The sequence below is a fragment of the Lontra canadensis genome, unplaced genomic scaffold (assembly GCF_010015895.1).
Source record: "Lontra canadensis isolate GAN:19392208 unplaced genomic scaffold, GSC_riverotter_1.0 scaffold44, whole genome shotgun sequence".
Taxonomy (NCBI): domain Eukaryota; kingdom Metazoa; phylum Chordata; class Mammalia; order Carnivora; family Mustelidae; genus Lontra; species Lontra canadensis.
The window spans coordinates 2,298,149-2,439,068 of NW_022631038.1; the positions used below are offsets into that span (position 1 = coordinate 2,298,149).

Here is a 140,920-nt window from a genome sequence, read left to right on the forward strand (position 1 = left end):
CAGGTCCGTAGTGAGCGTGAGAACATACGTGTGCTCCGTGAGGCCACTGGCATCTAATTCAGGTTGACTGGTCATTCCAGCCATGTCTGTCCCGTAACTATCACCGGGATGGTCATGTGTGCTTTTGCCCATTTGGGAGTGTGATTCTTCTGGGGCTCTTGAGTAGATTAAATACATCACAAAGCAGAGACTTTCCACTCCTATGTAACAACAAAAACTAGTAGCTCTACTAGTCCTTCAAAGTTTCCCTTGTGTTTCACACGCATTCTCTTCCTTCCCTCTCACGACCTCCTGTAATTTTCCTCTGCAGATGAGAGGTCGTGCCTTGAAGAGAACCCGTGACCCAGGCGACAGGGTATGATGGATCCGAGGAGCTGCAGTGAAGCAGGACGTCCCCCCCAGGCCGGGGTCCTTCACCGCCAGCACGTGTCCTGCTCTGTGATCTCCCGCCCTGGCATCTTTCCGAGCTCTGCCCCGGACACGGAGCAGACTCACATCCCACCTGCAGAGCTCAGTGTCAGGAGGCCTCCCTGCGAGAGCTCTTCCTTCCCCGTGGACAGCGGAGGACAGGTCTGCACACACACGTCTTCGTTCTGTTTGTTTTCAAGGTGTTACTCTAGCAGCCGGCTCTGCTCTCATATACGCGGGTAACATGCAGGATGCAGGACGGATGCGAGACACAAGGACACCGTTGCATCAGACTCACGTGTAAGAGACTGACTCCCAGCAAGGCCATCAGCCCGTCGTCGAGTGCCACTGTGAGCAGTGAGGAGGCTGGCATCTCCCTATGGGTGGGAAATAGGGAAAAACCAGCTGAAGATTATTCTGCTAAGTAGGAAAAGCAGAGAACAAAATAATCCAGCACAATGACAATTTTATTCATACAGAAAGAAGGACAACATTTGAAGGAGAAAATGCACACTATGCCTGAGTAATTACATCTCAGGAGAATAATAATCTGGAGCTGTTTATTCTTTAAAAATGTGTCTCTGCATTTTCTTTTAACATTTTATTTATTTATTTGACACACAGAGAGATGGAGAGCACACAAGCAGGGGCAGTGGCTGGCAGAGGGAGAAGGAGAAGCAGGCTTTCCGCTGAGCAGGGATTTCCCAGGTGGGGATCGATCCCAGGCCCTGGGGACCGTGAACTGAGCTGAAGGCAGATGCTTTGCCGACTGAGCCACCGAGGCGCCCCAAGTCTCTGCATTTTCCAACTTTCAACCCTAGGCAGGTAGTGCTTGGTAACACCATGTGTAATAGGCAGTCAAAGTCAATTCCAATTACTCCTCACTTGGTCAACCATTGTCCCACTGTCCACCCCTCCGGGCCCCCGAGAGTCAGCGCAGGGACCAGCAGGGACGTGCAGGGAAGGCTCTGGACCCCCACCTAAGCACCACTGCGGCACGAGCACTTAGCTGCTCCTGGTTAGCAAGAGAAGCATCTTGGAACACCTCAGCACCTGGAGTGCACTTTCCACTCAGCAGAGAGACCACACATCACTGAGCAGCGGCCCACAGTGGCACGGCCACCATCCAAGGGCCGGCCTCCGATTCCCATCCCATGGCATGAGCACTCAGACCCACTGGTAAGGTGTGACTTGTGGACATATACATATATGTAGATATATGGAGAGAAGGGGCTGGGGAGGAGAGAGAGAACAGGACCAGAAAATACTTGGAAAGGCAGGTTGAGCCCCCTAAGATCCCCCACTGAATGTTAATGTGACGTTTTTTAGCCAGTGAGCAACCTCGCCCCACGGGAGTTCGACGCCCTACAGCCTTGGGGCACGTGTGTGCAGGCGACAGCAACAAGCGCCACGAGGGCTCAGTCGTATTCCTCGGGTGGTTAGGAGGGACCCACCTGCCCTGACGCAGCTCGGGTGCACAGGGACCTCAGCGAGGAAGGAGTTTGTGCCCGGGCTGCCCCCAGCACTCTTGAGGCAGCGATGCATCTCTCTCTCGCTTCCCGCTGTGATTTCAAGTCACCAGCCCTGAGTTCCTGTGCAGGTGGCAGGCGGCATTTCAAAGAGAATGTTCACGCTGCCTAAGAGAACGAGCATCCTGAACCCCTCCCGTGCTCTGTCTCCCTGGAAACAGGAGGTCGTTTTCATCACTCCTGCCTAACCTTATCAGTCTCTTGTCTTAAGGCCTCCGTCCAGTGTAGTCTGCTGACCTGGTTGTGAACATCCCGCATGATTATTTCACTGACAGTTTTATTTCTGGTGCATATTAAAACGCATGTGTGCACCGCAGACAGCCAGCCCTTACAGGGTGCCCGGCCCTGCTTGGGCACCCCACACCCACCATCTCACGTGACCCTCAGGGCAATCGGAGGGATAAGGGCAGAACTATTGCCGCCATTCGCAAATGCAGGGATGGAGTCATGCCCAGGCTAACCTGCTCACCCCAGGTCACACGTTGGAGAGCAGAGGCTGGCCCCGGACGGTCTGTCTCCTGTGTCCATGCTCTTACTACGATACACTCAGTATGTCACCGTGACAAAAATCTTCTTTATGTGCATGTCACATGTAAATGGGAGCTGTTGCTGCTCCTGGTGGGGCTGATAACATCTTCCTAAGCCAGCCAGAGTGATGGATGCCATCCCTTTTGGTCCTCATGGCTCAAGCAAGCTCAGCCGGCCCCACCAGAAGCTCCAGGGTCTCATCTGAAGATTGAATCCAAATGAGGCACCTGAGCTGCTGGAAGCATGGAGGAAAAGAATGACATTCTGGTGTGAAGCCCAGAGAGCAAAGGGGACCCTCGTCACGGCACCTGAGCTGCCACGTCAAGCCGCACCTGAAGGCAGCTTTCTTCCTGAACATTCTGGGGCAACATTCAACAGAGTCCTTTTGTTGCTCAAATTTCTGTTCATGTTGGTTTTCTCCTACTTGCACCCAATAAATACTTTGCTCCGGCCGTGTCGTTACGAGCAGCTGGGTACGGAATGAATCTGGAATGGGCTGCATTGGAGGTGGACAGCGATTGGCCTCCCCTGAACTTTTAAAGCAAGCATATGGCTAAATCACCTCGGCTGGCCGTCGGCACTCCGGTGACAGACAGCCACAGGATTTGGGAATGGTAGCACGATTCCAAATTTGGGAGATCGCTAAGCCCTCAGGAAATAGATCCTCGATGCTGACCACCTGCTGCGGACAGAGGAGACGCAGACGATGGTGTGCTGTCCTGAAAACCTGTCTCCCTACAGCATGCACTCCCCAGTAGGGGCCATCCGGGGACCAAGAGCCTTGCAGGGCTCTCTCCCACCGGGGCTGACCAGTGTCTGCAGGGAAGCAGGAACTTAGTAGAAAGGAAGGTGGAGGCGGAGAGGAAAAACGATCTTCAGGCTGTTCCCAGACAGCTGGCTGTCCTTCATCTCTGGTCCTGTCGGTGCAGGCTCAGCCGCCAGCAGGGCCACCCCACTGGGCAGGGAGGACGCACCCTCCACCTTCTACCTGAGTGGCTCTGCGGCAAAGCACTTAAATGCCAAGTGGGGCAGAGGGAGGGCTTACTCTAGGAGCCGAGTCCCTGCCCCAGTGAACTACTCACACGCAGGAACTGAGAAACCGCCTGCTCATTATCAAGCAACCAACGGGAGACAAACAGGGCAGAAGCCCAACTTGTTAAAAAAGGCTGTACTGCCGGCAAGACTGGAAACCCACTGCCGGGTCTCCTGCCCCCAGCCAAACCCCCGGGCCCTCCGTCTCTCCAGCCAGAAGGTGGCTTCACCGGGTGGTGATGGAAGGAGCACCCCCCCCAGGGCCAGTCCCTGAGGAACCGATGGGCCCAGGCCTGTGGGATTCTCTCCCGGACACAGGCCACACGGGGACCCGGGCTGTTCTGTCTGTCCCCAAATGGTCAGTGCCACGGGTTTGCCGCTCTTCCCCTTTCCATGGGAGCTTTCATCACAATTCATCTTTGTTTCCCTCTCCCATGGTAACGGGGGCAGCCACAGCGCCCCAGATCCCCGGGAGCTACCCCTGATGGGGTAAGAGGGCTTGGCCTCACCTGGAGTCCTGAGCTAAGAGCTGGTGCGAGTGTGGGTGAGGTCTGGCTTCACTGCAGGGAAGGCGGAGGTGAGAGCATGTGCGGAAGCCCAAGGTGAGCCCTGCTGTCTGCTTGCTGCGGACCTCACTGCTCAGAGGCCCAAGGCCCCACCTTCAGTACCAGATGCCATCTCCAGAAGCATGTGCACTCCCGGCAGCTACCCCCAAGCCTTGGCTCAAGGAATCCCACTCCCCTGGTTCAGGCCAAGGACTGTCCCAAGACTTAAAACGGTCCCAGCCCATAGGCCCCCTGGACTCGTAGGGCAAAGCCTGAAGCCCCAAGGCCACCAGCCACCCTGAGGGACAACGCAGAGAGATGCTCCCAGAGATGGAGCTGACTCTCAGGAATTCAGAGACTGGGGAGAGAAAAACCGGGTCCTGGTCATGGCATTGGATCTGCCGGGACACCCCCACACCCCCACACCTCAGCCACAGGGAGCAGACATTTTCCTTCTCCTTGAAACATGCACTGCACGGCGCTGGCTAGCCAAGCCAAGCCACCAGGGAAGACTGCTGCAGGAGAGAGGGAGATGGCAGGAACACGAAGGCTCAGGATGCTTCTCAGGCCTGTGTGGGCCCTGGGTGGTCAGTGAGATCCCGTTGGGGTGGACAGGACTCCAGAGTGGGCAGGCGAGGGGCGGGGCACAGGGGATGGGGCAGCAGCAGGAGGTGTGGATTTCTGTAATTAGAAAGGTCAGCTCTGAGGACCCAGGGTCTTCGGGAAGTGAAACATTTCTTCAACTCTGGCTTAGAAGAAACTGCTTTTCTTTGGGTAGACCTGATTGTATCTTAGGCTACCACAGAGAGATCACCGATGATCCCATACAGCCCGTGCTCATTTACATTCTTTTAATAGCCTGTGGTATGCATCCTGCCAAACAGAAGCAGACTCTATTTTCCTGACCCAAACCGACCTCCGAAGTTGTTGCTTTTGGTTGCCATAAGAACAGCTGTGTATGAATGTTCAATCCCAGAGACGCTAATGCAGATATGCAGATTAATTGAATAATGGTGGGGTCTCTCTCGTATCACTGATTAGTATCAAATATTTTAGAGTGTAATATAAGAAAAGTCACAAAGAATACGCACTCATTTCAGTGAAAACTCCCGGGTGTCGTTTACCCGGATGACACCTGTCATTAGCCAAGAACGTCACATACAAAATCATATCCTCATAACGGGTAGGGGAGAGTGTGTTACAGGACAGACTTGCCAGGGGCAAGGTTTCCTGGAGGCCAGGGGGATTCATAAAGTATGAAACAACCCCAGTCCCATCCCACTAGGATTGGGAAGAAACAAAGTCACAGGAACACGGGGTCCACAGGCCTGGAAGAGATGCACCCGGCGCTGGGCTCCCCCTGTTTAATGAGGGCGTCCACCTGCCAGGACCACAGACCACAGAGGGGCTGTTGGGTGCCTGTGCAGCCGAAACAGCAGGGTCTGTCCCCGACCCCCATACCTTGCTGCATTCCTAGTCTTCTGTTTCTTAAAAAGGGCTCCCAGATTTTATGAGGTTTGGGCCCCGCAAAACATGCACTGAAGAATGTAAGGAAAGGTTAAAGGAGAGACATTTACAGTCCTTGAGAAGCACTTTCAAACAGGAACATGGGCAGTTAAGGGCCCTTCTCTCCGGAAGGTTCCATCTGTGTTCAGACAGGCTGTCCTTTCCTCACATCCTGAAGAGTAGCTGCTCTCACCCGCCCCCCGTTGCTTCCCTCCGTTAGCGAACTCCCAGAAAGGAGGGTGGGCAGGCACTGTCTCAGACTGCCCCCAACTCCTGCCGGGATGTCACCTCGGTCTTGGTGAAGGTGACCCAAGGCCTGCCCAGGGCCCCAGGAGTGCCCACCGCAGGTGGGCCTCCTCCCAAGAGTCCTTGGCTGGCTCCTCCTCCCACCTGCCCCATCTATGATATCAGGTGGAGCTTCTGCAAATGACTCCTCCAAGCTCCCACCCAGATCCCCCCTCCATTAAACACACCCACTCAGTGTCCGCTCAGACACCAGAGGGGCGCGTCCGGGGGCGCTATGGACTCCTCCCTTGTCCGCGGCAAAGTCGCTCCTCCGGCAGCTCAGGCCCTCCTCGGAGTGTCCACAGGCTCGACCTCCCGTCTCTTTTCCTAACAGACTCCCTCCACTTCTCTCTCCCCCGGCCACAGTGGGCTCCTGGGATTCCCTGACCACTTAACTCCACCCACCCCAGGACCTTTACACTTGCCGTCCCCATTTCCTGGTACGCGCTCCTCCACCCCCACCGCCGAGACAGCTCCACGGCCTCCGTGGGCATTTGCAACCCCCCTTCCCGGTGTTGTTCTTTCCCTGGACTCCTCTTCACAAGGGTCAGGTCCTTATCTTCCTCGGGTAGCTGCTTACTCGGCCCTCCATCTGCCCGTGATGCTTCCGTCGGGGGAGCGCCGGCGCACAGAGCTGTGGGGTAGTCGCTGGGACAACGGGGACACGGAAGAGACGCGCGCCTGCCCGCCAGACCTTGCACTGTGGAGGCCATCCTTGAGGGGGCCCACGGGGGAGGGGCCGTGCGAGGAGGAATCCGCCCGCTGAGGGAAACACCCTACCCGCAGCCCGCTGCTAACCCAGCGTGTTATCTGGGCATCCCACTTGCCCTTAAAGACCCTTATCTCTCCCTCCCTCCTCAGACCACCCGGGCAGAAGCCTGCCTATCAGTGAGACCCCTCCCTCTCCCTCAGCGTCTCTCCCTGCTCTGCCTGTCCCAACGGGCTCTGCCTTCCGTCTGCCCTCCACGGAGGGACTGGTGTGGGTCTGCCACCAAATTCTGACTCTGGCCCTTTCCATAAACACGGCGAGTATCTCTCGTAGGCCTACGGTGCCAGGTGCCGTCCACATGCTTGCAATGCAGTCGTGACCGAGATGCGGGCCCCGAGATGTCTGCTCCCACTGTGCCCTCGTGCAGCCCAGACCCTGTGGGATACAGGAAGCAGATCTCACCCCACAGCCGCCTTGAGGACTCGGGGATGCATGGAAAGCCCTTATTGCTGGAATTGGCAAAGGCCCAAGCAGGATCTGCTAAGTATTACTGCCATGGTCTACGGAGGGCTCTGTCCATGCTAGTCTCTGCCACTAACCCAACCTCCCGAGTGGCGGAGACTACCGCCCTGAAGCTTCCTGGGCCACCAGCCCTCTGCTAGCTTGGGAAACCCCGCATCTCTGGGGTGGGATGGGGGTGTTCACCCCACTGCTTCTGCCTTGCTGCTGGCTCTGTCTCTCTCTTCTGCACCAGCCGGTTCCCCAAACCCCGCGGTCCCTCAGCCCTTTATGCCTCCAAGCTTGCTGGGGGGGCCGCCTGCCTGACCCCTTCACCAGGCCGCACACACTGGGGAGCACGCAGAGAGACCCCGGGTCTTCTCTGACCACTCCAGGTGCCCATGCAGCCGTGACTCTGCACACGGGCTGAGTGAGCTGGGGGAGGAATGCTGCGGGGACAGCCACAGTTGGGGAGGGAGTCTAGGGGTGCGGTATGGGGCTGTTGCCTGTGTGGCTGTGGTCTAGAGCTCTCAAGTGTTTCCTTGTCCACATGAGTTATTTTAATTGCCCTTTTGGAGTTCACGCCCCTCACCTACTGGTACTTGTGACCTGAGCAGGGTCTATCCACATATCAACGGGAATTTATGGTGAAACAGTCAACCTTCAACCCTATTCTGGTAAATTATCGGCTTTGCGAATATCACCGGCAAATTGTTCATTACAAACCACGATGAAAATGAAGTTCAGTCCTTGTCCAGCCAAAATATAATTACAAAGTTAAGTCTATTGATGAGGAAAACAAAGCAAACTCAAAAAGGCATGCAGTCCAGTCTCCTGACAATTATTAAGATTTATGTGTTTACTTCCTTTTGCTTGGGTCAGCTGTAGTTATCTCCACAGAACAACCGTCACTGAGTGTGTCCCACACTCAGCCGGACGTGCGGCTTGGCCCCTGCAGAGCGGTGGGGGCCGCCCTCACCATCTGCCGCCCGCGCAGGTCAGAGGGAATCGCAATCTCGATCTTGGAAATGTCAAAGAGGCCGTGAGGCATGGCTCATTTCTCCCTCCCTTGTCCAAAGACCCCTTTCAAGTGTATTCAGCAAAATGAACCTTTGTATTTTGTTAAGCTGTGTGGCCGTCTCCAGGTAAAACACGAGATAACGGCCCCCACCTCCACCTCCAGAGAGAGGGGACGGCCCCAGGACTGGGTCTTCCAAACGCCGATCCGTTGTTCTACTCAACAATCTTCCTGGCACGTATTTTGTTTGACGGATCCCCGAACGTGAGTCTGGGGACACTGTATCCCCACACAACAGGCACAGCAGGATTTTATAAATACTTTAAAAAGAGTTGTAACTGGCAAACCTGACATTTGCAGGGACGACAGCTGTCGTATGTGAATTTTCTATAAAGCACTGGAAATCAGCAGATGCAGCGTGGAGCGGAAGGTGAAGGACGCTGTTTCCGCGTGACCTGTGGGGCTCTCCACTGCCCAGCCTTCACTCAAGTCTTCAGTCAAGGGACCCCAGGCCCTCCACGGCCAACTCATCCCGGGAAGAAGCAAAGAGACATCTGTGGGGGGGGAGAAGGTCTTTGTGTTGCCGAAACAGGCACCCAGAAGAAGCCCAGTTTCTGGATGTCCCTGGCCTGACCTTTAAGAAGTCTGGGGCGGGGGGTGGGCAGTGAGAGCTGTGATGAGTGGTTTGAGGCAAGGAGCAGGGAGCCAGGAGCCTCCCGGGTTTGATTCACTGCCGTGTGCGCCCGTACTGTGTGTCTGACTCCCTTATTCCCACCCTGTTTATCCATTTCTGAAACAGAGGCAGAAAAAGTAGGCAGTTTGGCACAGCCAGCATCCCCTTTCCACGGCCCCTGCCGGCCCCCACGCAAGGTGGGGAACATCACGTTCTCTCCTCTCACCTGTCTCTCGTAAGGAAGGCATCCGGTTCAACACTTCGGTCGCCGCGGACGGATTTCTCGCAGAATCGTCCGCATCTGAGCGCGGCTGCTAGATCCCTGGGGAACATGAGGACAGCCGGCTGGGCGGGCAGCCCTGAAGCCGCAGACGGCTGGCCCAGGGGACAAGGGCTCCCTGCAACTTGCCAAGCACCGGACATCCCCCTTCTCCTAACATACACGATCACGTCCCCGCGGGCTCGGGGGAATCAGATTCGGTTCGCTGACCGGGAATCTGAATCAGGAAGGACGCCAGCATCTTGGCTCTCCCTCCTCCCTTCTGCTTTCCCACTGCCAGGAGGAGGCCAAGAATACAGGGAAAAGTCCACCCGACCACCAAATCCGTGTGTCCAGGTGACTAATGTCCAGACCGCAGGCTTCCTTTGCATGGGGAGGATGACACTGCCCACAAGCCAACAGAAGCTTGAGTGGGGCAGGACCCAGGGCTCGCCCTCCTCCCTGGGCATTTTCTGGTCTGCTTTGTGTGTGCCCTTTGCCTGCCTCCTCCGCGGAAACATGCGTTTTCCAGCTGAGAACCTGTTCCGGTGCCAGGATCCAAGCAAAGTTCATCACCTGGGGTACCCAAAGGCCGGGCTTGGCGGCCACGGGAGCGCTAACCCCGCCGCTGAACCGGGGATGGGGTGGATTCAGGCCAGCAGCCGAGCTCTGGACCCGAGTCCCCGTGCTGTGAAAAGGGACTGGGGAGTGGGGGAGACGTTATCTCAGGTCCCTCCCGGCGATGGCGGGTGGGGGTAGTTTCAGAGGTTAAGCCCCAGGAAAGGTTCAGAGAGCAGGGGTTCTGGGCGGCCAAATGCGGCCTCGCCCCGCTGGCGCCGACTCTGCGCCCCGGTCCCCACGCGTCCGCGGCCCTCCGTGTCCGCAGGCGGTCCCCGAGGTGGTCCGGGTGGCAGGCGGCGCGGGGCGGGGCGGCAGGTGGGCGGGCTCCGCTCGCAGCCGTGTTTACCTGGCTCGCAGGAAGCCGGGGCGGCGGGGGCGGGAGGCGGGGTGCGCGCCGGGCCCTGGAGCAGCCGCCCTCAGTCGCAGCCGCGCGCCAGCGAGGACGAGCCTCCGGCCCCGGCGGCCCCCGTCTCCCTCCCCGGAAGGCAGCGCCGGCAGCCAGCTCCGGGAGCCGGCTCCCCAAGAGTGGGGTCCGGGCTGCGGAGAGGCGGCCTGGGACCCCGCGGCGCCCTGGGCCTCGGAGCGGCGGACTCGAGGTGGGTGATCGCGGCGGGGGCGGGCGGGGCGGCCCCGGGCTTGGTGTGCGCGCCCCGGAGCGGGGGTCCCCGGCACTCTGGGCGGGACCCGGGACCCGGGGCTGCCCTGGGCAGCGGTGCAGGTGGCAGCCCGAGGCCTCCCTGCGAGTGGGTGGGCGCGGGCGTGGGCGCCGGTCTAGGGCGGCGGGCGCTGGAACCCGACGGGTTTTCAGGTGTGGCCTCCGGCCAGGCCCCGAGGCCAGGTCTCTGGAAGGGCGCGCGGCCTAGAGGTGGCGGTGGGGGTGGGGTTTAGGGGTGAGCGGTGAGGAAGGTCAAAAGAGGCCGCTCCTGGCGACATGGAGACGGGTGCTGGCGGCGAGCTGAAGGGCAGGCTGGGGGTCCCTGCCAGTTCTAAGTGCTTGCTAGTTCCACGCGCGGAGCCCCGCGGACGCCCCCGCACCCCACCCCGGAACGAAGCAAGTTTCTCTTTGATCACGGAGAGGGGGGGCGGCGACTGGAGACTCGCCTGGCTTCCGCCTTCGTCGGGCCTGTCCCAGCTCCAGCGCGCGCTGCCTGCGGCCGCTTGCTGAGGCCACCTGCACCCACCTGCACCCACCTGCAGTCCCCGGGGCCCACCTGCGGCCACCTGCGCGCCTGGCGCCTGTGACCTGGGGGCGGGAGCTCCGCCTGGGCCCGGCGCGGTGGGTGGTGGCCCCCACGATGTGTTCTCCCCTCACTGCGCTGACGCCCCTTGGCTCTGGGTCTCCTGGGATGCTTGGTGGCAGCTCCTGGTTTCTTTCAAGATCCCAGTTCGCCCTCAGTTTCACAAGGCAGAGTGAGGTTTACAAAATGTTTAAGTTTCTTCGGGGATCTCAGTAAGTCTCTGGCAGGAAATAGGCGCATTCTGGTTCCTGTTCTGTGTTTTCCAATTGCGGCAACGTGAGAATCAACAACGAGTGTGCCGTTCAGCTCCGCAGCTGTGGCAGGCGCATGAGGGGGCTAGGGTGTGCGCTGAGGGGTTTAAACATGGTTCAGGGGGGCCCCTGGCTGACCAAGGGGGGGACACCCACACTCGGCTGGAAGAAGTTTTTCAGAGGAAGCAAGGTGTCAGAGCACCCTAATACCTCTGGTTATTTGAGACTGTAACTCACCAGGGACCCGGACATTTTACAGACCATGGCCCACAGGTCAGGGGCCAGTGGGCATCAAGGCTCACTGGCAGGCCACCCGTGGGCGGTGGTGGAACCTGCTGGGACATCACTGCCTCGTGCGGGAGCTGGGGAGCCCAGACCAGAGCAGCCCTTCTTGAAGGGTGGCCCAGCGGACCTGCTGGAGGCCGTCGGCCTAACAACATGTTTCTACCACACAAGGAGAAGGGCCCAGTAGAAGATTTATGTTTTTAAGTGGAACAAACAAAAACCTGAAGGGAAGGAATCCAGTTAAAAGTGACAGTACAGTGCTGGTTAGCAAGATCTCTCAAGGATTTAGCTATTCTGAAATGACTGCTTTTATGAACTCAGGGTGGAACCGAAGCTATTTGGCTCAAATCCACTTTGGAAGTCTTTCTGATGTATCACGATTCTGCTCGAAGGTGAGACGGTGTAAGACAAGGTGCTTGCTCTGGGATTTGGCATTGACTTGCCCCGCAGGGGTTGGGAAGGTCGGGTCTTGCTGCCAGCGTCCCCGGTGGCAGTGAGTGCCTGGTGGCGGAGGATATCGGCAATTTTCTTGCCACTTGAACTTATAAACGTTAGTTGGATCACGTGGTCACCAAGAGTCTGGTGGGACAGCTCCACCTGTGGGCTGTGCACACTGCCCTTTTCAGCCGCAGCCCAGGCTGTCCCCTCCCCCTCCCCGAGCCCTTGGCACCACTCATCTTGTTCCCCAATTTCTGTAATTTCGTCATTTCGAGAATGCTGTATGAACGGAGTCTACAATACGCAGGCTTTCTCGATCGGCTTTTTTCACTAAGCGCCATTCTCCTGAGGTCCGTTCTCCTGAGTCTATGTTCTTTTTCATTCCTGAGCCGCGTTTCGCGGGATGCATGCATCACCATTCTGGGTTGGTTGTTTGTTTGTTTTAGCCATTCCCTCTTGGAAGGGCACTTGGATCGTTGCCAGCTTGGGGTTATTGTGAACACAGCTGAACGTCCTTGTACAGGTTTTGTGTGAGCACAGCTTTCATTTCTTTGGGAATGAATGCCCAAGAGTACAGTTGCTAAGTCATAGGGCAAGCACGTTTCATTTTGTGAAAACTACCGTCCTCTTTTCTAGAATGGCTGCACTGTTTTGCAAGGTGGGAGGGACCCAGGATGTGCACAACACCGACAGCGGCTGGCACCGCGGCCACTCTTTATTTTAGGTGTTCTACCATGAGATGTGTGGTGACATCGTGATTTTGATTTGCATCTCCTCATGGGGAATGACGTGGAAGATTCCCTGCGTGTGTCTGCCATCTGTGCACCCTCACAGTGCACAGCCTGTTCGTGTCCTTGCCCATGTTCTAGTTGGGCGTTTGGTCTCCATCGTTCTCCCTATGTTCCGGACGGTGGTCCCGTGGTTGGCAGTTATAATCTGGTAGTTGTCTTTCACCGTCTTTCCACAGGGTTGTTGGTAGAGAGAACGTTTTTCAACTTGACGAGATCTGTTATTAATTTTTTCCTTTCAGGGTTGAAATGGTGGGGGAGGGTGAGAACACTGCGTAGCCTGAGGTCCTGGAGATTTTTCTGCTGTTTTTTGTTTGTTTGCTTGTGTTCCTGCCGAGTGTAGTTTCGCATCTTACACCTAAGTCTGTTGTCCGTTGTTGAGTTCATCTGTATGTCAAGTGTGAGGTGTAGGTTGAGGGCTTTTCGTTTGGCTTTGATTTACTGTTGCCTATGAGTGTGTCGCTCCCGGGCTGTTGTCGAAAAGAAGGTCACTTCAGTCAAGCTGCCCTGCTCCTCTGTCAGAAGTCACTTCCGCACACTCGTGTGGGTCCGGTTCTGGGTTCTGGGTTCTGTTCCACCCATCTGGGTGTCTGTCCCGCCACTGGCACCACACCGGCTTGATATCCATAGCAGCACAGTAAACCTTCACAACGGGTAGAGCGAGTCCCCTTACTGTTTGTCTTACTGGAATCGTGGCGACTCCTCCGCGTCCGGCGTCTTTCCGCTCACAGGGTTAGAATAGGCTCCTTTAGGTCTGCATCTCTCAAGGGGATGTCGATTTCTTTTTAAAATTAATTCACTTTCCTGAAGAGTGAAGGGGTTAACGTTTTCCAAAAGAAAAGAAGAAAATAAGGTTTTATTCGTAAGTGGTTAAACAAATTTCATGTTTAGTTTTATAGTAGAGACGAATGTAAAAAATATACCAACAGGCACGTAAAGAGGAGAAAGAACATGGACAGATGGGCTCAGAGCGCAGAGGAGGACAGAGGCAGAAGGGAGACTTTCTCAGTGTCTGACGGCCTAGTTCATGGCCAGCATGGACATACACATACACTCTGATGCACACCCCCCACAATTCTGCACACGCACGCGCACACCTACTCACACCTGCACACACGCACACCTGTTCACACCTGGAGTCCATGAGGGTGGTCTTGGGGACATTGCTCCTTGACACCTTCGTCCTCAGAAGGTTAAAGCAGCACTTTGCACAAAAAGGACAACCACTCTGCTCCCCAAATGTTATTCTATTTGTTTTATTTTTAATTGCTTTATGAAGCAGTCCCCACACCCAGCATGGAGCCCATCGTCGGACTTGAACTCACAACCCTGAGATCAAGACCTGAGCCAAGATCAAGAGTCAGACACCACTGGGCCACCCAGGTGTCCCCCAAGTGTTATTTTAAATAAGGTTTAATCTTCTGAATTTCTCAACCCAGGAATTGATTTTTATGTGACACTGTTCTTTCATAATACGTGTGTTTTTAGGACATACATAAAATCCATTAAAGGCTTAGTTAATCTGCCCCTCTCCCGAGACAGATTTCTTTTCTAAAAGGACACAGACCAACTGAATAATGGTGCCCGCAGGGCCCTGGAGGGAGGCTGTGCATCCCTATGGGGAAGCCCAGCCATGTGCCTTCTCTGCAGTCCCTGTGCCCCACATCGAATCCAGCAGGGTTCGTCCCCAGAGAAGCCAGAGTTCTCTGGGGCGAGCAGGCCTGTCAAGTGGCACATCTAAGGTCTCAGACACAGGTCCCAAAACTCTGGTCCTTACAGCTCCCCAGAACTTACCTTCACAAGTCAGAGGCCCCGGATCAGGACAGGGCTGCCCTCACCCTCCCCAGCCTCCCTTGGCTGGTGCCCCCAGGGCCAGGCCTGTGATCTTGCCTTGTCCCCGCAGGCCACACGAGCACCTGGGGAGGGCCCAGAAACCAGGGGCCTTTGCAAAACAGCTCCTCTTGGAAAGAATTGGATAGGAAAACAGTCCAACTTTTCACCTGCAGGAACTCGAGAACATCTCTCTTGATGGCGATAGGACACCCCACCTCAGAACTCACACCGGCTTTGAAAAGGGGTCAGTGGCTCGTAGGTGGTGACAGGGAGGGTGTGTGATGGGGTGTCTCTGAGGCGAAGCCACAGCCTTCCTACAGGAAATGGGTTTCTGCTCTGAGCCCCTCGGCTGTTTTTCTTCAGGGCGAGATGCTTTTCCTTCATATGTATTGCAAAATCAAAAACACAAATATAGTTTAGGACATTTTATGAAATGTAGTGGTTTTTAACAGCATGTGGATTTTGATTATACAGAAATGAAGGCTTGGGTTTGGTTTCTGTCTCCCGGTTTTAAAACCATGTAGCAGACTGAGTAGTGTCGACGCTTGTTTTGTGAACAGACATGACTTGGTTGTACTTGGACGCTGGGTTTTGGTTTGATCTGCGGTCAACATTCAGTGCCGACCATCTTGACATCTGGGGACTGCGTGCACTCTGAGCGCCCTGCTGCTGGGGGCCCACGCTCGCTCATGGAGCCGTGTCCCACCCCGCAGCCCGCGGGGGGACAGAACCGTGGCCCACAGCTGTGCTGCCCTTCGGGACCTGGCTCCCTGTCCCCACCACCCCACGACTCCCCGTCCGTACCATCCCAGAGTTCCAGGCTGGAAGCCAGCAGGACAGTGACTTCTTGTGAGTGGGGCTCGCTGAGACATGGGCCCTATGGGTGTGACGTGTCTTCCTGCAGTGATGTTTTCTGAAATTCACATTTCAGAGAATGACTCCTCTGTATTGTAGTTACATAGGGTGAGGGTTTCATTTTTGTCAGAGGGGTACGTGAGCATGGTTGCCCTAGTGTTTTAAGTAAGGGCAGGGCCCCTGATGGCCGTGTCCACCACCAGATAGTCACCTTGCACATGTGGTGTCCCTGCCTCATGGGGTCAGGCGACATGGGACCACCCTGCACCCCAGGGTGCCGGCCCGCCACATCCTGCCCTCCCCTCCCATTAGGAATATCTCAATGCCGCCCCATCAGTGGGAGCGAGCAGCCAGGTACAAGCGCAGCTCCCGCAGCAGACACGCGAGGCCCTGCCCCATCAACCACCAGCCTAAACAGACAGAAGACTCCCTCCCCTGTAGTTTTCCCCCCGAGTCTGGTGGGAAACCTCGAGACAGAACGCACACAGAGAACCGTCTCCCTGGGTCTATTCTGATGGCTAGCAGGGGGCACAGGGGCCATGGGGGTACGAGGGCCATGGTGGCGGGCTACCAAAGTGTCTGCCACCGCCGGCCAGCCCGGCTCTGTGTCTTCTCGTGAGGCTGAGGGGCAGGGCCAACGCCTGTTTGCCCTTGGGTGGTCTGCCTACCACCTGCATCACTGCGTCCGGAATTCTTAGTAAATGCAGAGTCCCAGGCCCTGTTTCCAGCACAGCAGCCACAGTCTTGGGGACCGGGTGCATGAGCTCCCAAGTAAACTCCGAGCACCCCCACTCCTAGCGGAGGAGGGGCGGGTGACACCTGCGGGAGGGGGGCCGGGTGACGCGCGTGGGAGGGTGGTTTCATCTCCACGAGGTTATCCAGATGTACACACACGTGCTCACAGACATGTGTTTGAATAAGATCAACAAAATCTTGTGTTTCACTGATAAAATGACTTCATGGTGGAAGGCGGGACTCTGGGACGACGACATCCTACACGTTTATACTTTGATTGGTATCGTTCACGTCTGCCGTGCGTCCCGCTCTCAGAGAACAGCGGTGTCGCTCCATGAGTAAGCGGGAGCGCCTCTGACGGCGGCGCTCGGATTCTCCGTCCGTGTTCTCCTGCGCCGTCAGGACCTGACGTTCCCGCTGATCCTGCCGTGGGAGCAGAAGGCACGGCGCTGCACCGCGGGCTTCCCAGGCGCAGCCCGTGCATGAGGAGTTTTGAAATCCGCAGACTGGGGTGCGCGGAACACGCCGCTGCAGGTTCGCGGGCCCGCGGCGGTACAGCAGGTGCGGCTCTTGCCCCACGGGTTCCGCTGTGTGAGGAGGGGACTTGGAAGCACACAGATGGGTTTCCCGCCGCAAAGCCCCTGCCCTGCACACAGAGGGTGCACCACGGGGCTCCTGGAGAGCAGGACTGCTCCGCGGAGGGAGGAGACGAGGTCGTGCTGTGCAGAGGCGTCTGGACCCAGGGCGCTCCCCGGGCCTCCAACCTCCCGCTGCAGCCCCACGCCACTCCCCGTGGCCCCGTGGCCCGCTTCCTTATACGTCTGCCGATCCCGGACTGTCTCCGGGATGCCCTCCTTCCCTGCTCAGCTCTTAGCAGCGGGGCCTCCTATCCCTGGCTCGGAGCATCTTGCTGACGCGGAGCTTAAATGTTCCATCACACGTGTGCATCCTGGACACTGCAAGTGTGGCTTACGTGCCTTGGTGTCACTGGCATAGCGTGTGGGGCGCGTATCGGTAGCATCCGCAGCTGGTCGAGCTCTGCTGGTCCTGTTGCCGTCGTGCGAACACGCCAAGTCTGATCTTCCCCCGTCAGAAGAACGTCATACGTGATTCGTTCAGCTTACTGTGTTGCCTTGAAAGACCGGATAAATTAAAGCAGCAATTTAATAAAATAAATATGATACTAATATTTTAAAAACTAGGTTTCTGTGTGTGTGTGTGCATGTGTGTGCATTTACATATATGTGCGTGCGTGTGTATCTGTGTGCATGCGTGCGTGTGCATGTCAACATGCATTACATCTACGTGTGTGCATGTGTCTGCGCGTGTGTGTGCACCTATGCGTGCATGTGTGTGTCTGTGCATGTGTGTGCGTCTGCATGTGTGCATGTGTGTGCGGGGGGTGCACTGGGGGTGCCCTGGTTGTTTTTATTCTGGTTCCTTTGGTGTCTGAAGATGTAATAACCTTGGAAGGGCTGAGACGGAGCATCACGAAGTGTGGGCACCGCCGCACTTGTCTTCCCAGGAACCTAGAGAGGAGAAGTCAGATGTCGGCGCAGGCGGAACAGGTCTGCAGCCTCCCGACGGCATGTCGCACTGCTCCCTGGAAGGGGCCACCATCCGAGAAGAGAGATGGTGATTCTTTCATTCTGTCCTGATTTCCGTATGTCAGGACTTATTCTGGAGAAGAGAGGGATTCAGACCCGATATGGAAAGCCGACCTCATTCACTCCAGACAGGTGGTGGGGACTGTGGGGGGGGTGGTGGCGGTGCTCAGACCTGGAGGAAAACTTCCGGAAAATGCTGCGAAATGTCACAGTTCAAGCTGCGTTATGTAACTGTCCTGACACTAAGTGTAAGTAGAAGTGCACGTTCCTGGAGGGTCAGTGACACCGAAGTAAGTGTGCTGTAGGAGAAGTACCTTTTACTGTTTACTTTTACTTACTTTACAAGATTTCAAACCAACGGAAGAAACAGCAACAACTGAATTTGCCCCCGAAGCTAGGGCCGGCCCGAGGCGGCGGTCTCGTGAGAGCCGCTGTGGTACAGCCGTCTGAGCCTGAGCCTCTGGGACGGACCTTCTCTTCTTCCAGGACTTGCCTCAGACAGGAATTTGAAGAATGTACCCTGGGGTCAGCCCACAGGGCTCGCCCCGACTCCTTCCGTGAGTGACACCTCATGACCGTGACATCTCATGACCATGACACCCATCATCAGGTGGGAGCCCAGAAGGAGGCTGCTCTGGGCTCTAGACCACAGGGTCTCCCCATCGTCCTCTTACCGTCGTCTCCCTGGGCACGTGCTCCGGCGGTCTCTGCATAGACCCGTCCCGGCCCTTGGTTAGTGTGTGCCAGAGGCCGAGGCAGGCGGCGGGACAGCGTGCGGAGGGAAGCAGCAAGGGCTTCAGGAAGGAAGGAGAAACAGCAGGCGGAGGTCTCAGTGCAGCGTCAGCCGAGGGCCTGACTCGCGCACAGAGGGTCACTGAGCCCCCTGCCCAGGGAGCCGGGCTGCCCCCCGCCCGGAGGCCAGTCCACTGAGCCGGGACCTGCTTGGATCGACCTGGCTTCCAGTGTTTATGTTTAGCCACACTTGGATGAACGTTTCCTAGAGCGTAATCTCCAAATTAGCACCTTGAACAGGTAATTAATTCAGGCACAAACCCCCAGCCCATGAGTCCACTAGTGCATTGTTTCTTCGTGTTGTAACCCAGACCTGCTGTGACGGGTGATACGTGAGCTGAGCACAGGGGCGTGCTTCCTTGACGCTGGGTCCCCCTCGCCTCCCGAAGGGCAGCGTCCCCGACTCCATGCTACATCCCCTTCCCAGCCTCAGAGGAGTCGGTTTGCCCTTGGCCATGGGCCCCTTCGCGCAGCACGTGTGGGCCAGGCGGCGGCTCCAGGGGATCTGGCCGCGGGCTCTGCGTCCAGCACCTGGGCACCCAGACCCTCCGCCCCCGGTGCCTCCTGGTCCTCGTGCCAGCAGGCATTGCAGGTTTCTGTCTGGAGCTGAGGGCAGGGGCTGGGAGTCTGGCTGCTGCCGTCTGTGCTCAGCACCCCAGCCATCTACCCACACTTCCTGTCTGCAGGTTCCTGGGTTCCTTCTGAACAAGGGCTTCCGTGTTTGCAGGGACTCCGCCCCTAGATGGGCCTTCAGGGCCCTGGCTCCTTGGCTCTCCTCTCGGTGCCCCAGGCTGGGTGGACCTCGGCTGCTCCATCCGGCTCAGCCGGTCCTCCTGGCCACGCCCACCCCTTGGGCTTCCCCGCGGACCACGTGCTGGTCTGGTTGGAAGTGCGGCCACAAACCAAGGACGGGTCTCCAGGCACAGACGTGCTGCTCGAGAGTGGGTGTGTGTGGGCAGGTGAGCACATGTGATTGGTTGGGCTCGAGGGGATGGCTTCCTGGTTTCATTCCGTTCTCTCCTAGTCACTTAATGGGTATTTCCTGAGCACCTACAACATACCAGTCACTGTCATGGTGCTGGGGACGGAGCAGTGTGCAAACCAAATGCCCCACTTTTGTTGTAGGGCCATTACACCCGCTCCCCCTGACAGAGCTCTGGCATGGGCCTCCGACCGTGTGAGGGCTTCTCTCCTGGGCATACCCGGCCTCATTCTATAAAGGGTCTGAGGCAGAAGTAGGTTAGAGTAAGTCTGAGGACTCCCGGGAGAAGGGACAGGCTGGAGAACATGTGTGGATGCCATCCTAGCATCTTAGAACTCGGAAGAGGGAGAGAGTGAGCGCGCACATGTGCATGGGCATGCATGAGTGTGCACACACTCGTGTGGGTGTTTGTGTGCTGCGGGCCTGACAGGGTCCAGCTCTCTTCGCCTGCTCTCCTGCCGCTCCTTCTGGCGCCGAGCACCAACTAGACACTCCAGGAGTGGGTTTTCATAGCATCTTGTCCTGGGCTTGGCCTCTGACTTTGGGAAACCAGCTGTCACAGTCTGACACAACGTGGGTGGCTTTGCTCAGTCCTTGTCGGGGAGCGCTCGAGGCGTAAAGATGCTGGGTGTGCAGAGCAGACACTGGCAGAAGCGGAGCGCCGTCCCTGGCTGTTGGGCCCCGAGCCGCCCCCGCCCGGTCCCTCGCTTCCCCAGCAGGACAGCAGGTGGGGCTCCCAGACGCCAGCTGACGCGTCCAGGGCCTTGCTGCTGAGGACAGATGCGGCTAGAATCCAGGTTTGCCGCCGCACGCTCGTTTTCTCCCACGCCAGCATGCCCTTTTGCTTCTTTAGATTGGTTCTGCCCTGTCCTTCGATGTCACCACGCCTCGTGTAAATTCTGCCAAGGGGGTCAAATAGGAAGTGCTGTAATTCGTAAGGAGTAGAAAGGGTTGAGATGCGTTACAATATATAATATATAATATACAGTGACACACGGGGTGAGCACTGGGTGTCCTGTAAAAGGGCCATCCTGGACAGTCTTGGTTTTGATGGAGCAAGGAAATCCTAAGGCCTCAGGCTCGTGGTACTAAACCACTGCCTTCTGAAAGGAAGTCGGTCTTTTTCAGTCCTAAAGATACCACTTAGCAACCCAGTGCCGCGCAGAGCCCGCTGGAAAGCTCGCGTTCAAGACAGAAGCTCTTGGCAGCCTCATGTAGACGACGCGCTCGGCCTCTGTTACCTACTTACTTACTTAAAGGCCGTTTCTCAGTAACAGATTTAAAAGGGGCTGCGTCGCAGGATGTACCCCTGGAAGCCCTCATTATTCACCGAGGCTCTGCAGTGGTTTTCGCGCAGAAGGATGTGAGGAACGAAGGCTTTGTGAAGTCGTTGTCGATATATTTGGACCCAGGAGAGCCGGGCTGTGCGGCATGAAGTGGGGGCCGAGGGGTCCCCTGCTGACCTTCGGGCGGAGCTCTTTTCCTTAACAAACCCAAGACTCAGGCTTCAAGAAATCCTTTCCTAGAAATGAGATGCTTTGTCTGGGGCCCTGTCAGTTCACAGCCAAGCCAGAGCTGGAGCTCTGGAGATGGCCTTCCATGTGGTTGCCGTGCGTGACCTAGGGTCCCCCGACTTTCCCGACCTCCGAGCTTCCCCATCTGTAAGACGAGCACAGCCAGGGCCGTGTCTCAGCGGAGCGGGGAGAGGACGAAGAAGCAATCCTCTGAAATGTGGACAGAGCGCCCAGCCCGTGGTAACCCTGTCCTGTCGGCTGCTGTCAGCTTCCTGACCCCAGACCTCCGGCCCCGGCCACACACCCTGCTCTCCCGAGACCGTCTCCCGCCCCTTCCTGTGAATATAATGGCCACTTGCAGCCTTCTTTATCTTTCTCTTGGCTCTCAAGAAGCGCGGGCTCACCCTGGGGCAGCGGCAGGGCCCACTGGAAGCCTCTGACCACATCTCTGGCGGGACTGTGATGGGCTGATGACCACGTGGGGCACCACGCTTTTCCCTGATTGGAATCTGGAAGGTTTTGGAAAGAAGTCACCCAGTACCATGATGCAGTGAGATCTGCTGTCTCCCGTGGGGCCCCACAGGGGCTGGTGACTTGAATCTGAACATTTTAGACCAATAGTTCAAGCTTCAGATGTTTTCTGTGTTTTCAGAAAGAAACACAGGTTTAGTTTAGTTAAGACTCAGACGAGACTCTTGGCCCCATGCCAGCTAGACACCTACGGCCTGAGCCGATGCACCTCCTCCCTGTGCGTGATCATCAGGAACCATCACGCCCGGTGTCAGGGATGCATGAGTTGTTCCGGAGGTGGGTGGAAAGACGCACCGAGTCGAAGGCACATTGTTCTGTCCCGTGATCACCAGCTCTGGCCCCGAGCGATGCCCAGAGTGTGTGTTTCTTCTCACAGCCATGGACTGTGTGCTGAGTCATGGGGCACTCGTGGATCTGTGGTCACGGTGCAGGCACAGCTGATTACCAGAGCCGGGATTCTGGGCTGAGGGCCGTGCACACACCTACCTGGATAACGCCACCCGCCTGAGTCCCTGCCTGGGCTCGGTGGGGGGATGCCGTGGAAGACGGCCCGTGGCTGGTCCCAGGAGGCCCCTGCTGGGGTTTTTAGCTTCTGACCATGGTTCCTGGCTTCAGGTGCTGGTCAGATACTAACCAGCTCTTTCCCCAACAGTCCAGGAAGTCCCAGCTCCCCTCCCAGGTTTGCAGGTAGCGGGGACCAGGGCGGGAGAGCATGTTACTCGCCCCCCCCCCGTGTCACTCAGGCTGCAGGAACTTCTGGTCTGTAGCCGCCCGCCCCCCTTTCCGTTCCAGCTGCCTGCGCTCCGGGTGGGGCTCTTGTGCCCAGCCGACGTGCTGGAGCACCCCAGGAGCGCATGGGGTACACCAGTCACCCGAGGGGACGGAGCCGGCCACCAGCACCACCAGGTCCCAGACCCTCTCCAGGGAGTTCCTTCTGTCTGAGGTTAGCGTTCCCAAAAAGGAGAAGAGGCTGCCCCTTTGGAAATGTCACCACCTCCTGCTTCGTGACCTTCATTCGGGTGACGCCCTTCCTGAGGTATGCCGACTACACCCCATCCGTCTGAATTCTGAACTTTTTCCTCTTAGTACCCGACCCACAGTTCAGAGGTCAGATAAGCCTCTGCCGCGCACATGCCCAGAATCCACGATGCCTGCCTCGCTCTCCGTCCTCCGGAACGCGCAGGTGGACCACTCCCGACACACGACACGCTCCTGCCCAGTGGTTCCTCAGTCGATGCGAGTGACGGCTCCGCTCCCTCCCCGGGGGCCGCTGCCGGGCCCGGCGACCAGGGGCTGGGGCCCTGCGGACCCCGGTGACGTGGGAACGGCGGTGGTGAGAACAGTCAGGTCTGGTGACCTTTAGAGTCCACTGAAAAGCAAAAATTCCATGAATGGTTAATGCCAAAGTCCATTTAATGGATTTAAAAGATCAGGAAAGCAAAAGTTACCACCCTGGTGGGGTGTTTCAATCCTGCTGTCATAAATGCACGTTAACACTCCTGTGTGCTGGGAAGGACCCGCGACTCCTGGGGGTAGGTTTTAGATTCCCCGTGGGTTCAGTGGTCCACTGCCTCTGTGGCCAGCGCAGACCCCAACCCATCCTTCCAGTGGCATCCCCCTGGGGTGCTTCCTGGCCACGCCCACACGTTGGCAGGTGCACACAAAATGGGAAAACATCGCTTTGAAATAGCACCAGAGACCCAGGACAGAGTCAGCCCTCTGGCTCCCTACTCAGTGTGAAGCGCAATTATTTATTTTTTAAAAATGTTATTAGAAGAAATTTGAACGTTTCCCGTTGAGACATGTGGAAGATTAGCTCTTCGGGGTCGTAATTAATGCCCTGTTTGTCTCATTCTGCGTCCGGCACCTTAAGGAACTACAAGTCTTTCCCTAGGGACGGGAGGAGGGGCAGGTGTGTTAGTTGTGTGGTTGGGGTCTGCGCTGTCGGTGTGGCCCCTTACTGAACCCTGAGGGGCTTCTGACCTCTGCTGAGGAGCGTCCCTGTTCTCGTTAGTCAGCGTGTGTCCCCATGTAAGTGTTCTCAGGGCATAGGTTCTCGCCATCCCTGTTGTTCTCCAGGCTACTTGCTACAGGTCTTACTTCTTTGTATTGTGCTAATTAATAATATAGAAATGTATATCTTAGACCTATAATGATTTTTTCCATGTAAGATGTATTTATAATACATTAAAAATCCCAATATTTAAGTAAAATATTTTCCTAAAGTCACGAACCACTCGAAGCTAGATTCAGTCTTCTAAACATTATTTTCTCAGCTGTGAAATGGGAACAAAGCTACAGGGCTGTTCCTGTAATTACATGACTTAGAAGGTCGATGCTCTGAGCCCCGAGGCAGTGAGGAGTGGGAGTGGCTCCCACAATCTCCTCTGACCAGGCACTGTGGCCCCCGGCCTCCCTGGCCACTCTGCGCTCCCAGGAGCCCTGCGTTCCGGGAGGCTTGGGTCTGGGCCATGTCTGGGACCTTCTCTGTCTCACAGTCAGGTCCCCGCCACCTTCCCGCCTGTGAACATACACTGGGCAAGGATCTGAAGGCTCTTCTGAGGCCGGGGACGGCTGTCGCTTGAGGCTGCTGCTGGCGGACTCCTTCTCGGCTTCCCCTTCAGCACCGTCTTGAACCAGCGCCAGTTGCCTAACTTCCTGGGTCGGGCGGGTCCCCCAAGGGCCTGAGCTCTCATTTCGGGCTCCTTGTGAGGCGCCACTCCTGGGCTTCTCGGGGCTGCCAGTGTTCTTACCCCCTTCTCTTCCCCGACGTGGACAGTTCGAGCGGATGCCCACGGCTGGGTCCATGCATTCCTGCAGCTGCTCGACCCCCCACGATCATGCGCACCGGCTGGCAGGGACCCGAGGACAGAAACCAGCAGCGACCAGACTGACCCTCGCTGTAACCAGCCCCACGGCTGCTTCGTTCTCGCCGCCGGAAGGGAATGGGAGGCTCAGAGAGGCGGGGCTCGTTGCCCCGCGTTGCAGGGCACCGGCCTGGACGGCACCTCAGTCAGACGAGCCAGAAGCCCAGCCGGAGGCGGCCAGACGCGGCCGGTTCTGATCCTTGGCGGTGCCCTGTGTGCACGCCCGGCCGCCCGCGGTGGGGCTCGTCTGTGGGGTCCTTCAGGATCTCCACACGGGGCCCGCGGGTAGCGTCGGCTGCAGGAGGGGTGAAGTCTGAACCGTGAAGGCCGCAGGTCGGCCTTGTGACCTTGAACGGCCTGTGACCTTGAACGGCTCACGCGGGGTGTTCGCCGCGAGTTGCTGCGGCGTAGGTGCCCATGGACGCGTTCTGGAGATTTCCAGCAACCCCGGGGGGCCGTGGAGGCCTCCCCTCTGGAACGGGACGTCACCCTAAGGAGTGTCAGGCAGCCCCCGCCACCCTGTGCAGACCGAGGTCTTCTGCTCCCAGTTCCCCTCTCCCCGCTCGCCACCCCCACTTCCCTTTTTTATTATTTCCCAAGAAGCTTCTCACGTTACTCAAGACTCCTCAGAGTCAGCTGGTCTCCAAGCAGCATCCCACACGTTCAGAATCGCTCTCCCTGTTCAGTTAGTTGCAGAAATGAAATGGAACAGGGACGCCTGGCTGGCCGGGTCAGGAGAGCGGGCGGCTCTCGACGTCAGGGCCATGGAGTGCCAGCCCCACGCTGGGTGTAAAGAGGACTTAAAAAATAAATAAGTGAACTTAAAAAAAAAAAAAGGCAGTGGACTGAAGATGACTGGCCAGTGTTCCACTGGTTGGTTTGGGGCTGGTTCTTCCTAGCGTGTTTGGGAGGCTGGCGGGCAGTAGTGAGCTCCCCGTCCCAGTGCCTCGCCCTTGCACGTTCCCACTCTGCCAGCTCGTGAGGGCGCAGTGAGACCCAGCAAAGCCAGTGCCCGAACTCGTGTGCACGCCGTGGCTTTGCCCACAGTCCTACCAGATGCCCCTCATCCTCGGGTGCCTTGGAAGGTCCTGTCCATGACGAAGGTTCTGATAACGTTCCCACGTCACTTCTCCCCTTGTATGTCTTGTCATTCTCTTTGTGCCAGTGTGTACGTTGTGATTTAATGCGAGAATCTGCCTACAGAAAATGGTACATGTAAAATAAATTCTCCTGCCATTAATCCGAGAGGCGGTCTGCTCGAACGGCTTCTGCGTGCTTTCAGAAGTCTGACCTGGACTTTTGTGACGTCCATCTACCCTAGGTCCGGTGGTCTTGAGTTTTCTGAATATGGATTAAATCTTTCAGGAACAACGCTCCCAAGTGCAGCCTCAAGTTTTGCTTTGGAGTTTGAGGAAGTTTGGATCAGGACAGACCAGCTTGGAAGAAGCATTACCTTTCTGCAAGAGGGTCAGGGCAGGGCGCACGTCTGTCATTGGATTTCAGCCTCAAACGCCCTTTGTCCAAAAATAGCTCCACTTTTGTCCACAAGCCCCCAAATATTTACACACCCCACAGGATTCTGATTTAGGTTAGATTCTTAGAGACTGGTTTTCTGGAAAGAGGGAACATCACTGTGGGGAGAAGGGGAGGGGACGCTAGCTGGAGGAAGTAGGGGTGGGAGGCAGGAGATGCACTGCCCAGGGGAGAACATGGTTGGTGACGTGAAGTTCTTTACGCTCAGATGGAAGGAAACCCTGAAAGTCCAAGTTGTTGGCTTTAAAAGAAGTGAAGTCTTCTTGCCGATGTTTCTTTTTTCTCCCCTTCCCCTGTTTAGCCCCTCCCCGGCCCCCTCCCCTCGGTGACCGTCAGTGTGTTCTCTGGAGTTAAGTGTTTCTTAGTTTGTTCAGCTGTTTTGTTTCTACACGTATGACTGAAACCAGACGGCATTGGTTTTCTCTGAGTTACTTCACTTAACATCTTATCCTCCAAATCATCCGTGTTGTTGCAAATGGCAAGATTTCGCTCTTCTTGGTGGCCGGGTAATGTTGCATCGTATGTAGACCACATCTTCTTCGTCCATTCTGCGGAACATGGGCAAAAAGAGTTAATTTCTTTTAAAGCCAACAACTTGGACTTTCGGGGTTTTCTTCTTTTATTTTTGGGTGTGAGAAAGCGGTGTGAGAAAGTCGTCCATCCGTTCTTCCGCACGGAGCGGTCCAGCATTCCCATCACCGTTTATCGAAGAGGCTTTTTCCCATTACATATTCTTGCTTCCGTTGTCAGAATTAACTGATCCTAGAATCATGGTTTTATTTCTGGGCTTTTCTATTCCATTCCATTGACCTGTGTGTCTGTCTTTGTGCCAGTAACATACTAGTTTGATTACTACTGTACTGTACAGGGATATGTCTCAAAATCTGGGATTGTGATGCGTCCAGTTTTGTTTTCTAAGATCACTCTGGCTATTCTGAGTCTTTTGTGGTTCCATACAAATTTCGGGATTGCTCGTTCTAGTTTTGCGTAAAGGCGATTGGTATTTTGGCAGGGATCGCACGAAATCTGTAGCTTGCTCTGGGCGGTATAGACATTTAACAATATCTGTTATTGTCTGTGCTTAGACATGTATAACCCATTCTTATTTCTACGACAGGGAGGGAGATCCACAGATATCGAGTGTATTGTTAGTGTGTGTATTCTACACATCTTGCAAGTTCTCAATATCTAGTTAACACCCTACGAGGAATCGAAACGTAGCCAAACTTCAGAGGGACGGCGCTCCCTGCTTCCAGACCCGCGTCTCCTAGGAGAACACACCCACTCACACCGCCTGCCTACTCTGCAGACCCCAAGGGGACAAAAACAAGTTCTTCCCCTCTCTGTGCCTGTCACGTGGAGTACTGTGTGCCTCACCTCCATCTTTCCTGCGAGGGTCTTGAGATGGTCGGTTTAAATGGTTTGGTAGCCAGACGGTGGAACCACCTTGGAGGCTGGAGTGACCAGCGGAGGTAGACTTGCCTCCTTGAAAGCGTACATTCTTAAACACGAGGGGTTTCTTCACTCTCATGCGTGAACCGTGCGGAATTTACCGGTTCTCCTCAGCGGGTGACGTCTCATTGCCACCACAGCTGCCTTTGATTTACCGGAACGCGTCATCGCGACTTCACCTGATCCTTCTCTTCCCCGGCTCTCACGGGACGCGCCATCGCCTGGCCCCGTTTCCGTTTACAGCGTGAGGCGGGAAGGCTGTTCTCTCCACGGGCGTTGGCTGTTGAGGGTCTCCACCCGTAGCTGCTCAGGGACTCACTCAGCCTGGGAGGGGACACTCGAAAATGTCATCACTTCCTTTCTCGCCCATCCCGCCGTCGGTCGGGGTCCTCGTGGAGAAGGGCAAAGGCATCCTTCGTGGTCACTCAGAGGCACTCGGGACTATGGGAGACTTTGGAAAAATTCAGATCTTAAGCAAGTTCCCTTTCCCCTCTTGGGGAGTGAGACTTTCCTTTGATCCGGGCATATGTACCATTTTAGAAATCCTTCCCATCTGTACCCTTCAAGGACAGCTGCTTCACATTCAGCAGGGACATGGTTTTCACACGTTGTTTACAAAGAGTTCCTCATGGACAATGGCACTTTATACCTGTCCTTAAACACCAGCATCTGCGCCCCGGGGATGGTCAACGGTGATGGGGCGAGTGGTCCTGGTGGTCATTGCAAGGCCAAGGGTGAGGGTGGATAAGCAATTGGTATACAATGAGTTTGGGTAAATTCTCCACTTTTGTGCCTTGTGCGGTGAAAAAATCATGAATATGCTGCTAAAGTTTATGTTAGAAAAAAAACAGATGAAGAACAGATTTTTTTTTTTTTTAAGCCAACTTCATCTTCTTCGCAGATTGTGCACATTGTTGGGATACTTACTTGTCTGATGAGCCATCCTCAGTCTGACCCTGCAGCGTCTGTGCCCCCATGATTCCCACAACAGTGGGCGCAGACGGGCCGTTCGTTTTCAGGAGTGTCACCCTGTCTGCTCTCAGCGCGGCTCAGTGCACCTGGGGAGGAGATGGGACCCGCTCCGGCGCTATGCCGCAGGGCGGACGCCGCCCACGAGAGGTCTGGACTCGGGTTCCTTGTTCAGGATGAGGAAACACACTGAGGGGTCTTTGTTACTGAACAGGGCATGGGGATTGGCTGGGGTCCCACGTCCTCGCGGTTTGGTCGGCATCAGAAGCCGGGGTGTAACGTGCTAATACGGCTTCCGGTGTGTCTCACATCCCGGGGTTTTCATTTTCTTGTCTCAGAAACGGGCAAGGTGTATCTCACAGGACTGTCTCTCTGACTGAAACTGCAGGAACTCCAAAGGTACTAGCTTTAAAGCCCACGCCTTGTGTTTTTCTCGTAGCTTCTGACGAGCTCATTGACGCAGGATGGGAAACCACGCGGGAAAGCGGGAGTTGAGCGCGGAGAAGGGCGACAAGGTAAGAAGTGGGCCGGTTTGTCACTGAGCACGACCCCCCAATACCGACCTTGGCTGCAGGACTCCTTTGGAAACTGGGGGGTATTACCCCCGCCTCAGAAACATCTAGAGTGGCCCTGAGCACAGAGACCAAGACCTGCACGTCTCGGCCCGGACCCCAGCCCACAGCAGTCTTACTGGGCTGGCCCTTCCGGTGCCCGCTGTCCACCGTCCCTGTGCACTCGGTCGCCGCACCACGCTTGGAAGGTACCGATAAGCAAAAGGGAAAAATGCACATAAAAATGGTCCGAATCCCTCCAGGTCTTCAGAAATTACCCTGTGTTTCCCACACGGCGTCCACTCATCGTATCGGCCTCGGCTCCCCTTCCTGAGGGCAGTTCTCTGCGCTGCCCTCCACTCCCCTGGCATGTGTCCGAACCAAGGCTCAGCCTCTGGCTCCTGACCTCCCCGGGGCCGCCGGTCGCCAGGCTCCTGGTGGCTTTATGCTCCGTCTGGGACCTTCTCTACCATCGAGGGTCATTTTAGGTGATGACGAAACGGGGCTGACCCTGCGTGTGGAACATTGAACCCTCCTGTCGTGGGGGCAGGGACGGGAAATCTCTTCCCGGCTTCGGTACCTCATGTCGACGGAGCCTTATGTGTGTGACAGTCAGGATGCGTGGGGGCTCACGACCATCCTGGAGCTGAGGGCGGGCCACCCCCTCTGCCACTTGCACACGGAAGTGCTTCCAGACGCCCTGGGGCGCGGTTGGGCAGCAGCCCCTACAGCCCCTCTGCCGCGGTTGCGGTAGGGTTTGGAATGCATGACCGTGACCTGAGCGGCAGGGGGTCCTTCTCTGCTCCTGCTTGGACTCCTTTCCTGCATCAGCCGGGGGGTCCTTCTCCAGACATGTTTCAGGTCCCCCTGTTCTCGCTCCTATGCTGCCTTCATGAGCTACAGGGTTAGCTAGTGTCTCAACAGATGATTTCCGGCCCAAGAGGAGCTGAAAGGGACTTCGCTGTGTGTAATGTCCTTATTGGTTTGGAATCCTCCCTTCACCGCTGATGGGGGGACTGATTTTATAAACACATTAATGATCTTAGTTCATACTGAATGGGGGGGTGACTTGTGGATTCTTAAACCCCAAACTGGACGGCTGATCACCTCGTTCTAACGGCAGTGGCGTTGAGCTGTGAGTTGGGTTGGGCGGGGTCCGCACCCAGAGCCGTGTCTCCGTCCACCGCAGGTGAGAGTGGACAGCCGTGCAGACTGGCCGCCTCTGAGCCCCGGGGGACCGCAGTCTCCTGACGATGGATTCGTGGCCCCAGTTCTAAAAACCACTCTGTGACTCGCGGTTCTCTCCTGTGTTTGACGTTGTGAGTCACTGAAACACGCTCTTAATTTGTGAATTCTCCCAAAATAAGACGGCGGAGCCGCGGGGAGGCCCATACTTGCACTCTTGCTTCTGAAAGCTGATGTTTAACATTTGGATGATTAAGAAATTGGGGATTGGGGCGCCTGGGTGTCTCAGAGGGTTAAGCCTCTGCCTTCGGCTCAGGTCATGGTCTCGGGGTCCTGGGATCAAGCCCCGCATCGGGCTCTCTGCTCAGCAGGGAGCCTGCTTCCTCCTCTCTCTGCCTGCCTCTCTGCCTGCTTGTGATCCCTGTCTGTCAAATAAATAAATAAAATCTTAAAAAAAAATTGGGGATTTAAGAGCACTGGTGTCTGCCGGTGATCGTTACATGGTAAAGCTCTGCAAGTTTTTTTGGTTTTTGTTTTTTGTTTTTGTCACCGGAGAGAAAGGTTTCACAGCTTTCCGAGTGAGCATCTGAGATGATCCGTGGCATTTAGATGGGCACCAGAATAGAATGAGATGACGTGGGCCACTGCCCTGCTGGGGACCCCTCTGTGTGCTCCCTCAGGGGGTTCCGTGCGGCCCACTTGGATATGGGGGACAGTCGGAGCAGTGTCTGTGTCAGGGTGCCGGGCTGACCTGTGAATCGGAGGGCCTCTGTGGGGCCGTCTCACCTCCGCTCCCCTCGCCTGCCCCTGCCCTCCCCTCCCGCACCCCTGCCGAGGACCCGTCCGTGTTGGGGTGGGTGTGACTCCCTGCTCCCGCCGGGGCCTCTGTCCAGCACCGGGGAAGGAGTCCCCTCCCAGCAGGACCTTCCGGGTCAGGTTTCTCCTGTGACTCAGCACCCCGCGGTCGTCCCACCACCCTCTCCGTCCCCCTGAAGAGCACATGTCGGGATGCCAGAGGGAGAGGTGTGTTCCAGAAGGCAGAGAGACACGGCCGCCTTTCCAGCCTTGCACATTAGTGGCTGGTGGAGCAGGACACAGGGCACGGCGGCCAGGTGGCTGAGAGCCCCGTTCCCGTGGCCCTGGCTCGGAGCAGAGCATCTGGGGGTGAGCGTGATGGAGAAAGACCACAGCCACAGGAGGAGCCACGGGACTGTTTCCGTGAATCATTCCCAGTCTTCGGAAACGAAGAAAGCCTTCTTTTGCCTTTGGTTCCCTGTGTTTTTAAGACTCTGGACGGTGCCGGCTCACTAACTTATCAGCACGTTGTCTCTCGGTCCGTGTTCATGCTTCCTGGGCAGACCCAGGAACAGGAAGGACGCACCCCGACGGCCCCGGGGGCCCCAGAGGACACCCGTGCTCGCTGCCCGAGCCCCTGGCTCTGGCTGAGACTCGCCGCATGCTCAGCGGCCTCCCCCCCAGAGGCTCCTGGAAGAAAACTGGGTCCATGGGCTAAAAATAGCCTCTTTGCCTTTGGGGAGGCTGTACCTGGCAGATGGCCCTGGGGAGTCTGGTAAGGAACCTGGCCAAGGGACAGAAGACATTTGTCTCGCTTGGCTACGGCGGGGATTCAGGACCTTTTGTCGGCTTGAATGGAAGGTGTTGGACCAATTGCCCCTCTGAGAGACTGTCCCTTTGCAGCAGGCCCTCCGCATGGGGTCTGCGTGTGACCGGCCCTCAGTGTTGGGTCCGTGTACGGCAGGAACGCAGGAGAGAGACGATGTTACTTGGGCTGCCCTGGGCTTGGGGTTCACTCAGCGTGGAACTGCATTTCCCTGCTACCGTACCTGGCTCACAAGTTCCCCATATTTCTGAATGTTTCTATTTCATTGGCTTAAGGAAAAATATACCACGCTGAAAACCAAAATCTGAGCGCCTGCAAAGTGTAGGTTCACACCTGAACCTTGCAGTGGGGAGTGACTTCTCCGTCTGGTTACCAGTCAGACCGATTAGTTATCCCCGCCGTTCTTCGGAGCCGAGCGTGCCCAGACGCGGGCAGTACGCACCAGCATGTTGTCTCTCCAGGGATAACCACATCCCCCAGAAAGGCATCCATGTCTTTAATCATCATTAAAATGCGCTCGCTTGACGAGACCCTCCAGACGGTACACGAACGACACTCTGAGAAACGAGACGCTGGTTTGCAGATACACAGCACTTCCCATCCCATGTGGACCGTCTTCACTTTGGTGAGAGAATCCGTCTCTTCTGAAAGGACTGACAGCCCAGCTGTGCGGGGGCCCCCCTTGTCCGTCCACAGAGTAATTCTTCAAGGCCTTTCCTTGACGGAGTCCTACATCCTGCAACTCATCCCAGCTGTGGGACACTGCCGGGGCTTCTCCCCAATTTAGAAGCCTCTATTCTGTCCGCACCAGCCTCAGAGTGGGAAGTCATCCTGTTTGAAGCCATCATTGGGGGAGAGGCTCCATGCTGTCATCTCTCCTCCCCACACAGGAATTAGGTTCACTGAAGGCCCAGCTCATGCGAGCTCTGCTGGCAGCTGTGTCCTCAGTGTCCCCTCCCCGCATAGCCCATGGGGGAGGTGCCCAGGGGACCCTGCCCTCTGCCAGCGCCCGCCCGGGTGACAGCCTGCAAACCCCGGGCAGGGTGCTGTCCATGCCATGGGGAAAAGGGCATGGTGGGACTGAGCCCAAGCCTTTCAGACTTCCGAACGCCCTGGCACTGTTTCCTCCCGATGCCACACATCCTCCTACACTTCTGATGCAAAGTGACGCTGTCACCACTGTTTTGCAGAATGGGAAGTGGGCTTACGAAGAAAGCTACTTCCTGCAGTCACCCCGACCCCAGCCTGTAGCATCGTGTGGCCGGGCTGTGGGGCCACCGGGTGCTGAATTCACCCGGAAATACTTACCTTTCTGACGGGCTTGTGGCACCTGGGCCGTTGTTAGACCCATATGTGTGTGATTTCTGTTTTCTTGGGCAAGTCACATAAACGTTTTTGAGAACTCAGGTCGTTCTTAAGTGAATCATATTTGTTTAAAAGCTTAGGGATCTGTAAAGTGGAAGGTACATCCTCGCAGGCCTGTACCAGATTGAGGAAACACCTCAGCCACGTAGAGTAAATCCTTAGTGAGGTTCCGGCAGACGTCCATGGTGGTGTGTCTTCCGCAGAGTTCCAGAATTGACTCTGTATCCCCCGGCTGTCTGGGTCTCTCTGGCTCACACTCGTGCGCATGCGCGCACACACACGCAGTAAAGCAGTCGTCTCTGCCTCCATTGTGGACCATGGGACGACTTTCCCGACAAAGGTGGCCAAGAAGCAGGTGGTCTGTGGCTAGAGCTCCTGAAGAACCAAATTTTAAATGTTACTGAATTTTAAATACTTTAGACGTCAGTAGCCTTGCATACGGAGGGGCAGCGCGGCCTCCTGGGTCCTCCGTCCAGGTCCCCTTGGTTCTCAGACCTCCTGAAACCCCACCAAGCATCAACCAATTTTGTCAATGAAAAGAACTCTGGTCTCTCTCAGAGTCATTGAGTTTCATGCAGAAGCTCCAACTGGATGCGGAGAGTGAAATCCCTGGAGAAGCAGGGACACACACACTCACACACACACCAGAAGTTGCCCAGAGGGCGTCAGGGCGCTCTCCGCTCCCGCGGCGGGTGCACGTCCTCCCACACGCCCCTCCCCGCTCAGCACACGGCTCTGTGTCCCCCGCGCTCCGCCCGGGACAGAGCTCAGCCCCGCGCACGTACAACGGCACGCGTTTGGACAGACGGCTTCGGGGTTTAACACACGCTGCGGTCGACTCTCCCGACTTATCCCGAAAGAACTGCAGCGAGCGCCTGAAAAGGAGAAATAAAATAATGTGGAAAACACGCCCTCAGAAAGAAACATTCTGAAACCTGTCATAGTCGATAACCTTATTTCACTTGGAAAACTCTTGAGCAGGCCCGTGTCTGACTTGAGAACAGGTCGCAGAAGGTAACGTGAAACACCTTTTCACAGTTGGGTTTTGTCCAGTCCTGCTTGATGGGAACCAGGGCCGCCTCTGAAGGGGGAGCACATCCAACCCGCCAGCTGGGGTTTGGCCCCTGGGGGTACGGCTGCAGCGCCCGCCGCTGGGGATGCTGGTGACATTTCTGTTCGAGATGTGGAATTTTTCTTTTAAGATTTTATTTATTTGTCAGAGAGAGAGAAAAACAGAGCAAGCACAAGCAGGGTGAGGGGCAGAGGGAGAAGCAGGCTCCCCACTGAGCAGAGAGCCCAATGTGGGACTCGATCCCAGGGATCATGACCTGAGCCGAAGGCAGTTGCTTCACTGACAGAGCCCCCCCTGGCGTCCCGAGATGCAGAATTTGTTACTGACCTTAGAGAACCGTCCGACTAAGCTTTACGTTCCAGCAGAGCCTAGAACGTGCTGAGTCAGTAGTGCTTCTGCCCTTAGGACCGACCCAAAGACAGTCCCTCGTCACAGTTCTGAATAGAGACAGGACCCTAAGCTGGATTCTGATGCTTAAGGAATGGAAGCGGGATTTTGTTTCGTCTGACGCAGGAGAACGCTCACACCTTCGTCAGTTGGGGCGGCAACAAGTCTACAAACACACGTGATTACTAAAGACATAAATAAGGTGTAATTAGTAACAAGGAACAAAGCCACCCGTCAACACCCCGTCATAAAAACACTGGGCTGGTTATGAAACGGTGCCCCAGGCAGCATAAACCTGTGTGGGGTCTGCAGGCCAGGCCGGGACTGTGTGTGTGTGTGCGTGTGTGTGTGTGTGTGCACGCGCACGAGCACGCGTGCTCGGCCCCCGCCTGGCCCCCTTCCCTCGGACGTGTCCATGCACCGTGCTGTGCAGGACCCGTTCCCTCAGCCACACCAGGGCCTCCGGCTCAGGCTCAGGACCCCAACGGCTCCCGCTTTGCGTTCTGGGCTTGACCCCGAGAGATGCTCATGTTCTGGCTCTTGAGGCTCCCAAAGGCTCGTTTGCAAAGTTAGTCTACATCAGAAACTGTGGCCCGGTTTGCCGGCCACTATCTTTGGGCCACAGCAGCTGTTAGGTGTAAGTGATATTTTAACACAGGTTATTAAGTAGAAACAATGTAGCAGTAAAATGATTCTTTGTGTAAAACTAGGGAAAGGGCAGACTGTGCACCAGAGGGCACCTGGCCCACAGCCCTGCCTTCTCTCTGTCGTCACAGGTTATGTCCCTGGGCTTCGGGCCAGCCAATGGCCTGAGACAGGAGCGCGGGGCTCCCATGAGACCAGACTGTGTCTCATCTTGCTCTTAGCTGGACGCACAGGGCTTTCTCTCCTCGTTTCTGACTTCATTCTGTGTTGTTCCCTATTTACTCCGCCCCTAGGTGAGTGACACTCAGCTCTGGTGAGAGAGCTGGGGGCGGGAGTGGGGGGTTCGGCGGGCAGGGGAGTCCGAGATCTCACCCTCATATTCAGACGCAGCCCCGAGGGCACCAAAGCGAGGGTGCATGTCGTTCAGCGGGTGTGTAAGGAGGAAGCCGCACGCTCGTGACGGCGTGCCGTGCAGGAACCAGTGTTCAAGTTCCGTGTTGGATTTACACCGGCTGAGAACGTGATCTCGGGGATGATCACGGGCCGTCGGTGATGTCGGCGGCTGTCGGACGGGGCGGCCGCTCTGGGAGGCGTGAGAGGTCCTGTGGTCACCACCCACCCAGCTGGCCCTGCCGTCGTCGCCGGCGCTCACTCAGGGGCTGGCCGAGTGCCGTCTGTCAGCCCGCGCCGGGGCTCCGGAATGCCCCTGCGTCCCTCCATCTTCAGAGGGCTTCGGTTTGGTGGCTAACAGGGAAGAGCCCGTCCTTTCATAGAAGACTCCGAGCTTCTTAAGGAGGAAGGACTTCTTGATATTCAATACAACCCTCTTACAGCCCTTTTAACGACATGAAACTGAACAATCCGTCTTTCAGAATGTTATTTCCTGTCTTTTCTCACTTGTGACTGGCAGTGTGGTTTCGAAGTTTAAAATTGGAAGCCAGAGATTTTCTGTGCTGGACTGTGTTTGTGTAAAATTATCCTTCCGAGGGCGCGTGCGCAATGTTCCGAGCCCGCCAGCCCCAGACCCCGGGGGACGCGCTTGGCGGCTGCGCGCACGCCTTCTCCGGCTCTGCACTTGGGGGATTGTAACGTGTCGTTCTTCTAATGGGTAACTTGGTGCCTTCGTTAATTTAATTATCACATCGTTAAAGAAAAGCCTAGGTAAAATTCGTTTTTATCTTTCTGCGGCTTTTGATGGTTACAAAACAGACTCTCATCTAATGCGTTCTTAATCACACTTCAGCACAAGGTGTTTGTGACCAAGCTCAAGTCGTAAGGACCGAAGTGAGGCGAGTCGGTAATGACATGAACTACACGTGGCACCGTAGGATTACGGCAACGCGGTTATTCATAGAGGTGTGTGCTGCCTCATAATTGCGGTAAGACACTTAAAATACCAGTGTCTCCAAGTTCAGAGCAAAGGCGAGCCCCAGTGTTGTTTTCGGATGTGTTCGAGCAAAGGCCCTGCCAGCACAGCTTGCACGTTCTCTCCCTCCAGCCAGGCTGTCCTCTCCTGCCCCCTGCATGGGCCAACTTGCACCTGCTGCCCTCATCTGGGCAGGCAGCACCTCCCCTCCCCCTGCCCTCGCTGGCCCGGGCCTCAGCCCGGACCCCCACTTGTAGCTGCCATCTCACTGTCCTTGTGCAGCTCCCCACCCCCAAGGCTGGTTCCTTTTGTTTCTCCCTAGGGCTTTGCCTGAGACTCCAGCGTCCACTCCGATCTGGTTTCCTCACCCAAGAGAGGGGCTGGGGCGTCCAGCCAGCCCTGATCGCTGAGCAACCGCGCCAGTTTGGGCCTCTCCTTTGTCTGCTTGTTGGGCCCTGCTGTCCCCCAGGTTCTGTGCTAGGAGGTAGGGATGCCGTTCTGCACTCAAAGTCAAATGTATTTATTTATTTATTTATTTATATTTGGGTTTTGTTTTTTGTTTTTGTTTTTGTTTTTTTTAGAAAGACGCTTTTTTAATTTTTTTTTTGAAGATTTTATTTACTTGACAGAGAGAAATAGCCAGAGAGGGCAGCAAGCACAGGGAGGTGGAGAGGGGGAAGCAGGCTCCCTGCCGAGCAGGGAGCACGATGCGGGCTCGATCCCAGGACCCTGAGACCATGGCCTGAGCCGAAGACAGATGCTTCGTTTAAAGATGACAGTTTCAACTCCCGAAGTCGGTCTGCCTGTGGCCCCCAGCAGGGATTCAGAGCCCCTGCGGGTGTAGGAGCAGCCACCCCTCTGGGGAGCCCAGCACCGAGGGCAGGAGGGACCCCTCCCCTGCCCCCGCCCCTGCACGCCCTGCTCCTGTTCCCCTGCAGCGGTGCTGTCAGACACTGCCTGCACTCGGGAGCCCTTGGCCTGATGGGGTGCAGCCGCCCGGCCCAGGCTCATCTCAGGGAGGAAGAAATGGAAGGAAATAGCAGGAGCAAATACCCGTGTCCTTGTTGGTACGAAGCAAGGCCACCATGAACGGGCATCTGAGGCGCATCTGCTGAATGCTGGGCTCCCGCCTTCGCTGTCCTGCCTCACCGCTCCCCTGACACGGAGAGCGCTGGGCTTGCGGTGCTCCTCTCACCTCCAGATCGTGCATGAGACACTCCTGGTTCTCACTGGCACGGCTGTGGAACTGAGTGTGCTTTGCATCCAGAATCATGGGTCTTGGGGTTTCTTCTTTTTGTATCAAATTAATAAAAGAGCTATAGGGACCACCCCTCACACACCAGATTAAATAAACTGAATGCAAAATCTTTTTTCGCCCTTCTATTCTATGTCAGGACCATTTTAGTTCTTTTTTTTTTTAAGATTTTATTTATTTATTTGGCAGAGAGAGATCACAAGAAGGCAGAGAGGCAGGCAGAGAGAGAGAGAGGAGGAAGCAGGCTCCCCACTGAGCAGAGAGCCCGATGCAGGGCTCGATCCCAGGACCCTGAGATCATGACCTGAGCCGAAGGCAGAGGCTTTAACCCACTGAGCCACCCAGGCGCCCCCATTTTAGTTCTTTTAAAAAGTGGTTTATTGCAGTGCATTTCAAAGTGAGGTATAACGAGATTTGTACGCTATTCCAAGAGCATTAATAAATACTTCCTTCTGATGAGCCATTTCTAATATGCAGACTCTCTTCATTTCATTGCTGGAACGCAGAATATTTAGTTTCTTTGTTTAGGAACGTTCTATTTCATGCTTCTCTTGTCAAGTCTTCAGTGTTTAAAAGAAAACCGATCTTGGGTTTTATGTTTCTGTTCCTGAGCCTATAACTGTGCTCTGGACACAAGGAGACAGAGGGTGATCTTTTTAAGTCCCAGTTTCTGCAGTGCTCGGGGCAAAAGCATTGCCTCCTGCACCCCGGAGAACGCCACCCGATCTCCTCCCGTCCCGGGTGGCTCCGCCGCCACGTGACCTGGAGGGTGCGTTACGTGCTCCATAAAGAGGCTTTTCAAAATATTCTGTGACTCTTATCTTCATCTGCCTACACTCTGACTGAATGTTATCCTCAATTATGAAACAAGAGAACTCTGTGTCTTGAAAAGCAAAATTTCTCCTGAACGCGCCTTTTCCGAGTGCGGGATCAGCCGCACTGCTGCGGCGACTGGACCTCTCCGCACGGGTGCGTATCAGTTCTCGCAGCGGACCTGATCGCCTCATGGAGCGCGTGACTCATGTTGGTGCTGGGTGGGGAGAGACAGGAGGCGGCCTGCTTCGTTCCTGCCGCCCTGAGAGCGCGCTGGGGCAGGTCTGCCGCCCGGGTCGCGGGCTCGGCGGCGTCCGGCTTTGAACAGAGCATCTGCAGAGACGAGCCGCGATTCCGTGGGCGGAGCCGGCTTGTTCCCTTAGAGCAAAGGCGCCAAAATGCAGGTTCTGGGTGGGGAAATCCGTCTCTTTCTTTCTTGCTGCATTAATATGCTCATTAAAACCTGCTTTTTACTTAGAATGATTTTACTTCCACCTTTTCTAAGGTATGGAAAATAGGAGAGAAAGGTTTGTAAAATAAATGATGGCGGTTGATGGTGTGGACTCTGCCCGCCGAGGGCCAGACCGTGGGGCAGGTTTCCCAGGGGCCGTGGACGCCCACAGCAGCCCTGTGAGGTGGACCATTGCCACGCAGCCGCTCGCCAGCAAGGGGCTGAGCGACACAGAGCTGAGGGGCACAGTCAGGAAAACAGGACCCTCAGCCCTCGCTGCCCTTCCGCCGTATCCGCATCCCAGCGAGCCATTACAGGAACGCGTGCGGGCCTGTGTAGGGTCCCATGTTTAGGGGAATTAACTAGGACCCTGAGGCTTTTATGACATAAAACTAAAGGAAACATATTCAGCTTCAAGCTAAGAAGGTCTGAGTTTTCCATCCCCTTATTCTGCTCTCAGGAATGTAACTTATCCTTTTGAGCCGAATGAATGTCTTAATTACCTGAATTACTTTTAGTGCATTTTAACTGAATGCTCAGTTTACTACCAGTAACTCTGGGAGCTGCCCTGAACAGCCAGCCTCTCTCTCCCTGTCCCTGTCTGTCCCTCCCCCTCATACCCTTCCTTATGTGACTGTCCTTATTTAAGACTGGACCAGCGGATAGAGCAGTAGCTTCCAGGAAAAAAATGCCAAGATATTTGCGTTCCTAAAATAGAAGCCAGTATGTCCGGTTACGCAACGGGCCTCGATAAACAGTTTTACCGTGACGCAAGTTAATACTTGTTTTGCTGCGACTTCTAAAAGTCAACCCTTAAATCGAGCTCTGAGCTCATGTCTTTGCCTCCGCTATCTGAAGAACACGGCAGTCCTAATAACTACAAAGCGGTCTTGGCAGAGGCGGTGGTGTGAACACTAAGTTGTTACACGACACGCTCCGGAAGCGGATGGCTCCGTAAACTACCTTGAATTCAGAGCTGCAAGTCTCTTGCCGTGACGCTGGGACCTTTCCCTGGGAGCCGCCTGCACGCTGACCTCTGAAGGCTTCTCAGACGCGCTGCCTGGAGCTGTAAGGCACAGGCCGTACAGCACCCACTGCAAGCGCACGGGTCAGTGGTTCTCCGTAGGTTCGCAGACACACGGGACAGTCTCAACAATTTTAGATGTTGACCTCACCCCGGAAAGAGCGTGTGCTGTTTTCCCCTCAGCCTCTGTGGCCCGGCCCTCGTCGCCATGAGTGTCTTCCTGTCCCTGGGTCTCCCTGTTCTGGACATTTCACGTGAGTCGAATCACGTGACGCGTGGTCTCTCTCTCCGGCTGCCTTCGAGGCGCGGACGGCGTCCTGTGTCCGTCCGCGCTTCCTGCTGTCTTACGGCTGAATGACCCCTGCTGGGGGCAAGAGCTCACGTACGAGTTTCTGTGTGGACACGTGTTTTGTTTCACCTTATACACTTTCTTGATTTAAAAAGTCAAGCCTGGATTTTCATGTACTCATGTCATCAGAAAGGCTCGCTGTGTTTTCCGGATGCCATTCCGACAGACGGGTCCGGGAGAGGAGCCCTGGCTTTGACCTCACGCCTCACGGAGACTTGTCATGTCATTGTTCTGTCCTTCTGGGCTCCGCAGGATCGGACAAAAAGCCTTTCGGTGCCTCTGTTCATAAATTCATTCAGGTTAGTCGCTGTCACCAGATGGAGAACTAACCAGCCTAGGAATTAGAATAAACAAAATTTTCATTCCCCACATTTCAGAAACCAATCTGGGATCTTGGTGCTGAATCCCATGGGGTCCCCACGCCGGACGAGCCAGCTACTGTGAGGAAGGGCTCCTTGCCTGGGCTTCACCGGGTCCTGGCTCCCTGGGCCATGTTGTTCTTCTTTAACAAACAGCTTTGTTGAGGCGAAGTCACGCACCATAACGTTCACTCGTCTCAGGTGCACGACTTGGGATGTTCTGGCACGTTCACAGGATCGTGCAGCCGACAGCACGGCTGGATTTTATAGCCCATTCGTCACCTCCAAAGAGACCCAGCACCCCCTAGCACTCCCTGCCCGTCCCCCTACCCATACCCCCGGGCCCCAGGACCAGCATCTTCCAGTCCGTCTAGTGTTGGCTGCTCCGGACATTTCACGGACGTGTCTGTGTCACCGTGCCCCGCGGCGATTGGCCACCAGCTGCTGTCATAGGACGGTGTTTCCCAGGCTCATCCACGGGGAGGTGCCCGTTGTTAATGAATATGTTCTGCCCAGGAAGACGCTGCACTCTCTTGCCCGCTCTCTCACCAGGGGGCATGGGGGTTGCTTCCCCACGTGGTGTTAGGAATGTGCTGCCGTGAACACCCCTTAGAGCAATGGCGGGGCTTCAGCTTCTGCATACCCTGATCAGCAGTGGCTGTTGTACGTCTTTTTGTTTGCATCCATCCTAGTGGATAATGTGGGGGCACCTTTTCTTGGCTTATTGGCCATTTGTACGTCTTCTGTAGAGAAATTATTCAAAATCTCACCCATTTTTTAAAAAATTGGGTGTTTTGTCTTTTTGTTGTTGAATTGCAGGTGCTCTTTACATATTCTGGACACTGGTTCCTCATCAGACAGATGATTTGGAAGTATTTTCTCCCTCTAGGTTGTTGTTTTACTTTCTTGAGGGCATCAGTTGCAGCCCAGTTTTAAATTCTGATGAAGTCTAGTTTGTTATGTCTTTGTGGCTGTGCTCTCGTCTCCTATCTAAGAGCCCCTGACACCAAGGCACTTGATCTAAATTAAATCTGATTCTCACCTTCAGGTCTCTATTCTGGTCATGTTGTTCCTACTCTCAAATTAAACTCAAAAGAGTTTTGATGACTTAAAAAGTATTTTTATACAGAATTTATTGGTAGCAAACACACTAGCAAATGGATTTGTCATTATCTCTCCGTCTCAAATACTTCCCTTTGTCTAGAACAGTGGGTCTCAACTGGGCGTGACTCCCTTCTCCCAACAGGGACATTTTTTCAGTGTCTGGGACATTCCTGGTTGTCAGCAGCAGGGTACCATGAGCATCTCGTGGGTAGAGGCAGGAGATGCTGTGAAACGTCTCACGACGACAGGAAAGCTACACCCCACAATGAGCACTGACCCAGCCCACAGTGTCAAGGAAGTCACACGGAGAAACCCCTAGACTCAGACTTGCCCTTCTGCTTTGATATCCCCATTCTGCTCTGATTCCACATAAGGAGGGACATGCCTTTGAGACGAGCCACGACTCGAGTTTTCATCTTTCTTCATGTTCTTTACTTTGACCCTGAAACTTGCCGTGTTTTGCTAGTATCTGTTATTTATCCACCCCAGCCTAGAGCAAGAGTAAGGATGATCCTTTTATTTTTTTTTAAATATTTTATTTATTTATTTGACAGATCACAAGCAGGCAGAGAGGCAGGCAGAGAGAGAGGAGGAAGCAGGCTCCCCGCTGAGCAGAGAGCCCGATGGGGGCTCGATCCCCGGACCCTGGGATCATGACCTGAGCTGAAGGCAGAGGCTTTAACCCACTGAGCCACCCAGGCACCCAATCCTTTTATTTTTAAGAAACAAACCAAAAATGCTGAGTAATTACTGCAAGGTTTATAAGAACTGTTTATATTACCCCCTCGCACGCACACATAGACACACATACACACTCTCTCTCTCACATTCACACACACACACACACACACACACACGCGCACACACACACCCTCATGCTCGGGAATCTTTCCTGTGCAGATACCTCAGTACTTCCGTGGTTTCAAACGCAGTGTGTCACCCCCTCTCCGTAACGAGAGCAGCAGGATTTCTGTACCCACATGAGACAGCGGTGATCTGGTCCTAGCTCCGTGGGCGCTAGTGCGTGGACAGCCACTCACCCCTGGACCGCGTGGCCGGGCAAGACCTCATCAGTGGCTTGCTGCCCCCCGTGCTGGTGGCAGTTGCCTCTTTGAGACATACTTGGAGGGCTGGAACTGTGCGTCTACACAGCCAGCCCGCACAGGGCCTGGGTTGATTCTGAGAGCCGAAAGAATGTTTTGCCTTCTTAAATGTTTTGTACTTCTTACTTTTACTTACTTTTGTACTTACTACTACAAAAGAATGATTTGTACTTCTTAAAGAAGTACAAGAGTGGGAGGGAACAAGTTTCCGTCAGAGTCCGCCCTGCTCCCTGCCGACGCGCTGGGTCGCCGGCAGCCAGCCCCTGACTCGCTCGCAGCCTGGTCTCCGCATCCCGAGCCCTGGATTGGGGATCGCCACGCTCTCCGCCCCCGTCCGGGCCCTGTCCCCAGCTGCCCTCCCTTTCTGAAGGCTCGGTCACCTGCCCACGCAGCACATGGTCCCGTGGTGTATGATCAGGGATGCTGCTGTTCCCCAATGTGCTCTTCTCACCTGCTCATCCTAGGCCCTGGGACCTTTGTCCATGGATCCTTGTCACCAACTCTGAGTGTGTGGGGAACATGTGACGTCTTTCTGCCGACTGGGAAGCCCACAGTAGGGACGCACAGGGGTCCTGGGCTGCGGGTCACCCGGGCAGAGATGCTGACCACTGCTGTGTGACAGTCCCCTCGTCGTGTCTCTAGCTCTGGCAGGCTCCATCCATGCGGCCGACCCCTCTCCCGGCTCACAGAGCTGCCTTTCCGGGAAGGTGCTGAGCCAGGGGGGTCCTGGGCATGTCCCAGGAAGCCCCAGACTGGACAGGAGCAGAACAGCTGCTGCATTCCTCACATCGGGGTGCATGAGGCAGAGCCCCAGCTGTGGCCCCCGGCGCTGTGATGTTGTCGGGGCTGGTGGAGGTGAACCCCGTCTGCTAAGAGGACTACATTCCAGCGCCGTGAACTTGAGTGAGTGAGTAGAACACAATCAGGGAACTCAAACCAGATAATGCTCCCACAGTTGAGTTTTGAGAGTCCCACAGTTTCCTGAAACACCTTTAGACACTGGCAGTCACACACACATTTTGAGAATCAGGACACATTGGGGCAGTGACACTCTGGGTCCCCGGTCACGGGGACTGACCCTCTTGGCATATCTGCATGTTCTGTGTTTTGTCATTTATAGGAAGCTCCTATTTCTTGACCATGAAAATTCCATTATGTTTGGCACACAGCACCTTGACTATGTTTGTTTTGCTTGTGGGCATTTTGTTTATTGAAAAGGTGTTATACATAAGGATGTACTTTATATTTGTGGAAGAACAGCGGCATCAGGTCTCAGAACAAACTTTTTATTTGGACAGAAATTAGTCAGTGGATGTCTCAGGGCAACATGTCCTTTCTGCACACTCTGCGGGCTCATCGCTCAGGAGGTGGGAGGAGGTCCCGTCTGTCCTCACGCATCCACCCGTCCCCCTGGGGCCCCTGCAAGGAAGAGACGGTGGATGCGGGGTTGCTACGGGGGAGCAGTCCACACCGGGTGCAGCCGGACAGTGCCAGCATCTCGTTGCCCCACTTTGGTAGTGCAGAGATGGCGAGGTTGTGTGACAGTGTCATTGACCTCCAGTCACTGACAGCGGGGTGATTCACTTTAAATATCAAGCGTTTGCTCTCATCTCTGAGACTTTTTGGAATTTTACCCCAGGAAGGAAGGTGTCACCATTTCTTACTGGGAGACACCACGGACCGTAAGGGGCATCCTGATTTTAGATGTTGATGCATGAAAAAATGCACCTGCAGTGATAAAAATGGCAGCTAAAATGTGTGGCATTGCTTCTCCAGTAATCCTTGTTTTGTACTAAGTGAAGAATAGGACATTGAGGTGATCCTCAAAGCGGGCCATGACACCCAGACGCGGGACATGAACCTTCAGCTGATGGGACAATTGGTCCAGAAGTGTTCTCTGTTCAAGTTTTGCTCTCCTCCTGAACTAAATAGGGAGATATGGAAAAATACATGGTCAGCCACGTTTGACTTCCCCTGCTGAAGCAGAAGTTACCCATTTTAAATACAACAGTTGAGCAGTTTTCTCTCCAGCACCTGCTGGGTGTCAGGCGTGGCGAGGTCTAGGGACAGAGGCTTATAAGGCAAGATCCCTGTGTCCCTCAGACACTTGGCAGTGTGACGGGGAGAGAGGAGTGAGTCCGTGGGGGTCTGCAGTGGGGAGGGGCTCAGACCCCCCCGGGGAGGAGGAGGGGGAGCTGAGGGGCCAGGCAGGGTGAGGTCCTCGCTCCCAGATACCTTCCCCCACACTCTGACCTGCCTGGCCCCTGAGGGCAGGAGGCTGGGAGGGCTGTTCCAGGCAAAGGGTCAGCTTGGTTCTGTTGTCCTCTGTCCCACGGAAGAGGCTGTGAACGTTTATTCCGGTTTCTGGAGACTTACTGTTTCTCTGAACCCCCAACACTGGAAGTTGCTTTTTCCTCAATGTTGTCAATACGCTAGAAAATGCCGTCTCATTCCTGTCCCGCTGTTACCTCTTCAGTCGCTGTGACCCGGAGTGCACTAGTCTGTGTTAGTAGTTACTGGTGAGACTGTTGGATCTCAGCTCGGGAACCACCAAGCTCGTTTACTGGCCAACCGGTGATAGCAGATCCGCCCCCTCCCATGTTACGGTGTTAATTATCACTGTGCCTCATGACACTGGCTCGAATTTACTTGTGGGACAAGATTACAAATGCTGGTTGGTGGGATGTTACCCGTTCAGGCTTCCAGAGGGACCTGGGGGTTGGGGAGCAGAAGGCCTGCTGCTGTGAATCTGGAGGGCTGGCCTCTGCCTCCCCAAGGCCACCGAGGTCCCCTGCCGCCTGGGCCTCGCCTTCTCTCCCACCTGCTGGCTGCCTGCATGTGCTTGTCCCGACCTGGGAATCTGTCTTGGTCTGAATCAGACTTTCCGCTGATGGAGTAATAATTCATGGCTTCCTCACGAGAAGACTCCTGTTCATCAAGGCGGCCTCTGTTGCAAGCAGCAAAGCCCACTCAAAGCCCCGAGACCTGGGAGGGACGGGCGAGTCCAGAGACGGGAAGTCCTTGCTTAGGGGACTGCCCGCTGGCTTCACGAAGAGCATCTCTCTCCCTGCACGCACCCCACCCCTCACGCAGGCGTTCTGGTCCCCCTGCGTGGGGGAACCCGGAGCGGGCAGTGTCCTCGAGATGGCGCCAGTCCAGCTCGGCCCCAGGAGCTCCCCTGCAGCGGGCACCAGCCCTTGGCGCCACCTTCCCCCCTCCAGCCTCCCAGAGATCTGACAGCGAAGGATGGGCGTCCCTCAAGGAGGGCCGCGGGGAAGCCGAGCAGGCCAAAGCCAGGGGAGGAGGCAGCTAGGTGCCAGAGCCAAGGCAGAAGGGAGGATTGTCACCTTTTCCCTAGAGTTTCCATTTTTACTTAACAAACGGTCATAGAGCAGTTCCTGTGTGCCTAGTATGTCCAGAGTGCTTACAAATACTAACTTTCCCAACCCTCGTTACAACCACAACACACAACCATACAAGGTCACTATTTCCTCTCCTTTGTAGAAAAGGGAACCGAAGCACACAGAGAGGTTCAGTGACTTGTCCAACGTCACACAGCTAATAAACAAAAGCCAAGCCAGAGTTTACTCCCAAGCAGTCTGGCTCCCCAGCTTACAGCCCTGGTGACGGTGCCTGTCCCGCTCTTCAGAAGGAGAATGTACAGCGGGAGGGATACCTGTCTCTTGGTTCTAGCTGGAGACTCCGGGAACAAGAGAAGCTTGGGAGAAGTGACTCAGAGAAGGGTGGAGGCCAGAGAGAGGCCAAGGGGAGCCAGCATCTGGGCATGTCCCTTTGTGCCTGTGGCCCGTGAGCTCCCGCAGTGCTGGTCATAACTGAGAAAATTGCAAACCAGGTCAACGGTCATGGGCAGGAGGAGCCTGGTGACAGTGCTCCTGGGAGTAACCAAAGTGCAGGGCACGCTGTGGCCACGAGGGCAGGTCAGATGGTGCTGTGTGGGCCGCGTGAAGTCACCGCAAGCGTTCCCTGTTACCAGACCAAAGCAAGACTCGAGCAGTGTGCGCAGGGAGGCCCGACGGGGGTGCTGGGTGGCGGAGATGCAGACCTGCCAGGGGGGCGTGGAGATGCAGGGGGAACACGGAGATGCAGTGGGCACAGAGATGCGGGGGGGCGCAGAGATGTGGAGGGGTGCAGACATGCGGCGGTTGGCGGGGACATGCGGAGGGAAGGGGCAGTCCTTTCTGCTGTGCCCTGGGCAGAGCCTTTCGCAGTCACGTTCCCTGTCACACTAATGAGATACAATTGAGTAAACAAATAAGAAGAAACTAAAATCTCATCTACCTTATAACCTTAAAATATAAACTTAAAACGAACGTGCACCTGGTGCATCCGGTAGGGCTCCATGACAGAGGAGAAGGGAGGCCAGAGGGCAGCCCAGCCCCGTGGTGGCACCTGATCCCTCCTCTGTGGCCTCCTGGCACCCCGGGGACATCGGCATGGATTTCTGCCCCCAAAAGGGCCCCTTCTGGCACCAGGGCTGCCCTGCCTGGCTTCCAGGCAACCGAGATTGGAATTTAAGGAAGGCCGGTTCAGAGTCCGCGCCTTCCCATGCATCCACCCCCTGCACCGTGAACGGGGACTAGGCGGTTCGGCTCCCAGAACACACGCAAGATGACGGGCTGATGCACTTTATCCCGGGTGCTACTCCGTTTCTTTTGTACGAAAATAATCCACGGCCCAGAGAGTGCTTGCAGCCCAGGCAGAGAAAAGAGGCGGGAACTCAAGCCTCTGCAGAAAGCCCACCTGAACCCGGAGACCCTCACAGCCGGGCAATGAGCAGGGGGTGGTGATTAACTGCGAATTTTATAAGAGGAAAAGGGTATCACAACCATCTCCTGGACAAAGGTCCGGATCTCAAGAGAGGGTCTTTTTCTGTTTTGTTTCCAGGACGGAGAGAGCAGCGCAGGAGAGCCTGACAAGAAGAAGGACATGCGCCCGCTCTCCCGCGAGGCCTCGGAAGATAACGAGGTGTTCGGTATGTGACCAGGAAACCGGAGGCCGGGGCTTCGTGTGCACAGATGTATGCGTTTGGGGAAAGTTTTAAGTTTTTAGTCACATGAGTAATCTGTGAATCTGTTCTCAGTATTGAAAATGCAGAGGCCATAAGAATATGGGTAAGTTCCCTTGGTCAGCCTCCCGCCATCTGTCCTCCCCGACATGACCATGCAGGTGGCCACTGACCGCTGTCGCCGTCTAGTTCTTATTCCTGTGCTTTGTGCCGTCTTGTACGTAGACTCCAGAGACTTTCCAGGTGTAGACGAGCTGTACAGTATTTCTCTACTTATTTGACCACTGTGGGTAGAAAACCTAACGGGGCTTATAAAACAGAAATAACAGGAAGTGAGACTGTCCCAGAGCCCAGATACTTCAACCACAAAGAATGACTCAGGAGGTGTTGAAAATAACCGTTTTCTATAAAAGTTTACTTTTTTGTGGAGCCCGCTGGCAGGCACGACTCATCAGCATTTCTGCTCCACTCCCCTCCGAGAAAGAACAAATGCCTTCTCGTTTGATTTTAACATTAAGAAAATTACCTTTCCCTTGGGACTGCGGTACGCCATGACTTGCCACGATCACGCGGCTGAGCGAGACGCAACACAGATCTGTCACGTGCCTTGCTCTGTTCTCATCCAAGAACCCCCCAAGCTGTAGGAGCAAAGGGGCAGCTTGGAGCGGGCCCAGACCCAGGGGGCTCGCTGGCCTATCAGAGGGAAAGGGAGCAGTTTTCTGGCTACCAAAGGGAGTGTCCCTTGGGCAGTGTGTCGTGCCTGCAGATTATGACGCCCACGGCAGACAGGCCTCCTCCCCATGCTCCCTAGCCTGGTCGCTGCTTACTTGAGTAAAGGGTTTCTCGGTACTTTCAGTTCCCTGGCAGGAAAAGCCGTCCCACTTTCCTATCTCTGATTTGTTTGCTGTTTTTCAAAAATCCCTTCTCTTCTATGATTCCGTCCCGAGTAAATGGCAGTACTGACAGAAGTACCACTGCCCACTCCCTTGACATCTTAAACTGTCGTGAAACTCAGCATAACCCAGAGGAGCAGAGGCTGAAAACAATGCAGACCAGTTTATGGAAACCAGTGGGGTCCGTGCGAGAGGAATCGCCATTGCGCTGGTCACACCTGCTGCACGTTGCTTTTCCTGAGAACTGGATCGGCAGTGGGGGGGGAGTGGGGGTGATGCCCGAGTGTTGTCCGCTGCCTTCCCGGAGTGGGGCCCCCATCCCTCAAGGCCAGAGGACCAGAGGGGAGAAGCAGCCAGTACATGAGGCCAGACGCCACCGCAGGTGCTCTGAATGCAGAGGGAAGGTCTGCAGAATTGGATGGAGCATCTGAGTGTCGATGATTTCCATCATAAGTCCATCTGCAAAGCTCTTTCTCTAGACGACCTCTCTGCTCCCATATTCCAATTCCATATGTATATTAAACACATAAAAGCAAACGACAGAATAAAAATGTCCAATTCTAGGTTTCCTGTATGACAAGAGTACCTTCTAGAAGGATGCTGGCTAAGCTTACTTATTTTAAAGCAAACATCATCTTCCTCATTATTCCCCTGGTTACGTGCATTCAGGATCGTTCACAACAGTGTCTGTACCCCTGTTCCTTTTCGACACACTCTGCACACGTGTGCATACGCACTTGTGACATAGTGTCAGGCAAGAAGGGTCTTCTGTGATACGTGTTTCCCTAAGTCGGCACAAGCAGGGTTTGATTTTCCAAAGGCAGCCCTCTCCGGCCCTCTCAGTGGATACTCAGTCTGGAGACGGAGCTGTGTGTACGGGTGACTGTGCTCCCGTTTCCATCTTGGCACGAACCTGCGTTTGTCACATGAGTAATCTGTGAATCTGTTCTCAGTATTGAAAATGCAGAGGCCATACGAATGGGGGTATAGTGGCACAAGCAGACGCCACCTGGGTAGTTTCCTGTGACTTCCCCATCGAGAACACTGGGCACGCTTATGTGGGGGTCGTGGTGCGCAGCCCTCACGCAGTCAGGAAACAATCCCTAATGATCACCTTCACGACACGGACAGCTGACCCTGAATCCAGGCTGAGTCACAGAAGAAGGGAGGTATGAGGTGTGGCCACCTGACGGCACGTGACCCTGAGCGAGGGTGGCCGGCTCCCATGGAAGCCTGACTAATACAGACCAGGAGTTCCTGCGGGACTGCGGGCATCTGTTCTTGAACTTGCGATAATCCCCCACTCCTGATGCTTTCCTGGAATCCAGAGAAACCCCAGTGCAAAGGGGCAGAGTGACGAAGGAAGAAGAATCTCATTGGATCTTGGCTGTCGATCGTGGCTGCCTAATCTTGGAAGATGTATCTGAGCTTTTTTTTTTAATTATGAAGCGTTGTGCGAATGTCAGTCCAGATGAAGTCAGCAGCCGCCTCCCACTTTCCCTGACTAGACAAAAGTTCCCCAAGTACCGTAAAAAAAACCCCATGCCTCGCGATGTTCTATGAACCCTGTCATTAGCAACCAGGGGGCGATAATCTTGGAAGCTCCTGGCACTCACGTTGTCCACGTGTCGGACGCATGGACCTTATCCTTTATCTGACACATCTCTACAGGATCCAGGTCCTCAAGGTCTCTGCGAATGTCAGGAAAGACTGTTGTCCCACAGGTGGTCAGAATCCTGGCTTAGGGACGGAATCAGAGGGGCTGGGAGGTCACGGCCAGGGGCAGACTACTGGCAGGTACCTGGAGCTGCTGGCTGACAGTCACAGAGCGCACGGCTAAAACCAGCCACGGTTCCCCAGCCTCCGTGAAGGCCAGAGCCAGCTGCGAACTTAGCAATGCCCTGAGGACTTTTACCGTTTCATTTCATGGGAAGATCCCAATGAAGATTGTTCTTCATCTAAATGACTCACTCATTCGAGCACACTTCTACGTCTCCTCCTGTCATGTTTTTTCCTGACAGTGTGTGGTTATACTTAGGACTGTTTGCCTTGTTACCCAAAGAGGAAGAAAACACGGTAGCCTAGAGAGCTATGTGTTGTCTGAGCTTTTGAGAACCAGGTCATTTTGTGGTTGGCCAGTTACCGAGCTTTTTTTTTTGTTTTCCACCACGCACCCACACGTGTGTCGTACACGATCCTCGTCATTTGAAAAGCAGTCAGCAAGGAAGGCAGAACGGTCACCATCCCTCCGTCCAGAGTCCGCTAGCCACAAAACAAGGGCAGGTGAGGCAGTTGAGGTCAGCAGAAGCCTGTCCCTAAATTATAGTGACAAAGGAGCAAAATCCCCAAAAGAGGGCACCCCTGCTCTTTCCCGATGAGTATGGCTCCTTCTAGACACGACCCACATCTCCAGAGTCAGAGCAGAAGGGATGAGTACTCAGCACATCTGGTGAGCTTGATCCCAGCTGCAGGACCCCGGGGTCATGGGAACATCGCCTCCCTGCCCCCATGCGTAACGGCACCCATGGCTAAGTGAGGGGCACAGGGCCTGTAGGGACAGAACCCTGTGGAGCTTCACAGGGAAAACCTTCACCAGCTCAGCGCTCAAATAACGGAGATAGAATTATCTATGTCTAGTGTTCAGCAAGAAATATTCGTCCTGGCAACACTGACACTTATACAAGTACAATCTCTTAAGTATAAACGTGTGTATATGCGTGCCTTCATCTTACACAGCTCTAGTTAGCTCACACGAACACACAGGTTGAGTCAGGAAAGACCACACACGTGAACCATACGGCGGTTGCTAATAGTTGAACTTCACGTTGGACCTGGAGAGTCCCAGCCGCTCCGGTGGAAAATGAGACCCAGTCCGTGTGTTTAATGTCTCCTTGTACGTGGGAGGCAGTGCAGCTGCGTGTTAGCCGTGTTACTTCTGCCCGTGCCCTCATCTCTCGTGTCTTGGTCTCCTCCCAGGTAAGCAGGGGAGATGAGAGAACCTCCCAGAGTGAACGAGCAGGTTTGCAAATGTGCACCTGTACAACACCCCTGTCCCTGTCCCCCACGGGGACCGGCAGAAGGGGTCTGCATGCGGTCGTCCGAGGATGCCCAGCTGTGTTTAGCCAGTTGTAAGATCTTTTCCCCCGTTTCGGGTTTTATCACAGACGACCGTGTGGTGTCAGCCACCGCAGGGCACTTTCCTGGCAGCTCTGGTGACCAGTTTCACAGGAAAATTATAATAAACTGGGCAGTGGGCGTCTTCCCACCTTGGCGCTGGGTGAGGCACATGTCCCACTTGTGGCCTCACCTTGTCGCTGTCCTGCGTGGCCCGTGCACACCCCTCGAACCCTGCCAGGGACCGGGGTGTGGACGCCTCTCTGGATGGGGAGGACCTGTAAGGACATATGCAGAGGGAGGAACTGCTCTGCCACGTCTGGAAAGTACTCTCTGCCACAGACAGACACCCCGGGAATTTTCGTACAGCATTGAGAAAAAAAACTTCGCTTTTTTTTGTTTCCAGGACCTTTCTGTGAGGAAATCTTTTTGAGATTCTATTTCCGATATTATTTCTATTTGATCAATCCTGATTACTAGACTAAGCTACGAAGTTAGTAAGAAACAGTCATGATGATACAAAATTCTATCTCCCCTCAGTAATAATTGAAGGCCAGCGACCCACCCGGTGCTTTCCTGTGGACCTCTCGTTAACTGTCCCTCTGTCAAGGTCATCAGCGCCCTCCAAGAATGGCTTTCGGCGGCCTGCTCTTGTGACTCATGGATGCTGACTTTAATTTTTTGCTAATGATGGCTTGATTGTTGCCCGAGTGGTTGTTCACATCTAGGCCAGCAACAGAATCAATATGGAGTGTGCTTTGGGGCAGATAGAAATCACAGAGTCACAGCCGCTGGTCTGACCCCTCCCCACCATGTAGAGATGAGCGTCTGCTGGCCAGGACAGAGGCCAGAAGGCCACAGAGACCAGACTGTAGCTCCTGCTCCGGGCCCTGCCCTGAGCGCCCCCAGGACACAACCGTGGGGGGCCCTTGGAGGACAGAAGCAGCTTTCATGTCTCTGTCTGACAGATACGTTAAAACAGCGGCACAACGGGAGACATACTGTTCTGTGCCTCGCCTGCCTGTGAATTGCTACTTTGTATCTTTGAAACCCACACACACCTGCCAGGATTTGCACTGCCTCCTTGTAGTTCCCAGGCAGCCGCTGGGGGGTGCCCCTCTTTGCTTTCTGGTGGCGGACTCCTTTCTGGCCAATAGCTGCTACCTGGCAGGTGGCCCGGGGGGCGGGGCCAGTGCCTGAGGGCCCCTGTGGTGAGTGTGGGTGCTCAGGGCGGTGGGAGGTCTGGTTCTATGGGGCAGCACACCCCCCCGCCCCCGCCATGAGCTATTGGACAAACATCCCGGCCCTCGGTTACTTCGGTGAGGTCGTATCCCCGAGTAACTCATGTAGACTCCAGACCTCTGGGAGGACATCCAGCCTCAGGTGTCCCGTGCAAGTGGGGGTGCTCACAACCGACCTCTGGGTCGTTGTGAGGAGTACACGCCATCAAGAAAAGTCGCCCCGGGTGGAGCTTATTGGGAAGGAGGCAGGGGCCATGTGCGCGGCCACCCGCTGTCTCCACCCAGGCATGCCTGTCCCGGAACGTCTATCCTCTCCAGGGAAACCCATCCCGCCTCGAATAGTCTGCGGAGAAACATGATATTTAATAGTATGTGGGGGTACTGGGAGAGACGATAAAGGCCAGTGTCCAGAGATAGCTGACCTGTTCGGCAGGACCCAGAGCCTCTCTGTCCTCCGCCACGTGGGCCACAGGGAGGGGATGTTGCCGGGGTTCTTCCGGGGGCAGTGCTCGTCTCTAATGCTCCAGGGACCCTAGCAGGCTTGTCTGGCTCATGGAATAGGCACTCACCCACTGACCCACGTACCACCGTGGTCCACGTCCCCACTGGCAATCACCTGGATGATTCCAGGAGCCTCGTCTGGCTCCTGCTTCCATCCAGACCTCCGCCCTTGCATCCAGCCTCGTCTCAAGACCATTGCAGTGCACACAGCCCAGTGCACCCCTCCCTGCCCAGAGCCCTGCCACCCTTGCCATAGTCTGTGGGTCCCTGAGGGCCCAGGCACCTCTGATGGCACCTCCTACACTCCCCTGTCTCCCTCGCCCCCCTGTTCTCTCTTCTTGGAGCACCAGGCCTTTGCACAGGCTGTGCCCTCCTTCTGGAACACTCTTCCCCAGACATCTGGGTGGCAAGCCCGCCACCCCTTCCAGTTTGTGCCCAAATGTCTCCTTCTCGGTGAGATCTCTCCTGACAGCCTACTTAGAAAAGAGCTGCGTTAGGACAGGAGAGGGGGACGGCACCAGCCCACCAAACGGGCACCAGAATCTCCGCGCTCCATGTCCAGCTCGCTGTCACAGTCCAGCAAGGTCAGGCAGGTCTCCCTCAGCAGTGACTCAGGGACCCAAGCTGCTGCCACGGGGCAGGGGGTGCACGGGCATGGGCAGCCAGAGGGTGAGATACCCTGCAGGAAGACAGTGTCCATCACTTCCACTGAGGCTCGATGGGCCAGAAGTGCTCCCGTGACCACAGCCCACAGGCCCGGCACATGGCCATCTCTGGCCAAGAGGAGGGGAACCAGGATGGGGAGATGCTGCCTCCTGGTGCCGGGAGTTTGGCTCCCACCGTGAGCCAACACTGCCACTGTGTGTTGTCTGCACCCCCCCGGCACCAGTAGAAGGGGAGCCCCACGTGGCCGCTGTCTCCTTGCCAAGCATTTGGTGACCATACTGTGATCCAAGGGCCCCCACCTCCCCCTGCTGCCCTGTCCTCTCCTCTTCTCTGAGGCAGACTTGCAGACTGTCATGTTCAGGGAGCTGTGCCACCCAGACAACGTGTCCTCAGCCTGAGCCATTTCCTGGTGAGAAGCTCTGCTTGGGGCCGTTGCTGAGCGAGTGACGGCACGGAAGCAGTTTGCATCAGAACGTGGGTGCACGTGCTCGCAGTGCCCCTGAGTGTGTGTGCGTGTGCGCGGGTGCGTGGGCGCAGGCTGGTGTGGGTAAACGTTCTTCCCATGGACAAAATATCTCCGAAACTCTGTGCGTCTCTTTTGTCCTTTGACATTAGGAATTGCTAAGACTGCCTTCACTCCAGCGTTTTTGTAAAAACGGTTGTCCTTGGTTACGGTCTGTGCTTTTTCCATATAAGTTCCTTGTAACGGTGAACCCTGGGCCACACAGCCCCTATGGGGAGTGGCTGCCCCCATCTTCCAGAACCGCCCCCCCCCCGCAGGACACCCCCCTCCCCGACTGCGAGGAGGAGCGGAAGGCCCTGCAGACACAGGTGTCTGTGCCGGGAGGGGCTCACCCTCCCGGAGGCCACCCCGGCCCATCCTGGCAGGCTCCCGCCGGCGGCTTCTTTCCTCCCCAGTTCAGGCAGTGGATAGTCCCCGCACTCACGGTCCGGGAGGGCTGAGGGAGGTTACTCCAAGGTGGGCGCGGGCGCGCGTTTCCAGCACCTCTCTGCACCGTGCACAGGTGAGGTCAGTGAGGAGGCCGGCGGCTGCGCAGAAGTGAGGCCTGGGGGCGCCTTCGGGAATCTGCCTTGGCAGAGCCCATCCCATGAGGGGACTCTGGTCCCAAGGAGGCTCTCTCCAGGGGGGGCTGACGAGCCTGCCGGGCGTCCGGAGTCACGAGGCCTGAAGGTGCTGCCCGCGCTGAGCCCGCTGGGCCTGGCCTTCACCCTGAAACGGTGGCTCCGAGTCACTTGAGGCCATCCGGGCACAATAGGACACTGAAAGACTTCCAGAACAAAGAGGGAACACAGACCTTACAACGCACAGATGGCAACTGTGATGGGCTTCGGCCACTGGCCAGCAACGACCCCAGCTTGAGGCCCAGGGAGGCATGACCCTCACTCGTGGTCTCCTCCACGGGACCCGCTGCTCTGCGGAGCCGGCCAGCCCTGGGCTCCCGTTCGACAGCGCCACGTTGCTCCCCGAGTCAAGCTGTCATTGACCACTCCGCCCCACACGCCGCCGGAACTCGCAGAGTGAACTCGGGGGCCGCAGGCAGTGGTGGACCGTCCCCTCCTGAAGCCTCCACCCCCGGGACCAGGTCCAGATGCCTGGGGCCTGCGCACGGGACCCGCCAGCAGGCAGAGCGGCGTTCACGCACACCTGTCCCGGCTGCTGTGGCTCGGGGGTGGCCATCACCCTCCATCTGCCTCTCCCACTGAGGGAAGGGCTGCGTGTCTCCCCCATGAATTTGTACAGGGCAGCCCTAACCGCTTCCTCGCCTCCGCCACGGGCGATACTGTCGATATTTTTTAAACTGAAGAAATGACGTATTTAGGAAGGAAACGAAAACAGCACAGTACGCTTTGGGTTTAGCAGCGCCGTGGGCCAAATACAACCAGACTCCCAGCTGTCCCTCGCCATCACGCAGCCTGACCCCACTCCTGTGCACACCGCGGCCGTGACCGAACTCCGCTTTGCAGTTGCGTTCCGCCCAGCTTTCTCCTTGGAACTGCGACGTGTCATGTGCCAGGAGGGCTGTTTGTGGTCCTGTCCTCACGGTCCGCCCTGCAGCTCCGCGGCTCACAGACATGAAAGGCAGGTCCTTGCTTCAGGCCAGGCTTCTTGCTCTGAGTGGAGTGTCCCTGCTGGGCCTCCCAAACCTCCCCTTCTGTGCCCGGATCCAGAGAAGCAGTCCCACGGCTGTCTGGCAGGTGACTTCCTGTACCAGTGATGGTGGTGGCAGGTGGGCTGCTAAGCGAGGTGATGAATGTGGCATGCTCCCAGAGGGTTGAGGTTGTTGTTCCGGAGGTCGGAGGCCGTGAGAGACTCGAGCTTTCCGGAGGGCAGAGACAGTTAGAGATGCGTGCTCCTGGGAGGTCGGAGGGCTACAGACTCGAGCGTGTTCTTCAGCAGCTAGTGAAGTCAAGGTCATTCAGGCACATCCTAACTGGAATGTTTCGTTAGGTGGACTCAGTGCATTTGAGCCATTTTTATTGCAAGACTTTCCAAATTATATAAAATGTACCTAAAGGCACTCCTACCTTTCTCCCTATCTAACACCAAGGGGGGCTATTAACTCTGCCTCTAGCTGAAACATTTTTAAAGTTACTTCAAAAAATCATGTCTTAATGTTCAGTTTCTTTTTCCTGGGAGCTTTATTAAGAGCCAAAGACATCAGCAGGTGTCACAGCTCGCGGTCCCGTACCTGGAACGTGACACTGTATCAGAGTGTGGCCTACCACAGGTGGAGAGACAAGGGTGATGGGCACCTCTGTGAGGTGAACACAACAGGGACCCCGAGAATGCCGTGTGATCTTGGGGGGAATCTTAGGATGAGATTTGTCCGTCCTTCTGGGATGCGGCCCCAACCACAGTGGCGTGGAACCTGATGGACACCGCACTCGCACATGCACGGACACATTCACACGGGCTCACACGCACGCATGGGGGTGGGGGGCAGGTGTCTCCCGTGTCACCCCGAGCTGGTTCAGAGGCCGTGGGTGGAGGTCTGTCTGTGTGTGCGGGATCGGCGGGCAGGCCGCGTGGGCCTGGCGGCTCGGCGCGTGACACGCGAGCTCTGCTGCAGGTGTGCGGCGTGCGGCTGGAGGGCTTCCTGGCAGCTCTGCCACAGGCAGCTGTTGCCCGGACGGAAGACTGAAGCGCTTTCGTATTTCGGTGCCATGGGGATGGCAGCGCTCTGAGGTCCACGGAGTGCAGTGGCGTTGTCCTGGCTGCTTCTGCTGGAAAGAACAGGACATTTAACCTGAAGGACTTGGGCTTTTCCCCCCGCCCTGGCATTTCCCCCCGCACAGCAGGTTCTGGTCCCGGCTTCTCCCCTACATAGGAATCCGCCTCATTGTGCAGGGAGCTGTAGTCCCTCGAGTCATTCCTCCTCATTTTCATCAAAACTGAATGAGAGAAATGAGTATCTGTGGTTGCGTAGGGGTGAGGATGGGAAGCACAAGAACAAAGAGAAAATTGGGGAATCCTAGACTGCCCTGCAGATGAGGGGGGCAGAGGCCAAGGGGCTTGAATGCTAGGAACACAGTCATGTCTCACGTGCGCGCTCCCTGCCTTCCGGGAGATGGTCCTTAAGGTTTCGATGCCGGGGACAATCAGCAGGACTTCGACTCACTCAAGAAGCTCTCCCTGGGATACGCTGTACACACCCGGCACAGACTCTTCAAACGGGGCCATTTCTAGCCACTGACCCAGAACCTTCCCCTGGGCAGCCCGTGCAGCTGGGATCCAGTCACGGAGTATGCAGAGAAGGACCCGGTAGCTGGCTGTCGGCTCCAGCAAAGCTTATGAAGGGGGGGAAGTATGTAATTTGACATTTAAAATATAAATAGAATGCTATTTTTGTGTTTCAGAACCCTAGTTTATTTTCAAAAATTATGTGAGTTTTCGAGTCTTTATTTTTGTAACTGCTTCTCTCCTCAGCAAGATCCTCGAGCCAGGAGAGAAGGGCTCTTGCCAGGTAGGGCCCGATGAGTCAGCAGTTGGCAAGTTTGGAAATCTTGCTTCCGTGGAGCCGTAGTGCTCTGGGGACATGTAGCTTCTCCGAGTCAAGAGAGGACAAGAATGGTGGATAGAATTGCTCAATGAAAACGTGTCCATTCTGTCGTTGCTGCTGTCACCCTGTTTAGGCATCAGCAGTGACAGTGTCCACACTCAGAAAAACCCAAAACAGTCCTTGTTTCCCTGGCTACAGGAATGGGCATCCCCCGGGGAGTCAAAGGTGATCTGGGGTTCCCCGATGACATCTGCATGGGTGACATCTGACCGGAAATAATGGGGTGCAGAACCAGGAGGACAGCAGAAGTGACCCTTTCCTGAAGGTGCACAAATCTGAGCTCTGACACCCTCGAATGGGCAAATACTCCTGTCAGACCGTCTGGCATAACTTCCGGGCCACACTGGCCTCCTTCCCATACTTGGACCCCGCCCTTGCAAGAACCTCAAAGACAGAAAACAGACCAGTGTTTTCTTCCTTCGGGTGTGACAGGGAGCCAGACTGGGACATTCTCCATTCTGTATCTTGTGGGAGTGCAGGGGGACAGCAGTGGACCAAACAGTGGACACCCTGCCTCTTGGACATCACTTTTCAACTGGCTTTGGATCCTCTGGCTTAGTAGATGTGTGTCTTCTGCTCTGACCTCCTTGGGCCTCGCTGCGGACATCTGTCATCTGCAGGCTGTCATACCTGTGGGACAGCGACCCGGGGGGGACAAAGTCAGTGACACAGTGGTCTCGTCATGATGACACTGGCTTCTCCCTCCTCCCCACCTCCTGAAGCCATCAGGCTCCGTTTGCCCCCCCCCCTCCGGCCACCCTTCACCAGAGGTCCTAAACACCATTGCTGTGACACGCCCCTGCCTTGCCCCCACCACCGTGTCATCCCCGGAACACCCCGGAGGCAGGTCACACAGCACTTCCAGGTGGAGGGCCCCCCAACGGGGAGACTTGAGAGCCCCTTCTCACTGGCGTGAGGCCCTGCAAGGGGATTTTGGGTGGAAGGAGTGTGTTTCCAAAGAGAGACAAAGGGGTTCAAATCAGAGAAGCCAGATCTTTAATCTCAAACCGACAGCGTCCTTCTTACCAGCTGTTTGGTGGTCACAGTTTAGAAAATTATTAGAATTCTAGCTTTTTAGTTGTTGTCAGTAGTCTTGTGATTATAATTTTTGCTCGGAATCATCTTCTGACAAGTAATAGATGTAATTATTTCATTGCATGACACGGAGGTATTCTGGTAGATACGGAATCATGAGCTAATTTGCTGGCATTCAGAATTAAACACTCAAGTTTTAATTTCTTTCAGTTGCCTTAAAAACCTGAGCATAGCCCCTTCATTGTCTGACTTCTCTTCTATCTTGTGGAAAAGTTACATTGAGGCAACACCACAGTAAAATGGAGACTTTCCTAATTGCTTTCGTTTTCAACAGAGTGACGGAGATACATTTATATGCCATAAAGTGCACCTGTTTTAATTAGGCAAATTAATGGTTTCAGTCTGTTCACGGAGTTGGCCACGCCCACTCTAACCTCACTGCTGTCACCCCAGAGGAAATGTCTGCCAGTGGCAGCTCTCCCCGCCCCCACCCGCATCCAGCCCCTGGAACCACTAATCTGCTCTCTTTGGCTTTGCTGACGTGACACTTGTGGCCTTTGTCCCTGGCTCCTCTCACTTAACACAGTGCTTTTAAGGTCTGTCCAAGTGGGGGCGAGTGTTCGCGCTGCACTCCGCCTTTCGGACAGCCCCTGGTTTGTTGGTCCCCTCACGGGCTGGTAGGGTGTGGGCTGCTCGCGCGCCGGCTGTCGTGAGCCCTGCTGCCGGCCGCTGTGCTGTCTCGGCGGGAGCAGCTGCCCTGTTCTCCCGAGCGGACACCCCCTAGCAGCGGCTTTATTTTGTTTGTATGCTGAGCCCCAGAGGGCAGGGCTGTCTGTGTACACATTCATTTTTATTCTGCCGTTTGCATGGGGGTGTTTATCAAACCCCATTCCACCACCCCGGGGAAACGTGCATTTTAGTGTCTGATTCCCTTAATCCCCAAAGATGTCCGACTTGCAGGCAGCTGAGGGACGGAGGGACCCTGGATATTTGGTGGCATTGGACATTTCTTTTCCCGCCTTCAGGAACTGTGGCCATCACCGGGCAATGCCCTCCAAGCTCAGCTTCTCTGAGCCGATGCCTCCAACACTGAAAACCGTCCCCCCACATCTGCCAGAGCCGCGCCTCCCTGCACTCAAGGAACAAGATGGTCATTCAGAGTCTCTGGGGACCGTGACCTGCCCCATGCCCCCAGGTGCCCTCCAGGCAAGTTGAGAGGGGCTGTTCACCCCAGACTTGCAGTTCGGCGGGGAGGGCTGGTGTTGGGAGAGCCCCGAGGTGCGGTTTGCCCTCACCTCGAGTGACTGTGCTGCTCTGTCCCGGGAGGCAGCCAGCCAGTCCTCTATGGCCCTCCAGCGAGACTGGTGTTCTGCTCCTACGGCAGTAAGCCCCCATGTCTGTGAATGTGCCAGAATCCGATGACAGCCTCAGCAGCAACAGCTGGGACGCTCCTGGGACGGAGAGCGGCTGCGGGTCTTCACGTCACCACCAGGAACACAGTGAAACACTCAACAGCTCTACACGGACAGAAGCAAATATCCGTAGTCAACTCGCTGTCGGCCCCGCCGTGTGGACGTGTGGGTTATTACGCATCTCGCACGCGCAGCTGATAGTTCCCGTTGATGAATGCTGCCCTCTGGTGTCTTCACAACACGCACGGCAAGTCCACTCTCAGGGTTGCCACCGAGCTGTGCCTCCCCCGACGGCTGAATTTTCAAGCAACCATTTAACCCGACGTGCCGTTAGCACCGTGTCCTGGAGACGGGCCGCGTCTCACCTGTTAGGGCTCAGGCCCCCTCCCTGCTCCTTCATCCTGTGTGTGGCCGGCTCGCTGACCAGTTAAGCAATCTCACTGTCAATTGGCACTTTTTCCAATAGAAAAAAAGAATGAGATAAATTGATGGTAGTGATTTTTTTTTTAAAGATTTTATTTATGTATTTGACAGACAGAGGTCACAAGCAGGCAGAGAGGCAGGCAGAGAGAGAGGAGGAAGCAGGCTCCCCGCAGAGCAGAGAGCCCGATGCGGGGCTCGATCCCAGGACCCTGAGACCATGACCTGAGCCGAAGGCAGAGGCTTTAACCCACTGAACCACGCAGGTGCCCCGATGGTAGTGATTTTAAGAGTGAAAATGCCTCAGCTACAGAAGGCAGAAATCCTGAGCGCTGCAGGAGTCTGTCCTTGCTCACGGACCTTAGTGACCCTGGCCCTCCTGACCCCCCATGCGAATCCGAGTGGTTTTCAGAACGTGTGTCCCAGGCTGGTGGAGCAGTGGGTGTTCCCGTGAGGGTGTCAGTCACACACACTTCCCCACGGGTGGCTGCCTTGCACACCGCCGACCCGCTGAGTCCGGCACTGAGCCGGTCAGCCATTGGTGGTCTCACCGGCGGGCTGTCGCATTTTCATGGAGATTATAGAGGCTGGGCTGTGGTTTGTCCGTTCGCTGTTCTGAGACTGCTTTGGGTCCCCTTGTCATCAGTGTTCTCGGGATGTGATGTTTCTTTTCCGATGGGAAGAAAGATGTGGACTGATTCCTGGCATTGGAGCTCACTCCGCAAAGGAACAAGTTCGGTCAGGATGTGTACAAAGACCAGAGACACCCATTTTTCCATGTATCTGGACATATCTCATATAAAGGACAGTCTTTGTCATGCACACGCCAGTACACATGCCCGTGCACACAGCACAACAACACAGAAACCTACCACCATCCTACGAATTGTCTTTAGAGAGACATGTCCATTTCCTAGAAGTAAATTTATTTGAACAGAAAATAGCATATGGCTATTGTTTAACAAATGCTTTCTCCCCATTACAAGTTGAGCTTAATTTGATTTCCAACATTTCAGATGCAATTTTGTGTGTTCCCAGAGCAGAGAGTGTCTAGGTGCCTTAGAGGTAAGCATGGAGCTCCTCCACTGGAAGGGGAGCACAGAGGAGGCACCAGCAGGGCAAGGTGCTCTCCGGGACGGTTCGTGCCCCAGCGCCAGAGGATCTGCAAGGCCGGGGCCAGGGTGGACTCTGAACTGAGCTCTGGGGCTTCTAGCAGGGAGCCGAGGAGACAAGGGCAGAGCTGGACAGGACAGAGTCGCTCTACCGCTTGCCGTAGCAAGAGGATTCTGTGGGTGGTGCTAGGACTGCGGTCTTGGTTTGTCGGTGGGCAAGTGCGCAAGTGCCGAGGATCCCGAGCATGGCGGGGTCTGAGAGATTGGGCCATGGGGGAACCGGTGTGGTGGTGACACATCCAGGCTGAGCGGCAGGGGTGCTGCTGAACGGGGACTGCAGATCTGCAGAGGGGAGTCTAGAGAGCTGTGATGGCAGGAGTGATCCTCAGCTCTGCAAATTTGCCTTTCTAGACATTTCCCTGTGTTGTCCTCGGGCCACACAGTGCCACCCTGGAGGCCTTCCCTGCCCTCTGTGCTGCAGTTACTGGCCACCCTGGTCGGCCTGGGTGGCCCCGGGTCCTGCCGCAGATCAGGCTTCTTGCCCCGAGGCATCGTGAGCAGGTGATCGAGGTTAGTGCACAGAATCTTGGTGGGCACACCAAGCCCAGCCATTGCAGGCACATCAGCCCAGGCCACCAGCATCCAGAGTGGGGATCCACGTCCTGCCGGAGCTGGTCTGCACAGGCAGGAGGACAAGGGCGGAGGTGATCAGAGACAGAGGCTCAGGCCAGGGCCGTGTATGACACAATGGCGGGGGGGGCGGGGGGCAGAGCCCTAGAGGGAGTGCGGGTCAGCAGAAGTCAAGCAGAGACTGGGGAGGATTGAGGTCGCTGTGGTGTGAACGCTCGGGCATGTGGCTGGCATCCGTTAAGACAGTGTTTGAGGCAGGTGTGAATAGGTCAGCTTTGGTACGTTTGACCTCCGTCCTCCCTCGGCGCTGGGCCCACGTGGAGCACAGAGGGAGAAAGTAACTTGCTCCCATCATGACACCGTGGAATTGCTGGGTCCACTACACGGCACAGAGCAGTCAGGGAGGTAAAAAGCTTTGTCTCAATAAACGACTTTCTAAGGACAGTGCGCTTGCTGCATTTGGACTCGTGTAGATACACAGACTGAGGGGACTTGGCAGCCCACCCCAGCCCTGCTGTGAGTGACACTGGCCTTGGGTGATGAGAGCGAGCAGTGACAACCGTCTTCTGAGTCACACCACATACTCTGTCCTAGGTGCTCCGGGACCAGTAACCGGGTTAACCTCTGAGATTGCCCAAGACGGGTGGGAATGTCACCACATTGTCTCTCTGAGGAAGATTTTACACGTTTCTGTTAGCTTCAAGGGAACTGATTTCTGTTGGAGAATTTCGTAACTCGTGCCCACGTATGAATATAGATATGAGCTTATTTTCATGATGTGGAAATGCTGACTTTCTACTTACGATAATTCCCTTATGAAAGTATCAGTTTGTTCAAGGTTCATGCAACAAAACATAAAATAGGTTATCCTAAGTACCCACTGTGTTTTCATAAATAAATCTTTAAAAGTATCTACTTCGACTGGATGAGTAGATAGGGGATATTTTTGGTTTCTTCTGTTATATACCCTATGAAATTAAATGGTCATCTGACTATAGGATCGTGATGAATGGTCTTGAAGTGATTTCCTAAAAAGAAAATAACCCCCCCTAGAAGTATATTAGTATGCACTTTGCTCAAACAGCACATGCCTAAGAATAGTTTAAGCAGCAGGTGAGTTGACGAGAGTTCACCTGAGGCTTTCATAAATCTCTTAGAACGTCTTTTTTCTCCCCATTTATCTAGCATCACATCACCTTTTCTCACTCTGAATAATCATGTTTTATTGCCTGAGTTTTTTAAAGCATTTCACTGACTATTTCTTAACCTGAAGCGTTTTCAAGTTATTTTTATCCTTAAAAACTAGCAGTCGCTGTCACGCGCTGGTACGAGGCTGGCACGGCGGAGACTCTCTGGGTGCCGGATGGCCGGCCATGAAAAGCAGACATTGTGCAAAGAGCCTGGTCTCTGCTGCGCCAGACATTTGATACCATTGTTCCTTGGCTTCCAGGGACAGAAAGTGCTGCAGTACAGATCTGCAACTGTCCCCAAGAAAAGACCTAAAAATAACTCTCTCATTCACCAAACTGTAAATGTATCAATTATTTGTTACACTGTAAGCCAGGGATTATGCCTGTCCTGCAAAACAGAGCACACAGTAACAGGTAAGGAAAGATACAAGTATCATCCTGATTAGTCTGAATTCTAACCTGAGCAGTTACAAAGTAGCATGACTGTTTCCTGGGGTTGGGTGGTCAGACTGGAAATAGAGTTTCAGTTGAGAGAAGGGATGCCAGTCAAAACAGTTAAATCCTGGACTTCTGCTTCGTCTTTATCAGACCACAGCAAACGCCCCAGCAAGGCGGTCCAATGCCAAGTGTCTGATCTTTTCAGAAGACCAAAGACAGGGTTTCTGCAACATGTGTTTTTGGCCGAAAGGACGAGAAAGGCCGAGTTCTGTGCATCTACTTCCTCCTTCCTTTAATTCGGAACAACTGCGGGTAAAATGTTGGATATTTATGCATTTAACAAGCAAAAATTCCAAAAAGGTCATGTAAAGTGATAGTTATTTCCATTCTATTGTGAATGGGTGTTTCTTCATCTCCCTATCAGGTAGCTCCATGTTTGACCATTTTTTTAATAGTGCTGTGATTAGTAGGAACTCCACACCTTTTCACTGGTTTCAGACGACGTAAGGTCCGCTGCTCACTCTCTGGGTTTCTGCTGGCATTCTGCCAGTAATTCTCCCAAGTAAGCTGCCAGCTTCCATCAGCTGATAGCAAACGACCTTCAGAATTGAGAGGGGAGAAAAAAAGGAGGATAAGAAAATTATAACATTAAGTTCTTCAAAAAAAAAAAAAAGATTTTCTTTCTTTCTTTAGAGAGAGCATAAGCAGGAGGTCAGAGGGACAGAGAGAGAGAATTGCAAGCAAACTCCGCACTGAGCACAGAGCCCAAGGTGGGGCTCGATCTCAGGACCCTGGGATCAGGACTTGAGCCGAAATCACCGGTCAGAGGTGACTTCAGTCACCCCTGACATCCGGTTCTTAAAGATGGACGGCATGGAGATGAACGGCAGCTAGATGCCGACGCACGCGTCACTAGAATTGTATCACTTATACGTGATGTTGTGCAGAAAGTTCCTCAGTGACCAGACGTTCGCCGTGCTGAGAACAGGGCCAGTGATGGGCAGGAGCCAGCAGGGAGGCCCCGGGCACCTTCCTAACTCAGAAGTTTTTCTTGCGAACGTGTCCCACATGAGGCGTGGATTCCGTAGCCGCAGACGGACTCAGACCCAGCGCGTGGCCCCAGCCTGTCCTCCGCTGCTCTGCCCTCGGGTGCTACACGATCACCGCCGTTTCCCTCCCGCCCGCGGCTGGCGCACAGCTCCTACGTGACGGCTGGGTCTAAGAATCAGCTTCGTCTGACCCCCAGGCCGGGCAGATCAGGCCCTGCTTCCTGTTCCTTCCACTTCTGAGTTTGGCTTATTGCTCTCTGTCCCTGCATCCCCGCGGACGTTCCTGAGTGGCCCTGGGGTATGAATGAAAAACAGATGATCCCAGAGAGCCGACTTCCTTTCGGCAACACACCCATTCATCTGGTTTTAAAATAATTGTGATTAATTTCATTCATTAAGAACAACTACCTTTTTAAAACTTCCTTATGTGTCAAGACACAAAAGCTTCAAGCCCAGAGCAAGTAGAGCCATATGTCCTTGTCTCTGGGGCCAGAGAAGGACTTAAGTAAATGCTGGTGCTTCGGGCTCACAGCACAGTGACTTCTCCAGAGGTTGTGACCTTCAGCTCCCGGTGCTATATCCTCTAAATGCTGCCTAATACCCCCCGTTCTTAGAGCTGAAAATCAGCTGATCGCAGAGGTCAGCAAACTCTCTGTAAAGGGGGCCGGGAGCCAATATTTCAGGCTCTGCAGGACATATGGTCTCTTCAGTGCTTACTCAGCTCTGTATTTGGAGCCTGGAAGCAGCTACAGATGGTTTCATCTGTAAACGAGCATTGGCTGTGTTCCTATGAAGCTTTATTTCTGGACACCAAAATTTGAATTTTATATCCTTTCCATGTGTCATGAAATACTACTTTTTTCTTCTCAAACTATTTAAGAAGGTTAAAAAAGAAAATTCTTAGCCTGCAGGCTATCCAGAAACAGGAGATGGGCCAGATCTGGTCGTGGGCAAAGTTTGCCAACACCTTCTACATCACTGATGAGGAGACTGCCTTGCTAACTCAGGGAAACCGTGTTGATTTATGCTCAGAATAGAACAGAAATGAAGAACTCCGCCTGTGAAACAGTCATAAAACTTCTTGTACCTTAAATCTGTTACATGAGAAGCTAACAGCAGCACCCACCATATGAATTCACTGGTGAACAATTCCTCCGGTCAGCGAGTAGTGCACAGACACTTGCTTGTGTGCGTGTGTGCGTCCGTGAGCACAAATGCCCACACGCGTGCACCCATACATCGCAGCTGCTCCCTTCCAAGCCCTGGGGAGGTGGGAGTATAAGGCAGAGCAAAGCAATCACAGATCTGGGGCCTTCCGTTTGTCTAATTCCCAGGACTAGTCCTGAAGTGTTAGGGGAAGGTACGCAATAGGGTATCAGGAAACAGGCTGGCGTCTCTACTCGCTGCGTGCTGTGGGGTCAGATTGTCTGGGCCGATTGCATGGCCAGTTGGGACAGAGCTGTGTGCTCCCTGTGGTCCCCACATGGCAACGAGGGGGTGTGGCAGAACCCGTCGTCCCATCAGTTCTTTGAGAGGCTGCCTCTCTCGTGCTTCTGAGCTGGTATTTTGGAGTTCACCCACCTCTGTTACTTGCTACCGTGCTGCTTTCCTTTAAACTGAGCTGATGTTTCTGTGTCCTTTAACCTAAGAATTCTGACGCAGACTCAGTTTCTGTGCAGGTAATACTGATCCATGAACCCTTCGAGGCATTGATCGTTGGGTGCTGCGCTGAATGTTCTTCCAACAGTAGTGACTGGGTTTGATTATGGACCCTGGCGCCGACCCAGGCATCATTTGCACAATGGTTTGAACACTTAATTTGCATGTAGTCTTGGTGGGGGGACTATGGATGACTTTATGACTCGCCGCTGTGACTTTGACTTTGTCTGGAAATAACCGGCCAATGCAACAGTGTTTCTATCCGAACTAGTGGCTTTCTGTGGAGCTGACTCAGGAGGCCAGTTTGGTGGCCTGCTCTCCCGGCGCCTCCCGTGGGGCCACGTCCCATCCGTCACCAGTGCCTGGCATGTGCCCACTCTTGTCGGGTGTCAGTGGGACCCCAGACACCTCAGTTGTACAGAACAGCCTCTCTAAAGAGTACTGGCACTCTGCCGGGAAAGGTGAGGTTTGATCCCCCACCGCGGTCACAGAGCCAGTCAGCATAGCCAGAACTCTCCCGGAGGGTCTATTCTTAACTCATTTCTGCGTCCCTCCTGCAGAGCCCAGCAGAATGCACTCCCCCTTCCTGCTCGCCGACCTTCCGCCAGGACCGCTAGGAGCCGTGCTGGAGAGTTTTACAAAAACAGGCCCTCCAGCAGTCTCTGCGCCACTGGCCAGTCTCTCCAAACCCTGGACACACTCCTGAATACAGGGCATCACCGGAGAAGGGCGTCCGTGTGCTTGATCAGCCAGTCCTCGGAAATAGGGTGCCTGCTGTGGCGCGAGCCCCCTCTGCCTTTCCCTCAGCCTTCAGTCTGTCCCTAGATGTGACATCCCTATTTACTCCTCCGGATAAAGGAGCGAGAGTGTGTGGTGCTCAGAGCCCAAGGGCAGGCGGTGTGGAGGACGGGGATCAGCTGCTGGCCTGGTGGGGGCCAACACTGGATGGCACGGGACCCAGGGAAAAGAGTCTGGAAGTAGGGAAAGAGAGCTGGGAGGAGGGTGGTCACAGAAGCCCAAGGTCAGCGAGGCCTGGAGGACAGACGGCATCGCCCTGGGAAGGTGGCACTTTCGACTGGAGATGGGCTCCCAGGGGCTCCTGAGGGCACCCGAGAATGCACACACGCAGGAGCCTGAGCATTGTTGGTGGGTGGGGGGGTGCCTGGAAGGGCATGGGAGACAGACACAATCTCGTAAAGCTAGTATTTGCCTCAATCTTTCTTCCAATATCCCCAAACTAACAAAAGGAAACAAACCTGTGCTCAACGAACGGCAGAACTTTCTAACAGGGCGGAAGTTCTGTAGTAGCACGGAAGCACAAACAGGACCTGGCACACCAGCCTCCCCTCCTGCCTGTCCCCCAGCACCCGTGTGCCTGCACACGCATGTGCGCACACACACATGCACGCGGGCACACACACACACAGGAGGACGAGACGGAGTCCAGGAGTCACGAGCAGCAGGGTGACTATCAAGCTATCACCAAACGGCACACAATGCCCACATTGTCCCAGGAGGCCCTTGTCCCTCCCACCCTCCGTCTCCTGGCAGGTGACTGTCTTTCCCGCAGCCCCACAGCGAGGGAGTCGAAGCAGCACCCAGATGCACTCTTGCTGCAAAGGCTGCTTCCAGTAGGACGCCACCTCCCTCCCACCTTCCTTGGCCGCTGCACATGGCCTTGGGGTCCCTGCCACAGTCCGGGCCCCTCCCAACTCCAGCTTTGGTGCCCGCTGTCTTCTCTGCCAAAGCCCCAGTGCCATGGCGTCTGGAGAACCCTTGCTCACCCACAGTCACAGGGAAGCTTCTCTGACCCCAAGCCCTCCCCCGGCCCTGAGGCCCTCCCACAGCTAGATTCCTTCCTTCGTGTAAAGCTGCGTGTGGTTATCCATGAGATTATGGGGTTAATTCCTACCTCCTAACCTGAGAGCTTGTACAAGGGGCCGGAACTCTTCTGCTCACTTCCAGCCGCTCAGCCCCGCCCCCCGACCCACAGTAGCCATGTGTCATTTTCTGTCGCGGTGTCTCCAGGCAGCACACACTTAGTGGCTGAAAACAATCCTTCTGGGGCTCCTGGCTCCATGGCGAGAAGTCCAGGCTGGCTGGCACGTGTCCTCTGCTCAGTGTCACGCAAGGCGGGCACCAAGGTGTCATCCGGGTCCAGCTCTTCTCTGGAGGCTCAGGGGCAAATCTACTTCCTGGCTCACGAGGGTTGTTCGCAGAGTTCAGTTCCATGTAGTTATGGGGATCGGGTCCCCATTTGCTTGCTGGCTGCCTTCCGGGTCACCCTCAGCTGCTGGAGCCCCATCTCTGCCCTTAGACCATCCATCTCTGAAGCCCGAGATGCTGCTGCCCGTCTCTTATGGCTTGCCTGGGAGCCCCTCTAACCTCCGCGCCGGCTGCCCACTGCAGAAACTCTCTGCCTCCAAAAGGCTCCTGTGGTTGGATTAAATAGTCTCAGATAATCTTCTGTTTTCAATGCGATATAACAATCACAAGGGATACTTCATCACTTTTACAGGTTTTTAAGAATTACCTAAGAGAATTTGGTAATTATGAGAATTATTGGGGGCCATTCTTAGACTTCTGCCTAACATAGGAATGAAGCGTGTATTGGGTGGGTAGATGCATGGATGGAAGGATGGATGGATGGATGTATAGAAGGATGGATGGATGGATGGATGGATGGAGGATGGATAGGTGGAAGGAAGGAAGGAAGGAAGGATGGATTGAAGGATATATAGAAGGATGGATGGATAGATGGATGGATGGGTGGGTGGATAGGAGGAGGATGGACGGATGGGTGGATGGAGGATGGATGGATGGAAGGAAGGAAGGATGGATGGATGGATGGTTGGATGGAAGGAAGGAAGGATGGATGGATGGAAGGATGGATGGATGGGTGGATGGAGGAGGATGGATGGATGGTTGGATGGGAGGGTGGGTAGATGAGTGGGTGGATACATGGATGGGAGAGTGGGTGGGTGGGTGGACAGATGGATGCACGAGTGGATGGGTGGGCAGATGGGTGGCTGGGTGAAAGCTGTATAGGCTCTTACTGTTATGCACAGGTATTGCCAGAGTCTTTTTTTTTTTTTTAAATACTGCGACAGCCACAGTAACAGAAGCCCTGACTGATGGCCAGTCACCATGCACCAGGGCTAAGACACTTTGTCATGGGCCCCTCAAGGACTTGTCAGAGCGGCGTGGTGGGGGAGCGCCAACAGTTCGCCCTGCTCTGCAGCAGAGGCCCTCGGGACTTGAAGAGATGAGCTCACGTGCTCGAGGCCACAGAGTAGGTGGTGGGACCAAGAGCCAAAGTCAACTGGATTTGACGTAAGCCAGCCTGTGGCTTCACAGTGCAGATCCAGTTTAATTCCCCTGGGACTTACTGAGCCCCCCCCCCCCCCCCCCGGCAAAAATAGATGTAGAGACAGGAATACTCTCATTTCAGCGATCGCACGCCCCCCTGAAAAGCAGCTCAGTGTTCCTGTGATGCCACTTCTGTGGGAGGAACCTTGCAGCCTCTCCGGGCCCGTTGGTGGCAGGTGCAGAGCTGCAGCAGGGACCGACAGAGGCTGCTCGTGGCACAGAACAGGTGTGCATACCGGGCTGTTGTCCGAGTCACATCTGGATACCAGCTGTGTTTGGGACGCTTGCACCCACCTTGTCAGACGAAGAAACTCGGGCCCTGCGAGGCCCGGACTCACAGTGGAGCCCGGCCCGACCCTCCGGGCTGCCTCTCCTGTGACCCCATTCCTGCTGTGGGAGGAATTTAGAGCAATTTAGAGCAAATAAACACTATATGTTCTGGATACACAAAGGAGGCTTTCGTGCTGAGATGGGTGGGTTGATAAGATTCGTTTGTGGAAAAGTTTTCAAGATATCCCAGCGTGGCCTGGAGGGCGGCCACGCGCCTCTCATAGATGCAGAATTTCTGCCGCAGCAAATCCACAGGCCACAACCATAGGCCTCTTTGTTTCCGTCCCCTCCCTGGTGACCCCAGCACAGCGGGCCAGGGACAGAAGTATTCCACAAACAAGGAGGGTCCTCTTGAGCTCTGGCCTACGCTCCCAAATTCCACGGCTCTACCCGCCCAACCCCCACCATCCCCCGAGCCCCTCCCCCGCCCCACCAGCTCCTCTGCAGAGAGGGGCCAACCCGGCCAGGTCAGAGGCACACAGGCACCCCCGGTGCCCCTTCTCCTTAAACCGACAGCCCAACCACGGTCATGTGCACTTAGCATGGGCTCCCACCTCAGCCTCTGCTCCACTGGACGGCATGCTTGTCGCCGTCTTTTTATTTGTTTGTTTATTTATTTATTTATTTATTTAGATTTTATGTGTTTATTCAAGAAAGAGAGAGTGTGTGCCAGAGAGCATGAGCAGTGGGGAGAGGCAGAGGGAGAAGCAGGTCCCCCACCGATCAGGGAGCCCAGTGACTCTGGAGCCTGATCCCAGGACCCTGGGGTCATGACCTGAGCCAAAGGCAGACGCTTCACCGATGGAGCCCCCCAGGCCCCACATGTCGTTGTCTTTTTAGAGTGAGGTTCCGTCCAAGCCTGGCCTGTGGCCATTGATGGAAGGCAGCCCCTTGCTGGAAAGTGGTCCTCACCTGCCTCCGTCTCCAGGGTGGGAGCTGGGGGCTCGGGCAGGGGCAGTGGTTCCCAAGTCCATGCTGCAGAGCCTGTGGGCTACCCCCTGCTGCTGGCCCCGGGCTTTTCCCCCAGGGGCGCTGGCCTCAGGGTTAATCAGAGCCCCACAGGGCCACACGCTTGGTGCCCAGCCTGGTGCCTCCAGCCCCCTCCCTGGCAGGCAGTGGCTGATGGTCCACACATAGACCTGGCAAGATGCTCCTTCTGGGGCCCGTCATACCAGTGGGACAAAATTTTCTATCCCTTAACACACCTGCATGCCCGGTATGAAGAGCCTTGCTTAGAAACGGGGTATTTCTGGCCCTAGATGGGGGAGGGGTCTTTGCCTCTACCTCCAAAGCCCTGCCCACACCCCCATCTCTTGGTCTCAGTCCTCAGGAGAGGGAGAAGGGGTTCCCCAGTGACAGGGTCGCAGGAAGGCTGCCTGGTCCTGCTTGGAGCCGGTTCGGGGCGAGGCGGGAGGGCTGAGCCCACAGCTGCGGCTCCCAGCATCAGCCGTGAAGCGCGCCTACCGGTAAGAACCGCACGCCGGCAGGTGTTTAGTTTCGCACTTGGTTGTGGCAAGTTCAGGGAGCTGAACTACGCTTCTCTGCTGTCCAGGCGCTTTTTTCTCAGTCAGTCCTCACCAAGACTCCAAGGAGAGTCTGTAACCTCGACTCTGGTGGTGGGACCCTCCCCCACTGTGGGGAGCTCGCACCTCCAGGCCTAGAGTGTCCAGGCAAAAACCCTAGAAAACAGGCAGTAACAGCAACAGAAAATGCCTCCTTCATGGAAAAGCAGCCTGGAAATTTCGTTCTGCTGTAACTCATGACGAATTTCATACCTTCAGTGAAGATGGGCCTCTGGCCCAGCCTCGGGTCTAAAAGGGGGTCACAGTCTCTGAGTGCGTTTCTCCAGCTCTCCTGCGGTCTCTGCTTGGGGGAATGGAGCAGGTTCTCACTGAAGGAGCTGGTGTTCGGAGCGGTGAGCAATGGGCCGGCTCGGGGAGGACCTGCTCCCACAGCTGGACGCACCGGAAGGCGGACAGACGTGCTCCGGAGGGTGATGTGCTCGTCGGCAAAACTGCCTTCCATAAAAGTCCTGAAACAGGAGAGCCACGCCGTCTGCCCGCCGACATTAGCGGTCAGGATTTAGGAAGACCTCTGGAGGAGTCAGTGTTGTCCTGTTTCCACCTACAGTCCTGGGCTTCTGGATGGTTCTCCCTGGGCTGCAGGAGTCGATGCCCCTTCTGTCGGTTATTTTGGAAGTAGGAGCTCTTCTGCGAGGGTCTGAGGTTTTGGTAACGTCTCTTGAGCTCTTTGCAGCCATCTCGGTTTCTCAAGCTCTTCTTGACTGTAAGGGATGGCACGTGACTTCAGTCCCCCGCTCTGAAGGACGTGAACTTGGGCCTGTCAACAGAGGACCTGAATTCAGGTCAGCTGTGGTGTTCCCGACTCTATGATGGCTTCAGCCATCTTGGGGATCCTTAAGATATCACCAGGTAAAAACATGTGAGGGAGAAAGTTAAAGCATGAGTTTACAAACAACCAGTTGGAGACGAGATCACTGAAGATCTCTGTTCTATGGCTTCATTTCATAGCGATGGCCCCTTTAATCTAGGTCATGCTGTGACTTCGAGCTAGAAACTAAGGATTCATCTGAACGGTTATGACAAAGAGGACACGCGGGCGCATTTCGATGTGTGGACTTAGTTTTGGGTACTACTTCCTGAAGGGACCGGCAGCTAGGAAAGCAGATTGTGGATCACTCAGGAGAAAAGTGCTGTTGCGTGTAGCCAGAAAACAGAGCATGCAGCTTGTCTGAATTTTGCCATTGTGCATTTAGATAAAGTCACAGAGTGTCCCGGCGCCAACGTCCCCGTCACTGTGCGGATGCCCTCTCTGGCCCAGGAAGGGGCCTGGCTGCCCCATTTAGAGCTTTCTCCAGGCAGGGTCCCTGCGATCTCGGGGTCCCTTCTCCATGGGTACCACACAGTATCGAAAGCAGGGCTGCGCGAGGTGCGTGACCCAGGGGAGACAAGAAAGTGGTGCGGGCTGGTCGGGAGCCTTCTGTCCAGCTACTGCCTGCATGTCTAAGAATGCTTGTTCCTAGCTCGTTGTACAAGAGTTAGGCTTAGGAGTCCCACTGACCCTTAGCAGTCATCGGTCCTCTGGGCCTGAGACAAGATACAGAAGCCGTGACTCCGGGCGGGCTCCTCTGGGGCCGCAGAGACCGTGGCCCACGGTGTATGAGCCCAGCACAGGGAGGGGCTCGGACTGCAGGCTGGGGACCTGCGTTATGAAACCAGGGAGAGTCCTAGTTCCTTGGATGAAAACGCCCAGTGACGGAGGACAGACTCATTAAATCAGTTCCGTTGGGACTCTGTGGGGTTTGGGGCCATTTATGAGATCTTAACGCCACTCCAACAAACCAGACTTGGACTCTGGGTGTGGGACCTAAGCAGATACGCCCTGAGAAGAGATACTTTTAGAAGCCAAGGTAAAAAAATGGATAAAACCAGTCTGATCCCTCAAAATGAAAATCACATTTTATTTTCTGTCCAAATATTTGAAGGATGTCATGTAGAAAAAAATACATATGGAGAACTGCTCACAAGAGCTGCTCCGTGGGGAGATGTCCTGGTCGGTGGCAGAGTGAGAGCCGTGGGTCTAAAGTAGAAGCAGCTGTGTCTGGGGGTTTGGAGTGTTTGCCAGGGAATTGGATCTGGATCTCAGGTGTGCCGGAGACCCGGGGCTTCCTCGTGCTTTCCCAGCCTTGCCCTCTATGGAGGTCACTCACAGGGCCGGGGAGACGGGGGCAGATGGAGCAGTCTCTTGGCAGGAGAGTCCAAAGTGACCCAAATTCATCTACAACTTCATTCAGAGATGGTTTTCCTGGTCTTTCAGTACGAGATCTCCTTTCTGTAGTGAAACTGAGCGAGGCTATGGCAGTTACGTATTTTCTCTTGACGCTCTAACGGGCATCGTAATAGCTTGCCCAAGTCCCAAGACAGAAGGATGGAGAGGCGTCTGCCACCCCGCGGGTTCAGCACGTCCCCGGCCCGGGAGGTCCGCCCCGCCGTCCGGAGGGAATGGCGCACAGAAGCAAAATAAACCGACAGCGACAGCCTGGGCGAGCAGGTCTCTACCGCACACGCTACAGTGTCATGTTGGCAAAACCGCTGATCAGCTGCGTGATGATGGCTTTTCGTTGTTTCTGCCTCATTGAAGACCTGATCAGCCTTGCATATGAAACGTTATTCAACGACCCAAGTGAAGTCCTTATTGGACAAACCCCTCGGTGTAGTGTTTCTGGATGTCTGCTCAGAGGAGAGAATGTGAAAGTCGGCATGGTCACATCTTCCGAGTAGAAGTTTCTCATTTGAGTTCGATTTAACAGAGGGACTTGCATTCACAGAGGTGATTCCTGGTGGTTTATTCTGGTTCCGTGAGCAGTCGAGTCATGCTCCAAGTAACTGGATAAATGCCGTTATTGGCATTGACTTGGCATTTAGAGAGAGGCACAGACCCAGGAGGTCAGCCGGGGTCGTGCCCACAGCGGCCGCACCCCACAGGCTCAGCATGGCATGGGTGCAGCTTCCCAAGTCCATGCGAAGGAACGAAAAGTGCTGGGTCCCCACCCAGCGACAGCATCTCTGCGGGCGGGAAGCAACCCTTACCCATTGTAGCAGGTCCGTGATGCTCGGCAGGTCCGAGGTTAAGCTTTCCTCCCCAGTGACTGCACCCAGCAGTGGGGGTGAGGGGGCAGGGCCCCCCAGTGCACTCTGTGCTGTCATTAAGATGCACACCTGGGTATTTGGACAGTGACTAACTCGCCACTCCACCAACCTGGTAAGGAAAGCAGAATCAGCAGCCACCCTCTGCTTTCTGATTTCTCCGTCGGACTGTGGCTTGACATCTGTACTTTTTCTCCCATGCACACATGCGCGCGTGCGCGCACACACACACATGCACACATGCATGCATGCACACGTGTACACACTCACGTGTGCACACACGCACACACACGTGCACAGTTTTGATGGAAGTTATTCATGAAATTCGATTTCCATGGGTGCATTGGAGGAGAGCGTGAGATACATACTCTGCTTTGCAAAGTAGGAATATTGGGGCCCTGGATGGAGCAGTCGGTTAAGCACCTGCCTTTGGCTCGGGTCATGATCCCAGCAGGGGATCCCCTGGGATACGATCCCAACATTGGGCTCCCTGGTCAGCTGGGAGTCTGCTTCTGCCTCTTCCTGGGCCCTCCGCCTCCCCCACTCCGTGCTCTCTCTCTCTCACTCTCTCTCAAATAAATAAATAAAGTCTTTAAGAAAGTAAGTAAACAAAAATAAAAAGTCATAGGGACAATAATCCATTTGTCATCCCATTGTTTGAGACAGTCTCAGGGGTATTGGGTGTGTGTCCTGCTCTGGTTACAGAGGGCGAGTTTTCCAAACAAGTACGGAGAAGAATGTACCCCGAGCTCCTGTGTGCTCAGGGGTGGCCCGTCTGGCCGGAGTGGCGATACAGGATTCCCGAAGTCAGCTTGTTTTGGTGTTCAGCCCTCCCGAACGTGTTCTGCCAATGCACACCCCTGTTTTAAGTCGGGAGTGGCTGCTGTGGCTGAGCAGGGGCGCGTGCAGGGAGACACCCCCTCCTGCAGCTGCAGAGTCCACAGGTGGGTGCAGCTGGGTCTCCTGTTGGCAGGGGGGTCGTTGGCTGAGCTCTACACTCGGGCCAGGTGGCTCTCTGCTAAGGCCGTCTCTCTCCCCGCAGCCCTGTTCTATGAAGCAGCTGTGACCCACATGTGGTGTAGCTGCCAGTTTTCCACAGTGAAGTCTTCCTCTTAAAGGCAAACACCTCGTTGCAGGTAAAGCCCGTCGGGGCAGGGAGAGCAGGTGTGAGGCCCCCAGAGCCATGGTGTCCCCATCACAGACCTGGGCCAACATCAACTTCCCCACCAACTCCTGTGTAACACTCCAGCATCTGTTTCCTCATATGAACAGAGGGGCTCCTAAAACCACCCGCTTCTAGGGCTGTCCATACTGAATCTGGAACACCCAGACCAGGCAGCAAAGGCCTCCCTTCCCAGGGCTCTGGGTGGCCTCTCTCTCAAATACATCCCTGCGTGCAGGCACCTGTTGGATCGAGAACAGAACAACAGCTGAACCTCTGCTAGGAGCACGTGGCAGTGGGGAGCCACTTGGGGCCCGCGCAAGGGGCGTGGACCGGGAGGCCTCGTGCAGGCGCTCCCAGCAGCTGTGGGTAAAGGGAATCCCGCAAGAGAGGCTGGAGTCTATGGACCAGCAATGATGGTGGAGTGAAACCCCAGCAAACAGTGGCAAAGAAAGAGCAATAGAGAGAGAGAAAGAAAGAAAAGAAAAGGGAAAATAAGGGAAGAAGGCGGTCAGTCAAGTAAGATATAATCCAGGGGGAGAAGCCACAGGGTTTAGGACACCTGCCTGCCAGGGCTCCATGGGTGGAAGACAGCCGGACTCACAGGTGGAAATGGGGCCACCGTGACCTCCGGACGGAGTCTTGCTCGGGTTCTGACCTGGTTGAGCCTTACTAACCGCACACGCCACTGCCCCAGTACCAGCATCCTGCTTGGTGGCGTCTCTGTTCCAGAGCCACTCTGGCATGAGTGACGTCTCTGTTCCTCAGAGACGCCCCGGGAAGCCATTCTGGGATTTTAACAGCCTTGCTTTCGGAAGTCCCGGACATTTCCCACCAAAGTTTTCTGGAGGTCATTCTAGCAATTGGATTGAGGTGGGCTTTTTTTTTTTTTTTTAAGAAGTTTTACTGCAAATTCCTGTAGAATTTGAACAATGCTAGAGCATTCTAACCACGTGTCCTGGCAGAATCCAGCCCATGCCTCCCTAATCGTGCACCAAGCACTTAGCTCCATAGTTAGAGTCGAAATAAAAACTCGGCATTGGGGGGCGCCTGGGTGGCTCAGTGGGTTAAAACCTCTGCCTTCGGCTCAGGTCATGATCTCAGGGTCCTGGGATCGAGCCCCACATCGGGCTCTCTGCTCAGCGGGGAGCCTGCTTCCTCCTCTCCCTCTGCCTGCCTCTCTGCCTACTTGTGATCTCTCTCTGTCAAATAAATAAAATCTTTAAAAAAAAATTAAAAAAAAAAACTCGGCATTGGGCTTTAACTCGATGAAAGCTGATATTAATTAACAAATTAAAACTGCTCTCATCCCAACCAGAAATGCTGCTCATCCACAGATTTCAACCGCTCCCCGCGCCCCTGTGCTCAGAGAAGCTCCTTTTAGGACAGGAACGCCCTTCTCTGCGCCTCACAAACAGCCCTATTCAGGGACACAAAGCCCAACTGTTGTACTTGTATTAGTATTCAGATGTGCTTGTGTTTTGTTAATGCGTTTAATTATGTACAATGCAGCTTCTGTTTCTCTAGCACATTTGCATTAATTCATATTAGCCACAGAGTATAAAGCAGAGCTAGAGGTTCAGACCCTATTTCTGGAGCAACGTATAAATTAGCCACGCACCCCTGCAAAAACCTAGGGCTTGACCCCAGCTGTGGTTTTGGTCTGTGACTACGAGGCAGAGAGGCATTTAGTAGACTCATTAGAAATAATTGTGCTCTTATGGGGTTCAAGTTCATCAGTGGTCGGAGACGACGGGCCGTGCTCTAAGTGACGTGTCCCTAAGGCCTGGGTGCACCTCCCAGCCGCGTGCTGTCCCACAGGGGCCTGAGTGAGGTCACGGTGGTCCCAGTGCCAGGTGTCTGCCTTGAACTCTGTCCCTGGCAAACAGTGAGGACATACGTTGGGGGTGACACCCTCATCCTTGGAGACATGGGTGATGATCGCATCTGCCTGATGGGTGTCATCCATGGGGCCATCTCCTGACCAATGTGATTTTGGTGAAAGAGCGTGGAACCATCTGCCTTCTGTGACCGATGTGTTAGTGACCATGTGTTAGTGACCGATGTGTTAGTGAAAGTGCATGTTGTCGACGCACACACTTCCGAGAATATGTGTGACGCAAGGAAGAGGCCACTGCCTCTGCTGGGCTTCTCCTGGCCCCTGCAAGGGGACCTCCGTGGCCTCACCTTCGTCTCTCCCATGGCCGTCGGTCCCTCCCGCCTGTGTTCACTTGCAGGCCCAGCCACCTTCTACCCGGAAGTCTGGTCCCGCCCACATCCCACAGGGGTCTCTGGTCCCTCTTGGAGCCTTTCTGGCCCTGAGGCCTGTGCAGTCTTGACCAGGCGCCTGGGCCTCCCACTCGCCTGCTCCTCTCACCAACCCTCTGGCTCCAGGTCTTTCTGCGGGCGTCTACCCCCTATACAGGCAGCCGCACTCCACCCCAGTGTGCCCTCGGCCCACTCATTCCATCTCTCATGGGGCCTTCCTGAAGCCCTTTACCCTGCTCTGTTGGCCTAGCTATCCCAGGTTGGTTGTGAAGGTACACACTGTATTTGTGTCCTGTGGCCACAGTGACACATGAGCACAAACTAGGTGATTTATAACAACAGGAATTTCCTCTCTCACCCTCTGGAGGCTGGGAGTCTGGGACCCGGTATCCGCAAGGCTGTGCTCCTGCTGCCGGCCCTTGGGGAGGACCCCCTGCCTCTTACCTTCTGGCGTCCCCGCGTCCCCGTGTCCCCGCATCCCTGTGTCCCCGCCACCATCACACGGCCCCTGCCCTGTGCGTCTGTGTCTCCGTCCAAAGCTCCTTTTCTCATACGGACACCAGCCGTGTGGTTAGGCCCGCCCTCTTCCGGTACAACCTCATCTTACCATGCTTATATTTACAAAAAACCCTATTTCCAAACACGATCACATGCATAGGGACAGGGGTTTAGGATGGGGACATGCCATTTTGGGAACTCCTCATTTCATAACACTCGTTTCCATCAGCGTTCATGAGACAAGGACCACACCTTGTTCATTACTGAAGCCCAAACATCTAGCTCAGTACATCACACTTACTAATGGTTGAATGGCCAGGTGGGTGGGTGGTTGGGAGGTTGGGTGGGTGGGAGGCTGGGTGGGACGGTGGGTGGTTGTTGGGTGTCTGGGTGGGTAGAAGGATGGTGAGTGACTGGGTGGGGTGGTAGCTGGGTGGACGGATCTGTAGATGGAGCCGTGGGTGGTTGGGGGCAGGTGACTAAGCAGGCAGCTGAGCAGATGAGTGGTTAAGTGCACGCTGCTGTTGGGTGAGGGTCAGGGAGCAGACTGGTGGGTATTTGGGTGGGTGGGTGGCTGGTATTAAGGAACCTGTGAGTGAACCCACAATTTCTCTAGGTAAGTAACTAGGGGTGGTGTGGAGAGGACGTGCACTTACACCTGACTCGCACCTTGAGGGCAGAATGGGGGTACGGCCGTTCTGGAAGGAAAGGCTCTGTCTGTGTCTGTGTGTAAGAGCTGAGGGATGGTGAAGCCCATGGAACAGGCGGTTCCCACTTCAGACTTTACCACTGTGGCTGCTCGCAGAAAAGCCACATGGACATGTCCTGAATAAGCGTTCTCTGGAGCAAGAGGCCTCCTGTGGGATCTGGAAACTAAAGAATTCTAAATGCCCATTTTTTCAGGGCATGCATTGCAGAAAGACGTGGGAAGTTCCATTTTCATCAAGTACGCTAAAAATACCTCGTGCTCCCAGCGCATTGGGCTTGGGCACTGGTGGAGCGTCCCACAGTCCTGGCCTGTCCCCGTGCGGCCGTGGGAAAACCCAGGGGTGACGGCCGTGTCCACGCCGGCCGCTTCCGTGGGAAGCAGGGTGTGCTTGGCCTGGAGTGCCAGATGTTGAGTAAGGGACGCTGAGACGAGACCCACAGGTAGGATGCTCGGGGCAGGTCAGGCCCTGCGAGAAGCCGTTGGGGCTGCCACCTCGCCTGCCGGCCCTGCTCACTCTCCGTGGCTTTGGTAGGAGACAGGCAGGTCCCTCGCCCTGGAAGAAAGCGGCTTTGTCCCTCGCTCTGCTTTGCACGGCCCGTGTTCATGTCTCACTGTTGTTTGCAGGGGAGGCAGATGTGGAGCAGAACAATGGGACCCCCTCTCAGGACACAGCGGTGACAGACTCCAAGCGCACAGCGGACCCAAAGAATGCCTGGCAGGACGCCAACCCAGCTGACCCCGGGGGCCGCCCCCACTTGATCCGCCTCTTTTCCCGAGATGCTCCGGGCAGAGAGGACAACACCTTCAAAGACAGGCCCTCGGAGTCAGACGAGCTCCAGACCATCCAAGAGGACAGTGCAGCCACTCCCGAGGGCCTGGATGTGATGGCGTCACAGAAAAGACCCTCCCAGAGGCACGGATCCAAGTACCTGGCATCAGCGAGTGCCATGGACCACGCCAGGCACGCCTTCCTCCCGAGGCACAGGGACACGGGCATCCTCGACTCCCTCGGGCGCTTCTTTGGCGGTGACAGGGGTGTGCCCAAGCGGGGCTCAGGCAAGGTGAGCTCTGAGGAGTAACTGGGGGCACATGGGACGTGTGTCCGCGGTAGTTGACAAGGAAAAGGAAGGAAAGTCAGCAGGTGAGCCAAGCCGAGGCGGAGATGCTGGCGGAGCCCCTCGGCCGTCCAGCTGCTGGCCGTGCTGGCCGTGCTTGCGGCCGCGGACGGGGAGGGAGGGGGGCTGCGTCGCTGCTTTCGCTGCATTCCCGCACAGCTCGGCCTCTGTCCCCTCCCCGTGGGGGACGCTTTCAGGATGTGGCCCAGGAGGGCAAGAACATTCTGAATTCTGCATCTCGAGGGGGTGTGCTGTGCATATGTGGACATTCTCCGTCCTCCAGTGTCTCGCACTCGGGGGCTCTGTGGCTGATCCTGCTTCTGTGCCCACGCTTTTGGGGTCGACATGGGATTGTGCTCATTTTCCTCAGAGTCCGTGCTGCTAGCTTTGCGTTGTCTTGCAACAATCGTGCGATTGAGGACTTCTGAACAAACTCGAAATTTAAATTCGCCTTGAGCAAATTGTGTCTTTTATCCGAGTTATTTAGGGGAAAGGGCTGGAGGGATCCTTGCGTGCTTATGAATCAAAACCGTATTATTTTGTTACTGCATTAATTTGAAGAGAGAGTCTGTGAAGTTTCACTATGTAAATATTCTGTAGATACAAATCGTATCAGGAGGGAAAAGGCTCCCGTCGTAGCCCAGTTCCCAGCCGCGGCCCCTGGAGGCACATCTGCGGCAACGGCCCGTCAGAGGGCTGTCCCAGGTGGCTTTGCTGCAGCAAACGCATAGCGTGTCCTGCGCCTTTATCCGGTCTTGTCTTAGCTGGTCCTTCGGGAAAGAGAGGGTTTTTTCAAGACAGCCGGGCTCATTGGCTGTGTTCACAAAACACAGACGATGCAGCTTTCCCTCTGGCTGTGTACGCGCTGGCCCTGAAAGTCTTGGGAACGTAAAGATTCTTCTGGGTGAAGTAGGGAGCAGGGGCCTGACTTGCGAATTTAAAGGCGTTTCTAAAATTTGCTTTAGTTTCTGACCACAGTTTTTTAAAATTACTGATGATGGTAAAATCGTTGAACATAAATGGGAGGGCAGCTTGGCGGCGCCGGAATTAGGGCTCCTGGAGGCTCAGGTGTGGCTCGTGGGTCCCTGGCATCTGCCTCCAGGTGCCATCATCTCTCACGGGACACTTGTCATGACTTCTGGCCACTAACAGTTGCTGTGTCTTCAGTCCACCTTCCGCTTGGTTCTCTCGGGGTCTGTGTTTGTAGACAGTTGCTTGGACTTTGGGTCTGTCCTCACCCCGACGTGGTGGTCACCTGACCTGTTTCTGACGCTGCTGTTGCGCACAGCTATCAAACCGCACCCGACTCTGGCTGCCGGGCTGTCCCTCCAAGCCCTCCTGTGCATGTGGCTTTGCCGGTTTGGGAAGTTTAAGCTCTTCTGCTTCACTCAAGGAACAGGAAAACATTTACACTGTGCAGAAAAGATTAAACCGCTGTGTAGCACATATTATAAAACAAGCTTTGTTTCGGTGGTTATGGTCTAAATTAAAATTGTGAATGCACTGGTATCAATCATTGACTTTACTTCAGAATGGACACATACACCGGAGTGAACGTTGGTGCGTGTTTTTCCTCCTTCATGTAGAGTTACAGCCACGGTTGCTTTAAGGCTCTTATCCCCTCTCATACTTTCAGAGAAAAGATTCATCTCAGATGTAGGCATCAACTTTGCAAAATAGCATTGTCCGATGATCAGGGAGCCAGAGGAATTGGAGTATTTTCCCAGGATTTTGAAAAAATGAAAACCATGTTTAAACAATTGTTTTAGGATTTCTGAAGTATCAATTCTGTTCAGTACTGAATGTTGAATAAAGCAGATTTGAAAACGAACAGCCTTGCCTTTTGATGCCAGAGAAACCCGTTAGGTTTGCACACGTCGTCACATAGTGTCCTGGAAACACAGGCCCGCGATGCCTTCCCGTGTGGAGAACTGGAAACTGGTGTCTGTTCAGAGCCTTTATTCTGCTGTGGACGCTGTTTGCTCTGAAACACTGGAGACCTGAGCTTTAAGCCCTCTCCGCCCACACACGCCCACGGGGCCTAGGATTCTGGGGTCTTTCCCGGTGGCTGCGGGTGATTTCGGGTGATTTCGTGGGTTTGTTTCTCTTCCTGCTTTGCTCTGCATGCATAGAAAGATCTTTGGGTCGAAGCTTGAGAAAAGAAGAGAAGCAAAGGGCCTGATTATCATTCCTAAAAGCCCTTTTCATGTTTCCACATTTGTCATTCCAAACGGTTGTCTCAGGTACACAAGACCCGAAAGGGCCCCCCCCCAAGGCCTGAGCGTCAGCTGCCCCACCTGGGGTGTAAAGTATGCAGGGGGGTCGGGGGGGAGCAATTATTCTGCTTGTCTGTCTGCAGTAGGTTTTTCCTGCTGGAATCTTGCAAGGCTGAAGGCCGGGCCCCTGGGAAGGGGGCTGTTGGTCCCTGGGCCCCTCCGCTGCCCCCCTCCCCCGAAGCCGCGTGGGGCTCCTCCCCTCCCCCCATCCTCGGAATGCATGGCCCACGCCCACCCTCCTGCAGGCCGGGAGCTGACCTTCAAGGAACGTGCATTATGAATTCCTTGAGGGATGTTCTTCTGAGAGCCGTGGATGGAGAGTGCATTCACAGAGAACGTGCTCCCTGGTTGGGGGAGGAAACAAGGGCTCTCTTGTCTTTTTCCAGAGAACAGGTTTCCAGCTCCCGGGGCTGTGGGGCTCAGGGGCAGGGGGCAGGCCTTTAGGATGAAGGAGAAAGTGCATGCGGTCTTTGTGGACACGACCCGCCCACTGCCCCCTTGTCAGACCTCAACTCCCACCCTCCGTGGCCCACACGGGTACGGTGGCCAAAGCCTAGACCAGTCATTCGCTTTGGAAACTGCCCTTGTTCCTTCTTATCTGGAAGGGGTGAGGTTTTATGAAATAACTAAGCGGCACACACTGATGTGCCCCTGGGCCGTCCCCAAGTAGGAAGGCGGGGGGACAGGCCACTCTCTCATTTCTCCAGACGAAAGCTTGTCCCCACGGATGGCTGTGTCTGTCTGTCCTGACTTCACAGCTGAGCTCCCCGGGTAACCTGCTCCCAGCCTCCCATCCTGCGGCACTCAGGGTGGTTTCTGTGCCTCTAATTTTGATCATACAGGATGAAAGCCATTTGTCATCTACCGCTCCGCGGTACAACCGATCTCGTAAATTAACCACCACGTTATGTTTCCTGGTTTTCTCCCCACTGCATCTTCATTTAACACGTTTTAGTTCTACCATCACTTAATCCTTCGTTGTTGACATAACATCCCAATTTTGTAGCTATGTTCTGCAATCCTGTGGGGAGTGCAGCGTTCGGAGGCAGCAGGAGGGATGGGGTAGGAAGCCGGGGGAGCCCCCCCGGCCATGCGGAGCCTGACCCCCCGAGTCCGGGGCCTGGGGACCCGTACACACCCTTTCGGTGGAGAACTCCCGCCCCCAGGAGCACGGCCACGCACACGAAAGCAGGTTGACTCTCCGTGCCAGGCTGTGTGCCCATGATCTGGCCGTCCGTCCGTCTGGTGCGTCACTTTGCCAAGAGGTTCGGCCCGGCTCTCTCTAGAGAACTTGCGATGTGGCAGGTGTATTTCCGGCCGTGCTTTCTGAGGCTCCCCCCAGGCACGTCTCTGTGAAGTGTCGGCGCTCTGGTGGGTTCTGGGTCGGCGACTCTGCGGCTGTAGGCAGCTTACGCCCGTCGTCCCCAGATCTTCCAAGTCCAGGGTCCCGTGGCTTCAGTGGGTGAGATCCACGTTAGGGCGAGTGGCCCTGCTCCGGGCAGTCCTGCCACACCCCTGTGTGAGCGACACCCTGGCATCAGGTCATGTGTCTGATGGCGAGAGCCTCCTGCGGGTGTCTGTGCGCCTGTTGGATCAGCTTCTGCTCCGTGGGTTTCCTCCTTCACGGACTCATTAAACTTTGTAACAGAACGGGTGCTGAACTAACCACACGTGAATTTTTCAAGTTGTCTTCTTTGGGGTCCCCCCTGCCACCCCCATGAAGTGCATTTGTTACGGGTGATCTCGCTGGCTCCTGACGTGACACCCCACAGGTGAGTGTAGGGCTGAGCGCCGCCCCCTCGGCACACGGAGGCAGCATCTCACTCGTGTGCTTTTGCACAGAGAGGTTCTGTTCTCTCCGGGGACAGCTCAGCATTCTGGTCCATCCTGGCTGTGTTTATGCCGCTGGCTGGGTTCAGTTTCGTCGGAGAGCGCCGTCCCGCTCTGGGGGTAGTGTGGGTGCAGAACAGATTCTCTTCTCCCTGGGTGGGGGGTGGGGGGACACAGCCCAGTCGGCGGCGTTTCCCAGGCAACTGGGCACATGAGAGACCCACCCGCCTGTGCACCCTGTTGAGGCTGTGTCCCAGCACCCTAGGAACCCCGGGAATCTGGATACGGCAGGGTACGGGATCTTCCCAAGGATGCTGGTGAGCATGAAGGTCATGGATAAGGTTGGGTCTAGGATGAACTAGAAATAAAAGCAAATACACAATTAATTTGGATGTGTTCACCTGCCCTTGTCCTCACTCACTGCCCACTATGTCCGTTCACAGCATGTACAGTGACAAATGTCACTGGTTTTCCTTTTGGTCGAAGGATGAGATGTTTGGTGACAGGCAAGGCTGACTGGTTGATGGAGAGCTGGGGCTGACATCGGAGGGAACGTATCCCAGGCGGGAGTCCCCACCCTAGGCCTCCTGTTAGCCCTCAGGAACCATAGAACCCGCAGAAAGGGTAAGAGTGTCTCCGTGGGTCCCTCCCACCCCACTCTTAACTGCCCCGAGCGGTCCTGCCTCAGAGGAAGTAGTATAAAGGTAGGAAGAGTTAGAGCACCAGGACTCTTCTGAGGAAGCCCCACCACTGAGGGCTCCTCTGAGAGGCACGTCTCACCTCTGTCCCCGCAGCCCCGTGGGGCACACTCAGTGCCCGAGCCACCTTCCTGCATCTGTACGGGAGGTCAGGCGAGCATGGCCACTGGAGTGCCTCGTCCCTCTGCTGTCACCTGAGGAGAGAAGGCCCATCTTCCCGCTCCTCCCCGTGCTGGCGTGGGCGGCCTGCATGGCAGCAGCGCTCATAGCCCCAAGTGCCAGGGATGGGGGGAGGGTGGGTAGCTCCACACGGATCCCCAGAGCAACCTGGAAGCAGCCCAAGGAGCTGGTCCCCCTCATTAAGAAGGGGCATTGTTTTCAGTAGGGGGAGCATGAGTTACAAAATTCTTCTTGGCCTTTTGGGCAAGAGTATAATGTGGACCTGCCCATCTGCCACCAGTTGGGGGAGGGGGGCTCCCAGCCTGTGGGGACGACCAGGCCTCATCAAGGCAGAAGCCACCGAAGCCTCGTCCCCTGAGATGTTGACATAAACAATTGTCTCACTCTGGCAGAACTCCGTGCCTGGGATTGAAGTCACCAGTCTGTCCTGCTGGGACAGAAATCACGGCTCCCACGGGGGGAAGAGCAGGGGTGGGCTGTAGGCACGCTCGCCCCAGATCTGCCTCGGGAAGCTCCGTGTGCAGTTCACAGTAATGCTTCTAGACACGCTAACATTCTCCTGTGCGTAACCACAGCTCACTGCACACATAACCCACCAGTAACCTGCTTTATAAAATCCATGTAATCCACAGCCAACTCGAGACATCTCCTAAAATCCTTTCTGTCGGTTTTATCTCCTGACCACCGTAAGGTGCCTTCTCTCCTTCCTCTCTCTCTCTCCCTCTCTCTCCTCCATGTATCTGAAAGCTGGGAGGGCCGACAGAGAGAGCACAGTGACCATGGCAGAACAACGGTGGTTTCTCCTGTAAATCCCATACAGAAGCTCCCACACCGGCTGCAGGAGATCGAAACCTGTCCCAGGAGAGCTGGGAAACTTCTCTACTCCGGTGTAGACTTGACAAGCCCTGTAGCGTGTCACTTCGGGCTAGAAGGTGCTTCCTCCGCTTGTCTGTCCAAAATCTTACAGGTCTGGTGCCTGCTCCAATGTTAAGAACATTTGGTCACATAGTTGGGCTCAGGGCTCCAGAACTTCCCCCTAAACCTTTCTTCTTCTTCCTTTTTTCCTGACGTTCCTCTCCCCGGAGTGCCGGGGGCTCCTGCTGCTGTCTCCTCCTTCCTCTGTCCCCTCGGTGGTCACCACCCATCATCTGCACGCCCTCACCCTCCGACCTCCATCCCCACTTATCCTCCTCACCGCGCAGGGATTTGCCAAGCCCGGTCAGGAGGGGATGTTTGCCGGAGGACTTGGGGCTCTGCCAGTGGCACTGCATGGACTCAACGGCCACTCTGTGTCCCCCTGGCAGGTGCCCTGGTTCAAGCAGAGACGGAGCCCTGTGCCCTCTCATGCCCGCAGCCAGCCTGGGCTGTGCACCATGTACCAGGTAAGACGTGTGTTGGCCCCGCCAGGCCCCTCCCATCCCCCCAGTGGCGGGGGCTACATCTGGGCACACACCCGCCCACGGGCTACAGCAGGGCTGAAGCACGTGGGGGAGTCACATTTGCAAAGCGAGGGGCCAGCTCCTCAAGGGAAGCTAGCGAGAGTCCAGGTGAGAAGACTGAAAACCTCATTTGGGAGGCCTTTGAGTTCTCAGTCGGGTAACTGTACAGGTGACGACCGCCAAGGGCCAGGTCTGGGGCAAGGGCGGGGGAAGAGCCCCCGGGGCCAGCCAGGCCTCAGCGGCTCTATGGCACTAGGACACAGAGAGTCGGTCACCACCGTGACATTGAGTTGCCCTCGAAAACCAGCGTCTGACATACACTGAGCGATCGCTAGTTGAATTATTTTGTCACATGATGTGTGTCTTTGGGGAGTTTGCTAGCGGGGGCTGCCCCTACCTGGGCTCGGCTGGACCACGCTGGGATGGAGGACCAGCCGTCAGTGGTCCTCGTCTCCTGCTCCGGGCACGGATGGCGAGGGGAGTAGGGAGAAAGGCATCATCACCCCAGCGGAATCCTAAGTCAACCAGGAGTCACAGTGCCACTTATGCACGGTGGCGGCCACCGCACAAGCTGGCGGCCACAGACCGACGTTTTCAGGTGATGGGGGCACCCGAGCCGGGACCCCAAGTGTGTCACCTGGGAAAGCACAGAAGGCTGAGAACCCGTGCCTGGAGACGATGGACAGCACTGCGAGCACACCGTCTGACACGCCTGTGGACCGTCCCCCCCAAGAGTGTCAGCGAGACAGGCTGTGGTCCCGCTCCTGTGGCCACTCACTCTGTAGACGCCTCTCTCCACGGCTCGTTGGTCAAAGCAAACACCCTGCCCAGGGGGAGCCAGTGCTCCCAGACGCTCAGGCCACCCGAGCGCCTGGTATGTGTGACCGGATGACAGCGGGCCCCCCACTGGCTCTGGTCACCCCGAGATCACTCTGCGCCTCCGTGCCCTGCTCTCTCCACCACTGACTGAGACGGCTGCGGGCAGAAGCAGAGGCCTCTGCTGGGAGGAGGACAGGGCTGTGCTCTTTGGGTCACGCCAGAAAGCTTAGACTGTAGATCTCTCTCTTTTAAAACATGACTTGGCAGAGAAAAGGCCACACCCCGTCCTCCCCCTCTTCACTCCAGACTGACCTCTGGGCATGCGTTAGAGTAACGTCGCGTACAAGAAACAGTCTGCGTGACCCCGTCTCTGTGGCCGCCTGTGGGCGCGCTGTAAGGGACAGAGGACACCCTGGGGGCTCTGGTTCTTGCATCTGTCTTTTGTTCATTTACGGACAGCCCGTAACTAGTGGGAACCCCAAATGGGACTTGGACTGGCTTACAGGAACGTCCGCGAGAACGTGGAAACACGCCCGGTGCCGGGCAGCTGTGTGGGTGTGGGTGCGGTACGCGCGTGTTTGCAGAGTGACAGGACGTGACGTCGAACACAGAGCCTGAGTTGAAACCAAGGGCAAAGCCGGCACACGGCCAAGCCAGTGGGCTTCCCTAAGTCCTTACTGACCGTGCAGACCCTTCGAGAGCCTCAGTGGTCCACGCGACCCGTCCCCACCGTGCACAGCTCCTTCCAGGAGGCGCCCTGTGCCAGGGGTGCCCGGAGGGCAGGCAGGTCGTGTCTGGGAACCCCAGAACCTCCCTCCTGCAGGGAGCGGCACCTCCACGCTGTTCTCGAACGGAGAGAATCAATAAACCAGGGTCTTCTGTCCTCTCTGAGCAAGAGCTTCGGATTATTTGGAAAGTCTTCCTCCAGCAACTTGGGAACCGTTACTATGTCAAGAGGCTGGTCACGAGGACCAGAAAGTAGACCTAATGGCACCTGCCACGGGCAAGACCGCGGGGGCTTGCTGCGCTACATGGCTTTAGAGTGCACCTGTCTGAGAGTCTGGGGCAAAGGGCTCTTGAAACAGGCTCGCGGGGGGATGACGGCCGCTGGGTAGAGCTGCGAGCTGAGCCGCTGACTCCCAGCCCTCAGCCCGAACCGCCACCCCTCCCCAGATTCGGGGATTCCAGACCGTGAGCAATGCCGAGCAGACACTCTGTGCCCCGACCTTCCAGAACACTCCTCCTCCTCCCTGTATCCCCGTGAGTCTCTCTGCCTCTCTCTCTGCAAATCCACCAGGAAAGCTAGGAAAGCGCCAGCCACTATGACATCAGAGTAACCATCAAAGGACAGATGGGTTCCACCGTTGTCGGTGGCTTCCACGAGCCAACTCCCTACCAGGAATTCTCTGATTCCAAGGGACCCAACAGTGTCCTGGAACTACCAGAGCTCAGCTTTTCTAGGGGTGGAAGTGACCCTGCAGGTGGGAGAGGGGAGCCCATGCCGGCAGGTGGCATCATCTTTGGGAACCCAAAGGCAAGCTGGAGAGGTGAGAATTCCAAGGGAGAGACGGAGAGCGGAGTGCTGGAGGGCAGGCCCCTAGGAAAATACCAAATTCTTTCATCTTGTGTGTCCTGCTCTGCGCCCCCGGCCCCATCTCCCTGCATGGGGTCCCATCTCAGGGGACCGCGTGAAGCATGACGCTGTGGGTGTGCCGAGCCTCACGCGGGACACTCAGTCCCGTGGCTGACCCTCCGTGCGTGGCCTCCCCCTGAGTCCTGGGGGCCGGTGAAGAGCGGCAGTGGGACAGCGTCCACCCCGACGGCCCCTGGCTCCTAGTCTCTTGGAGGCTGAAGGACACTTCTTCCAGGCCTCCCTGGCTGGAGAGGGCCCGGGCAGCCCCCACGCTCTCACTCCAGAGTGCCAAGGAACCGAGACACCTCGCGCCGTGGACCAGAGCCGAGTTAGAACTGGAGACACAGGCTGGGGCTTGGCTTCCACCGCTGGAAAAGCACCAACAGCGAAAGTAGCCTTCTGTGCTGCCCACACCGTGGGGAACCCGTGCTCCCCCAGCCCTGGGCACCCTAGGTCTGGTGTGTCCTGACTTTCAGCCATGCGACACCTGAGAGCCTCCGGATGGACACCCAGGGGCCCGGACGCTTCCGGCTTCCCGTGCACCTGTCACTGCCTCTGGCCGTGGGGTGGAGGTGGGGGGCGGGTGCGTTCCTGCTTCCAGGCCTCAGCTTCTCGGCCACACAGTAAGTGACAGATGAAGGCCTTTTCTCTGAAGACTGGTGCAGCACGTCCGGGGACATCTGCAGGTGCTCCCGGGGACTCAGGTCTCACCAGCAGCCATCGGGATGCCTTCGGGTGCGCTCGGCCTATGAGAGCTTGGTCTGTGTGCAGGGGAGACAGAAATCCCCATCTCCTGGCCTCCGAAGACGCCCTTCCCACCCCCCTTGTCTCCTGAATCAGATCCTCCCGTTTGCCGAACTCTGGCTCTGGCCGGAGGTGGATGAGCCCCGTGGCCACCCATCTGGTGGACACCGTGGGTCTGGCCACGGGCACCGAGAGAGACCAGGCTCCTCGGGGAGTGCGCCGGCGGAGATGGGTGGCCTGGCCTCTCCCCCGGGGGCCCAGTGCTCCGCTCTGCCCCTGAGGGCTACTTCCCACTGCCACTGAACCTGGGGCCAAGGCCCTCACCTACTGCACAACCCATTACAACTTGTCTTGTCCAAAGAGAACACTCCGGACCCCATAGCCCTGACCTGCTCACCCACCTTCTGTGCAGAGATGACTGGATTCCAAGAAAAGACACTGGGGCCATCGTTCTGGTGTCTAGGCCCATTGGGACATTCGCTTGACATTTATGCTCAAAGAGCCTCCTGTGCCCGTTGGACTCACTGAGGTCTTTGCAAATCGGGTGCCTGGAAGCAGCAGACACAGACCAGAGTGGTGTGGGCCGACGTCCGGCTCTGCTTCCCACCTCCCTGGAGACAGCAAGGAGGCATCAGGAAGGCCGCATTCCAGAAGGGCCGTGGACCCTGCGCCGGCCACCCTGACTCTGGGGGAGCAGAGCTTCCCCGCGGGGAAGACGCCTCTTTCCTTTCAGGGAGCGCTGCCGGTTTCCCCAGGCGAGGGACGGGAACGCTGCTGCGTCTCTGGAGCCCCAGGTCACCAGTCGCTGGTCACCACAGCCACGCTCCTCCACAGGGATGCCTCAGCAGAAGGGCCTGTTAAGAGGTGGGCGCTCGCCAGGTCACCGGTGCCTGACCGAGAAGATGGAGGGTGGGCGGCTGGAAACACAGCACCATGCTTGTGGCTTTGGGAGCCTCTCAGGGCCACTTCCAGCCCGACAGGCACCCCCGCCCCCTCTGTGGCCTTCCTCTCTGCTGTGGCCACTGCCCAGGATGACGGAGCTGGACCCCGGGCATCAGGCTGTGACATGGGGCTTGCTGTCTCTTTCTGTGCCCAGGGGGACAGCCTCTTGTCATTCCGACCCCTGCATGGCCCCCGAGGGGGGCAGAGCCATCCCTGCAGGGTAGGGGGTGGTCGTCTCCCGATTTGCCGGAGGGAGTCAAACCCCGCCGCTCCCCCGCGGCCCCGCAGATGGCAGCCTTCGTCGTCACCCTCGTCTTCACCGTCTGCTAATGGCAAAGCCCTGGACCTTGGCGCCGGTCCCTGCCGAGCTGACCGCCGGGGACCGCCGCACGCCCACAAGCCGCTGTGCCCACAGGCTGCACAGCCTGCCCGCGGCCTTGCTTTCCGGGATCAGAGAAGGGACCGACTGTCGGGCGCCAGTAACCTAAAATTTCCCTGTAATTCAAAGGTCTGCCTGTAAATTCCTCCAGAAATAGAGAAATGACTGCCGTTGGCCCCGCACGGCTCTCTCTAAAGAAAGAAACTCGCGGCTCTAATTAAACTCACTCGAGTCAACAATCCAGAAACACATCCTTCAGCTTGCAGGGAACAAAAGCACAGGGCACACTGCACGTGCCCTTCAGACAGAGAAGAATGTCCCCCGTTTGTGACATCTGGGACGTCTTGACTTTGCCCCAAAACACAGCCCCGACGCTGTCTCCTGAGGCACATTGGACGTCTGAGCAAAACCGGCGTCACGGCTTCGTCTGAGAAACAGACATGAGCAAAAGTAGGAGCGTGGCCAAGGCCACGGGAGAGTCTCGTCTGGCCACCCGTGGTGTCTGGGGACACCCGGGAGTCACGGGGCTTGTGGGGCACCGATGGGAGCGCCCCTGCCCCGGCGCTCTCCCCAACACACCCGGACCGGAAAGGGAGCGAGGTCACAGCTCAGACGCCTGTCAGACCCATCTCTTATCCGCAGACTTGTAACCCTTGGTGCACTTGCTGGTTCGGAAGTACTTACCCGGGGCGGCCGGGCTCAGCACCTGGGGCAGGCAGGGCGGCTCTGTGGGGAAACAGGCATGGCCGGCAGGGATGAGGAGCGCGTTGGATGGAAGGAAGGAAGCTGCTCCTGCTGCGGCCTCTTCAGGGGGTCCTCGAGGAGGATAAGCCACTGAAACCAGATTGCCCGCGGCCGCGAAGGGTCTCTCCCCGCCATGGAAGGAGCGTGAAGCGGGGAGGGGGGCGGGAAAGGTATGTGGGTTCCTTCGTGTGCTGTTCGTGGTCAGTAAACACGAGGAACGTCACACGCGAGCGTGCTGGGGCTTAGCTCCAGGAGGAAGACATTCCAGCGATCCCGTCCTGTTCGCCGCGCCTTGTGGTCCGTGGCCCCAAACAGGTCACGCAGATTCACCACGGGGCTCCCTGGAAAGGAATCTCCCAGGAATGCCCCCCAGTCAAAGACTCTCTGGCACGAGAAAGCACCTTCCTTTACTCGGTCACTCTCAGGACCCCTGGTGAAACCCCCTGCATGGACGGCGGGGCAGGACACAGGGCTGTCCTGTGGCGTTCAGCCCTTCGGTTACAGGCGGAAGCCCCAGCACGTGTCCGTCTCCCACCTGGCCGGCGGGGGCCGCTTTTGGTCCCACGAACAGAGCGGGATGGCGTAGCCCTTACGGGCGGCTCGTGGGGAGCTGCGGCGTCTCCTGGCTCAGTGGGAGCTGACTGGCCCTAGCTTTAATGACGCGGAAATGCGTCCTTCAAAACGATCACCAAACTGGAAAATCTCGCCTCATCAACCGCTGTTTTGCATTCACTGTCCCCAGCTGTCCATGTTTACCAAAAATGAGTCGGAACTAATCTTCCTGGGAAGAGTGGCAGCCGCAGCGTCCCCAGCTCTCAGGGCTCTAACAGGCCCCTCTGACACCGTCAATAGATACTACTTTTCCTTATATACAGGAACATTTGTAGTTCTAGCCTGTCACACCTTCACAAGGTATCGTAAGGTAAGTCTACACATTTTTAAAGAATAAAATAATCCTACACTTCTTTAAAAATCCATTCTCCCTTCCTACCTTTTCCTTCTGTCGTGTGGCTAGCCTGCGATTTCTTCCTCTGCTTCCAAGTGTTAGGTTTGGAACATCAGCCTCTGCCCCACGTGGAAGCCACAAGAATCTGGCTCGGGGTGGTGGCTGCAGCCCCGGGTCCTGGACCAAAGGTCAGGAGAGGCAGTGTCCGCCCCCCATGCACTCTCAAATATCGGCTGCCGCACCTGTTAAATGGAGCGGCGTTTCCTGCCCCACCAACGATGCGGGAGAGCGTGAGAATCACACACCCTGTATTTTAAAAGCCAGTGGAATCGCTTTCCTTATTCCCTTTTTGAATGGAATCCTTTGGGGACACAGAGAGAAATTCCTAGAACTCGTGTGGTTTAGCTACGTAGGACGGCGCCAGGAGGAAAACCATCACTGGGGTTAGCCCTGGGCGCCCCATGTCTGGACCCTCCAAGACAGGGTGACAGACGAGTCCTGGGGGCGTCGGGGCCATGGGACAGAGTGAGGCGGCTGCGTAGGGCCTCCAGCGGCCAGAGTTCCGTGCCGGGATCAGATCCTTGCTAAGGACCCGTGCCCGGGCTGAGCGGCCGGAGCGGGGGCACGGGCTGGTGTGAGGAGCGCCGTCCGCGTTGAGTTCCCCAAGGAGCCGCGACTGCGAGCTCAAGAACGGGCAGGGCCCACGTAGGAACCGCTCCCTGAGCTCCTTTCTTTCTCCGTCCCGTAGGAAAGACGGAGCAGATACCAGCACGCACTTTGGGTTGGAAGGATCAGCGTCCCCCAAATTAGTGCACCGTAGAGAGGCGGAGGGACGGAACATACGTGTTGTTCCTGTGTGTTGTCAGAAGGAAGCTGGAGCATCCTCCGTGGTATTCAAGAGACATTCTAATATTATGATATACCCGAGGTCATCACCCCATTAGGACGACCTTAACCATTAGGGACAAAGGGCTAGATGCACTCGATCTTGAAGTTTGGGCTTAAACCCCTGGAGAGGACTGGTGCTAACAGGGCCGCAGTCTGCCACGTCCCCGCTCTCAGCTGGTGGCCTGCGCTGGCCACCGTCCAGCTCCTGCCTTTGTGCTGCGTGTGCAGGGACGCATGACTGCTCTCCCGCTCCTCCCGGGCACTCAGGCAAGAGCGTCCATCCAGGAGAGAAAAGCGAGCAGTGAGGCCTGGGCCGTGGGAGGGCAGGGACCCCAAGGCTCACTGGGCTGTGCTCGGGCAACGGGGAGCGCCCAGGTGTGTCTGGGAGCCCCGTGCCCGTGGGCAGCGCACAGAGGTGGGGACGCGGCCCAGGGCCGGGGATTCCCTGTGATTTCAGTCGTGGACGTTCCGACGGCTCTGGAAAGGTAAGTAAAGTAGGAGCCACGGCCTCTCCTCCCGCTCACCACAACCCCGAGCACGGGGATAGTCACGGTTTTCACGGGAACAGCGTTTCCTCCGGAGAGGGAAGGGGCCGGCCGTTGTCTCTGGTCAGTCCCAGTGCGAGCGCGGTGGGGAGGGCTCGTGTGTTCTCGCGGGAGGCCCCAATCCTTCCCCGGTCGGCGGCCGTGGATCTGCAGGCGCGTCAGGTGAAAACTAATGTCCTGTTAGGACGCCCGGCTCTCGGGCAAATCGGGAACAGCTGAAAATCCCTTCCTGGGGTCCGGCTGCGGCTGCGGCGGCCGAGGCCTGGAAGCCGGTGCACGGGCTCCCCCTGCTGGCGACGGACATTATCGCAAGCGGAGGGAAAATGTTTCCCAAAAGCCATACAAGGACACAGGTTAAAGGAAAGAGCAGTTTACCCTAAAAATTAATGAAACGGTTGCCCTTTGTGCCTTGGCTTCCCTCCCACGGCGTGAGACTTGGTTTGCCATCAAGGAGTTGTCATTTTATTGGTCTTGATGCCAAAAGAAAGATTTGGGTTGTGCCATAAATATTGTGCAAACTGAAAGCCCGTTCCAGGGCACCTGCCCATTTGTCTGTTTATGTGTGCGCAGAGCTGGGTCCGGACACTGTTTCCCCAAATCGAGAAACAAGGGCCATCCCTAAGTGGTAGAATTTCTTCTACAACCTTTCAGATTCTGGCTTTTCTAGATAACAAGTTTGTGTTATTTTTCTCATTGGCCCAAAAGCTTTCATTAAGAAATAAGCAGATTAATTTTTTCAAATCTCACTTGTGCAAAAATGTTCAGCTGTACGTGTGGAGACAGCCTCGCCTAGGGTGTGGACCGGGGGCTCCCGGGCTCTGACAGCTCTCGGCCCCACAGGGAGCTGCTGCCCTGCCCCTCGTCCCAGATCATCCCGGCTGACCTGAGGACGCCCCCTCTGCCTCCTAACCTCCTGCCGGAAACGAGCCTCCAGGAATGGGATAGACGTGGGCAAGACACACTAGTCTTGCCAAATAAGGGCAAACTGTTAACCATTTGCCTCTTTTTTCAACCTTAGTGAACACAAAACTGCCTCATCAGAGAATTACTAACTCTGTGTCCTGAAAACTAACTAAGCGTTGGGCGCCTGGGTGGCTCAGTCGAGGAAGCGTCTGACTCTTGGTCTTGGCTCACGTCTTGATCTCAGGGTCGTGGGATTGCGCCCGTGTTGAGAGCTAAAAAAAAAAAAAGAAAGAAAAAGAAAGAAAGAAAAGAAAAAAGGAAAAACAACAACAGACTAAGGAAGAAGACCCCTTCTTCTGTTGGGGGCCCCCGTCCAGTGGGCCTCTGGCAGGGGACTCCATCCGCCACCAGTATTTGTGGGGCAGAGGCTGAAAACCAAGGAGGGATGGAGGGGGCAACCCCACAAGTGACCAGCCCGCAACCCTCGCGCCCGTCCGCCTGGCCTGGCCGCAGCTGGTCTGCGGGGCTGACAGGTCACCTCGTGCCCCGAGACCCGCCCCCTTCCCTCCTGCCAGTTCTTCCTCCAGACACATGGTCCTCCCCGTCTCTCCAGTCCCAGCACATGAGCCCCTTCCTTCCAGTGCCGTATGAGAAAAGGCTAAGTACCCACGTCCCATGAACTGTAAAATTTAACAAATAACCAAAACCCCAGTGTTTTGGAAGTGCCTCCCCAGGCCTGCCAGGGGCTCCTGCTGCCGCATGGGCAGACGCCGGCCCTGCTCTGACCTGACCCGCCTGTCGGCCCCAGACACTTCCCTAGGGGAGGGCCCTGTGGCCCCTCCAGCCGTGGGTGGGCCGCTCCTTTCAGCAGGGCAGACCAGCCTTCGCATGGCGCTAGCCTCGTACTTGGCCACCGTACGCGTTCTCCCGACCGCTTCCCTCCGAGCTGCTGGGGGTCCGGGCACCCCTTCTGCCGGTTGTCGGAGGCGTTGCCAGATGTGGGCAAGCCAGGGGCTCAGCACAGAAGCCACAAGGGGGGAGACCCCCAGGTGCCCTCGATGGAAGAATGGACAAACCAAAGGGTGTGTCCATGCGACAGAACGTCATCCAGCCTGAGTGATCTAGGAGGGGAATGTGGCGGCTGCTCCCGCACGGGTGAGCCTCAGAGGGCAGGACTGCAAGCAGCCAGACACGGCAGGACCCACCAGCCTTCCCCTGCGAGGTACCCGGAACGGTTACATCCATGGAAATGCAAAGGGGGTGGTGGGCACCAGGGGCCAGGGACAGGGAAACGAGGGCTTGGTGCATCTGGAGGGACGGCCAGACTCACGGACACGGGCCTCCAGCTGGACAGTCCTGGTGACGACACAGTGTCTTCTTCAACACTCGGCTTCATAAAGACAGACCCTGCTAATGGCGGTGGCCCAGCTTCGGTACTAATCTAGAGACACAGATGCGCTTTCTGTGTGCAGTTCTGTGGATTTTAACGCCTGTGGCCTTCCTGTGGCTGCCAGCAGAGTCAGGCCGCTTCAGCCCAGAGCCGTCCCCCCTGCGTTCCCATCGTACCCACGCCACAGCCTCCCCTCGCCCATCCCTGCGCCCTGGCGACTGCCGCTCTGCTCCCCCCATGGCTGAGTCGTTAGAAGAACGTCCCGCAAACCTCAGAGTGGCTTCTTCCGCTCGGCGTGACACCGTGGAGATGCCTCTGAGTTTCCGCAGGTATCACGCTTGTCCCGTCTTCCTGCTGCACTTCCGTCTGCCTTTCCTCTCACTGAGGAACGTTTGGGTTGTTTAGGCTGATTAGTGATCTTCAGGATTGAGCTGCTAACAAACACTCGTGGACAGGTTTGGGTTTTTTTAATGAACAGAAGTTTTCATTTAAGATTGAAATTACTATTTCCCTCAAGAAGTTCTTGGCCAATATATTCATTACAAAAAAAAAAAAAAAAAGAGTTCCAGAAATATTGTTTGCCTTCTACCCTTCAAAGCAGGGAGTAGGGTTGCTGGGTCCTACGGGAAGTAAATGATTAACTTTAGAAGAAGTTGCCAGATTGCTTGACAGAGGCCTGTACCATTTTGCATTCTTACCAGCAGTGCAAGAGAGCTCACAGTGCTCCACACTCTTGCCAACACTTAGTATTGTCAGTATTTTAAATTTCGCCCACTGTGATGTCTTCTTGTGGCTTTGAGCTGCATTTTCCTAGTGGCTGATGATGCCAAGCAGCCTTTCATGTCCCTGTCGTGCCCCAGGCCGCATCGACTCCGTGTCTGGGCCGTCATTTTGAATTGGGTTGTTTTTAACCGATGAGTTTTGAGAGCTCCTTCCATAGCCTGGTTTTAGGTGCTTTGTCAGATGTGTGTTTTGCACATATTTTCTTCAGGCGGTAGCCTGACTTTTCATTCTCTTAACAGTGTCTTTGGCAAAACCAAAGTTTTTAAATTTTATGGGCCATTCCTTGGATGTCATGTCTAAGAACTATACTTTCTTCTAAATTTGTGCAGTTTTATGTTGTTGATAAAGATCTATAGTCCGTTTTGAGTTCCTTTTTGGATAAGGTGCATCACTGGGTTGAGGTTCTTTTTTTTTTTTTTTTTTAATATGGAGACATGGTTGTCCCAAAACCATTTTTTGAAAAGACTCCTGAACGGTCTGTGCGTCTTCACCTTCCTCAGAAACCAGTGGGTCACATTTGTTGAGCCGGTTTCTGGACACAGGGCTGGCCGATCGTGTCTGTCCCCCATCCAACACCACACTCCCTTCGTTACGTGCACTATATAGAAACCTGGAAATCAAGGCGTGTCCTCGAGCTTTATTCTTCTTTTCCACAATCGCTGGGCCATTTTGGTCCCTTGGCATTTCTGTTACAGTCTCAGAAACAGCTTGTCTGTATCTCAACAAAACCTTGCTGGGACTTTGGAAGGGCCTCCAGGACGTCCGGCTGTCTGGGGAGAGCGGACACTTTTGCCGCGCTGAGCCTTGCCGTCCACACACACGGACGTCTGCCTGCCGGCTCAGGTCTCTGCTCTCTTCCCCAGCATCTCCTGGCGTTTAGCGTAGAGACCCCATCTGTGTTTCCTACATTTATACTAACAGTTTCATTCTCTGATGCTATTGTGCACGGCACTGTTCTCAAATTTTGCTGTTTTTTCTGACTCTTCAATATGCAATGTGTAGAAATGTGGTTGGTTACATGTCATTTTACCGCGAGGGCACGACAGATAGAATGATGCAGTTGGAATCGGGACGACCTCGGATCCCCCACGCGGCCGTCAGTTTGCAACCAGGCGTCCAGGTCGAGTCCATGCTTGGGGGCGCGGGACTTCGCCGTGCGTGTGACGGAAGAAGCGTGGTTCCAGCCGGACGCCTGTGTGAGCTCTGTATTAGAGGTGCTCTGCGCGCCAGCACGTCAGTCCAACACGCGGTTCACGCGTGCCGCGTGCTCAGTTCCGTGCCGCGGATTCTGAATAAACACGCCCACCACCCTTTGCATGAGCGGCGCTGACCCCCGAGGCTGTGCTCCCAGAGCCCAAATGCGGTTTACCAGCTTCATGCCTCCTTTCAATTACGCTTCCCTCAGAAGGTTGGCGACCAATGTCTTCATCGCAAAAAATCACAAAGTACATAATTTGTCTTGCAGCGTTCAGAGCCGGCGTGCGTAAGTCACGTGAGAAGTGTTATCACCTGTGTGACACCTCCGTGTCTAGCTCACAACATGAGCACATCTGAATTGTCCGAGGGCCGCGTCACAGGACTCTCCAGTCACGTCTGTGAAAACCTCTGTGTAAAGTTTGAGGCGTTTCTCTAGTTTAACCACAGGCGTGTCCGTAACGGGTGTGAGCTGCGTCCGTGACCCAATATCCAGTCCTGGGCGCGCAGGAGAGCGGTGTATGAACACGGGCGAAGAGCGGGGTGCGCGGGGCAGCCAGCCGACTGCCTCAGTCCAGGCCGTTAGCACGGGATCTTGTAAATGACCACCTGCGGGACGTGTGAGACACTGAAAAGATATTTGTCTTAAAGCAACTAATTTAAATCATTTCCTGGCTCATCTGTTTTGCTTTTTAGTTCTTGATTTCATGCTCACTCGTTCCTTGGAGGCGAGCATACGAGGTTGGCGCACACGTTGAGTGTGACCGGCTGGTGAGGCCAGACGCTGGAGACCGGCTGCTGGACGAGGGTCGGCAGGGGACTGGGTCACTGGGGTCCCTGTGGCATCAGCGGAGAGCGGGTAGAACAGGAAGGCTCAGGAGTTTCAGCAGTAACAGAACCCCTCCGGCTTGCTCCCTGCTGTGCCCACGCCTCCAGGCTCAGTGCCCCCCGGCTCCCCGGGCCTCCCCTGCAGGTGCTGGGGCAGACCCGAGCGGCCGGGCTCCCGGCAGGCCGCTGGCACTGCACACTCAGGCTGCTCATGGGCGAGCAGTGTGGGAGGCTAATGATACCCCAGGTCTGCAGGGTGAGCTGGAGCCGGCTCCTCTCGGGAGGAGGGCAGAGTGACCAGGGCAGAGGGCGGAGGAAGGAGCGCCGGCGCGGGGGCCGGGCCGAGAGTGCGCACGGCCCCCCCCCAGAGGCAGGGAGCAGGATCCCCATGGTGCAGAGGCCGGCCGCGCGTGGGGAACGTGTCCGTAGCACAGCGAGGTGGCCGCGCCGTCAGAGCAAAGACCCGCACTCAGGAAGCAGCACACACACCGCGTCGCTGGGAGTCGGGTGGGCTCGCAGCGGTCCTCCGGCCAGAGAAAACATGCTCTGTTTGGTAAAGCCAAAGCAGGGGTGGTCGGGAGTGCAGCGGGGAGAGGACCACCAGGTTTGCAGACGCGTCCTGGCTGGAAAGGGAACAAGCAGAGGAAGAGCTCACCGGCTTCTGTTTTAGCGACAGTCCTGGGAAGGGGCGGATGCAAGCGGGGCACTGGAGAGAGACAAGACATGTTCCTGGAGGCAAGGGTGACCACAGAGTTGCAGACCTGGGGGTCTGAGGCAAGAAAACAGACATCTGGGGTCAGCCGGCATGTCCCCAACAGTGGGTGCTGGGTGCATGCACCCGTCCCTCCAACCGCAGCCCAGCCAGGGTACAACAGTCACTGGTTAGGTGAGGCCCACCGAAGGCCTCAAATGCTGGAGGCGGTAGACTCCTTAGAGGCGAACTGTCTCTTGAAGAAAGGCTTGGCCTCACACAGGCTGCACAAAGCTGAGGAGGGAAGGAAGGACCTGCAGGGACCTCAGCCCATGTAATGGAAATGCCCCTGGTCGTCTGATGCCAGACCAGCCCCAGAGAAGCTCCCGTGGCCCTCATTTCCCTCACGTTCTTCCCCATGCATGTTACTGGGCGAGCAGGAGGGAAGCCCCAGGATCAGTTCCGCAAGCCCACCTGCCTGAGCGCTTGGTGTACGGGCCACGCTCAGCCCAGGGTGCAGGGGCGCGTGGGGGCTGGTACGCCGTGGACCTCGCTCCTTCCGCCACGTTCCGTGTCATCTCTGCAGCACGTCCGGGGCTGGGAAGGGCTGGGCACCGCTGCCCACAGCCTTCCCTCAGCTCAAGATGAGGAAGCGGTCATCCCAACCTGGGCGGGTGCCAGTGCTGTGACCTGGGGCGCTGATTTTGAGAAACGGAGGCCATTTCGCGTGACACACCCCCTTCAGAGCTCATGGTGGGGGTTTTTGCCATTAATCCCCGCGTGTTCTCCTTCATCCACAGCAGAAGCTCAGGGAAGTGATAGCTTTCTCGTAGCACTCACTCACCCCGCGCCCGTCTTCAGTGGACTCACGGCGACATCCCCTTCCCTTCCCTGTGCCGTGACTCTGGGGGACCCAGTGCCAGGTCCGTGGTGGAGACACCCCTGGTACAGTCAGAGAGGCTGCTGTTCCCCTGCGGGCCCCACGAGCATCCCGAGTCATGGCAGCCACATCCCAGCACGAGGTCCCGACCCTAAAGAAACCAGGTGCATTTCCAGGAGAGGAGAGAGGCCTCCCAGGGAGGCCAGAGCGGAGGGTGGGACCTGACCCGAGCTCCCCACGCCCTCTCTTTCAGGATGGACATCACGCGGCGAGAACTGCCCACTACGGCTCCCTGCCTCAGAAGCCGCAGCACGGCCGGCCCCAAGATGAGAACCCCGTAGTGCACTTCTTCAAGAACATTGTAAGTGCTCCCATCCCACTGTGAGCGGCAGGCGGCGGGGAGAATCAAGCCTGGGGGGCAGCAGGTGCCCAGTCACGGCCTCATCCATGGGGGACCGGAGTCTATCTCCACATGACCCTGAATTCAATCCACAGGGGACCAGAGTCTATCCCCACATGACCCTGACTCTAATCATGAAGGGACCTAAGTATATCCCAGATGATCCTGAGCTCTAATCCTGGGGCATCTAAGTATATCCCCAGATGACCTTGAGCTCTAATACATGGGACACCTAAGTATATCCCCAGATGACCTTGAGCTCTAAGCATGCAGGAACCTGAGAGTATGTCCCCAGATGACCCTGACTCTAATCCACAGGGTACCCGAGTCTATCCCCAGATGATCCTGAGTTCTAATAGTAAAGGGACCTGAGTATATCCCAAATGACCCTGGGCTCTAATCCATGGGACGCCTAAGTATATCCCCAGATAACCTTGAGCTCTAATACATGGGATACCTAAGTATATCCCAGATGACCTTGAGCTCTAAGCATGCAGGGACCTGAGTATGTCCCCAGATGACCCTGACTCTAATCCACAGGGTACCTGAGTCTATCCCCAGATGATCCTGAGCCCTAATCATAAAGGGACCTGAGTATATCCCAAATGACCCTGGGCTCTAATCCATGGGCACCTAAGTATATCCCCAGATGACCTTGAGCTCTAATCCATGGGGGCCTAAGTCTATCCCCAGAGGACACTGAGCTCTAATCCACAATAGACCTGAGTATATCCCAGGTGACCCTGCACTCCAATCCATGGGGGACTGAGTCAATCCCCAGATGACCCTTAGCTCTAATCCATGGAATTAGAGTATATCCCCAAATGACTCTGAACTGTAATCTATGAGGGGCCCAAGTATATCCCCAGATTACCCTAAACTCTAATCCACAATAGACCTGAGTATATCCCAAATGACCCTGAGCTCTAATCCATGGGGGCCTGAGTCTATCGCCAGATGACACTGATTCTAATATGAGAGGACCAGAGTCTATCCCCAGATGACCCTGAGTCTATCCCCAGATGTCCCCGAGCTCTAATCCATGGGGGCCCGAGTCTGTTCCCACAAGGAATGTGAGTATATCCCCCATGATGCCTCCCTCCTCCTCAGGGTGAGGTTGGCCTTGGGAGCTCAGCCCTAGAACCTGGTCACAAGGTCTGGACTCCATCTGCCACTTACTGAATTTTGTGTTCTAGTGAAGAACTCACTCCTTTTGAGACTAAAGTACTATGAGACACGCACTTTAAAAACGCAGGCTTGGCAAAACTCTGGAGACAAAAAGATTAACAAGATGCGAAGAGGAGCGGTTGTCAGGGTTTGTGGACAGGGAGGTGGATGGGGGAGCACAGATGGGGCAGTGGACCTACTGCGTGTGATACGGCGGTGGCAGACACCTGACCTCACGCACGGGAGCAAACCCACCGAAGGAACACCCTCGCTGTGCACTCTGACTCGCTTAATGGAAGTGCGTCCGCCGTGGTTCCTGCTTGTAATGCACAAACTGCACGCGTGCAAGGTGGTAACAGACAGGGGGACAGTGTGCAGGACAAGAGGGCAGCCGTGGCAACGCTCTAATTTCTGTGCATTCTTTCTAGAAACCTAAGACGGCTCTCAAAAATAAAGACTGAAAAACAAAATCAAAACCACTAGCTTCCAATCCTAAACGTTTTGTGCCACAGACATTTTAAGAGGGTGTTTTGCATGTTGACAAGTGAGTGAGTGACAAGTGAGCCCCAGGCCCAAGAACACTCCTGAGTATCGGCAACGCTTTTCCTCCAACCCCAAGAAAGGACCTTAGCAAAGGGAGGGTCACCGTCACCCCGGGGCAGCACGCGCGTGCGGGGACCTCAGTGGGATGGACCAGTCCTGCTCACAGAGCCTCCTGCCCTCGTCTGAACACTTTCTGAGTGTTCTGCAAACTGCCTGGCCTTGGCGTCCCAGGTCCTACAGTCTCCGTGAACAAGGACAGAACAGGGAGGCAGGCTGGGAGGGATGACTGTTGGGGCCCCAGGTCTCCGGGCCACCCCGGGCTGGTCGAGAGCTGGCAGGTGAGGGCAGGAGGCTCCGTGGGGGAGGGAAGTGCCCGCCCCCGCTCACTGGCCTCTGTGTATCTTTGTAGGTGACACCACGCACACCTCCTCCGTCGCAAGGAAAGGTAAGACCTTGGAACACGGTCCTTAATTGTCACTCCGCCTGGAGACCTTCCCTGAAATCCCTAAATGTACCAAAAAGAGGGCGGGCCTCACGGCTGCCTGACTTCCCCGAGTGGCACAGGCTGCGGAAAACCGAGCGGAGAGTGGGGCCAGCTCCCAGCTTGCTCTCCCCTCTCCGCCCTCACCCTGAATCCGCCCTGAGCCGCCCCCGCCCCGGGACCCGGCGGGTGTCCGCACTGCTCGCGCTCAGCAGCATCCTGACCTGCTTGTTTCGTAAAAGACTTTCTTTCTCCCTGCCTCAATGACAATGTCACTGTCTCTCTCTCTCCCACAGGGGCGAGGACTGTCTCTCAGCAGATTTAGCTGGGTAGGTGACACGGCATGTCCGCGCGGCTCCCTCTCCCTTCTGCTCCTCACAGCTGCCCGGCATCTGCGTCCCGCCCCGCGAGGCTCCCCTTCTTCCTCATCAGGCCCAGGGCCCACGCCATCGAGGGCCACCTTCTCCTCCTGAGGGGAATCCAGGGCCCCCGCCGCCAACCCCGCAGCGGGGCACAGGTCTCTGCTTCCACGCCGGACCAGGTGGCTCCATGCCTGAGAAAGTTCTTGACCTCCTTCCAGCACAAGGGGGGGCAGATACTGGTTCCCATGGGGCAGGCCCAGGGAGGCCTGCGCCTGGTGGGCTGTCCAGACCCCAGCCCGGCCCCCAGGCTGACCCTTGGCGATGCCACCCCCTGTCACATGGTCTCATGAAGCCACGAGACCAGGCGTAGCAATAACCACAGTGTAGCTCTCAGCATCCAGGAACGTCGTCTGAGGAACACCGGGAACCAAGTGCCCACCACGATTTTAAAGGCCAGCCGGCTTACTTTCTAGACACCGGTGACATGCGGTGGTGTCTAAGCCGGCTGAAAACGCCTATCGGCGTGTGCTAACCAAACCTGTAGACGTCGGTTAGGAGTCAATGCCAGATACGGCTCTTACTTGGCTCAGGCTGCCATTTGCGGGATAAAATGGAAGAATAACCACGACCTATAGGCCAGGACCTCATGTGCGCAGGACACCCAGCCCGAGTCCCTAGTGCAGGGCGGGCACATCCGTGGGGCTCAGCTAATGGGCATCACACACACGGATGAACGAAGTTTGAAAGAAAGAGAAAGGAGGGAAGCGAGAACAGTGTGGGGGGAGGGGCGCAGGACGGGGAGGCCCGCCGAGCAGGTTAGGGGGTTCCGTGGGGCTCGTGCATGGCCCCAGCACGTTCTTACGTGGAATTTGCTGGAACGCTTTATGCACATGTATTTGAGCCTTTTCTGAACGATGTGAACGACTTTGCAAAAAGGGGCGGAGCGTGTAGGCAGCCGGTGGGCTGGGCCTTGCCGCGACCGACGTCTGACTATCTGTGCCAGCAGGAGACCAAGAGGATCTGTGGAAGGAACTCTTGTTTTGGTGACCCCTTGGTCTGCCTCCTGACTTTCTAGGCCTGGACGCTTGGGCAGGATGTGGAGTCAGCCGTCCTGGAGAAAGTGCGGGGCAGGGAGAGGCCCTTCCCCCCCAGGGCACTCGGAGCCCGCTTCACCCGGCAGCTAACCGGAAAGACCTTTGCTCCCCTCTGCGTCTCTGTTTTGGAGCCTACTAATCTTTATTCAGTTTCTCTTTTTTCCAAAGCAGATCCAGCTCATTCATTTGCTCGTGGGTCCATTTTCTCGAGCTACAGGACGGCCTTCCTGCTTGGAGGGTGTGGAAGTCGCCCGTGCTTCTTCTAAACTATGTCAAACATTTCTTGGTAAATTCCAGGTTATCCAAAGATAGAAGCAACCAAGAATTGGAAAGGACAAAAAGTCAAGCAGATCATTTAATCTGGAAACCCACCCTTGAGTTTTGTTCTCAGAAGTTCCTAGTTGGAGAAAAGCAAGCGAGACAGGAGAATGTGACACTGCTGTGTGAGGCGTGGTTTCCTGCCGCGTCGTGTGTCTGCATATGGCACCTGCATGCTTGGCCGTGGCCTGTCCCTCCGTGGGACGTCCCGGAGCGAGCGCGTCCACAGGAACCTCTGGACCCCAGGGCAGCCCGCCCTCCACTTGCCTCCACCACCTTTAGGATACGGGGGGCCCGCACGGATCCCCGTTCCCTCCAGCCCGGACGCACCTGCGTGCTGTAGGGACCCTCCTGCGTGCTGTAGGGACCCTCGGCGAGGCAGAGGGATCTGGGGCTCCACCAGGTTTATTCCGTTGACTAGATTGTCAGGTGCAGACCGGAGCGATCCCCCGTGTCCTGCCGAGGAACCTGAACTCCCAGAGCCTGTCTGTGAAGACAGAGCCGCGGGGCAGGCGGCAACCTTATCTGAGAACCCCAGCCTGCTTGGCACCCGCATGACGTGGTGCACGAGCCTGGGGATCCCCATTCTGCCAACACTAACCTCCCTGTGTCAGCACCACCCAAGCCCCACAACTCCTTTCTTGTGTCCGTGGGGGAAGATCATTTGAAAGTAAAATAGCTCTGAAAGTAGACGAGTCTGGGATGCGGACATCCTGACACATCAGCAATCACCAGCCCTGCTCTGTGCCACGTGGGGAATTTCTTCCTTCCCCGAGTGCGTGGGGGCTGCTGGCACCGGGAGGCCGGGCGCGGCCTCTCCCGAAACAACGGTGAGCATGTGCCCGAGCTTACAGGCTCTGTTGGCAGGGCAGCGCATCCGTGACCTTGCAGAACCCTCCAAGTCCCCCCTAACCCCATTTTATAGATGAGGAAACTGAGGCTCAGGGTGGCTTTGACACTTGTCCGAGGTCGCACGGCAAGGGAGTGGAGAGCCAGGGCTCTGTCCAGGCTGTGGGGTGCCTGCGGCTATGCCCTGGTGTATGGTGGCAGGGACACGGCTTGCTGGCCGGAACTGCCCCCTTCCCTCCTTCACGACCAGCCCAGATCCTGGGCCCCCAAGGGGGTGCACACATCCGCTCTCAGGGCACCGAAGCCATGGCCCGGGGAGCTGGTGCCGGGTCATCCTGGGGAGAGCTCATCCAGGCCAGAGAATCCGAAGCTTCTCCTTCCGCTTTAGAAAAGTAAATTGTGCTAAGGCCAAGGCTCTGGACCCTGCAGGCTGCTGCAGGAGGGGCCAGACATGAGGAGTTTACCTGGAGAAGCAGGCAGGGACCTCCCCGCCCCCAGCTCTGGCGCCTGGCCTCCCGCTGCTTCAGTCCCAGGAAAGTGCCCCCTGGGGCTGAGAGCTGGCCGGGTGCGCCCTTCCTGCGGGCAGGGGAGCCAAGGCTGTTCACCGGGGTTAGCTCAACCCGCTCTTGAGAGCCACACGGTGGAGCGGGTCCCGGCTCCCATCTTTCTCTGAGAGCGTTTGGGCGCCCATGTCCCAACGCGCGGCAGCCCAGGCTGGGCCGACGTGGCAGCACAGAGCTCGGCCCTGGGCCTAGGCTGAGCGGGGGCCATCCCCGCCCCGCAGCCCGTCCCCCGCACAGCCGCCCTGAGGGCTCTCTGGTCTCTTGCAGGGAGGCGAGGGGCAGAAGCCAGGATTTGGCTACGGACGCCGAGCTCCAGCTCACAAGGGGTTCAAGGGGGCCCATGACGCCCAGGGCACGCTCTCCAAAATCTTCAAGCTGGTAACGTAACCCTTGTGACCCTTCTGATGGTCAGGGGTGCGCTGGGGGTGGACGAGGGGCGGGACCAGAGGCGGGGTGGGGGTGGGCGGGGGGTGGGGCAGGGGCTGGGCCCAGACCTTACACACTGTTCCTCTGCGGTTCACCTGCCAGGCCGGCCCAGGGACCAGGACGTGTCTGCAGGGGTGGCCCAGGCTCCCTTGGGGACCTCGAGGATACATGAGGGGTCCCACGCGAGGCTCCACCGCGCCCTGCGGAAGCAGGGGTGGCTGTGGGCGCTGACCTTGTCTGGAAGCCCTTGGTGCCGAGGCCTCAGATCTTTGACCCCCGAGAAAGGGAGCAGGAGCCGAGGGGCCGGGGGAGGTCAGTGATCAGGTGGCCAGAGGTCCCGGGAACCCACGGGGGCTGCCTGATATGGACACTGTGGTCACTGGCCCCGGGGCCATGGTCAGGTGTGAGCTTGGCAGGGCCCGGGCACCTGGACGGGGCGTGAGAAGGCATCGTGAGGACGGCAGGTGGGGTGGGCCCTCTGGCTTCCAGCTGGACGCAGACAGTCCTGAAGTGCAGCAGAGCCTCAGAGAGCCCCACGGCTGCCCATCTCGGCTCTGGTCGAGCCCAAGGTTGGCTTCGCAGTATGCAGAGGGGCCCGCTGGCCTCCGTTCATTCCTGTACACTCGCGGGCCAGGGAGCCCACAGGGATCCCAGGCCTCCCCCCCAGCTCCAGCGTAGGGCCTGCGGGACGCCGTCCTCGGGGGCTGTAACTGCCTGGACCCCGTACGCCCAACAGCCTTGGGCATGGGGCCGCACACAAGCAGCCGCCGTCCCTGGGGGCAGGGGCCTCAAATGGACATAGGGGCACGTTGGCAGGCTGAGAGCCCAGGCTGGCGGTGCTCACGGTCGGGGGCCTGTGGCTGCCACCGCGCCCTGTCCGTCTGCGGTCAGGCTCACTCCGAGGATGGGTGCTTGCCGTGCCTCACCGTGTGCTCTTGGCGGGGGGGCGTGTAGAGAGCATGTTCTTGTGGTGGGGGACAGAACGTGGTTGGAATGAGTGCCCCTGGGACAAGGCAGGGTCCCCTGGATGGCTGCCCACAGCTCTGGGGAGGGGCCAGATAAGGCCTCGTGGGCCAGGGTCGAGGAACCGGTCACACAGCTGGGGGCAAGCCCAGACTGGAGGAAGCAGAGGCCCCGGAGGAGACAGATCAGACAGCGAAGGGGTCCCCCACACAGAAGGCCCTGGGACCCCCAGAGGGCTGCATCACTAGGGTCCCCTGACATCTGACAACATGGGCGTTCACGCTGAAAGGCTAGCCGTGAGTCGCTGGCAGAGACCAGCCTAGATGGAGCTGGGGTTTCTGCAGCCCCCCATCTGGGGTCTTGGCAGTGGACCCAAGGTCCCTGCAAGAGCCCACACCTCAGGGCTCACAGCTGGAAGGGGACAGGGTTGCCCCACGTCCCATGGGGACACATTGCACCTTCCGACAGCCCAGGACAGTCCCCAGGCTGACTTGAGGCACGAGGGAGTGCCGTGCATCACTGGATGGGGTGCCCACAGGCGGACTGCCACGGGCACCGCTGTCTGAGTCACGTTCCCACGTACTTCCTCGTTAGAGTAACGACTGGGCGGCTGTTTCCCCTTCCCGTGAATCCACACGAGGCCGCAGGCTTCTGTGCCTCGTGGCCAGAGAGCCAATACCTAACAAGAACCACGGTTCCCTGCAAGGTGCCCAGGACCGGCTCCCTCTCCGCCCTCAAGAAGCGTCATCGGGAGACAGACGCCAGCACGTACAGGGCAGGGTTCCTGTGTTAGGGCAGGAAAGGTGTCAGCGAAGGCGTAAGGCCCCAGGGTGCCCGCAGCCCCCTGTCAGGAGAAAGTAACTCATGAGGAATAGCCTGTTTGTCCTTCCTGGGGGAGGGTTTGACATCGCTGCAGGCGGAGAAAGACGAGACACCCCAGTAGGAGGGGATGTCAGCGTGGGCACGGCCACACACCCTGTCCGCCGGCTGGTGTTCCAGCCCCGCAGACAGACACGTCGTGGATTCTTATCGCCCCTGTGAAAGCTTCGTCACCACTTGTCTTCAGGCCGGCGGGCACATCCTGGGGGAGCCGTGTGTTTCCATGGAAATTGCATGTCTAGGGGTTCTGGGCTACAGATGAGAACAGGAGCATCCCCTTGGCTCCCCCTGTCCTCAGACCACCCGCTGGGGTCACAGTAGACAACCTGATTTAACACTAAAAGGCTCTGCTGTGTGCGGCTTGGCGGTATCATGCTGGAGATCCGGCCGTCGGAAGGCAGGACCTGTGCCTTCCGCAGGCTCCTGGTCTCCCCCAGTTCGGGCTCAGCCTCAGGCAGCCACGCACGAGGCCCCTCAGCCCTAGTCACCCTTGATAGGAGGTCTCTAATCCGCATGAGGGCGCTTTCTAATCAGTCCCCTAACACATCACGGTCTTACCATTTATGGTGGAATAGTTGGGTCTGTGACCCCAGTAATCATGGGGTCATGTGTGCTGATCTTGCCCCGCCTAGGCGAGAAGTTTGCGGGTCGAGCGGACCAGCCGCGTCCCTGTCCAGCATGTTCATCGTGGGCGTCAGACACAAGCCTGTGAGGTCCAATCGTTTTCACTCGGTTCCATGTTTTCCTACATGTCTGTTTGTACAAAGTAGTTTAGAAATTGTAAAGCTTCCGTGGGGTTCAAGGGAAGCTTCAGTTTATCAAATTCAGTGACTGTGGCTTTCGTGAGATTTTACTACACGAAATGTCCATGAACTGGCCAGCCGCGGTCGCAGGGCTGAGTGAGCCCACGCGCGTGGTACCATCGACTGAAAACTCCCTCAGAGGCGAGAAGGGTTCCAAGGCAGTGAGTGTGGACGCAGGTTCCCCAGTACTCAAGGGGGTGCCCTTGCCACAGATGGCCCACCCCGTGGGCTGGGAACTGCTTGGAAACCCTGCATTTCTCTGAATCATTAGGGAACTGCATCGAAATATTACCAGTTTCTTCTTTGCAAATGCACAGCTGAGAGTTTCCCGCACAGGGGTGGGGAAGGCAGGGACGGAACGCACGGCCTTCCCGCGGGTCCCCTTCCTTCCTACCCCAGATGCGGCCTCAGGCCGACCTCCTGCTCGTGGTCCTGCCCGTCCACTCAGCTGAGCCCGGGGCCAACCCGCTGCTGGCATCGACCTGCTCGAATGTGCGGAGAACCTGGCAGGGAGGAGAGCGTGAGACCCGCCCAGCAGGGCTGCTGGGTGGAACCCTGACTCCGCCGCTGGCCGTGTGGCCATGGGGCGTCACTCAATGGGGCTGTGCTCTGGCTCCTTGGACTGGAAAACAGGGACAATAAGCACCCCGCCTCCCGGGCTGGCGTCTCCTTCCGCCGTGGTGGGGACTTGCTAGGAGCAGGCACAGTCATAGAAATAACACCGGATGCCCACCATTGTCCTGCGCTCAGACGGAGCCCGGGGAGGTGAAATGCTGTCTCACGGGACTGTGCTGCACAGGATGGCGGGTGGACCCTTCCTAGAACAGAGGGTCCGCCCCTTTTCAGAATGAGACTGCACTTGCCAGGGAGCCGCGCAGGTGAATTTTGGGGGGCTCAGAAAGCGGGGAGGCTCGTGCAGACTTGCGCTGGGCTCCCCCGGAGGGCAGCACTGAGGGCCGGCTTGTGGAAGGCCAGCCGGGCCATCGGCCCCGCCGCTCCCGGGGGCTCGCCAGGTACTCCAGGGGCTGGAGTCCCGTAAATGTTCTCACCGAGGAAACAAACACCCCATAAAGCAGTTGTTGAACAATGTAGAGGGTCTTCTGGAAACAGCCCTAGCCCGACAGATCCGAGCTGTGGTCTCCCTCTGTGCATGGGCACAGGAGGGGGCGTCGCCGGTGCCAGGCTTCCGACGCCCAGCTCGCTGCGCAGGGTGGCGGCCGCACTACGACCGGGGCGGTGTCCAGGGCGCAGGTGGCATCTGGTGACGTGTGCTTTCACAGGTACCTTGCTTCCGGGGGCCTCTTGGTCTCGGCCCCCCATACGTGACGTGGGTGCCAGCTTTCGGGGTCCTGGGCAGGCAGCCCGGGAGCTTCTCCGAGGGTCCCGGCACACCGGGCGAGCTCGCGCTCAGAGTGCTGGGACACATGCAACCAGAGTCCCAGCCTCAGAGCCAGGCGAGATGGTCCGCGAGTGGGGTTCCTGCTGCGGGATCCTGGTGCGGGAGCAGAGGCCCTGGCCCCACGCACGTCGTCTAATTGTGTGTTTCCTCTTCTCAGGGAGGAAGAGACAGTCGTTCCGGATCCCCCATGGCGAGACGCTGAAGCCCTCCCCTGGGGTCCCCGAATCCTGTCCTCAGCTTCTTAATACAACTGCCTTACGAATTTAATACCGTCCACATCCGTTCCCCACGTGTAGCAAACACCCCTGCCTAATGCCCGTTGAGCTGCGCACACGGTGGGCCAGGCACTCCGCGCCCTGCGGTTCTGGCCATCGGCCGAGCGGAGGAGACGCAGACAAACGGTCAGCGGCGACTTTGTGTCCAAAGAGAGCGCGTGCCTGGAGCCCCCTCCGCCCAGCGTGGCCCGGACGCTGGCAGTGCTGGGGCACGGACGCACCTCCGAGCTCACCCTCCTCCCTCGGACTGGCTTTGCTGACTCAGCTTCCCCAGGCTTCGCAGGTGCTGCCGTGTGACGCCGCTGTGGACACAGGGATGCGTGCGGGGCGGTGAGGACTGCTGATCCGAGCTTCCTTTGTTTCCTTTGGTTTCTCTCCCCGCCCCCGGCTCACCTCCTAACACACACTCACTCTCCCTCCAGGATGAGCAGTCAGGAGCGGCACAGGGGCTTTCAGTACGTGCAGTGCGGGCGGGTAGCTGGGAGAGTCCCATGTGGTGGGCGCGGAGGGCGCCTGCAGGCGGTGGCTGCCCACCACACCCGGTTGGCGGGTCTCAGGCGCGGTTGCGAGGGGACAAGGAGGCAGAGCTGGGCTGGGCCACGGCCCCAGTGGGAAACAGGATCTTCTTGGAAATTAGGTGATGGCACGGCGGGAGCCAGAGCGGCTTCTACGAACAGCCTGTTTCCCCCCGAGCCCAGCAGGAGGGTCCAGGGAGACGCTCGTCTCAGAGTGGGACTGGAGAAGTTTTCTGGGTGGCCTTGCGGCGTCACCCTGGTCACTGTGGGAGGTGACCGGCGGTGCTCCTCACGGCAGTGCGCACGGCAGATACTAACCCTCGGTGGACAGATAACCTCCGTCAGCTGGCATCCCGACACGGACGCGCATGGCCACGGGCTTCGGAGGGCCCGCGTCCCAAGTGGCAGGGCTGGACGTCGTGGGGACCGAGCCTGGCCGGCCTTGCGAGCAGAGACGGGGGCTCCTCTAAATCCTGTCTTTTCTAACTCAAGCTCACCTTTCCTGTGCTCCCCTCATAACACACTGACCCACCATTTGATTTTAGCTACGTCTTAGAGGCCTTGCAAGGAGCCACACCGGCGTCATCCTCCCTTAGAACGAAGATGAGGAGTAGTCAGCACACCAACGTAACCCCGTCCTAATTCCGATGCCCGGTGTGGGCGTAATGTAATGTCTATTAACCCATAGCCTCAGTGATGAGAGGGTTTCGGGGGAACAAGGAACAAAATTTCAGAAGCGAAACCTCCACATTTCATGACACACATGCACACACACACACGCACACGCACACACACGCACACACACACACACGCTCTACGTCTTCGAGCTGACCGTCGGCCAGGGGATCTTTGTGTGCGGCCACCCCAGACAGCGAGCACGGTGATGCTGGGGGCCTCGTGGAAACGACACACCGTCGGTCGATATCGAAATAAAACAATAAACTTTTAATGATCCTTGTGTGGTGTCTTCTTTTATCTTTGTTCTGCAGAATGCGGGCCCCAGCGACACAAAGATGAGAGGTCACATCTCAGGGGTGACACGGGTGTGGGCTGTGCCGTCGGGGGCAGGGCGCGGGCTGGTGCCCAGTGGCTTTCGCATCAATAAGGGAGAGTGGACTAGAGGCCACAGTGAGGGCCCTGATTCGCTATGTCACCAGCAAAAGATTTTTCATTTTGTTTTTACACAATCTTTTAAAGTGTATTTGCATTACATTGTCTTCACGAGAGGAAACACCTGTTCACGTGAGCTAAAGAAACTGGGGGAAACTACTCTTTGCCATGCAAAGCCACGGACAGCCATGAGGGATTTGGGAAATTCTGTGTCGTTGTTTTGGGTGACAACAATTTTGTTTCAAAAAAGATAAGCCAAAATCTTTGTTTTCTCTTGCTTTTAACAAGTCCTGGTTCCCTTCTGTCTCCGCAGCAGCAGGGAGGGAACTTCTGCACCTGTGAGCACAGTGGGGGTGGCCCCCATGCTGGGACGGTGGCAGGAGGACACGAGCCCACTGTCTGGAGCTCCCAGCCTGGGGAGCCGCCCTACTCGCCCGGCGCCAGACCTTCCCTCCTCTGTGCCCCCAAATGCTTCGACCAAGGAATCAGGAAAATCATGCATAGAGAGTCATTTTTTTAAAGATTTTATTTATTTATCTACTTGTCCGAGAGCGAGGGAGGGCACACACCGGGGGAGCAGCAGGCTCCCCACTGAGCAGGGCGCCCGATGTGGGGCTCAGTCCCAGGACCCCCAGATCACGACCTGTGCTGAAGGCAGATGCTTCACCGTTGCAGCCACCCCTGCGCCCCGAGAGTCACATTCTTTCGAAAGTGTTTCTGGAGTCGGCCGGTCTCTTCTGATGGTACACATACAGGACGCACCTTCAATGGTAAATCAAGGGTTAATCCTGCAGGGACACAGCAACTGGCACGACAACACTCGGAGACATATTTCAAAATAAAACAAGGCAGAACTGGAGTGGAACCTCGGGACGTGCACTCTCCCCGAGCGCTTTCCCACGAGGCGGGCACCAGGCTGAGCTCCACGAGGAGTGACTTTGGGAGCCTCAGACACAAGCAGAGCCCAGAGGTGTCCCGGGGGCAAGGGAGGCGCAGGAGGGACTCCCCACCAGAATGGAGAGCCACGGCACTCAGTGTAGATCGGGACCGTGGGTCGCCACCATCATCAGGCCGCCAGGCAGAAGGACCCTGCAGCTGGCGGTGCAGTGTGAGACCCACCAATGTCGGGGGGGGGGGGACGCCACGGGCAGAGCAGACAGCTCAGGGGACAGGAGGTCTGCGGGGGGCACGGGCCCGGGCTGGATGAGCGGGACATGGCGGGGATGCTGCGTCAGGACACGGGGGTGCCACGGGACACGCTAGCCCAGGACGTTGGGCTGCGGCTCTCCCTGGACTTGAGTTTGCGAGGAGACAGCGCAGGGAGTGTGGGGACAGCTCTCTAGTAGGACGAAGGACAGGAGCTCGGGTGACTCGTGGACGTGGTGCTGTCTGGGGCCTGGAAGGCTATGCAGGGGGCGAGGGGCTCTGAGTCCAGGCACGCAGCTCCCCGCTGGGCTGGAGCCGGGCCGAGGCCTGGGCGCGTTTCCTCCACTGCTCTTGTGTCTTCACAGGCCATTTCCTCTGTGAGCCACACACCGGGCATCTCCTCCCGCAAGGGCCTCACCCCACATACTCCCGTGGAGCAGAATTGCTCCCCAGAGTCCTGCCTCGGAACTCAGTGCAGTGGGGACCAAGGGCCTCGGCGCAGGGGTGCGCGGGGGTGAGGGGCGCAGGGGATGCGGACGTCATGGGGGCTTGAGGGTGCAGGGGGCGTGAGGGGTGTGGGGGCGTGGGGGGCACCGGACACGCAGGGGCTCAGAGGGCTCAGGGGGGCACGGGGGGCGCCGGGCGCGGGGCTCGCAGGACCGCGGCTGTGCGCAGCCTCATGCAGCAGCCCTACCTCCCCAGGCCACCCCGCACCCCCCCGGCCTGATGTTGGAATCACCCCAGGACCGGGCAGGCAGGCACCCCCTCCTCTTCCCCAGAGAGGTGCCAGCACATGTCCTACGAGGATTTCTCGGCCCTAAGTCGTCACCGTGGTTCCCAGCAATGGGACACGGAGGCAGAGTTGGCCACGCGGAGTCTGTGAAGGCCGTGTCGCTCCTGAGCCGTCAGCGCCCACCTCAGACACGGAACCGCTTCCCTCAAAGTGGCAGTAGAACCGCGGGAGGCCGTCCATGCTCTGCTTCTGTGGGCTTCGCTCAGCAGGCCCTTTGCCAGCTGGACGAGTCCACTCTCATCCTGGCGGCGGCACGGGGGGCTCCCCAGCCTGTGCGGCTGCGTGAGGTCGGCTCCCGATGCGAACGGCTGGGTCAACACCGGAGAGCGCTCGGAAGGCGGTGCATCCTGCGGCCGCGTCCTGCGCTGGCCGGGGCCTCCCATCCCCAGTCTGAGGCCAGCCTCTGACCTACGTCCATGAGGGCAGATCCACAGTAGAGCATAGACACGGGGACAGGACGCAGCTGGCCATGGGTGCGCGCGGCTGCCAAGGGAAGAGAGACGCCGGGCTGCTGGGGGGATAAGGTGCCTCTGCCAGCCTGGGCCACACCCACCCCTCCTGGATCCGAATCTGCTTTCTGAAAAGGTACCTGGGGGGTCTGCCCCTTGAAGACCTGCCCCAGCCTCCAGAGGGGAGCCACCTGGACGCCTGCCTTACTGTGAATGTGGCAGGAGCAATTCAGAGGACGAGCGCCCTGGCCGCAGAGCTGACACGGAGCACCCTTGTCTCCTTGAGGACGGGACGTGGCGAGCAGACCACAGGGAGAGAAGCGAGTCCTGGCTAGGGCAGCGCACAAAGCAGGGCCTGGAAGTCTCGTCAGTGACCGTGGCTGTGGTCACGGGCATCTCTGCCCTTTGCTCCCGTCAGAAGGCCGGGGTGTCCACATCGAGGACGGCAACCCCCAGGTGGGGCCGGAGTGGCCAGGGCAGCGGCGAGGGCCCCGACCAGCCACCTCAAGTGTGCCCTGACCCCTCGGGTCCCCGCTCTGTCCTCCTGAGGGGCAGCCGCACACCTGCTGCGTGTGTCTTAGCTTCCAGACGCTGCTGTCCACAGAAGGGAACCGGGCTCCTTGGGAAAAGGGCTGGCCCAGGCGAAGAGGCAGGAAGAGCACAGTCCACTGCACCAGCGCGAGAACACGCTCCAGGAGCCACAGGGCCAGGGCCAAAGGGCTCAGGCCCTGACTCAGGGGCCTCTCCTCGTCAGATCTGGGGATACTAGTGCATCAAGCGCGATCCTAACAGATGGCAGCCTGGGAAACCCAACGGGAACCCACGGGTCCGCACCGACAGGAACACAGGGCAAGTGAAGGAGGGCGAGCAGGAAGCCCTTCCTCACCGCGGAACCCCGGCAGGTGCGCCCCGCAGGGGCAAGCGGCTGGACAGGTGGCTGCAGGCTTCCCAGTCTCACACAAAGGCCTACTGCCTCGAGGGGAAATGCCCACGCTGGGGAAAGCTGACATCTGTGCACCCACAAACCCTGGCGGGAGAACTGGGGGACTGCCTGCTGGAGGACTGGCGCGTGGCTTTCAGGAACGTCCCAGAATGGGTGCCACCGGCCTGAGAGCCAGTGCCGCCCCCACCCAGGACAGAGTCCGCCTGAACAAAGACATTACTGTCCATGCTTGGGGCCACGCCTGAACGGGGTCTCTGGTGCAGAGCAAAACGGTCTCGGTCGTACTCTTCTTGCGACCTTTACGTACACTCACAGATCCTTCAGAAATACAGGGTTACACAGAAAGAATGAGGACTTGGGGTTATCCAACGTGAGGAAGATAATTCCGAAAGAATCGGGAAAAACGCGGAGTAGAGTGTCTTGGCGCAGATGGCCAGCTGTCGTCCCTCTTCACCCAGTACGAGGACGGAACTGGCTGACATCAGAGCAAGATGAGCAGCTTTGTGCTAATTATAGGGATTTCCTCCCACACAGCTCGGTTACCAGGGCTACCGACGATGCCTGCACGGACACTGAAGCAGTGCGGGGGGACCCGGAGCCACGGCATCGCGGAGACAGCCGCTTACCGGGGGAGAGCGTGAAGCGTGTGTGCGCGTGTGCACGTATGTGTGTGTGTGCGAGCGCGTGTGCATATGTGCGTGTGTGCGCGCGAGCGCGTGGCTGCACACATTTCTCATTTCTCCCTTTTTCCTCAGGGACTAAAAAGCGTTGAGTCCCTAAAGGTCTGTGTCACCGTCGAAGCTCGTCGGCGTGAGGACAGTGCTACGGCCCGTGTGCCGTCCGTTCGCCGCCGGCACCTGCCACAAAAATCCCCACCGGCACAGCAAGCCGAGCGGCGGCAAGGCCTCCAGAGGGCACCGACGCCATGTCGCTGGCAGCCGCGGAGCCAGAGTCTCACCCCGACCTGAGGCCCCCAGAAGTCCAGATCCGGGGCGCTGGCACGGGGTCCTGGGTCAGAGACAACGGGGACGGGCAGTCCCGCACGGGGATATTCCTGAGCCCGAGTCCCACGGGACGCCCTGGGAGATGGATGCCTGGGACAGGAGCTGGAGCGCAGGGACTCCGAGGCTTTTACAAAAGGCAGTGAGCTGACCTTGCCTCAGAGGGAGACGGGCCAGGATTACACTGGCCCCGGGGAACAGGCATCGCTCTGCTCTGGAGGGAGGAGCTCTGTCTCCCGAGGGCCTGTCCTGGACAAACGGCCTCGAGGAGATCCGGGATCGGAGGCAGACAGCGCTCTGCTCTAAGCCGTGCAGACCCGAGACACATGGAGGGACGCCTGCCAGCGTTCCTGACGTTCCCGCTCGTATTACGAGTGGAAGGAAGGGATTTAGTCGACTCATTTTACAGACAAGGGGACAGGCCCAGAGAAGTTAACTGAGTGGCCCCCGACAGCCAGCCATCAGCGCCAGGGCTGTTCTGAGCCGAGGTCCCGGGTCAGCCTATCCCCCACGCTTCGCAAACTCATGCCTTCATGCTTATTAGCAAACGTGCTTACATCACCAGAATTAAGCACGCCAGAAAGTCTCATCTGGAGAAGTTCTGTAAAGGGTCGCGGCAATCCGGCAATCCGGCAATCCGCTTTAAAGAAAAAATGTTTCCGTAATCTGATCATTCTGTCTGAAAAACCCACCCACCCACCAATTTTAAAACTTTCTTTGCGCCATATTCCTCCTCCAAACAAGCAACAGACATAGCGAACAATTTCTCACCATTCCCTCTGAGCAAAGTGCAAGGGGGAAAAAAATCATTTTAGGTAGTTCAGTCCAAAAATGTATGGAGTACCTGCTTTTGTGCTAGGAATAAAGTAGACAAAGGACAAGATACCCTCCATGTGTTAATTCAACAGGACACGGCTCCATAAATTTCAGACTTCTAAAAGTTCGGAAATATGTCTGTAAGGAGGATTAGATGCTATAATGTGGCCCAACTCCACTGGCATTTCTGGGGAAGTCCAAGATCCCACGTCCCATGAGCGGACACACTGACACTGGGATCGACTTTCACAGCAAGTCACTCTCAAATACCTTGTAAGTGACAGGAATGGACAATTATCCCCAAGTACAGAAAATAAGACACATGCTCTCCAAGCCCGATGGGTCCCAGTTTACTGTGAATTCGGCACCACTGTGTTGGGTTAACCCTTGCTGAAAATGTTACCTACAGAAAACAGTTCTAACTCACCCCAAACCCAAGAAGTAAATATACAGGAGTTTTAAAATAATACAAAAACTACTTTTATTATTCTTAAAGCCAGCACACTGGCTTTGGGCATAACGATCCATTTCTAACACAAAATGGGATTCAAGATATAGCATCATGTATAAATAGACCATGAAACAATTTTGAGGATAAAAAAAGAATTCTTTTGTAAATAGAAAAAAAAGCTGATTATCAAAGTTCTCTTTCGTGGTGAATCGGGAAGGAATCACTACATCACGTAGAACCTGTCAGATTACAAATCCTGATTTAATACTGAAGTCTTCACGCTGTAAAGCATTACTCGTAAAAAAGATTAAAGAGCAAAATCTTTTCTGGTTACCGCCTACGGCTCCTGCCACGTGATCTTGACCTTTACTGCTTTAAATACTTCACTCGTTATCTGGATGAGGAACTACGGAGTGGCTGTCCGGGCAGGGCCGACGGCCGAGGCGGGCAGCGTGTGCTCCTCCGTGCGTGTGTGTGCCCGAGGGAGGCCCTGCTCACACTGGGTCGACGGTGACAAATGCAGGACGCTAGGCTTACGAACCTTCCCGACGCGAAGAAGACAGACATGGGACTTCGAATCTTGACAAAAATTCTGCCTGCCCCCACCGTTTAATCAGTAAAGGTGCAACTAGGTTTTTTTTTTTTTTTAATTTATTTATTTGACAGATCACAAGCAGGCAGCGACAGGCAGAGAGAGAGGGGGAAGCAGGCTCCCTGCTGAGCAGAGAGCCCGATGTGGGGCTCGATCCCAGGACCCTGGGATCATGACCTGAGCCAAAGGTGGAGGCTTAACCCACTGAGTCACCCAGGCGCCAGCAACTAGATTTTTAAATGCTGATTTCCTTAGAGTAAGGTAAAGATGTCGAGTCCCCAAATGCAAACGTAGCACTTCTGAAATTCTAGTCTAAAAAATCCAAAACACTGACGTCGGGTGAATAGAGACTAAGTGGCAAAAAGAGAATTAGTCTAGACGAGTGCACGGTGCCACTTCCGCACTCCCATGTCCACCGCACGTCACACGGCAGACCTGAGAAAAAGAACAGATTAGTAATGATTTACCCTTGGGGTGGGGTGGGGTACAATATTGACTCTGAAATAAACTTCTGGGGAAAAAAACAGGCAAAAGGCAAGCAGATGAGGTCTCTAAAAATAATACCCAGAAAGCGGTCCTATATGTCTTACTTATTTTCTTAAAAACATGTGACTGACATAAATCCGCATGATCACTTGATGTTAAAAACGTGTATCTTGGTGAGTTACACGTATTTCTCGGCCGAGAGGAAAGTCCGTGGGAAGAACTTGTAAAAACCTCTCGCACCCGGACCGGCGCGTGTGGCTCTAGCGCGCAGATGTTCCACGAGTCCTTCCAAGAGGCCAGAGAACAGAGGCCTGCCCACGAAGCTCGGACTCACGTTTGCTTACGAGCGACAGTGGGCGGGGCAGCGCAAGACACGGAGTGGGGGACGTGATGCCCAGGGCAGTGCTGCGCTCGGACGAAAGACGAACCTGATGGGATGGAGGGAATTGCTCATGGGGACAGAGGCTCACGGCCCATCGGCCCCACCTCGTCAGAGGGTAATGAGCGGCCTGACGGGCCCACGCGGCTCTGCCCCGCGGGCAGGTGCCTCCGCTCCTCGAGGGGTCTGCCCTGTCCACCCCCGGCCACGCACCGAAGGGTCAGCGGAGCCATGGGAGAGCTCAGGGTTGGGGCATCTCGCACTACACTGTTGAAGAGGTGTGTTTGTGTGCACCGACCACCGCTCTGGGAAAACAGGACCGCTTCTGCGTCCTCCAGCGGACTCGACCCGGCAGGTCCCCCGCTACCGCCACATCCCGAGAACTCTACCCGGGTTTTAAGCTGAGTGTGTGGGCAAAGGTGGCTCTCCCCCTCCGCCCACGGGAATGCTTCACGGGCAGCTGACCACAAGCTTAAAGACAGTCGTGAACTTTGGAGAGGCCTTGCTCGCCGGGGCCAGTCACGCAGGTGACCGAGAAAAGGAATGACGCTGGCAGCTCACAGGGACGGCGTGCCTGTCACTGACCCGTATCCTGACTTTTTAACTTTGAAGCTCTTCAGCTAGACCTTGCAAGTTTTCATTGTCTAGACTTCACGGAGGCAAGGGAAAATACCATTGAAATCCTGCTCTGTTAAAACATTATCTGAACTTGAAATTAATCCATGTGCCAAGCTATTATATAGTAAATATTTTAAAAGAAAAAAAAATTGATCACACTTCCTAACTTCATTTTTTATTTATTGTTATTCCAAAGCAGATATGCTATGATGAGATATTTCTAAAAATACAGTTATCTATTCTCAAAACCCTGGTTATGCAGGAGGCTAGAAATCTCGTCAGAAGACATTTATCAACCAGTAAAATACAAAGATCAACCTGTACTCCACCAAAGGTTCAAGTGAAATTATGTCTTTACAAAACCTTGTATTTCAAGGAATGTTTTGCAAAGAAGCAGCTTTTTTAATTAGGAAGTAAATAAAAATAATATATTAATGTCTTGTGTTCGCCTGCTAATAGTTAATAATTGAGAAAACTCACAGAATGGTATCATTGATAGATCTTCTTTTTTTCTTTGACGAAAATAAAAGTAGGTTTAGATTCACCTGGTAAGGCCTTACTTAAACAGGCAGCTGGCCAATACAGTTCGCTGAACTATGCTTTCTGTACAATTAGGAATTAAATAAACCCCTTTTAGAGACTTGTCCTGAGAGATGACATTTAATGCTACAACCAAAATAAATAACCTAGCAAGAACAAAGTTTTTTAAATTCCAATAATTTCAACTTTGGAGATATCTGTTCACCAAAATTAATCAACATTTCTAAAATATTTTAATACAAAATTATAAAAGAAAAGTGCATTAAAAGCAGAATCTTTAAAACTCTGGCACAATTACAATTATTCGGACTATACGGACTACAGCCAGCTACACACTGACATCCAAGGAAAACCTCAGGATATATAGTAAGTCCAGTATCACAAGAATAAGTCAAATAAGGCTTTTTTTTTCCTTAAAAAAATATACAATACACAAAGCAGTTTGAAAAAAAAAGTAATATTATTTAACAGTTTTCTGACTTAAATATTTTCACATAACCAAAGTTTTTATATCATCATCAATATGACTTATGTACATACGCCAACAAGTGAACAACAAAATCAAAAGATGCCCTTTGAAAAATAACAGTGAAAATGTCTCTTTCTTCAGGAATCTGAAATGAGCTCCTCTCTTAATATACAAAGTCCATATTTATAATAAAACTGCTCTCTTCTGAAACCAGGGAGGCCATGAGACAAAATAAAGGCAATTATTTTTCAAGAGAAAAACAAAAGCAAAACAAGCCCAGCTTCATGTTGCAGTGAACAAGGTACCCATTTATGACTCTGATGAGCACAGCTCGGGCCTGCCGTGCTCGTGGGGAGTCGGACTCTGACGCGCTCTCTCTGCCGTGAGGACGAGCGCTGCTATTTACAAAATATACCGTTCAGCCACACAGAGGCCCATATATCTGTCTATGTACATGTGTATTTATATATAGAACATATAAATAATTCTGAAGGAGAAATTCACATGAAGTAAAGAACCTTCCGTCTTTGGAATGCTGTAGGAGCAACGCGCACTCTGCCCCGGCTCGGGGTGGGATTTGGTTTGGGACGTGTTCAATGTGGCACCATTGATGACAGTGAGAGTTCCCTGAATTAGACGACACACCTGCCCACGCGTGAGGAGAGGAGCGCGGCAGCTCTAACCCACCGACACGCCGCTCCGCGCCGCGGGGGACGGGACCACGCTCCCTCCACTCCGAGGACACGGTCCTGCCCTCGCCTGCGTGCGACATATGGCTTGTGCTTTCTGCAGTCACGTAACCCGCGGCCCCGAAGGTGGACTCGGGCAGCACGTGCGGCCCCGCCCCATCCCGCGAGGACACGTTCATCCCCGTTCATGCCCCCTCCGCCGTCTGGGCCCCGACGCTGCATCCTTGTAGCTGATAGTCCGAGAATCGTAACGCGGAGAGAACGGGCCAGCCATCTCTCCGTATGCTAGTAACTTACGGTACACTAAAAAGAATCTGTTTCTTAATTTCAAAATACACAGAGAAAGAAAATGGAAAACACTTCCCTGCGTGTTCTAACGTTTCTCTGAACCTCATGCGCCGATTTTACGTTTGCTTTATAAGCTACGCTTCTTACAACAGAAAGCACAAAGGAAAATCTATCTTGCGTGTTCCATGTTAACGTTCGTCTCCGCTAACACAGAGAGGCCACGGCACGGGACAGTGAGACCCAGTTTGCTCTTTGGAACTGGAGGCACTGGCCGCAACGGGAAGGTAGAACTGCCTAGGGTTGTACCTGAGTTCAGTGATTTGTACACAAACGACAACAACGGGCTGACACTGCTCTCAGTTGTTCCTATCAGTCTCTGAAGACAATGATTCTTGAGATAATTTTACAGCTAAAAACCTAGCATGGTAACATTTCTTAACACCCGAAGCTTCCAAGAAGAAATTCCAAGTGCTCCGTTCTCCGCAACATTTAACTTCAGAAACGGCTTTGGTGGCGGGGGTGGGCCGGGTCAGAACACGTTGGCCAGGGCCTGCCACTCGCTCGCGGACTCCTGGACCACCTCCTCCAGATGGAGGGTCCGGCCCAGCTCCTCGGCACCGTGCTCCTGCTGGACGACGGGCTCCTGCAGGTTTCCTGCGGCACAGACGGACAGACAGCAGGCAGACTGTCAGACACACGGCAGCGTGCAGGGACTCACGATGGAGTAAAGACAACTTAGACTGAGACGAGATTTCTAAACTGATTTGCGATCCGCCCCACAGGAGAAAGCACTCGAGCTGCAGATGAACTACATCGGGGGCAATTCCCGTTCCTGAACGTGCAGAAACAGCCCTTGCTAGGCAGCTCGCGCGGTCACGGCTACGTCACCACGAGGTCCGTGCCAAGCGGTCAGTCATAAATGACAGCGGTGCAATAGGCACGAACTCTAAACAGGAAGCAAAGCAAGACGCACTGGGACGTAGACGTGAGAGCAGAGGTCCGCGGGGCACACAGCGTCTGAGCCCTCCCCGGCCGCCCCGTCTCACTCACGGATCCCGCTGTCCTGAGCGCCGTGCCAACTCCACACTGAACCAGCCCGGGCCCACCACACCGCAGCCAGCGCACCCCAGCCCCGCACCGCAGCTCGTCCGGGTGGGACCCAGAGGAATGGCAGGGAGGTGCTCCGGGGCCTCGCAGCCTGATCCACCCCCTCGGGTGGCACCGGCGTTTGAGTGGGCACCCAGTGGACACACCCACCTCGCATGCCTGCTTTGAGGGCCCACGCGCATTCGGACACCCCACCAAGCGCACGAGGACCCCATCCCCCGCTCCACGTGTACCCGGACCCCCCACCGTCTGCACCCAGAACCTCCACTAACTGCACCTGGACCCCACCCCCGCCAAGCGTGCCCAGACCCCCCCACCGCGTGCACGCTGATCCCCCGCTGTGTGCACGCGGACCCCACCCCGCTGCCACGTGCACTCGGACCCCCACTGTACACAAGCCGCCCCCCCCGTGAAGCACCCGGACCCCCACCTCCCCGCCATGCGCTGCCAGACCCCCCCACCATGTGCACCCTGACCGCTGCCCACCCTGCAGGCTCGGAGCCCCATGGGGCATCCGCGGGGGGCCTGGTCGCCACCTCACCCGTGTAGCTGTGCGCCCGCTTCATGTGCAGCTTCATGTTGCTCTTCTGTGTGAAGCCCATGACGCAGTAGTCACACTTGTAGGGCCTCTCGCCCGTGTGCTTCTTCATGTGCACCTGCAGCGCGCTCTTCTGGTTGAAGGCCTTCTCGCACAGGCTGCAGTGGAACGGCCGCTCTCCTGCGGGAAACACGGGCCGTCGGCATCTCCCGCGGGCACCGCACAGGGCGGGACGCTCTGAGCACGGACCCAGGGTCCCCAGCCCTCCCGCCCCTCGGACGAGCGCACGGCTTCTAGCAACTCTGCCCCTCGGTGCGGCACGGGACAAAACGTCATCAAAAGCTCCTCCGACTCCCAGGAGCATCCGGACACAGAAGCAGAGCACGAACGGTTAAACCAAGTGTTCCGAACAGTGGGGGCGGCCAGGCAGCAGCACACGAAGTGCAGGAGACTGTCACATCCACTTCACGTAACGTGTAACTGACCCAGCACTTTTTAAATGTCATTCTAACTGCTCCGACGTTAATACAGAAACGGAGAGGTAGAAGGGACTCAGGCTCGTTGACTCTGGGAAAAAGCCTGGCTCCTGTGCCACCCCACCCTGCACCCTGCCGCCCACTCCCGGGCCCGCAGTCCCACCCCCTCGTGGTCCCTGACTCCACCCACACTCACCCGATGCCAGCCCCTGGGGCCACAAGCCCTTCCACTAGGCTTAGAAGGTTCTGTCCCATCAGCATGGCTACCTTGTGGCCAGGTGTCTGTCCCCTTTCCCTGCATGGCCTCCCTGGACCCCGTGTTGGCATGAAGGCCCACGTGGCTGCTCCAGTCCCCAGGTGTCACCCTCCATCACTCCAAGTCTGTCCCTCTCCCCCAGTGGCCAAGACACAGGAGGGCTACCCACCCCACTCCCCATGCCAGCCAGAGACCTAAAGCGGCCCGAAGCTTTCTGGCCCTAATCCCCAGGACTGGGCATGGGAGGGGGTCACATGCCCGAAGGATGAGGAGGTCACAGAGGTGGCTATGCCTCGAGTCAGGTGACCTGGACTGAGTCACAGGGAGAGTACCGTGGCGGGGGCCAGGTCTGCGCCCTCAAAGAAGAGGGTTCTGTGGCCAGAGGCAGAAGGGAGCTGCAGGGACCCGAGGCTGCCCAGGGCCATGGCTGGCGTGAAGGCGGCGGGCGTGCTGGGGGGTGCAGGAGCACCCGGCCCCAGAAGCAGGCCCCACAGCAACACACCCTCAGCAGGTTTCTCCAAACCTTCGGAAGCACCTAGCTCATGCTAGCAGGCCAACGGCAGTCCCCGTCCCCTAAAGCCGTCCTTTTGCGCAGACGCAGTAGAAGGGCAACGGCACCATCTTTCACTCAATATTTGTTTCGCTGATCACCTGGTCGGTGCCAGTCTGTGCGGACCAGCAGGGACGTCACTGGGAACGCCGGGGAAGGACGCTGACGGGAGCACCTGCTGGATATCCAAGGAGGCCTGTGGGCTGGCCAGGGACAGGGAGGGGCACAGAGGCCTCCTGGGGAGGGGTGTCCAAGCTGACACCTGCAGGCCGATCAGAGATGACCCAGCCAAGGGAGACAGGGGCTGGGCAGAGGCACCAGCAGAGAGGGCGCTCAGGGAGCAGAGTCGGGACTCCGGACGGTGAGTGTGGGACCCCCAGGCTTCCCAGGGCCAGGTGCCGCGGTCAGAGGTGTGCGGCCCTGGGCGGGACGGCTCCCAGGACACCGGGATCCCACCTGGAGGAGCTCAGAGGGGAATGAGAGGGGTCTGTCTGCCAGACACCCGGGGTTTCTGCCTGGCTCTGTGCAAACGCAGGTCCTGCCGTCAGTCCTGAGAGGACAGGCTGCAGCAGACGGGGCCCTGGGACGGTGGTGTTTCCGCGTGAGCCACAGGCGCCTCATGGGCTGGCAGAGGCAGAGGACGCAAGTGAGCTGTCAGGAAATGGGCCAAGAGGCCGAGAGATGGGAACTCGTGCCCCAGTGCTGGTGTCAGGGCTGGTCTTCCCTCTGGGACAACAGACCGGGGCAGGTGGAGGCGGCGACAGGAAGTCAGCAAAGAACAGCCTGAAGCCCTGAGAGGAGGAGCGACAATGGCGTCCCCCGCAGCAGCAGGAGCAGGAGCCCAGGGTCGGGGGGACGTCCCCAGAGGCCACGGCAGCCCCTGGCGGTTCTATTTCCCATGGTCGCCAGGGAAGCCACAGGACTTTTACTAAGAAGTGAGCATGAAGAGCTGACGACAAACAAGGGTGATACACTGCGTTCCCCGCTTCACCAATGGCGCATTCCGCCGAGTCCCATTTCCTCACCAGCCTCCGGAGCCCCGACCCGGAAGCCCGCGGCTCGTGGTTACCTGTGTGGATGCGGCTGTGCCGCTCCAGCTGGCTTGGCTTGGCGAACGCCTTCTCACAGGTGTCACACTTGAACACTCGCGGCTTCTGGGAGCTCAGGGAAGGGCCAGCCTGATGCGTCTGCACGTGCTCCTGCCGCGGACCACACGGAGGGGAAGCCTGAGATCATGGCGGCTCCCGACAGACCTGCGACGCGGCCGCGGGGACCCATCGGAGCAGCAAGGACAACCCGAGGCCCGTCTGGGATAAGTGCCCTCGGGGATGCAGTGGGGGCCGGGGGGGGCCCCCTGACAGCCCAGGGTACCGGCTGTGCGGCTCCGCAGGGCCTCTGCCCTTCCTTGTTGCCAATGACCTTGACGGTGAGTGGGACATGGTCTGCTATTTGGGAAGATGTTCCTCGCCTGAGAACTGTGTGCGGCGCTTCCCATGACTAGATGGGGCTACGGGGTGGGTGAGGGAGGTCGAGGGCAGCTGCCAGAAAACACAGCAGAGGAAGAGACAAGGCACACGGACGAGCTGAGGGTCTGGAGGGCAGATGTCCGGGGTCACTGTGCAGCAGAAGGCTGGGATCCCTGGTGGACTAACCAGTGGTCAGATGCGGCCACTTCTGGTAACAAGAATACTGGCTGGCAGTCGCCGGACGGGGTACGCGCCCCACACCACGGCATGCCACCTGAGTGCAGCCCTGGACATCAAGTCCCAGAGCCCTTCCTCCTCCTCCCCCCACATGTGCACATGTCCCAGAGTTCACGCAGCCCTTCTCCTGGCACGCGGACCCCATTCTCAGGGTGGACGCAGAGCCAGCTGCTGAGGGGTTCCCCGTTCCCCTGCCAAAAGACGTGTCAAGTGTGGGTCCCCCACGAAGAGGGGAGTTCCTGCTTCCCCACAGCCCGGCCAGTAGGTGCTGGCAGACTTCTTACTATCTTCGGCTCTGCTCGGTGAGACACGGCATCTCAGTGTCAGCTTAAGTCCTATTAGACCCGGACTCGGAACTGCGCATGAACACGTAACCAGCAGATCTGCTAACACTAAACTCTCACTGACCGTTTCCTCCAAAAAGGGGAAATCTGTTAACTCTTTCCTTGTTGCGAGCAAGACTCATGACGTCCACTGACCCGGACCACACCGAGCGTCTCTAACCCGTGGGGACGGCGGCACGTACCTTGAGGTGTGTGGCGCGCTTGAAGGCCTTCCTGCACACGGGACACACGTGGATGCGCTCCCGGCCGTGCGTCTCCCGGCTGTGGTGCAGCAGCGCGGCGGCCGAGGCGAAGCTGCGGCCACACTCCAGACACTGGTGCGCCCGGCCCTCCTTCTCTGGCTGCCCGCCCTGCGCCAGGCCGGCCGACACGTCAGCTACCTGCAGCGGATCAGAAACCCCGGAACTCACTCGGTGGCCGGAGTGAGCAAATGCACAGATGACAGGACAACGGACACACGCCGATGGCAGACGCCCGGCCCTCAGCGCGCCGTCAGGGGTGGCAAACGGATCAGACCACCCACTCTTGCCCTCTGAGCAGCGCTCCGTGTGTGTGACCTTCCAGGGCCGGCTGTGCTGGTGGCCGCCCCGTGCCGTGTCCTCACTGACAACCATACTGGGGAACCGCGCGGCGCTCAGAGCAATGCCAGCACGCGGCGTGCACTCCGTACGCGCTCTGGGGGGCAGCAGTGACAGCTGACACAAGTACAAAGGACATGGCCCCCAAATGCTCCCGCTCGGGCGAGAGCTCTCAGCAGCCTGCGGCGCGAGTAGCGCTTAGCGGGAGGCGAGTCCTCTCGCTTGCAGTACGGTGCTGCCCGAAATGGGGCATCAGAACCAGCCAGGTTCCAAGTCATTTTCATGGGGCGTCACCAACACCCTGAAACCAAAGAGAGCAGGTGAGTGTCGGTGTTATAAATGAGAGTTCAGTTTTGTAGATAAAAACTCTTCCATGACAATTGAGTGAAACAAAATTGTAAGTAATTATAATGAAAACTGATGGGATTTGTCAATATTTTTATCTAGTTTATCAAGTACTTTTTCATAAAATCTAATACACAGAAATGGGTAAAATTTAAAGAAGACTTAACAACAAAAGATGTCTACAAGGTGCGCTAAGGTCACCCGTCTACGCTATAATAAAACAAATAACGGAAGGAAAACGGGAGTAAAACAAGAGATCAGAAGTGCGCGGATGTGGCCTCATCACCTTCCACAAAGGAGGTATCGTCCCGTGACGTCTGTCAGGTGTGCGAGTGTCTAACGTGAGCATCCGTGCGTGTGAAGTGAAGAAACAATGGAAACAGACTGTGTGTTCAGGTCAGTGCAAAAAGCCTATTTCTTGCGAATCAAAGAACGTCTGAACAGCCCCAGAGCAGAGGAGACGCGAGGGCTCCCGGCCACACACCGCCAAGCGCGTGCTGACCCAGCGGCAGCCGAGAGCCAGCGCCGCCCCAAGGACCCCCGTGCGCGCCTGCGGGCCTCCCCCAGGGCTGCGCTAGCGGACACGCCGCAAGGCCAGTGGACCCTTCCAGCGCCACTGAGCTGCCACGGGGTGCCGAGCCCCCAGACAGAAACTCACCGTCCGCCAGATGAGCCCCGGGTGGGGAAACGCCCGGGCTGCCCGGCTCTACAGCCTTTACACAAAAGGGGTCCTCGTGCACTGAAAGACCAGGGACTGTCCTGAAACGCGTCTGCTCAAGCTGCACGGGACGGGACGCTGCCCAGACCCCGTGGCTATTCACTTCCTGCGCTTTCCCCGTCACTCAGAGGAGAGTAAGGAGACAGTGATCGTTAGACTGTCCCGTATTCAGAACCGTCATTTCCTAAATGTTTTAGACCCTCAGAATATACATTTTAAGGGAAAAACTACTCAAATGACAAATGGGCCACGTGCACACACGTGTGTGTAGAGGGAAAAAACGCAACCAGACCCGAAGAGTCAGCAGAGGTTTTACCAGAAAAGCCCTGGAAGGAACGGAGTGGCCGCTGCGGTCCACTGCCCAGGAGAGTTCACGCATGTAAAACCAGCCTCACGCGCGACTGTTTCTGCACCTTATTCTGCGGCACAAAACCCCGGCTCCGGCCAACTGCACATCGAGGAACGAAGGAGTCGGTCCCCACTGTTCAACACAGGCTGTCCCCCAGGCCCTGAGCGGTGCAGCCCCCGCACATCACCCCCATTCGGCCTGAGAAGGCCCCCCCCAGGAGCGGCCCCCAGCCCTGAGCCCTCTGGGACCAGCCCCTCCCAATCCGTGTCCCCGACAACCCGCGACCAAGTGTGAATGCTGGTGTGTGACGTACCTGGTAGGCGATTTCCTCACACGCAGCGGCGGAGGGCTGTGGGGTGTGGCTCACGAGGATGACCTGCGGCGACCCCGCTCCCCCTTGGCCCGACAGCGAGGAGTCCGTGAGTAAGGCTGGGAACTGCTGGCCCTGGCAAGGACGGACTAGTTTAGAAGTCGTGACGTTATCAAACCCAGGGGTAACATACACGATGCCTGATGGTGCAGCTCCTGGGGACCACACGGGGACACGTCCCCAGAAGAGCGCACCACGGCACTGTCCCACGGGACGCAGCACCCCACGCCCACACGTGTGCGCCAGAGAAATGAAACCTGCGCGGCCCGGAGTGCTCGCGCACAAATGCCCACAGCAGCCGCAGAAAGGGAACCCGGCCGACAGCCAGCAGCCGGGGGGCAGATGGCCCAAACGAGGCGCATCTGTACAGTGGAAAACGATTCAGCCCGAAGAAGGACGGGAGTGCACGGCCCAGGCAGGCCCCTCTGCGCTGGGCTTCCACGAGGTGAGGCGCTCAGAGCAGGTGCGTCTACAGACACAGCGGTGACTGCTGGTCGTCGGGGGCACGGGGAGTGGCTGCTAGCCGCTAACGGTGCCACGTTTCTTTTTGGGGTGATAAGATGTTCCAAAACTAGATGTGGTCGGGGTGCTCAACTCTGTAAGTACACTGAAGACCATTAAGTTCCACACTTTAAATACACGGGCGAGCGCTATGGTACATGCGGCGTGTCTCCATAAAGCTGCAACGCGGAGAACGCTTACTTGTTTACAAAGGGACAACTTTGCCTTTGAGTCCTAGTCCAACTCCAGTCTGACTGTGGCCCTGGGACAGAAAGAATGAAGGGACGGGGTAGGACGGGGCATGCACAGAGGGGCGTCTGGCCCTACCCCAGGCTTCAAATGGAAAGCCACACAAATTTGTTCACCTACGAAATCAGAGTGACTCTCGGACACGCACGTGGAACACAAGGGTCTGAGGGCCAGTGTGAATGGGCAGACGGAGGGGCACGGAGTCAGGAAGGGCACTCGGCCACAGGGGAGGGGTGTCCTCACGTCTCTGGGGCAAGCCCGGGTCCCATGGGGCAGAGAAGGCTGGAACAGGCGCGGACAGTTAGAAACGGACTAAGAAGGCATTGAAGGATGGTCAGGGCCACTTCTCCTGGGAAAGACCCTTCCTCTGGCACATGGGGACACAGAGCCAAGGGTAGAGCATGGAGCAGAGGAAAAATTTACAAGGAGAGCATCATGGATTCTAGAGAAAAAGAGCTTTTTAAATTGATTTGGATTCTCTGGTTTCCACACGCACGTTTAGGAAAAGTGAAATGACATTTTGGGTATCTCCCTTTATCTAAGTCTTTTACACGAATGTGGCGCATTTTGGCAAGTTCCTACCCGTACCACTAAAGCTTCACGTTCGCCATCCCCCTTACGTGGGAGGTCAGCCGAGCACCACCGCCTTCCCGTACCCGTCGCTTCCGACTCCTGCCCTCACCCGCCGCCGGCTCTGCCAGCGCTCTTACCAGAACACCCAACTTTGGAAGATGGTGTCAGTCGAAATTAATAAATTCACATTTCCTAACTCTACAAAGCAAGACAAACCCTACTGCTAGCCAGAAACTCTGATACACGCAAGAACCACTGTTGGCTCAATAAAGTCATCTCTTCTGAGGAGGACAGCTAAGGCCTTCGAGGCGCTGCACTTACACAGATCCATCGAGGGGAAACGGCGACCTTCCAGAAGTGAGAACTAGACTAGCCACGCCGGGGGAAGGGGCAGCGTGTGGGACGGAAGGTTCTGGGTCTTGACTGGGACGACGACCATACCTGGCTGTGATATCCGACCTACAGCTCTGCACGACGCCACGACCTGGGGAAGCTGGGTCAAGGGGTACATGAGATCTGTCTGCATCGTTTCTGAAAACGGACTATGAACGAACACGCAACTCAAAATAAAAAGTTTAATTTAAAAAAACTCTTCATACAATGTACCTTACTAGCTTATTACTGGTGTTTGAATTGCTAATACTAAGTACTCTTGGTGCACACGCCTGATCTAAATTCGGTGTCTAGTAAAGTACGTGCTCAACAGTCCGCCGCAGCCAAGGAAGGGGGGACTTGGATCTGCTGAAGTGACCGCTCTCCGAGCCCTCCTTCTTCGGCCTCGGGGCTCACCGGCAGAGCATCTACTGCTCGGCTGTATTTTGGTTCACACGGGGGTGGAAGTTACAGGACTTCTCACCCCCAAGTGCACGTGGCGGAGGGCAGCAGGACCCGGGCCCGTCACGAGCAGACCCCAGGCGCACCCGCAGCTGCGGACTCACCCTCGCAGCGTGAGCCCGGAGATCCTGAGGCGCAACCAAGTTTGGGAAAAGCCGCTCGAACCTCACCCAGGCTTGCCGCCCTCACAGGCGACAGTCGGTGTGACAGCCGACCTGCCTCCCTGCCCCGTCCCTGGAAGGCAGCCTCAGCCAGCGTCTCCCTGTTGTATCATCTGGCCAGGGGCGCGCTCAGCTGCCATCACCCCACGCCCCGCACAGCTGCGCCACAACTGCAGCGACACGGCGCTCAGCGAGAGGGTCCAGGCGCACCCGCGGTGCGGACAGGAAGGAAGCGGGAAGCCTTTGGAGCCCAGCCGGGCCCTCCAGTCCCTGGAGCCCACGACTGCTTGTGCAGGGCCCCTGCCAGCTTCCCTGCGGCCCAAGTCACATGCGGACTTCCCGGCACGCTTCGTGTCTAAACGGGGTTCAAATGCTTTCTACAAGGCCCGTCATCTGGGTGCTCGTACGCCAGATAATGATGTTACTGCGTGTACAGTAAAAGACAGACAGAAAACCCACCAAACCTACGAGAATTCGCGTAACACAGGACGCACTTCCGGCGGGAACCATGCACTTACTTGTTTTCAGAACAAGAACTGAAAAATCGCTTTGCTTTCTTGAATACTTATTTTTGGTTTTGTTTTAAGATTTTACTTATTTATTTGGGGGCGCCTGGGTGGCTCCGTGGGTTAAAGCCTCTGCCTTCGGCTCAGGTCACGATCCCAGGGTCCTGGGATGGAGCCCCGCATCGGGCTCTCTGCTCAGCGGGGAGCCTGCTTCCCTCTCCCTCTCTGTCTACTCGTGATCTCTGTCAAATAAATAAATAAATAATACTTTAAAAAAAAAAGATTTTACTTCTTTATTTGATAGAGTGTGACAGAGCACAAGCAGGGAGAGCAGCAGAGGGAGATGCAGGCTTCCCGCTGAGCAGGGAGCCTGACATGGGCTCAATGCCCGGACCCCGGCATCACGACCTGCACTAAAGGCAGACGCTTGACCGACGGGGCCACCCAGGGCCCCCTTGAATAGATTTTTAAGGGAATGCATGCATTTCCTTATGAAACTGTCAGATTTAGTGGCCTGATCCCCACACCTACCACCAACAGTTCAAAATTTGGGAAGAAAAACTCATGTTAAGTTCATAGTTGAAGAAGAAATCCTTATGACTCACCCATTTGTCTTTCAGTAACTCCCCTAGTAAAGCAAGTACAAAGTTCCTGTTCGACGCAGGCGCCCGTCCATCACGGAATTTCATCTTCCACTTCAGCAGGTTATATTTCTAAGTAAAATAGCGCATCCGAAGGATCACTTACCCCACATAATACTCTGCTCTAGTTGGGCTCTTTGCAAGCTTGAAAGACGACGACTTGCGGACACACAGAAATGTTTTCCCTCCATACACTGTGCGGACACAGACCCGACCACGCCCCTTGGGTGTGCCACTGACACGGCCACGGGAGTGACCACCGAGACCACACCCCTTTGTGCTCTTACGCCACCTTCTCCTGCGGACTTTGTAAGGAAACAAAAACACAGAAGAGGGTACACGACAGGGGCCTGCGGCTCCGTCAGTGAAGCATCGGCCTGTGGCTCGGGTCACGGTCCCCAAGTCCTGGGATCGAGCCCCACGCTGGGCTCCCTGCTCGAACGGAATTTGCTTCTCCCTCTCCTCCCTGCTCAGTGCACTCTTGCTCTCTCTCTCCAACAAATAAATAAAATCTTAAAAAAGAAAAAAGGAAAAATGGTACACAATCAATGTATGTTATTTTCACGTCTTTTTAACATTTATAATCCACAGGCTCACACTCCTGGGTCCCTTCAGGGGCTTCCGGGAAGCTCTGGCTGTCCGAGCGCGGAGTGAGTTTCCGTGCGGACGTGGGGGCTCGCCGGCTGCCTCTGCCCGTGGCCCCCTCTGGCTGCTCTCATGTCACCTCCTCACGGAGTGCAGGGGGCACATGTTGTGAACCGCATGAAGGGATTAATTATTAAACCCTTCGGTATTTGGGCATCTTAGTGACTGACTCTCGCCTGCACTGAACAATTATTTATAGAATGGTTAATTTCTCACAAGCGCCTTTGACTTGAGATCAAATTTTTATGGTCATAAACAATTCTTATAATTTACATACATAGAAACATTTCCATATATGTCCATTAACCTTTCGACAATAAGATGTGTATTTATTTGTGTAATAATTTATTTGTGTAATAATTCACTGTATTTAGGAAAATCGCACTCATAAAGCGGAGACAGGTTTGATCTGGCTTTTCCAAATTTTCAGAGTATTAGGTCATTGTGAGCCCCACTAAAGTCTGGCAGCTAACAGAAAAGATTCCAATAAAACTACAGGATTCCTAGTGGTGATTTTAATACTACTGTTATACCAAGTATGCTAATGAATCAATTTGGGTTTAAATTTTTGACTTGGTAATTTTGGAAAAGTCAGCCAGAGACGACAGGTAAGTGAGGTAAGCCACAGGCGCACAGGAGGAAGCTGCCGTCTGACTGGGCCGACCTCAGCGCCGCCCCTTCCGCGGCTCTCAAGCCCAGCCAGCCGGGACGTCCGCGCTGGGGACGAAGACAGAGAGGACCACAGACGCAGAGGACTCCCTGCCATGGTGTGGCGTGGTCTGCCGTGGCCTGCCACGGCCCTGGCCCACAGATCGGGGGAAGGGGTCTGCTTTCTGTGCTGGCTATGACCCTGGAGGAAGGAGGGGGGCGGTGAGCAGAGAGCAGAGACTCTTTCTGGCCACGTGAAGAAACGTGGACTTGGTGCTGAAGGCAGCAGGGACCATGGAAGGATTTTCACCACAAGAGCAGCACATGCACACGTCCCTTTGGGAAACCTGCTAGCAGAATCACCAGGGGGCCGGCTGATGGAGCCACAGCGGGACCAGAAGCCGTGCCTGCCACTGCGTCCACCCTACACACGGCCCTTCCTCACAGCGCGGACCCTGTCACGGCAACACTTGGTTCCGACGCCCTCCGAGAACCCCCTCAGGGCAGCAGCGTCCTCCTCGGCCCCAGTCCTGCACCTGCTTGGGGGGCGTCCAAGAGCCAGAGCGGGGGCAGGACCGGGGGCCCAGCAGCTACCCTGTGCTGAGGACAGACACCCCTAGCTAACACCTACTGACTTTAAAAATGGAACCTGGCAAATACCGAGAACTCCTGCTTGAGCCTTCACTGCCACCGCAACGATCATTAATCCTCAAAGTGATACGATTTAACAAACAGAAAACAAACCCATAATCGTAGAAATAAATGCATCTCTGGCTTTTTCTGATCAAACCTTACCCCCCCCACACCCCTGCAAAAGTTATTCAAAGGCTTTAAATTTCACTAAAATTTGTATCTTAAAGAATTTTTATGTTATGACTTCTTCTTTACTATAGTTACAAAGTCCAGTGAGAAGCCACCAGAGTCTGAGAGCGGACGGACACGGGCCACAGGACAGCAGCCACACCCCACAGATGACTGCACCCTGCCCGTGCTGCTCAGCAGCGAGGTGGCCCCAGGGCTGGGCTATAAGCTTATGTCTACAGTCGTCACCACGAGAGTCCCAGGTGGGACGTAAGGACATAGCACCCACCAAACCCCAATCAGGCTCCCTGCCTCCTGCGTCCAGAAGGAAAATACACCACTGACATCAGGATGGCCTCTACGGTTCCAACTGTCATTTCCAAAGGTAATACTAATTTTCATAACCTAGAAGGGTGATGACGACCTGACAAGCAGGTGTTGAGTAATGCAGGACGGAAAGAAAATGGGAAACTGTGTGAAGAACTCAGTGAGATCCTTCCTTCAGCGGCAGAAGAGATGCAGGGGAGGACACCGCAGCAGGCCCCGGCCTCCAGCACCCCTGCAGCCCGGCACGTGCTCCCACAGGATCTGACTCCCGCCAGGGGCCCTGGGGGGCTTCCAGCAATGGCACAGGACAGCTGAGCAGTGGTACAAACCCCGGGAACTGGCCTCCGCATGGCTGGGCGGGCAAACATCCCTGTCTCACAAGCGGCAGAACCAAACCCAGAGTCCAAACAGTCCCATGCGGCTGGCTGTGACGGGCCGAGCTCTCCCACCCAGGACCGCACATTCGTCAGTCCTCGTCGGGTGCGGCAAGCCCAAGTGCACACAAGCAAACCCCGCCCCGACCCCGGCACATCCCGCCGTGCTTACAGAGGGACAGGCGCATAAAAAGGGGACGAGCGGCAGGGTCCTGTAATCCATCTTCCTTATAATCTATCACGGTTCTTTAATCAGACTCTGAAAGGCGTCCGGTGTCTCAGCTCAGCGCAGTATCCAACATGCGCAGCCTTCGAACCCGCACGTGGCACGCAGTGGCCTGAGACCGTAAGTCACCGCGAGTGTGGGAATTCCTACATTACTTAGCAAAACCCCGAGCACTCAAAACGGCCCTCCACAAACTCATAAAACTCAGTGCGGCACCGCCACTAGAAAACACAGCCACTGCTGACCACGGAGGTGGGGGCACCGGGGGGCTCGGGCGGTGACGCATCCGGCTCTTGACTTCACCTCAGGTCATGGTCGTGGGGTCACGGGTAGGGACCCACACGCCCCTCTCCCTCTGCTTCTCCCCCCACCACCCCGTTCTTGTTTGCTCTCTCTAAAAAAATTAATACAAATCTTTAAAAGTAAAAAGAATTAAAGTATCACTGATGGGGAAGGCAGTCACTGTGTAAGAGGGAAGTCCACAGCACCTGACACAAACAAGCTCACTCCCAGAGAAATGTTCACACGTGTGTCATGTGTCTGCATGTAAAGGTTCACAAGGATAGAAAGACATGAAAAGGTCAGTCGTGGTTCCATCTGGGCAGGGGGATTTTAAAAATAGTCTCTTCTGTTTTATCTGAGCCTTCCTGTTCTCTCCTTTCTGCATCTAACACATTCATTGTATTTTAATCAGAAAAAAAAAAAAAAAACAATTCGGGAAACAACGTTCAGCATGCACAGTTAGGAAAGAAGAAACTAAAGGATGCCATGGTCCCCCACAAAGGGAAGGGCAGCCCCTACCTGAGAAGCGATGTTGAGCGTGACCGTGTCCAGCCCTCCAGAGAGCAGGCCCTGAGTGTCGGCCAGGGTCAGCGTAACACTGGCATCTCCTCCCACTCCTGACGACGCCATGACCAGGTTCTGAGCAGACATGGCCGATGGAGACATGGGTGTTGTCGAAGGAAGGCTCCCAGGGGTGGTGTTCAGCTCTATGAAAGAGGAGCGAGCATGTCAGTGGCGCAGCTGGCCAAGTCGACCGCCACGGGAGTGAGGAACTCATCTGTCAGAAGCAGCAGGTACATGACCTAAGCTTCTGAAATGACACTGAGACAGTCCGAGAATCTCTCACTGCAATTTTATGGCCAGACTTCTCCAGTTTCTAAACATCTTTATGCATAAATACACTCTGCTTAAGTATAACATCAAGGAAAACACAGAAAAGAGCAAAAATATGACCCTACAGTCCGAGTCCCTGCTGCTAAGGCAGAAGGAAACGGCCAAGGATTTCCGGGACACTGTCCCCGCCTCGGCCCAGGGAGGAGCCTGAAGAGAGGACCACAGGGGACCCAGCAAGCATCGATCGGCAGCACGGCTTCGGCGTGACCACCCCGCGGAGCCCCCTTCACCCTCCCACATGTCGGCTTGGGCTGAGACACGCCGCGTGTACCCCTTTAAATGACAATTCGCCCTGCACGACGTCTTACTTTCCGTTGGAAAAGACAACAAGATTTTTAAATTTTCCCCTTGTAGCCAATGATAAGAGAAAGGAAGATATCCGGGACAGACTCAGGCAAAGGAAGGCCTTTTCTTGTAGAGAACAGAGACTCCTGCACTCGGCTGGCCGAGGAGACAGGCTGAGCACGCGGCTCTCGAGGGCCTTGGCGGGCACCAACGGAAAACGAGTTCTGGAGCTCTCACTTGTCAGCGTGACACACGTGCACATGCATGTACACACGCACACAGGCGCACACTTCTCACCAGCCGCCCTGCCCTCACCTACCACCTGTGACCTTCGGCTTCCACCGCACCAGCCCCTGGGCCGGGGGCCGCAGACACCGAGGCAGTGACTAAGAAAAGGTGGAAATACTGTCTCCTAATCGGGTTCACAAACAGAACAGAAGAGACGCCTGCGCTCCTCTGCCGGGCCGCGGGTCGCGCCGGTCCCGAGTGGTCAGGGGCCCGCGGGGAGCCAGGTTACTTACTCGTAACTGGAGTCCTGCAAACACGAGGCCTCCACAGATCCACACTCTGGGGGTCCCACACTGTGCCTCACAGACCTGGAACCTTCCAAAGTGGTACAACCATTAGGAGGCTGAGTCTCTGCCCTGTAGCGGCCCTCAGGGCTCTGGACACCGGCTCGTCAGACCCCCCCGCTGAGCACCTGCGCAGCGCGGACCGCGGGGACACACCTGGGCCGGAGTGTGGATTTGTGGAGGTGCGTGTTCTAAGCTCCGTGGCTACCAGCGCCGGCTCCGCCGCAGGCTCTCCCTGCGGTCCGGCACTAGCCTGCGGCTGTGACACCACCAGACGGAAAGTGAAAAGCAGACCCGAGAACACGGTGGTGGCCGGCGACGTGAACTGGGGTTCACTCATGATCACTAGGGCGAAGCCTGGGGTTGGGCCGTCCAAGCGCCCGGTCGAGGGAAGCGCGTGGTGAAAGGCTCACCAGCAGAGTCGCCACAAAGAGCAAAACCAAATGCTAACAGGGCTCGCGGTGACTCACATGGCCGGGACGTCGCACCTCACCCGAGCCCCGAAATAGAGGAAAGTCTGCTCTCCGCAACCAGCAGCAGCCTCGGACCCTGATGGTCGTCAACGCAAGGCGGCGGGCGGGCGGTGTGTGACCAGGACTGTGCAGCACAGGAAACCCAAAGAGAAGACAGAAGCCTGCGTGTCGCTGAGCAAAAGTGAGACCCGACACAGAGGTCCGTGGGGACACGAGCCTCAGCCAGTGCTGGGTTTCGCAGCTCTACGCCGACACTGTGTGAGTGAGTGTTCAGCTCGGTTCTGCAATCAAGACATTTTCCACCAAGAAGTTCAAGCAGAACTTCCATTCCCAAATGGTCCAAAAACAGATGATATGAGCAGGAAAAAATAAACTTTTCTTAAGCACGCAATGGAGTAACTAACTCAAAGCTATAATTACATTTCTTCAATATATAGCTCTTAATTATATAGAAAAAGATTTATTGAAAGTTCTACAAACCAGTTTTCATTCTACCTAAATCCTCTCGGCCTGGAAACTGGTGTGAACAAGGGCACAG

At 56.2% G+C, this 140,920-nt stretch overlaps 2 protein-coding genes across 8 annotated transcripts in view; one reads left to right on the forward strand and one right to left on the reverse strand.

The window, feature by feature from the left end:
- Nucleotides 1–10,101: 10,101 nt before the first annotated feature.
- MBP (myelin basic protein) lies at nucleotides 10,102–112,768 on the forward strand. 4 transcript variants are annotated; one of them, XM_032872200.1, is made up of 10 exons: nucleotides 10,102–10,207; nucleotides 28,721–28,796; nucleotides 47,837–47,924; nucleotides 81,027–81,463; nucleotides 87,806–87,883; nucleotides 102,503–102,610; nucleotides 104,769–104,804; nucleotides 105,137–105,169; nucleotides 108,294–108,404; nucleotides 112,654–112,768. In XM_032872200.1, the coding sequence occupies exons 2-10, from the start codon at nucleotides 28,746–28,748 to the stop codon at nucleotides 112,696–112,698; spliced, it is 987 nt and encodes a 328-aa protein (XP_032728091.1). In that variant the 5' UTR covers nucleotides 10,102–10,207; nucleotides 28,721–28,745; the 3' UTR covers nucleotides 112,699–112,768. The 4 variants fall into 4 exon arrangements, with proteins under 4 accessions (XP_032728091.1, XP_032728092.1, XP_032728095.1 ...); XM_032872201.1 differs by lacking the exon at nucleotides 105,137–105,169; XM_032872203.1 differs by lacking the exon at nucleotides 87,806–87,883 and having other exon boundaries at nucleotides 10,109–10,207.
- An 11,308-nt stretch (nucleotides 112,769–124,076) lies between these two features.
- Nucleotides 124,077–140,920, reverse strand: part of ZNF236 (zinc finger protein 236) — a 103,290-nt gene continuing 86,446 nt past the window's right edge. For all 4 annotated transcript variants that reach the window (XM_032872208.1, XM_032872205.1, XM_032872207.1 and 1 more), the window contains 6 exons: nucleotides 138,678–138,865; nucleotides 131,334–131,465; nucleotides 129,213–129,410; nucleotides 128,053–128,182; nucleotides 125,705–125,881; nucleotides 124,077–124,710 (listed from right to left, as the gene is read on the reverse strand). In XM_032872208.1, coding sequence (XP_032728099.1) covers nucleotides 124,586–124,710; nucleotides 125,705–125,881; nucleotides 128,053–128,182; nucleotides 129,213–129,410; nucleotides 131,334–131,465; nucleotides 138,678–138,865 — 950 coding nt within the window. In that variant the 3' untranslated portion in view covers nucleotides 124,077–124,585. The remainder of the gene's footprint in view (nucleotides 124,711–125,704; nucleotides 125,882–128,052; nucleotides 128,183–129,212; nucleotides 129,411–131,333; nucleotides 131,466–138,677; nucleotides 138,866–140,920) is intronic.

Coding starts and splice junctions, on each gene's coding strand:
- MBP (XM_032872200.1), top strand. CDS start 28,746: ATGGGAAACCACGCGGGAAAGCGGGAGTTGAGCGCGGAGAAGGGCGAC. Junction 28,797..47,836: donor GCGCGGAGAAGGGCGACAAG/GTAAGAAGTGGG, acceptor TTTTGTTTCCAG/GACGGAGAGAGCAGCGCAGG. Junction 108,405..112,653: donor TCTCCAAAATCTTCAAGCTG/GTAACGTAACCC, acceptor TCCTCTTCTCAG/GGAGGAAGAGACAGTCGTTC.